Source organism: Equus asinus, chromosome 2 (assembly GCF_041296235.1).
Source record: "Equus asinus isolate D_3611 breed Donkey chromosome 2, EquAss-T2T_v2, whole genome shotgun sequence".
NCBI lineage: Eukaryota > Metazoa > Chordata > Mammalia > Perissodactyla > Equidae > Equus > Equus asinus.
Genome location: NC_091791.1, coordinates 143,075,439 through 143,219,617, shown reverse-complemented (window position 1 = coordinate 143,219,617; position 144,179 = coordinate 143,075,439). Strand labels below are relative to the sequence as shown.

Below are 144,179 nucleotides of genomic sequence, written 5' to 3'. Positions count from 1 at the left end.
GATAATATGTTTTTGTTGTTTGAAGCCGCTATGTTTGAGTCAATTTGTTATGAAAGCAATAGAAAACACAGATATTCGTTAATAATAGAAAAAAAGAAAAAGAAACAACTCCTACCTGTGCTGGAATACTGGAAACTTAAAATGTTTTACATATTACTTAATTCAATTCTCATAGACACCTTGTGAATTTGATGTTCATTTTCGCATTTTTGAGAACAGGTAACTAAGGCTAAAAGTAATTTGTCAAAGGTCACTCAGTTTTCATCCTGACCTGTCTGACTCCAAGGCTGAAATTTTCCTCTACTACACTGCATCTCTACTCACTAAAAGTATTAATTTGATTTATACACCACTTCAGAGTTTGCAAACCACTTTGTATCTACATTATCTCCTCAGCGCACCTCCCTATAAATCTTAAATCTTTAAGCTTTGCAGTATGAAGGAAAATGTGTTCTAGAAAAGTAATTTGTTACACAAGCTAAAAATAACAAGTAATAACAATAATAACTAAAATTCATTAAACACACACTATGTGCCTGGTACTATTCTAAACACTTTATATATGTTAACTCATTTAGCCCAGGTATCAGTATGATGACAGTAACTCTGATTAATTTCCCATTGTCAATTTTTGCTTAAGAACAGTTGGTGTTTTCAGATTTATATAGCTATGTTAAGCTAAACCTTTGATATTAGTAATTATGGCAGCAGAAGTAGTCATACATTTATATTGTTATTATACTTTTCAGCTCAGCAATTTAAAATACTTAATAAAAAGTCATTTTTCATGTCCTGCTTTTTTCTTTTTGAGAATTATGGTTTTTAAAAAACACCTTGTGGTTGAGTAATAAAATGAGATATATTTAGATGGCAACAGACGTCTATGGAAGAGATATGTCCTCCATATGTAGGGCTCTCTGGAGAAAGATTCAATTTGCAAATGTTTAATCACAATTTAAGGTGTTAATTGGCACAGCAAAGAATTTTTTCAGGCACATTATTTTTATAACTTTGGACTTGAACATTAAAATAAAAATTAGATAGAATAGAAAATGAATACAGAATTTTGTTGGTATGTACTCAAAACTATAACAAATTGTAAAAATTCTTTTAATACTCTCATACCACTGTCATTTGACTTTTATATCTCTAACACACTATTTATGAACTTGGAGGGATTTTTATTAAAAAATTTGAGATGGATTATCTCCATATGCATACACACAGAGAACCAGCCTAATAACCTTCCCGTCTCTTTTAGAGTGGAGACCAGATTATCAACATCAACTATCACAAAAGGGTGCTTTACTGAAAATATTTTCTGCCAATATTTTCTCTCCCAGTTATTCTACATTCAGTAACACCCAATTCCTCACCTTTTTCACACAGACCTTTTTCATGCCCTGTTTCTTTTTCCTAACCTGACTGTCCTCCTTCTCCCTGCTTGCCAAATCATAGCTCCGTGTTCTTAATTCAACCTAAATGCTGCATCTTATGTGAAGACGTCCAGGCATTTAACACATTTATCTGTTTATATGTCTCCACCATGGACCATGAGCATCTAGAAGTCAGGGGCCAAGAATTAGTCATTTCTGAATCCCCGGAATCCGGAGTTCCTGGTACACACAGTGTATACCTAACACAAATATTGGTCAAGTAAGCACTTTGTGGGTGAATTAAAATGTATTATCCTTTCAACAGAAATGTACCAAGAGCTTCTCAGATGCCAAGCAATTTATTGTAACTAGAGATTACAAGAAGATAATGCCATGGCCTTGCCCTTTAGGGGGTGGGCAGTCTTGGGAAACCCTAAGAATAGGAAATCACACAGTGTGACAAGTTCCTTAATGGAGACTACTCTTGTTCACTGGGGAAAGGAGTTGATTTCAACCAGTCAACTGACTTTCCTGTTAGATAACCTAGAGGAAAGTGCCTGAGTCCCCGGAGTCTCAGGTCTTTATTTGTAATATGTCAAAAAGAAATAAAACCATAATATATATATAGGGTAAATATAGGACAGTTAACCAAATATCTGAAACCTAAAATGCTTTACTTTAGAGATTCCGTGAAGCATGAAAGATGACATGGTAGGTTGAACAAGACATGTAGGTTGCCCACCTCTACACTGTTCACAGCAGGTAGTAATCATGGAAGTTATCAAGTGGTGATACTGGCTGAATTTTTGACACATCATGTGTAGTATACATACTTTTCCTCATAACTCAATTCCCTGTAATTTATTTAAGAAAATTAATGGTATTAGCAGTGCAATTCTAATATTCTGAAATCAGAAGGAATAGCTGTATTTTTATAATTGATTTTAGGACTACAAAGGTATGACACTCATTCTTCAGGTGAGAAAGATGAACCATAAATCTTATACTCCAAATTTACCCTTTCATAGTTCAAATTATAGTATATTAAAATTAGTCTAAGAGTTCACTCTCAACTGTACATAAAATGTGAGTGCATTTGTATGTATAGTAAAGAGGAAGTGAAGATAATAGGGGCACTCTTTCTTTATGTCCTGGATTAATACCATATTTCTGTAATATTTATCAACAAAACCATGCAACACGTTTTAGGACACACAACACTCCCAAGCCACCTCTTCAATAGGCTAGCTCAGTAACCCAACGTTATACAATTCTGCTTACCTTGATCTATCCCCTGAAGCCAGATTTATATCCGACACCTGAGAAAAATAAGGCACAAGTTTTAGCTGTTTATTAGGAGTTTTGTTCCACCACCATGCAGAAGAGCACCACAGCATTTGCTACACAAAATAAAATAAAAATAAAATTTAAAAACCATAGCAACTGAGCTCACATTAGTCTTGCAACAAACCCTTTGTTCATCCTGTAGACATGCAGAGGATCTGTGCTCCCCCTTGTAATCTTGCATCTTTCCCTAAAGACAAGGTGAAAGACCAGACTACTTAAATGATTAAATAAGTGACACTTATGCAAATAATATTTAATAATGGACAGAATCACTTCTTTTTGGATAGATAGATCTACACATAGAGTTTTTAGATTAAAAATCTGTCTTTTTTTAAATTGTATTTATTTATTTATTTTTAAATGCAGTAACATTAGGTTATAACATTATATAGCTTTTGGATGCACATCATAATATATTTTGAATTCTGTGTAGATTACATCATGTTCACCACCCAAAAACTAATTATAGTCCATCCCCTCACATGTGAGCCTATTCACCCCTTTTGTCCTTCCCCCCCACCTTCTCCCATGGTAACCACCAATCCAATCTCCATTGCTAATTGTTTGCTTGTCTTTGTTTTTATCCTCTACTTATGAGTGAGATCACACAGTATTTCACTTTCTCCCTCTGACTAATTTCACTCAGCATAATACCCTCAAGCTCCATCCATGTTGTCACAAATGGCCAGATTTCATCATTTCTTATGGCTGATTAGTAGTCCATTGTGTATAAATACCACATCTTCTTTATCCATTCGTCCCTTGATGGGCACCTCGGTTGCTTCCAAGTCTTGGCTATTGTGCATAGTGCTGCAATGAACATAGGGATGCAGGTATCTTTATGCCTTTGTGTTTTCAAGTTCTTTGGATAAATACCCAGCAGTGGGATAGCTGGATCATATGGTAGATCTATTCCTAATTTTCTGAGGATACTCCATACTGCTTTCCATAGTGGTTGCACCAGTTTGCACTCCCACCAGCCGTGTACAAGGGTTCCCATCTCTCCACATCCTCTCCAACAATTGTTTTTTCCTGTCTTGTTCATTATTGCCATTCTGACCAGAGTTAGGTGATACCTCATTGTAGTTTTGATTTGCATTTCCCTGATGGCTAATGATATTGAGCACCATTTCTTATGCCTGCTGGCCATCCGTATATCTTCTTTGGAGAAATCTCTGTGCAGATCTTTTGCCCATTTTTTAATTGGGTTGTTGGTTTTTTTGTTGTTGAGCTGTATGAGTTCTTTAGATATTTTGGATATTAACCCCTTATCTGATACATGGTCTGCAAATATGTTCTCCCAATTGTCAGGTAGTCTTTTCGTTTTGTTGATGGTTTCCTTTGCTGTGCAGAAGCTTTTTAGTTTGATGTAGTCCCATTTGTTCATTTTTTCTTTTGTTTCCCTTGCCGGCTCAGACATGGTACTTGAAAATACGCTGCGCAGACAGATGTCAAAGAGCGTACTGTACTGCCTATGTTTTCTTCTAGAAGTTTCACAGTTTTGGGTCTTACATTCAAGTCTTTAATCCATTTTGAGTTGATTTTTGTGCATAGTGTGAGGGAATGGTCTACTTTCATCCTTTTGCATGTGGCTGTCCAGTTTTCCCAGCAACATTTATTGAAGAGACTCTCCTTTCTCCATCATATGCTCTTGGCTCCCTTGTTGAATATTAGCTGTCCATAAATGTGTGGGTTTGTTTCTGGGCTCTCAATTCTGTTCCATTGATCTCTGTGTCTGTTTTTGTGCCAGTACCATGCTGTTTTGGTTCCTGTGGCTTTGTAGTATATTTTGAAATCAGGGAATGTGATAGCTCCAGCTTTGTTTTTTCTCAGGAATCCTTTGGCTATTTGGAGCCTTTTGTTGTTCCATATAAATTTTAGGATTCTTTGTTCTATTTCTGTGAAAAATGTTGTTGGAACTTTGATAGCGATCGCGTTGAATCTATAGATTGCTTTAGAAAGTATGGACATCTTAACTATATTATTCTTCCAATCCAAGAGCAAGGAATATCTTTTTATTTCTTTGTGTCTTCTTCTATTTCTTTCAACAATGTTTTATAGTTTTTTGTGTACAGATCTTTCACCTCTTTGGTTAAGTTTATTCCTAGGTATTTTATTCTTTTTGTTGCAATTGTAAATGGGATTGTATTCTTAATTTCTCTTTCTGTGACTTCATTGTTAAACAATCTAAGTCTTTTTAAAAAAATCAATTTTATACAATTTGAGAAGGATTTTGTTTTTCATTTATATTGAGTCCACCAAACTTGTCTAATGGAGCAACAATTTGCAACTCATTTAACTGCTTGGTCTTATATATATATACACACACACACACACACACACACACACACATATTTTTTAATGCTTTTTGGTGAAGAAGATTGGCCCTGTGCTAACATCTGTTGCCAATATTCCTCTTTTTTTTCCTTCTCCCCAAAGCCCCAGTACATAGTTGTGTATCCTAGTTGTAAGTCATTCTAGTTCTTCTATGTGGGATGCCACACAGCATAGCTTGATGAGCGATGCATAGGACCATGCCCAGGATCTGAACCAGCAAAACCTGGGCCACCAAAGTAGAGCACTCAAACTTAACCACTTAGCCACGGAGCCAGCCCTTTGTTCTAATATTTAATCCTATAATTTAAACTCCTGTAGTGCTATTTCTATGCTCCACAGATAATTTTTTAAATGATTGTTGGTTTCCTATTATGGTTTATAAGGATTTTATCTCACTTAAATCCCTCTTCCTTTCATCTTCCTAGTGTAACCATCTACCATTTTTTATTTATTATTTATTGCCATTAACGTGTACATATTGCTTACTGCTGACCCTACTATGCTGTGACAAAATTTCTACTTGTGTGAGATTCCTTTTGTATTTATTCATTTTCCTTTGAACACACGACTGAGTCTCCTCTTACCTACTGGCAGCTCTGTAAACATGCCTCATGGCACAATTTTCTGCCTAATCCAAACTCTTAGATAATAACAACTTTAATAATAATAGCTAACAACTAACAATTACTGAATGCTTAACAACATGCCATATACTTTTATGAACACTTTGTGTATACTTCTCATTTAATCCTGACGCTACACCAATGATGCACAAACTAGTATGAGTCCCATTTTATAGATGAAGAAACCACAGCACTGGGAGATTAAGTAAATTGTCCTAATTTACACAGTAAGTGGTAAAACTGGGGTCTGAACTCAAACTTTGGTGAGGCATATTTTCCAGTAGCTTCTTGAGAAAGGTATTTAGGAAGTATATTTTTTTATTATTATTTGCATGTTTGAAAGTGACTTTATTCTATTTTCATACATGCAAGATAGGTGGATAAAGAATCATTGGTTGGAAATACTTTCATTCAGAATTTTGAAGACATTGATTCCAATGTTGCTATTGGTAAATTTGATGTCATTCTTATTTGCATGTGTCCAGATTTCTCTCTGAATTCTTTAAGAATTGTCTCTTGAAGAGTGACATCACCAAGATGGCTCCTGATTTTATTCTCCCTAACAAGAACAACTAACAACTATTCATGGACAAAACATCACTGAGAGAATCCTAGAACATGGATGTGAGGGTGAAGCACCCACCTGTACCACAGAGACCAAGAAAAACCACATTCAAAGGGTAAGAGTAGCAGTTACACGCTGACTGCATTGCCCTTCCCCAGGCCAGCACAGCACCAAGCAGAGAGGTCTCCTCCATGCCTGCAGTACCTTCAGCGGGAAAAGAAAGCCCAGGGGGTACTTCCAGCTTCCGCAACATGTGGTTTGCTTCTTAGAAGCCCCCATTCTCATCTTTCCCCACAGGGCTTGCAGAGGAATCTGCAGGGCTCAGCCACTGGAAATCTGATTGAGACAGAGAAGGAGGCAAGGGCTTGCAACAACCAGCACTTGCCTCTAGGCAGATCAAGTTCCTACCTGCAGAGTCCAAGTAGTAGTCCCAACCAGCGGCTTTGCTCCTCTGCAAAACCAAGTTGGTGGTATAGTCTGACCAGGGAACTATAGTCTGGCCCACTACTGAGTATATCCCTTGGCCCCATTTGACCAGAAAGGCTGGCAAGAGCACCTGGAAGCTGTGCAGTGCAACAATGCTCAGAGAGGCCAACAGACAGAGTGATCACCCAGAGAACAAAGCCAGTGCCAGGCATGGAGGGTTGCTCTGCTATGCTCAGGCAGTAGCATTAATTCATTGCCCCACCTGCTGCTAAGGATAGCTCTAGGCCCCTCTCAACCAGAAAGCCTGATTAGAAAAATTTGGAAAGTTCTTGGAGCAGGCTCTCACATTCCTCTCAGGCAGGAGAGCTGAGTTATAGCCTCACCCACTGCTAAATGGAGCTCCAGGTCCTTTATGACCAGAAAGGCTGGCAAGACCACCTAGAAGCTGCATAACCCAGCAACACTCAAGCAGAGATGCTGGCAGGCAGAGCTGAGAGTCTGAACAGCAAAGCCAATGGCCCTGTTTAGCCAGGCAACTTGGAGCATGGTTCAGTCTGAGTCAAGAATATAAACAAAGAGGCTTACTGGCCTTAGAGCTGGAATGGGAAACAAATTTGTAGCTCCACTCACTGTTGAATACAGCCTTCAGCCAGTACAACCAAGGAGCCTAACCAGAACACATAAAAAGCTGGATAGCCAATCCAACAGCCCTACTTACAGTAACACTTTAACAGAGAGCACAACCTGTGGCTTTCTCCATCTGCAGAGCAAAACTGGTGGCCTCACCTGGCCAGGGAATTCAGTGCACATTCTTGTCAGATTTATGTCCCCAAACAATAAGCTGTGCATGCCCTGCGCCCAGTCCTGGTACTCCACTACAGTAGGGAAGCTAATTTATAGCCCTTATTTACTGCTAAGTATAGTACCCAGTCCCAACCACCTAGGAAGCCTGACCGCAAAACCCAGGCAACTGTGGAGACCATTCTACAGCCTTGCTTGGGCAGGGAACCAAGCCAGCAGTCCTACTCTACTATTCTCAGCCAGCAACACCCCCTATTCTCAGAGCTTTGTCAGTGGCCTTTCCAAAAAATAAACCCTGGTAGCAAGCCCCACCTGCCATGGACATTCAGCAGACATATTCAGAAACCCAAATGGAGGTGACTGGTGAAGAACTATCTCTGCTAGTGTGAACCTGTGAAGTCTAGAAGAGGAGACCAGTTATGCAAATGCACAGACACCAATGTAAGGAGTCAAGGATCATGAAAAATCAGGTAAATTATGGCACCACCAAAGGAAACTAATAAATTCAAATAACTGACCCTAAAGAAATGGAGATCTGTGAACTGTCAGACAAAGAATTCAGAATAATCTTCTTAAAGCAATTTAGTGACTTGCAAGAACACACAGAGAGAAAATTAAAAGGAATTAGGAAAATAATGCATGGGCAAAAGGAGAAGTTCAACAAAGAAATAGAAACCATAAAAAAGGCAAAAAAAAACCCAGAAATCCTACAGCTGAAAAAATACAATTACTGAAGAATTCACTAGAGAACTCCAAAAGCAGAATTGACCTTGCAAAGGAAAGAATCAATGACCTAGAAGACAGGACATTTCAAATTATCCAGTCAAAGGAGCAAAAAGAAAAAACAATGAAAAACAGTGAAGAAAGACATCAGGACTTATGGGACACAATCAAAAGAAACAATGTCCTCATTATGGGAATTCCAGAAGGAGAAGAGGAAGAGAAAAAGATGGAAAATATATTTAAATCAATACTGGCTGAAAACTTTCCAAACCTAAGGACAGAATTGGACATCCAGATCCATGAGGCCCAAAGGACCCCAAAGAGGTTGAACTTGAATAGGACTACACTGAGACACATTATAAGTAAATTGTCCAAAGTCAAAGACAAAAAGGAATTTTGAAAGCAGAAAGATGAGAGAGTTACATATAAGAGAATCCCCATAAGATTATCAGTGATTTCTCAACAGAAACTTCAGGCCAGGAGAGAATAGGATGATATATTAAAATACTGAAAGAAAAAAAAAACTGTCAACCAAGAATTCTATACTCCACAAAGTTGTCCTTCAGAAAAGAACGGGGGATAAAGACTTTCCCAAACAAACAAAAGCTGAGGGAGCTCATCACCACTAGACCTGCCTTACAAGAAACGCTAAAGACAGTTCTCTGAGTAGAAGTAAAAAGATGCTAATTAAAATCATAAAAATATAATAAGGTAGCATAAAACTTACTGGTAATGGTAAATATACAGTCAAAGTTAGATTCTGTGATACGGTAATAGTGGTGAATAATCACTTACACTTACAACAAAAGTTTAAAAACAAATATAGTAAAAAAGCCCATAACTACAATAATGTTATTAATTGCACAATATAAAAATATGTAAACTGTAACGTCAATAACTAAAACATGAGGGGGAGGAGAAGTGAAAGTGTAAAGTTTAGGAATTCTAATGAAGTTAAGTTGTTATCAGTTTAAAATAGGTTGGTACAATTTTAAGATTTTATGTAAGCCTCATGGTAACAACAGGGCAAAAAACTATAGTAATTACACAAAAGAACATGACAAAGAAATCAAAATGTATTGATACAAAAAGACATCAAAATAAAACCAAAATAAGGCAAGAAAAAAGGAATAATGGATCTACAAAATAGCCAGAAGACAATGAACAAAATGGCAATAGTAAGTCCTTACCTATCAATAATAATTCTAAATGTAAATGGATTAAATTCTCCAATCAAAATACATAAAATGGATGAATAAATTTTAAAAAACAAGATCCAATGATATGCTGCCTCCAAGAGACTTACTTTAGCCTTAAAGACATTCATGGACCAAGAGTGAAGGGATAGAAAAAGACATTTCAAGCAAATGGTAATTAAAAAACAAAACAGGGGCCAGCCCTGTGGCCAAGTGGTTAAGTTAGCATGCTCCGCTTTGGTGGCCCAGGGTTTCACCAGTTCGAATCCTGGGTGCGGACATGGCACCACTCACCAAGCCATGCTGAGGCGGGTTCCAACATGCCACAACTAGAAGGACCCACAACTAAAAAATACACAACTATGTACCAGGGGGCTTTGGGAGAAAAAAGGAAAAATAATAAAATCTTTTAAAAAAAAGCAAACGGGGTAGCTATAGTTAAATCAGACAAAATAGACCTTAAACTAAAAATGGTAAAAAGAGGCAAAGAAGGTCACGTTATAATGAGAAAGGGATCAAACTATGAAGAAGATATAACAATTGTGAATGTGTGTACTCAATATTGGAGCAACTAATACAATTATAAGGCAAAAGCTAACATGTAAAGGAGAAATAAACAGTGATACAATAACAGTTGGGAACTATAATACCCTACGCTCAACAACCTAACTCTACACCTTAAGGAACTAGAAAAATAAGAACAAACTGAGCCCAAAGATAGCAGAAGGAAGGAAATAATAAAGATTAGAGCAGAAATAAATGAAACAAAACAGGAAAACAACAGAAAAGATTAAGCAAATTAAGAGTTGGTTTTTGAAAAGACAAGCAAAATTAACAAAACTTTAGCTAGACTAACCAAGGCAAAAAAGAAGAGGACACAAGTCAACAAAATTATAAATGAAAAAGGAGATGACATAAATGATACCACAGAAATACAAAGGATTGTAAGAGGCTACTATGAACAAGTATACACCAAGAAACTGGAAAACCTATGAGAAATGAAAACATTCTCAGAAACATACAACAAAAACCCAACACTAAATAAGGAAGACATAGAAAATCTGAACAGACCAATTATTAGCAAGAAGATTGAATCAGTAATCAGAAATCTCCCAATTAAGAAAGGCCCAGGACCAGATGACTTCCTGGGTCAATTTTGCCAAACACTTAAAGAAGAATTAACACCAATCCTTCTCAAACTCTTCCAAAAACTTGAAGAGGAGGGAACACTCCCAAAGTCATTTTATGAGGTTAGCATAACCCTGATACCAAAGCCAGAAAAGGACACTACCAGAGAAGAAAACTATAGGCTAATATCCCTGATGAATATAGAAACAAAAAATTCTCAATAAAATACTAGCAAATCAAATTCAGCAGCACATGAAAAGGACTATTCACCATGACCAAGTAGGATTTATCCTTAGGATGCAAGGATGAGTCAACAGATTCAAATCAATCTGATAAATCACATCAGTAAAATGATTGAAAAAAATTATGATTATCTCAATAGATGCAGAAAAAGGATTTGACCAAATTCAACATCTACTCATGATAAAAACTCAACAAATTAGATATAGAAGAAATGTACCTCAACATAATAAAGGCCATATATGACAATCTCACAGCTAACATCATACTCAATAGTGAAAGGCTGGAAGCTTTTCCTCTAAGACCAGGAACAAGACCAGAAGATCACCACTTCTAATTAACATAGAACTGGAAGTCCTAGCCAAAGCAATCAGGCAAGGAAACGAAATAAAAGACATTAGAATTAGAAATTGTCTCTATTTGCAGATGACATGATTTTTATATATAGAAATCCTAAAGACTCCACCAAAAAAATATTATAACTAATCAAACAATTCAGTAAAGCTGCAGGATAGAAAATTAATATAAAATAATCAGTAGTATACCTATCCACTAACAATGAATTATCTGAAAGAGAAATTTAAAAAAATTCTTTTCACAATAGCATCAAAAACAATAAAATACATAGGAATTAAATTCAACCTAGGAGGTAAAAGATCTCTACTCTGAAAACTATAAGACATTGATGAAAGAAATCAAAGATGATATAAATAAATGAAAAAATATCCCACATTCATCAATTGGAAGAAGTAATGTTGTTAAAATGTCCATAATACCAAAAGCCATCTGTAGATTCAATGCAATCTCTATCAGGTTTCCAATGACATTTTTTGTAGAAGTAGAAAAAGCAATCCTAAAATTTATATGGAATCACAAAAGACCCTGAAAACCAAGCAATCTTCAAAAAGAAAGACAAAGTGGGAGGCTTTACACTTCCTGATTTCAAGGTACGTTATAAAGCTAGAGAAATGAAAACAGTATGGTAGTGGCATAAAAACAGACAAATAGACTAATGCGACAGAATCAAGACCCCAGAAACAAACTCAAGCATATGCAATCAACTAATATGTGATAAGAAAGCCAAAAATACTCAATGGAGAAAATAGAGTCTCTTCAATAAATGATGCTGGAAAAAATTGGATATTCATATATAACAGAATGAAACTAGAGTCCTATCTTACAACACTCACAAAAATTAACTCGAAATGAATTAAGGACTTGAATGTAAGATCCAAAACCATGAAACTTCTGAAATGAAAACAGCTCCTTGACATGGCTCTTGGCAATGATTTTTCGGACATGACACCTAAAACACAAGTAACAAAATAAAAAATAAACTAGTGGGACTAAATCAAACTAAAAAGCTTCTGCACAGCAAAAGAAACAAGCAACAAAATGAAAGGACAACCTGCGAAATTAGAAAAAATATTTGCAAACCATATATCTGTTAAGAGGTTAATATCCAAAATATATAGGGAATTCATACACCTTAACAGCAAAAAAACAAGTAATCCAATTTAAAAATGGACAAAGGACCTAAATAGACATTTTTCCAAAGAAGATAAACTAATGGCCAACAGGTCAATGAAAACATGCTCAACATTACTAATCATTAGGGAAGTGCAAATCAAAACCACAATGAGATATCACCTCACACCTAGAGACAAAAGACAAAAGTTGATAAATGCTGGTGAGGATGTGGAGAAAAGGTAAGCCTCGTGCATGGTGGTGGGGTTTTTAACTGGTACAGCCACTATGGAAAACAGTATGGAGTTGCCTCAAAAAATTAAAAATAGGGGCTGGCCCCGTGGCCAAGTGGTTAAGTTCGCGCACTCCACTGCAGGCGGCCCAGTGTTTCGTTGGTTCGAATCCTGGGTGTGGACATGGCACTGCTCATCTAAGCCACGCTGAGGCAGCATCCCATATGCCACAACTAGAAGGACCCACAACGAAGAACATACAACTATGTACCGGGGGGTCTTTGGAGAGAAAAAGGAAAAAATAAAATCTTTAACAAAATTAAAAATAGAACTACAATATGATCCAGTAGTTCCACTTCTGGGAATATATCCAAAGGAAACAGAAACACTATGTCAAAGAGATATCTGCACCCCCATGTTCACATGTTCATAGCAGCATTATTCACAATAGCCAAGACATGGAAGCATGTGTTCATCAATGAATGAATGGATTAAGAAGTAGTGTGTGTATATATGTATATATATATATATACATATATACACATATATATATATACACAATGGAATATATTCAACCATAAAACATGGGGAAATCCTTCTGCTTGCGACAACATTGATGGACTTTGAGGGCATTATACTAAGTGGAATAAGTCAGATACTGTATGATCTCACATAAATGTGGAATCTAAAAACCAAACAACAACAACAAACAATGTAACTCACAGAGAGATGAGGTTTGTGGTTACCAGAGGTGGGGGGTTGCTGGGGGGTATTGGAAAGGTAGTCAAAAAAGCAGGAACTTCTAGTTATAAGGTAAATAAGTACTAGAGATGTAATGTACAACATGATGACTATATAGTAGTTAAGACTGCTGTATGATAGATATGAAAGTTTTTGAGAGAAAATTCTGAGTTATCGTCACAAGGAATATATATATATATATATATATATATATATATATATATATATACACATACTTTTTTTGTATCTATATGAGATGTTGACCAAACGTATTGTGGTAATCAGTCACAATATATGTAAGACAAATCATTATGCTGTGTATCCTAAGCTTATACCATGCTGTATGTCAATTATATCTCAATAAAACTGGAAGAGAACTGTCTATCTTTGGCATATCAAATTGCATAAAAGCAGACACTGGACTGGGAACTTGCTGGGCCTTTGAAATCTGAAAACTCATGTCCTTTTGTTCTGGAACATTTCTACCATTATTCCTTTGATAATTTCTTCCCAACATTTTCTCTGATCTGTCTTTATGAAACTCATTAGTTGGATGTTTGACTACCTAAATTCATAAAGAAAATTATTTTTTAATCTGTTAGCCACATTTTAATGTCTATCTAGCTAGTAGACATTCTAAATATCTTCTAACATGTCCACTGAATTTTTCTGTTTTAGAACTTATATTTTTAATTGCCAGGAACACTTTCTGGTTCTCTATTTCTTTTATATAGAATAATGTTCATATCTAATTGAAGAAACAAATTCTATTCTCATTCAGCGGATGTTAATTATATGATTTAAAAACTTTTTTCCTACCTTTTTTTTCCCTCCACTGTTTTTCCTCCTATTTATTTCTTGTGATTTCTTTCTTTCAGATTGGAGGCTTGTCTAATATGCCATGGACTAAAAAGCTGATTGTAAGTTCTGTGTTGTGGTGGGTGGAGCTTTTAGGATTGTCTTAATTACAGTGTGATGGTATAATCATCCGGTCTTCTTACTGGGGATATATATACAAACATCAATTTCTATAAGTATTTTCTGTAGAAATGAATTTCCAGAGAAGAATCCCTCTAGTCTTCTGTGGGAGATGGGGCTAAAGAGAAAAAGGAGATACTCAAAATATTTAACAACTGGTACAGCCTGGGAACTAAGCAATCAAAATGGCCACCAGCCAGGAGGGCTGGAGCAGAGTTTGCTGCTGTGCCAGCTGTTATCCCTTTAGCAGCCACGGGGTGGGAAAGGGTCCATGTCAGCAAGGTGGGAGAAGTAAGGTCATACAGGTGTACCTCAGCTGAATAACTAGGGGAGACACTGTAAGTAAACATGACAATTAGAATTCTGGAGATGAGTGGAAGAAATGGCTCCAGGGTTTCCCATTCAGTGTGTAGACCTTATTCCCCGTTTTTTCAGCAAGGCATCTAGCTGCCTGTCCTCCGCCCCCAATATTTATAGTCTTTCTGGCTCTGCTACTCAAAAAATAAATCTCCAGTCTCCTGTGGGAATGGGAGAAGGGATAGATAATTGCATGGGTTGGAGGGTGAGGTTATAACCACTCCTCATGCAGATTTTCATGTGATCCCCTTAGCCAGCTCCATACTCCTGAGTGTAAATTATATTCATTCTGGTCAGCATGCTCATTGACATCAACCCTAGAGGAATTTACATTTGACTTTCCTCATCTCTGTCTTCACATACTACAGTGCAAGCCTATAGATATCGGCCTATCAGCCTATTTCATTGGAATGGATATTTTGCCTCTGTTTCTTATTCTGCTTGTTGTTCGAGATGATTTTCAAGAAAATAGAGGGGCAGAAAATATTTTACTCCACTATTTTGAAACTGGTACATCCCAATCTGAGCACCCTAAACAGGCCCTGTGATGGCACTTTCCTCTCTTTACCTGGTGTTAGAGATTTTTATGTACATGTCTTGTTTCTACTACTAGACCTCATGCTTTCTAGGAAGAAGCTATCTGCATCTCCTTCAGGGCATAACACAGTGCCTTTTATATACCAGGTTCTCACTATGTACTTGTAGAATGAACAAATGAAAACAATAATAGAAAATCAAACAATATTTTTTCTTCATCTCATTTTTTTGTATATTCTTTTTCTGCAGGGTATACAGGCTTGACTGTTTCAAGTTTTCTGGAGTTAAATTTAAAAATATTTGACTACTACTTAGCTTGGTTGTAGCATGAGAATACAGGGGGGAAAAAAGACAACCAAAACAGAACAAAGCAAAAGCACAATCAATGCCCTCAAGGAAGTTATGATCTATTGGGAAGAATAGAATAACTACAGAAAACTAGAAAATAGTATTTAATGAAATCTTATATATTTTGCAACAATATTAATGCAAAAGTACAGGGGTCAGATCTAGGATTCTATAACTGATTCATAGTTTCAATTATCTACCTCTTTATCATAGACCCACCTCCTTTGCAAAATGATTCTAGCATTTTCCATAATCAGCCTATCTAGTTAACAATTTCCCACTGAAGAAGTTTAGGAGTTAAGTGTCCTAAAGAAACCAAAATATCATTTTATGGGCAGTGACTCTTCACTCTTTGGAACAACTGTCATCACCCAGTTGGCATCATCATTAGACTGCATTATTTATGACTTTATAAATGCTTCCTCCTATTCCAAATGGCTCTGAGTTACCTTCATCAATAAACCCATAAATCATGTCTGAAACTCAGAAATTCTCTGCAGGTGTTTATTAATGGCAAGCCATTTGCCAAGGACCCCAAAATTCAGAAATTCAAATAGTCTTGGAAGCTTTAATTGTTTTCCTAAAGCTTTGAGAGAGTTACTAGATTGGTTTTTAAGGTTCTTTCCAGGTCTAGGCTTCTGTGATTAGACAGATAAAATAGACACACACATCCACACACACACAAACATTATATATATATATTATATTACATATATATATACACACACACTCATACATATACACACAGCTATATATTTGTCTTCATAAATCACCAAGTTTAGTCTAATGATATTTCTTAAATTGCCATGTCAATGGCCAATGTATGAATGATGGTCATTCATCTACTTTTTCAATATGTGAATTCCTTGTAATAACTTCAATGTCAGTAGTACCATCCATATTAAACGTGTCTGATATTCAAATAAATGATCTCCTTTTATTGAAATAGAGTGATGATTTAGAGAGAAATGATAGACATGGACAGATGGATAGTAGGACAAGTGGATTAAATCTTAACGGGTAAGAGCTTGGGCTCTGGAGAGAAACCTGAACTGGAATCTTTCTTCTATTGCTTGCTAAATCTGTATTTCTGGACAAATTATTTGTTGTTTCTAGGCTTTAATATTCTCTTCTGTGAAGTAGGCTCAATAATATTTACATGCAAAAGGTGCTGTGAGTATTAAATAAAATAATGCATACTGAGCACATAATTATGGCATATAGTAAGTGCTCAGTAACTGTTAACTCCTTAATTTAACCAAAAGTATCAAATGTTCCAAAATACAAGTGTGTATGAAAGTTTATGATGCTCAGGAGACAGATGACACTCTTTTTCTTCCATGGACCACTAAAGTAAAGCACTGGTAGGATGTGACCAATATTTTTACCAGATATAAAATGGTCTGGGAAATCTGTAACATAATCTCCTATCGCTTTCCCAGTAACTCTAATTTCTTCCAATCCCAAAGTATTTTGAGTTCTCCTAATGTGTCATTCTGTGCCATACCTCCAGGTCTTTATAAAACTTTTCTCTGACAAAAATTTACCTCCTCCCTCCCCTTTCTTACCTGTAGAACTCTAAAAATCTTTCAAGAGCCAGCTCAGGTACTTTCTCCTCTGTGAATCCTCTCTCTCACCTAAAAAGCAGAATCACTCACTTCCTCTTTTATCCTACTAAAGCACTTGTAGATGCCTTTAACTACTATAACTCCGTTTCACAGTTATTTGTTTACATATCAATCTCCTTGGCTGATTCATGAGATATAGTACCTATCTTATTTATTTCTGTGCTGCTGGTACATAGCATAGAGCCTGATTTCAAACAAGAGATAAGGAAATACTGAATTAATGACTGAACAAAATATAGTATATTATAAAATTACTCAATTTCATAGAGGAAATTTGTGTTAGAAAGGCTATATAATACTGTTATAAAAATCATGAGACAGATATACCACTTAAGAACAGGTTCAATTTCATGTGATAGAAAACCCAAAATAACAGTGGTTTAAACAAGTTAGAAATGTTTCTCTCTCTTATAATACAAGTTCAGAGTTAGTCACTCCAGTACCAATATGGCAATTCTACAGTCATTGTCATCAGGACTCAGGCTCCTTCAGCTCTTAGCTACACCATCCCTAGGATGTGACTCTTGTTTTCCTGGTTTAAAATGGAAGTCAGTGCTCAAGCCATCACTTTGATGGTCAATCATCTTCCCGCAGTAGAACAGAAAATGAGGATGAAGGACATACTTTCTTAAGACAGCATCTTGGAAGTACTACATAGCACTTGGTTTATTTGTTAGGACTTAGTCATGTGACCACATATCTTATGGTGTTTATCATTCTGGGTTCTGTCACCAAAGAAAACTCAGTGAATCCATATTAGGAGCATTCAGCAGTCTCTACCCCAATAAGTAATCAGAGACCAACTCAATCACTTCTCTGCACATTAGTTTATTGCAGCATGAAGAGGTTGGACCAGGAGATCTCTAGATCCCTTTCAAGTCTTTCCTATTTGTCTATTATTGTGATAAAAATAGTAGAGCTGTGTATGTAAAAACCAAGTGTGACACATTTAGCCTATGACTTTGTGATTATTTTAATCCCCTAAGTCTGTATTCCAAAGGGTTCCACCATCAAAAGAGCCAGAAAACATGAAAAACAGTAGGGGCAAACCAGTATTTTAAAGGAAGATATACTTTAAAAGAACATTTAAAGACAGTTTTGTAATGTTAAAGATATTTCTAAGCCTGTGTTAACAGCATTGAGTATTTTGGGAGTCAATACCCTCGTTATCTCTAATCTCCCCAAGACCCCCAAATTAAAATACATTATTGACATAGATTATTGAGGTTTTCTCAATCCTATATTAAGAATAAAAATGCCGTTAGATATTTATTATTTTTATTGATCCGTAACATTAAAAGCAGTCTGTTTGTGAAACAAATGCAGCTTTAGAACAAGCCCCCACCCTGCCTGCAACCCCACCACTGCCACTATTCTTGATGGCTGAAGCCCTCCCCACATAGAGATCCTGGAAACACCACTGGTCCAGACTTGAGGAATAGGAAACTCAGAGGCATTGCCAAACAACCACTCACTTCCCAATACACAATTCTTGAAGCTGTCATGTACTAAAGGCTCTTAGCAATTCTTTAATCATAGTCATTTTCAGCCACTTACAAGCGATTGCCAACCCAGCATCAAAAGGACTCCTGCTATCTCCAAATACAAACACTGGTCAGAACGTCAATCTGAGGTGTCTCTGTGAAGCCACAGAAAGCAATCAGCCAAAGGGACATGGCAGTGCACTCTTTGAGCTAATATTTCCTACCTGCTGATGCCAATTTTCTACCAAAAAAATGAACCCATGTGAAACTGTTATTTTTGTCCTGTTTTATCTGCTCATCTGTTATTTTCATTCCAGAGCAATCCAATTAGATTTTAAGGTTCTGCCACATGAACACATATCAGAAATTTTTGAACTGCTTTCATAATGAATATGCCTCATACCTCTGTCCTTGTCACTTGAGAATCTAGAATTGTTTCCATCATTCAGCTTTGACTGATTGTAAGAAATACAAAAATGTCATTCGTTAATAAATAATTTTCTGGAACAGCACTCAGATTGCAGAAGACACATCCCTTCAGTACAGTCAAACACTTATCAGTTAACTAACTGAGTCTCATGTCATGTCCCTGGGAGCTGCAAAACCATTACCATCAACATGCCCCTCAAGGAAGAAGAGAGGTCATGAAGTCACCCATCTCAGAAATCACTTGTGCCCGAAATGGGGTAACACAGCCCTGGGTCCTGGTGTTTTGTGTTTTTTGTGTTTTGACAGCAGCTAAACCATCAAAAAATTGGGACAGTTTGACTTTGACTCTAATGTTAATATAATGAAAAATAGAAAGATTATATTTGTGTACTAAATGTCAAATGATAATGGAACCAATTGTCCCTGGGAGGATGCCACTAAAGCATTCTCCCAGCATTCAGGAAACAAGTACCTCACTCCACCTCCATCCAGTATACTTTCTTTTCTAGTCAGAGGAAAGTTTTATTATGCCCAAATTCTCATAAACCTCTTTCCAGGCCACAGTCTTATCTAAGATATTGCATTCCTCTTAGAAAATCATTCACAAGATTCCTATAATCTATCGGATCAAATCCAAACTTCTCATTCATTCTGCCCATTTCTTGTACTTTGGGAATTTTCTGTTCAGCACCTAGATAATGGGTAGATTATATCAAATATACTTTAAATGTATTGCTAAGCCCCTCATAAAGAAAAATTTCCAGAAGACAAAAATAATAAAGACAGAAAAATAGGGAGCTGAAATAATAATGATAAGTTATCTAAGAAACTAGGGCTATCTTGGAACAAGGCTGATGCTTGAAACTAAAGCTCTAGGGGTTTATTGCTTAGAAGAAAACCGGAAACTAGGCATGGGTCTGCCAAAGTGTATGCATCTGTTGGGGAAAGGTGCTGAATCTCAGACCCACATCTAGAATCAAGACTCTGAAATGTGCCACCTCACCAAGGAAGGGCAGAAAAAAATCCACCTGTCTGCAGTAATGCAAAACTTGTTTATCTCTGCTAATACTTTGGGTGGAAAGTAACAGCAATAATAATAGTCTCTTCTGAGAATTTGTAGACATCGGCCTCCCTGCACATGGATACGTAATCCAAATTTACATTATCTGCACAGCAGGGAAAAGTCTGATTAAAAAAATTAAAGTGGTCCTAAGAAAGTTTTAGAAGCTATCAGAGAAAAAATCAGATAACCTATAAGGAACTATAATTAGATTGACTGCAAACTGCAAACTTCACAGGACCCAAAACTGCACTGCACAAAGTTAAGTAATAGGGGGAACTTTATTCAAGACTATTGAAACTGGGGACACAGACCATAACGTAGTCTGAACTCCACTCTATTGAAACAAAGCGTGAGGTAGATTTTAGGAAATGGAGTGGGGGGATTATGGGTCATCTGTGTTTGCTAATTGACTTTACTCCAAGGAAAAATAAACTTTCTGGTATCCTTAAGATAGAAAGCAGTTTTGCAACTTGGAGCAAGGCACTCACTGAAGTTAGGCACCTACCCTCCCATAGGGCACTAGCTTCCTTGATGATTACATTTCAAAGGGATGGCTGCCAGGTACTTAAGAAAGACACCCTGGGCTGTAAAACTGGCAAGAGGCTTTTAAAAAGATTTACATCTCAAAGGGACAGAGAAAGGATTTACAATTACAAGTTTTCTAAAGTAAATGCTCTAAGAAAAACACGGGCAGGAAACTAGAGTCAGGAAAAAGCCTGTCTAAAGTTTAGTGAAACTGAAGCCATCTTCGTCAAGAGCTATAGATGAAGTTGATAAATCTACCTTCACTGTGTGAGATTTAACATCTCTCCATAACTGATAGTTCCAACAGGCAAATATTAAAAAATACATAAAACTTCTAAGCAATACACTTAGCATTTTCTTTATAAGGACATAGAATATAAATGTAGATCATGTAGTAGACGAAGCAAGAAATTTCAAAGTCCATATTAGACAAATTGCTTTCTGATCACAAAGCCCTTATATTAGAAAACCAAAATATTATTTTTGATAACAATACTTTTATGGATCTATGGAGAGAGGGAGAGGGAAGATTGAGTAATGATACTGAGCCTAATAGGTAACTGAGTGGGTGGAGGCCAATTAAACAAGTCTCCTTCACTCATTTAACACGAATTATTTCAGTCCTGTAGTGTTCCTGGAGTATGACGTTCCGAACCTTTCTATTCTAAACTGTCATTTTATTAATAGCTTCCCAACTTAACCCTCAAAATGAAAGCTAGTCCCTATCATATACCACACCAAAAAAAGTTGGTTCTTAATAAAGGCATCTGGAGCTGGCCTGGTGGCGTAGCAGTTAAGTTCACACGTTCCGCTTCTCAGCGGCCCAGGATCCACCGGTTTGGATCTCAGGTGCGGACATGGCACCACTTGGCAAAAGCCATGCTGTGGCAGGTGTCCCACATATAAAGTAGAGAAAGATGGGCACAGGTGTTAGCGCAGGGCCAGTCTTCCTCAGCAAAAAGAGGAAGATTGGCAGCAGTTATCTCAGGGCTAATCTTCCTCAAGAAAAATAAAAAATAAAAAAAATAAAGGCATCCATGCCCTATTCCTGCTGCCCAGCTCACCATCAGAGAGAAGTAAAACTGCTCTCCATGGGGATGGAAACAAATCAGATTCCTTAATTTTCATAAAAATACCTGATATTAAAATTATTTGGACTTGCTTCAATTACCAGCACAAAATGTCTATACTGATCAGAAAACTTTGTTATGCTAACTACCTTTGAATTTCTATCAAATACACAAATCCTTCCCCTTATCCTCCTGGGCTCACAGCTAGACTTCATTTCTCACCTTCCCTTGAAGTATAGCCACACGACCAAGTCCTGAACACTGAAATGTGTGCAGATGTGATGAAAACTCTGTGTGGCTCATAAACTCTGCTACAAGTTCTCTTTCCCTCTCCCCCCACTGGCTGAAAGAGGGGATTCAAGGGTCAGTAGAAAACAGATCCACAGGGTGCATTTTATTTCTTCCTAACATTACTACCAAACACAATGTCTGTCATGCTGCTCAATGTCTTTTCAGGCCAACTGAGAATTTAGGAGCAGACAAAATCATTTCTCATCTAAAGACTTAGTGTACTTCCATTTGTCAGAGAAACTCTCATGTTTGCCATTATTTCTTTCATTGCCAGGAAATTCAGAACTAAACGTAAAGTCGATTTCTCAATGTTAATTTAACTGTTTCACATTATTTTAAACTGTACTAATAGATTTTTTTTTAATCTGCCTCAATTCCTTTTGGAATTGGGTAAGATAGAAATTATTATCAGTGAGATGAATATTATTCAGGTTATGCCTCTGTTTATGTAGTTCCCCACACCAAAAATCTTTTTTTTTTTTCCTCTTTGTGGAATCCTACTCAACCTTCCAGACCCGTACAAATACCACTTATTGTATGAAGCTATCCCCCAGACTCCAGCAGACTTTGTCCTCTTCCCTTTCTCATCCCTTAATGTACTTTTTGTCTATAAAATGTGTTACTGTCTATATGAATATTTCCCTACAGGTCCATTTATATCAAAATAATCACACTCTCACCCTGCACAGTAACAGCTGTACTTTCAGCATTCCATAAGAAATAAACAATTCTATTGGCACATAGATTGCACTCTTTTCTCCACCACACATCCATAGCTCACAAGGGAGGAACCACAAGTTCTTGCCACACAATTCAGCCAGGTGATAGACCATTTTTCTTCTAACTGTTACATTCTAATTCTCAGATTCAGAAGAAAAACTTCTGGAGACCTGGTGCCAAGTGCTACGCTATTGTGATGTCTTCCCAAGAACCTAGTAAAATGCTGGGTATAAAACACTCTTTCCAACAGCTGGCAGTGATTCACCGACTGAGACACAGACTGGTCTAGGAGGAGTAACTCAGGAGTGACCAAAATCCAAGCCCAAGGATTTTAACTCCTACCCAAGAATCACTTTGCCTCAAACCCTAAAACTACAAAATCCTGAGTCAACTTCCTTCTGTTTCATCTCAGAAGCTCTTTACCACCAAGAGTAAGGCATGATAAAGAAAAATGAGCTCTGGAGTGCTGACTCAAAAACTTCTGAATCTTTGATCTGTTTGGCTGCATGACATTGGTCCTATTGCCTAATCTCACTCAACCTCGGCTTTCTCCTCTAAGATAGGAAGGATAGTTACTAACCTCAAAATGTTACATGAAGAGCAAATAAGATATTACCTGCAAAGCATACGGCATAGTGCCTTGCACAAAGGATCACTCAATAATATTTTCCCTTGTCCTCTTCTAGAGAAATCTACTCCCTCATCTTCACTCCCCTGCTTTACCTTCTATCCCAATGTTGTTACACATTCAAATGCCTAGTTTCAACACTTCAGGGCTACCTGTCCTGATGTATCATTCTCCACTTGGAATTAGAATTCCATAGGCTATGAACCCTTACAAATTGGAAACTTACAAGATATCAAATCAGATTTGATCATCCCACTTTTTTAAGTTTTATAAAAATGAGAAAATAACAAGTAATTTTTCCTTATGAGTAACCAAGATAGATCTGTATCTATTCTCATCTCAGACACAACTACTTACTAAAGGAGAACAGACAAAAAGAAAGAGCTCTTTGATATACTTCAAAGCTCTACAGTCTGTTTAGTGAGAATCTCTTACCTTCATTTTGAAGCTTAAAGCAAAAACAAAACAAGAGGGCAAATAGCCTTGGAAATAAATCCATTTAAAAAATCTTTAATAGTGCTAAAACTCATTCTCAGTTGGCATATGTTGAACTAGCCACCTAAGACCAGTGATTACTAATTTCATGCACACTCTTCCAGAATGGTCTTTTGAAGTTTATTAACCCTTAAAACAACTTATTTTTAAATAGACATTCTGAATACTTGTATTCAAAAATACTGATTTTGACTGTATCTTCTGACTATTGTTTTCTGATCCCAAATTCTACATTTTATACATATATGTTGTCAAATCTATAATTGTTTTACTTATTATATTATTTCAAATGCTCCCAGCCTGTATGAAATACGTCTCTCTGTGATAAGTGGGCTGAATAGAGACTCCTAAGGGGCTGATATGTAAGTTAAAAACCAATGTTTATTTGTACTTTAAAATTGGAAGTACCATTTCAAAACATGAACATATAATACCTGGAAGCATTATTGATAGAATGCTAAGAGATTTACAGAAAGAATACATTTAAGGTATCCTTCTATGATGCATGTTTTAAGTCTGTTCTGAGCCTTTACATATGTAATTATACTGAGTCAACAGAAATCTGCACAGTATTATTTAAGTACAACCTCCCAATCTCAAGGAAGACTTTGCATTTGAGGCAGTAGTAGCCATCGCTAATAGAGTGGGAATCCAGAGAAGGGCTGCCTCAGAGCAGAGAAAGTCTCAAAATGACAAAATCAGCCTTTGTATCCATTTAGTGGGGAGAGATTTTGGCTTCAAGGAGGAAAAATTTTAAAAAATAAGAATGCTAGGTACAAAGAAAGGATTAGGGCAAAACTGAAGACTAAATATGATAACTAGACAGAAGAAGGTCATGAAATTCTATGCTTAAAACTTCCAGTCTTCTTCAAGTTACTTAAGCCTTCTCTCAAGGCCACCCCCACTCCCACCTCTTTTAACCCACTGCCAAGGTGGGGGAAATTTCTCCAAGGTTCTGCGTAGGAGTTTCCTCTCTCTCTCTCCCTCTAGCCATTTTGGCTACGCATTTTTATTGTCTCACAAGCAGGCAATGTTTGCTAGCAAAACCCTTCTTGTGTTTCTCCTGTCGAGACTTGGCCAACTGGGAAGGTTAACCCAAACTCAAACCAAACCTGCTGTGAAGGGATCAACCTGTTCACTGAATAGCTATAAAGAAGCCTGCGAGTAAAAATTAATAAGACTGGGAAAGAGAATATATGGGAATTCTCAGTACTTTCTGCTCAACTTTTCTGTGCACCTAAAACGGCTCTAAAAATTTAAGTCTACTAAAATAATTAATAGGACTCAAAGTAGCAGCAACTCTGAAAGTACTAACAAGTAAGGAGAACCTCAGTTGCTCGGACCTGAGTTAACAGAAGATTCTTTGCTAGCTGTGGTCATGAGTAGCACCTAACAGGCTGTAAGTACAGAGCCCTACATATCTTGTACAACCTAAAGCCAAACAAGACATGATAAAGCACAGGACAACTTCTCTCCTCCCTAGTAACTCATTATTTGCATTATTTCCATCTACTTCTTAGTTTCCACTTAGCATATGGAGGCAAGAATATAGGGTGATTCTGAACAACCAATGGGCCAAAAAGGAATTCAAAAAGGAAATAAAAAAATACCTTGAGACAAATGAAAATGGAAGCACAATATACTGAAATTTTATGGGATGCAGCAAAAGCAGTTCTAGAGGGAATTTTACAGTGATACACCTACTCAAGAAAAAAGAAAAGTCTCAAATAAACAACTTAATGTTATACCTCAGAGAACTAGAAAAAGAACAAACTTAATTTGAAAGTTAGAAAGAAGTAAGGAAATACAGATCAGAGCAGAAATAAATAGAGACTAGAAATACAATAGAAAAGATCAATGAAACTAAGAGCTGATTTTTTGAAAAGATAAACAAATCTTTAGCTAGACTAACAAAAAAGAGAATACTCAATATCAGATACGAAAGAGAAACATTACAACTAATAACAAAGAAATACTAAAGATCATCAAGAAACAAGTATGAACAGTTATATGCCAATGAACTGAATAACCTAGAAGAAATAAATAAATTTGTAGAAACATACAACCTACCAAAACTAAATCATGAAGAAATAGAAAATATTAACTGACCAATTATGAATAAAGAGATTGAATCAATGATAAAAAAAAAAAACTCCCAATAAAGAAAACTCCAGGACAAGATGGCTTCACGGGTGAATTTTACCAAATATTTAAAATCAACACTAATCCTTCTTAAATGCTTCCAAAAAATTGCAGTGCAGAGAACACTTTCAAACTCATTTTACAGAGCCAGCATTAGGCTGATACCAAAGCCAGACAAGGACACTACAAGAAAAGAAAATTACAGGTCAATGTTCTTGACAAATATACATGGAGAAGTCCTCAACAAAATATTAGCAAACTGAATTCAATAGCACATTAAACAGATCATACAGCACAGTGAAGTGGGATTCATTCCTGGGATGCCAGATGGTTCAACACATACACAAATCAATGTGATATACCACACTAACAAAATAAAGGATAAAAATTATATTATCATCTGAATAGGTGCAGAAAAAGCATTTGACACAATTCAACATTTCTTTCATGATAAAAACTCTCAACAAGTTAGATATAGATGTAATGTACCTCAACATAATGAAGGTCATATATGACAAATCCATAACTAACATCATACTCAATGGTGAAAAGCTGAAACCTTGTCCTCTAAGATTGGGAAAATACAAGGTTGCCCACTCTCACCACTTCTATTCACCTTAGTACTGGAAGTCCTAGACAGAGCAATCAGGCAAGAAAAAGAGATAAAAGGGATCTAAATTGGAAAGGAAGAAGTAAAACTGTCTCCATTTGAAGTATCTATTTACATGATCTCTTTTTTTTAATGAAGATTCACCCTGCACTAACATCTGTTGCCAATCCCCCTTTTTTTGGCTTGAGGAAGAATAGCCCTGAGCTAACATCTGTGCCAATCTTCCTCCATTTTTTGATTGTGTGATGCCCACCACAGCATGACTGGTGAGTAATGTAGGTCCACACCCAGGAACCGAACTGGTGAACACAGGCCACCAAAGCAGAGCACGTGGAACTTTATCCACTCAGCCACTGGGCCAGCCCATGTATTCATGACCTTATATATAGAAAACCCTCAAGACCCCACCAAACAACTAATATATGAATTCAGTCAAATTGCAGGATAGAAAATCAACATACAAAAATCAGTTTCATTTCTATATACCAACAAACAACTATCTGAAAGAAAAATTAAGAAAACAATCCTATTTACAATAGCATCAAAAACGATAAAACCAAGGAAGTAAAAGATGTATACACTGAAAACTATAAGACACTGATGAGAGAAAATGAAGAAGACACATATAAATGGAAAGATCTCCTGTATTCAGGGATTGGAAGAATGAATGTTGTTAAAACGTCCATACTACCCAAAGCAATTTACAGATTCAATACAATCCCTATCCAAACGTCAATGGCATTTTTACAGGAATTTAAAAAAATCCTAAAGACCCTGAATAGCCAAAGCAATCTTGAGCAAGAAGTGCAAAGATGAAAGCACCACACTTCTTGATTTCAAGCTATATTACAAAGCTATAATAATCAAAACAGAATGGTATTGGCGTAAAAACAGACACGCAGATCAATGGAGCCTAGAAATAAACCCATGCATATATCGTCAATTATTTTCAACAGAGTCACCAAAAATACACAATGGAAATAGAATAGTCTCCTCGATAAGCAGTATTGGGGAAACCACATATTAACATGCAGAAGGATGAAACTGGATTCTATCTTAACGTCTACATAAAAATCAACTTGAAATGAATTAAGGACTTTGTTGTAAGACTTGAAAACATAAAACTCCTGGAAGAAAATATAGGGGATAATCTCCTTGACATTGGTCTTGGCAATGATTTTTTGTATTTGACACTAAAAGTAATGGCAATAAAAGCAAAAATGAACAGGTGGGACTGCATCAAACTAAAACCTTCTGCACAGCAAAGGAAACCATAAACAAAATAAAAAGGCAGCTTATGGAATGGGAGATGATATTCACAAACCACAATCTGATAAGGGGTTAATATCTAAAATATGCAGGAACTCATACAATTCAATGCAAACACACACACACACACACACAAAACCCAAATAGCCCAATTTAAAAATGGGCAAAGGACCTGAATAGACATTTCTCCAAAAAAGACACACAAATGACCAATAGGTATATGAAAAGATGCTCAACATCACAAATCATCAGGGAAGTGCAAATCAAAACTACAATGAGATGTCATTTCACAGAGTTAGGATGTCTACTATAAAAAGATGAGAGGTAACATATGCTGGCAAGAATGTGGAGAAATGGGAAGCCTTGTATGCTGTTGATGGAAATTTAAACTTGTCTAGCCACTATGGAAAACAATATGGAGGTTCCTCAAAAAATTAAAAACAGAAGTACTGTATGATCCAGCAATCTCACTTTAAGGAATAAATCCAAAGGAAACAAAACCACTAACTCAAAGACATTTTTGTACTCCCATGTTCATTGCAGCATTATTCATGATAGCCAAGATACAGAAACAAAGCGTCTGTTAATAGATGAATGGGAAAAGAAAATGTGGTGTATGTAAACAATGAAATATTATTCAGCCTTAAAAAAGAAGGAAATCCTGCCATTTGCAATAACATGGATGAACCTGGTGGGCATCATGCTAAATGAAATAAGACAGACAGACAAAGACAAATACTGAGTGGCATTACTCTTATGTGGAATCATTTAAAAACAAAAGTTGAACTTACAGAGATAGAGTAGAATGGTGATTGCCAGGGGATGGAGCGGGGTTGGGGGGCAAATGGGGAGAGCTTGATAAAAGGGTACAAACTTTCAGTTATAAGGTCTGAGGATCTAATGTACAGCATGGTGACTAAAGTTGATAATAATTTATTGTATAGTTGTAATTTGCTAATAGAATAGATCTTAAGTGATTTCACATACACGCACACACACACGCACACACACACCAAATAACTAAGTGAAGTGACATACATGCTGATTAACTGGATGGTGGGCACCCTTTCACAATGTATACATTTATCAAATCATCACATTGTATATTTTAAATATATTACAATTTTCTTTGTCAATTATATCACAATAAAGCTGGGGGGAAAAGTATATGGGATGAAGGGGTGATTCTGTTCCATCTTTGTTAAAACAACTACCCTCTTACCCAAATCAGAATACCTGGAGGTGACTGACCTAACATACTTTCTCTTACACATGTGTAGAAACACAAAAGAGTATTTTCTTACCCAGACCCATTAATTCATCAAAAAAATTAAACACTGCTGTAAGTATGGTGTCTTTTACTAGATATATGTCAATGAATAAATTATGATCTATACCCCCAAAAAGCTCACTCATCATGTATCAGGAGAAATATGACATTCACAGTTAACCATAGTAAGAGATGAAAAACGGCATGTGCCTAGAAAGGGGGGAGATAATATCACAGGTGTCTAGAGAAGGGAGGGGGAACTTTCAAGCAGGCCTGGGAACTACTTCATGAATATAATGCCACTTGAGAAAATACCTGATGGATAGATCTGAGTACTGGTCACAGTTACAATTGTTCTCCATTTCCCACACTGGGGGAGAGTTATACATCCCTTCCTTTTTGAATTCAGAAATGTCTGAGACTTGTTTTGCCCCAAATGGAAGTGAAAGTGTGTGTGCTGTTTGCTTTGGCTCTTTCCCCTTGTAACCAGTTGGGACACTTACAGGTGTCCAAATGTAGGCTGCCATCACATGGCAGAGTTATATTCACTGAGTCCTCTCCTTTTGCCCTCTGGCTGCTCTCTTAAGCTACTGCCAAGGTCATCAGCCAAGGAAGAGAGCATTTCCCAAGGCCACAAGTGGCAATCTTTCCTCCTCATTTTCATTGCCCTCACTAGTAGCCCATGTTTGCTAACCTCACTTGCCAACATTTTCCTCCTGTCAGGACTGGGCTTGCCAAATTCTGGCCTTATGCAAACCCCAAACCCAAACTTCAGCCAAGGGGACTCCCTGCTCACTGGATAAGGACAATGGATGGACCTGCAGTACCAGTGGAGAAATAAGCCCTTTTCACCATAAACCACTGAGATTTGGAGACCGTTGATGACTACAGCAGAATTTATTCTATCCTGGCTGATTCGGCAGGATTTGAATATGCAGCAAGAGGCAGATTACAGATAAATGGAGAGAATTCTGCAATTCTGGAAACATTTATGAAGAAGATCAATAGTTCACAACTATTATCTCTTAAGGTATATATAAAGAAAGTGAAGCCTGCTGTGTTTGAAACTACACTTTAAGAAAATTTGCAAGTTCTTATACCCAGCGATGTCTATTCCTTGTTCAGGTAACTTTTTTCTCAAATTTTTACTGATTCCTCTACCTGCTTTTATTGCTTTTATTTAATCTCACACACGAAAAATTGACTCAATATCATTCCCTCATCTCTAGGTGACATTTAAAGATTGAATTAAATCCAGCAAACTCTGATTTATGTGGCTGTGATAAACCATGACATTTCCCAAATGAGTCTATAAAAAATGCATAGATGATAGATTCTACAAAGGCTCTGGAGCTATGATGATGATTTCTACACTAAAGAAATATGTAAATTCTGCCTTTTAAATTGTCATTGTATACCTGTATCTTCTTGATTTAGAGATTAAAATGAATATATTATAAGAGAAGTGCTGCTCTTCAAATTTTAGAAACAATTTTCTGATTATGTATGAAGCCTTAGGACAGGTAACCAGCCTCTCATAGCAACTTTCTCCCCTTGTAATGAAAATATATAAAATTTACAAATATTTTATAATAGTTTTATTGGAATGGAATGGCCACACATAGCCTAAAGCTATCATTCACCTTTTCTTGATAATAAATGAAATATATCTTTCATTCATACAGTCTGTAACTAGCCAAAAAGGGCTTTCACATACATAATCTCATTTAATTCTATTAACAACTCAAAAAAGTATCATTAAACTCGTGTTACAAATGAGGATACTGAATTTCAGAGAAGTTGAGATTTTTCCTATGAATTTCATTTATTATAAATTTAAGTCATAGAATTACATATAGTAGAGCTAGAACTCAAACCCAAATGTCCTGGTTCCCAGTATTCTACAGTCAGCTTAGTCCCCTTAATAGCCCACCTCGAACCCTCTTATACTATGGATAAGGCCATAGGTATCATATTAAATGCTTCCTCCATCTCGCCAGGTGTGCTTTCTGCTGGTCCATCAGCCTGGACTTGCTCCTCTTGGTCTTGCTAACCCCACTTGCAGACTCTTCACTGCCCATCCAATCTGTGCTTTAACATCTCAGAAGTTCTCCTTGGCTCATCAGCCCTTTCTTTAAGAATCCTTCTCAGGCAGCGTCAAATCTAGCCCCTTCCCCCTCACTCTTGGCCTTGACTTCCCAGGTGGCCTAGAGCCACAAATGCTACACTTTGCTGTGAATTCAGCATCCTTCCACTTTCACATTTTATACCTTCTTTTCATGCATCTATGTACATAGTGGGCTCTTACACAAAACTATTCCTCTATCATACATTTTTAATCCTTCAACATGTTTCCCTATGAAAGTAATTCACGTTTTAAATCCCAACTGGAACTAATAAAATGTTTTTGATGTATATTCTTCCCACATAAGTGGGTTGGGATTTGCTTTGCTTATTTCTAGGTCACACACACATAATCGGTCACAGTTGACTCACTACAGCCCACAAAACATTTTACCACCTGCATTTTATAGACCAGTCCCCAGCTCAATAGCAGGTGTCAAGAGAAGTCAACAACTGCAAACATCCCCTAGAGTAAAAAAGAAATGCCACAATTCAGGGACAACTTGCATGAGGGGACATCAATACACTTTGCCTAACAAATGTAATTCTTCTTGACCAGATTCATCCCAGGCAGCACAGAGGCCAAAGATTTGCTAGCATTTATGTGGAAAAAGCACACGGCAATGTACCAATTCAATTTTTGCTAGCCAAGAAATAGCAGTCACTATCCTGGCCCTAATCTAGAGATTTAATAAGAAAAGGATTGTTAAATGGTCACAATGTTTTATAAGTCTGGGGGGAAAATTCAGACTGAGATGATCTGGTAAAAATGAACCTAAATCTTTCCCAATTTGTGAGGTATTACAAGAACCAGTGCCTTTTTTATGTTAGAGAACTTTTTATTTGTTGGTTCGAACATATAATTCTAAGAGGGCAAAGAGCATGCCTGCACTTCTCTCGTATCCTCCCAGAGGATCTAGCACAATGGCAGGTTCTTAGATCGTGGCACAGTGAAAGACTCCTGGCCTGGAAGTCAGACAGCACACTTCCTGCTCCAAGCCCTGCCTTTACCTTAGAGACTGTCTTTTAACTTCTCCCGACCTCTGCTTGCTGGTCTGTGGCTTGAGGGCATGGCCGAGACCTCATCCAACACTGACTTGTTAGGCTCTTCTCACTTTCAACCCGAACCCGTGCTCTTTGACAGTAAAAATCTTATGTAAATAATGTTCTAACTCTCATCCTAAAAACTTTAGGGTTAGCAGAGTTTCTTTGCACAAATTTGCTAGTAGGATTCTCAGTCAGTCAAAGATACCTTACAAAAGTAAAATAACTAAAAACAGTGCAGAAAATGAGAATAGTATCTGTTGGAGACTGCAGGGAAAGCCAGGGTTGGGGAATTGCTCATTGCAAGAAGGAATGAGAACAAATAAAGGTGAAACAAAATGAAAAGAAAAATAGAACTGTTATTACTATGGGCCACCGACTTTCTTTATCAAATCCTCACAAATCTATTGACTCTGATTCTCCCAGCCTCAAAAATGTTTATCCTGAACTGTGATGAATTCAGCAGCCTGTCTGATAACTGAGAACCTGGGCTGGTTTTATGAATATTCATTAGTCAGTATTCACCACCTTTGAGCAAAAAGCTGGTGGCAGAGCATTTGGTTTTCTTGCCAATTTCTATTCTATTCCTAATTTTTAGGAAGACAAAAAAAAAAAAAAGACAATTTCACCTGATACAATAATCAAGTGATATGCATAGCTGTACTCTTTTCATGGAGTTCCCATAAAGTTATTAAACCTAGCTCTCAACTGTCTTTAAGAGTTATCAAATAAATGTTAACTTATTAAAAAGCCAGAATGTTTTATTTATCCAGATATGAGATCCCACCAGCACCTACAAAGTCTGTTCTTCCTCCAGTATTCCTGCTTCTTCCAATGCCACTGCCATCCTCTCAGTGACCAAGGCTTAAAGCCTTAGCATTAGTACTGAATTTTCCTTTCTCTAGCCTCCAAATCTCGTCAGTTGACCCAACCATCTTAGCTGCACCTCCAAAATGTTTTTGAAATTCACTCTGACTTCCCTGGTTTTATTATCACTCTCCTACTTATCTCATAATTCATCTAGCCTAGACCATTTTAAAATACAGTTCTATTTTTTTCTCCCTAGTCTCTTCTTTCCCCAACCCATCTTCCTTTGGAATAATCTTTCCCAAACACATGTCACAGCTCTACTCAAAACTTAGAATTCTTCTTTACCTACAGAATAAAGTCCAAATCCCCTCAGCCTTGCACTTAAGCACCATTGGCCTGTATTTCTAAAATATGTTGTCCATAAAATACCACTTGGGGATTAATTAGCTGTCATGGTTAATTTTACATGTCACCTTGGCTAGGTCATGGGACACAGATATTTGGTCAAACATTATTCTGGATGTTTCTATGAAGATATGTTTTAGATGGGATTAACATTTAAATCAGTTGACTTTGAGTAAAGAGATTATTCTCTATAATGTAGGTGAGTCTTGTCCAACCAGCTGAAAGGTTTAGTAGAATAAAGACTGACCTCCTCAAAGTAAGAAGGAATTCTTCCAGCAAACTGCCTTTGGACTCAGATTGCAACACCAGCTTTTCCCTGGGTCTCCAGCCTGCCAGATTACCCTGTATATTTTGAACTTGCCAGTCTCCACAATTGCATGAGCCAATTCCTTAAAATAAATCTCTCTCTCTGCTTTCCTCCCCCTAACTCCCTACAATGGTTCTATTTCTCTGGAAAACTCTGATTAATATAGTTTAATGCAAAAAGAGATTCAGTGGACAAATGTCTTCAGGAAATGCTAGTTTGAACAAGATAGAACATGTTTCTTTATAGTCAGTCTTCTAAAATCTAATAATATGGTGATGTGCACTCTGAAGGACCAAGTCATGCTATTTTGTGTCCCCAAAATGTGTAGGAAGAAAAAAGTTGTCCATGATAAGCTGGTTGTAGTTTGAACCAGATGGGAAAAGAGGATGGCAGAATACTCTTAGGGAGGGAACCTCTACTTTATTTAGGTAACTGCTTGGTTATGGATGGCAAGGCCACCACCTTTAAGAATAGTTCAGATGTAAGAAGCTTAGATAATGAGTTAAATTGTTCTACATAATAAATGAATTAGAAACTTGAAGTTGTCTTTTGCTAACCAAGGGACTTAAGAACCTTTGGAACTATGTGTCTGAATGAACACAGTTAGGAGCAGACCTGGGATTAGAATATGACTCCTCTGCCACGCTGAATTCAGAAAGTTGAGGCTGCAGACTAAGCATGGAAGAAGTTAAGTCACAGATGAAAAGGAAGACTAGAGATCAAAAGGAAGATTGACATGGCAGAGTCGCAGAGAAAGGAATTATCTACAAAGTGAATAAGTTCACTTTGGAAAGGAAAAGGGATTCGACACCTCTGAGATGAGAGAGAAGGAACTAGGTGGAAAGGAAAGTGGTATGACAGAAACAGTTTAAGGTAGAGAGAAGGGAAGTTGGAGAAGCATGTTAAATTGTTTCATCTTCTCGGGAAAGTGGAAGGTTACTTTCTTCCACTGTACTTAGGTAAAATATAGCATGTAGAAAGAAATCAATGAAGGTTTATTACCATTGATGTTGTGATGAAGCTCTATTCTTATTGATTTATTTAACAAATGACTTATGTAGTGCTTACTCTGTGCCAAGCACTACTCCACAAGCTTTATTAATATCATCCTCCTGAATCCTCACAGCAACCCTATCAGGTAGGTAAGATTATTATATTCCATTTTACTGATGACTAAATTGGGGCCATAGAGGTTAAGTATCTTTCTGAAGGTAGTAGGTGGTATATAAATTAGATAAAGAGGTTTATCACTAGATGTTCTGGAAGCCAAGTATCTTTACCCTCAACTGGAGGCTCATCAGATTTAAACAGTTAATTGTGCACCCACTGTTAAGTAAATTGGGGCTAGAGAGGTCAAGTATCTTTCTTAACAAAAAAGAATAAAATTAAAGATATTAAACAAAATCATTATAGTCTCGAACATGGTGTCTAAAAGTCAAAATACAAGTGGAGATTTTACATTTTTAGCATTCTGTGAGCAGAAATCCTCATAATATTAAGTCTATTGTTCAATTTTTAGCAGTTGTATAAGTTTCTGGAAATCCACAATATATAAAAACAGAGGCGTTCTGTTGTGCTGTCACATAAGATAATGAAGTTTCTATATTTTAGGACAAACTATCTTCAAAGTGTATCTAAACATGCTTTACCTGTATGTAAATTCACACATACGGGGATTAAAAACGTTTTAGAACAAATTAATAAATTATTAACATTTGCAATGATTATAATCCTAATGTTTTATTCCGCTTTGAAGTTTACAAGTTCGTTCACATACACACATTCCACTCTCATTGATTCCGTGGTGAGAAGTGGCCATTCGACAGTGGGAAGGGCTCAGCTTTGGAATCAGGAAAGATGGGTTTGATGCTCCCTCTCCCTCATGCTGGTCTGCGACGTAATGTTGAGAAACTTTTTAAAATACTTCATGGCTAAATTTTCTCAACTCTAAAAATGAGGAAAACCATAACCACACCAGGTTTTGTACAATTAAAATAGTGTGTAAAAAATTTCCAGCATCATATCTGGCTTATTTTAGGGAAAAACATAAAATACAACCTCCTGGGAGCTTAGTTCTCTTGGCCAACCTTTGCCAACTCTGCTTTCCCTGTGTCTAGAATTTTAAAACATGAGGTGACTCAATAGAAACGTGCCCAACAAAACACTCAGCAATAGTAAAGCCACCATTCACATTATTCATGTTCTTGTAATGGAAATAATATTGTGATCTTAAAGTTTTATTACTCATGGGAAAGAAAGTGTCTACTTCATGTTGACTTTTCCTTGTCTCATGGCTTGACATCTCTAAACACCTGTACTTCAAATTAAGATGAAAATTCAATTTTATTCAGAAAGGCCACAGGTTTGGATTTTATGTTGCAGGGTGCAGAAAATAGGCCCACACCTCATCTTCAAGCTGCAGATCCAGCACTATTTGGGCAGTACCTTTAAAAATATTGAGGGCTAGAGCCAGCCTGGTGGCACAGTGATTAAGTTCGCACGTTCTGCTTGGGCAGCCCAGGGTTCGCCGGTTCGGATCCTGGGTGTGAGCGAACGTGGCACTGCTTGGCAAGCCATGCTGTAGTAGGTGTCCCACATATAAAGTAGAGGAAAATGGGCATGGATGTTAGCTCAGGGCCAGTCTTCCTCAGCAAAAAGAGGACGATTGGCAGCAGATGTTAGCTCAGGGCTAATCTTCCTCAAAAAAACAAAAAACAAAAAACAAAAAACTGAGGTTTAAATAAAATGCAGTATCCTGGATTGGATCTTGGAACAAACAAAGGATAGCAGTGGGAAAAGTAGTAAAGGAAATCTGGAGTTTAGTTACTGGTAACACACCAATGTTAAGTTTTACTTCTGATAAATGTACCAGGGTTATTCAAGACGATAAATAGAAACTAAGTGAGAAGTATATAGGAACTCTCTGTGCTATCTGTGTAACTTTGCTGTAGGTCTAAAATTATTTCAAAAATCAGAGTTTTAAAAAAACGGTTATCAAGAGGAGCTAAGTTTCTTACTTGTGGAAGAGGGAGTTACAAGTAAGGAAAGCGGAAAGAATAGAATGTAACCTGTGATATTGGAGGGACAATCATTTGTTTAGGAATGACCATGATTTCTTCATTTTAAGGTCAGACCCAATCATGAAAAAGGACCTTGTGAGCTATGGTAAAAAGTTTGCCTTTGTGCTGAGGCAACTGATCAAAGGCTGTGATGAAGTTTCCTGAGTCTTTTGTCTCTATTGGCATCTAGCACAGTACAGGGCACACATAAGAGATTGCCTGGGTACCACCTGCAAAGTTGGGATAAGTTGGCTAGCAACACCACACTAAGGGGCAGAGCCCTCAGTGACTGAAGGTGTGGAGAGACTCCAAGGGTTGTGCTTAGTCAGGAGTCAGGATAAGAGGGAAGTGGGAATATGGTCTGTCACCAAAGCAATAGAGAGAGTGAGGTGCAGAGTATGGACTGAGCCTCTCTGATCAGGAGTTTATCTGTAAAACAGAAAATATGTGCCAGTGAGCCCCAAGACATCCCACAGGTGAGGAGACAGGAACTGTGCGTGTCTGGGCTATGCTCAAAAAATCCTCACCAATGACTGAAGGACAGGAAGCTTGCTGGACAAACCAAAACCATAGCCTGGCGATTGTAGAATCAGAGCACTTGAGACAGATAAGGGACTTGTGATTCTCAGTTGGTGTCTTCAATATGTCACAAGACCATCATCCCAATCTAAACTCACCTCAAGTTGTTGTGTGAACTCAAAAACATTTCACCTCTCTGGGCCTCAGGTTGCTTACCTGTAAACAAAAGCATAAGGCAGGCTCATTCCTGAGGTCCCTTCTAACACTGAAATTCTATGATCCATACTTCAAACATGTTTGTGAGAGCATGAAAAGTCATGTCAGTAATACATTTGGAGAGTCTGTTCTGGAAATAAGGCTCAGATGATACAGCAATGAACAAAACAGACAAAAGCCCTGCTCTCATGCAGCCTTAATTCCAATGGGACAAACAGAAAACAGTAAATACCTATACAACATAGTACCAGGTAGTGACAAAGCCCATGAAGAAAAATAAAATAGGGAGAGGCAGTGGTTATTTTAGTTTCAACGGCCAAGGAAGGCCACTTTGACAAGATAACACTGCAGCAGAAATATGAATGAAGTGAGGAAATAAACCATGCAAAGATTTGGGGAAGGTAATTCTGAGAAGAGAGAATCACATGAGCCAAGATCCTGAAGTGAAAGAATACTTGGAATAGTCAAGGCTGGTGTGGCTGGTCCAGAGAGAGGGTGGGGAAGAATGGAGGGACTTGACCAGCCAGGAGGTTACCAGTACAAGAAAGAAACGATAGTAGTTTTAATTAGAGTCATGGAAATAATAACACCATATACCAGTCACTTTTTTACTATTTGTCTTAACTCATTTGACCCTGATACAACCCTATGAGGCTGGTACTGTAGACCTCCATTTTACAGATGAGCAAGGCAGAAAGAGGTTACACAGCTAGGGAGTAGAGTAGCAAAGCATGAGGGTGGTGAGAAGTGTTCCAGAATCAGGATAAGTTATGCAGGTAGATTTAAGCGGACTTGCTAGGGATTGGATACGGAGAGTGAGAGAAAGAGGAATCAGGGATGACCCCAGTGCCTCCACCTGACCTTGGTTTTACTTCCACAGATATTTCTTTGGAGTGATATGATTCAAAGAAGCATGCCCACAGTGAGGGAGCGGTCAGTTCTTTAACCTTGCCTTTGTGAGCAAGAAAGAGAACTTAGGTAAACTAGGCATGTAACAAAGGGCCGGGCACACCAGCTGCCACTTTAGGAAGGGATTTGGTTTCATTGCAATGGGCATTTATCATTGCAGAACTCTACATTCACAAGGCTTGACTGTCAGCTTTGAGGGCAGGGCCCAGCTTTCCCACACCATACAGACCTGAAGTCCATCTAATAGAAGCACACGCCCTGAAAGCATTGGTTAAGTCATAGCTGAGCGTGAAACAGCCCTTTATCTTACAAAGATGTCTTGTTAACTGTTGGCTTTCAATGTTATCAAAAGTCAAAGAAAGATAAAAATCTAAGTGATGAATCTTGCTATACAAAAAGACTTAAAGTCACCACTCTGTTCCTGCAAAAAGCACATTGTACACCTAGGAGAAATTTCCCAGAACTCTTAGATATCTCTTAGATAGCAGAAAATTGAATAAAAGTCCTCAGAACAGATTAATGGCTCAGTGTCAGCAAAGAGCAAGGATGGCAAAAAGGTTTCATCTTGAATGCCATCTCCAAGGCTTGGTAGTGGCTGCCTAGATGCTCAGTGATAAAGCACTATGATCAATTAGTGATGTCTGCCAGGGTGTGGGAATAAGAATGGGTGCATGCTTGTCAAGTATTTCCATCTATCTTCCAAAAGGAGAATTCCAACTACTAAGCTATTCAAATAAACTGTGAGATACCCTGTGACATAGTTTCCCTATCACTGGAAGTGTGCATTCAAGAGAGGCTGCCAGGTCAGTCATCATTAGTACTTCCTCTAACTCTGTCAGCAAATACTAAAACAATGGTTATCTTTGGGAAGCAGGAATTTGGGGTGATTTTAACAATCTTCTTTATACTTTTATGCAGAATTTCCATAATACAGTCATATATTATTTTAAAACAACATACAGTCATACGTAATTTTTATAACTAGATAAAAAGCCATTTTTATTTATTTAAAAATTAAGTATTTTGAGGGTAAGGTCTCTTGGCATTAAGTATGAGTGAGAAAAGATTATGGAGACAGTAATTCCTCTCTAATTTTAAGTATCTCTTATAATAAATTCTTCAATATAGAGGTTTTACCTCTAACACTTGTCATGAAATAGAATTCCATTCATAGTGCATGGGACCTGAGAACCAGTTCTGTAAGAGGTTTTCAGAAAGACAGAGAGAGATAAGGGGTGGAGGAGAAAGAATAAACTAGGAATTAGGAATAGAAAAGAGGGAAAAAAAATTGCAAGGAAACTTTAATGGAAAGAAAAAGCTAACAGACTATCAAGCCAGATCTGGATGACCTTCCTATTCTGTCATAAAAGTAGGAAGTGAGAGGCCTGGATCAGGCATAAAGTCCTCCTGGGCAGTCCCGGGGCAGCAGGGCCCTGAACATACAGAGGCCTGTGAGCAACGGTTAGGAGCACAGGTTCTGCTGTCAGAGTGCCAGAGAGGGGAATCCTGGATCTGCTCCTTACAGGATGTCTGACCTTGGGCAAGTCACTCAATCTGTTTGTGCCTGTTTCCTCATCTGTAAAATGGGAATAATGACTACACCTACCTCAAATTGTTGTCATGAGGATTGAATGAGTTAATCCAGGAAAAATGCTTAGAACAGTGTCTGGTACCCAGTAAGTAGAATAAATGCTCAATGCATTACAGATTAGTTTGTTTTCGAAAAAGAAAAAGAATGAGAAATAACTAAAGAGTAAGTTAAAGTAATTGTCTTCAAAGTCTTTCCAGCTCAAACATCAAAAATGCTTTTTGGGACTGGCTCCATGGCCTAGTGGTTAAGTTCTGCACATTCCATTTCAGTGGCCCAGGTTCAGTTCCCAAACATGACCCTACACCACTCATCGGCTGCCATGCTGTGGCAGTGACCCACACACAAAATAGAGGAAGATTGGCACAGATGTCAGCTCAGCACAAATCTTCCTCAGCAAAAAAAAAAAAAAAGAAAAGAAAAGAAAAGCTTTCTTTCTGTGGTCAAGGTGGGACCTAGGAGACAAAGATCTCCAACTCTGCCACAAAATAAATTTTTTGAACATTGGGACAAAATACAATATATTTTGAAAACACTTCAGTTTCCTATTATTTGCAGCAGTGCTAAATGAATTTATAAATATCTTACTGAAATCCAAAAAGAATCCTAGCAAGCAAGGAAGAGTAGGAGGAATTTAATTGCATGTTAACCGTTATCACTAAATTAAGACATGCGAAGCATATTTCTTTTACTTTGTCATCCTAATTGTTTTAATTTAGCAAACACTTAAAACCAGGTGTAAAAGGGTTTTCATAAGTTTATTTATGAAGTGGGTCTGATCCTTTTTTTCCCATAATTCCTTCAGTTTTAGAAAAACTCCTACCAAAAAAGTTTTTAAGACAACCCTTATGGATGGAGCACGGCTAGACTTAACTAGACGTTGAAGCCAAAGTTTCTGAATTATAATTAATGCAACGTAGTTTGTATCCTTTATGTCTTATATTAATTTTTTTAATTCATCTTAATTCTATAGACAAAGGACTTTCACTAGGGCACACCAGGAATACTACGAATGTTATCCTTTTTGATACTCAAAATGTCAGAAAATATGTTAGAACCCCTTCCAATTTACCGTTGGCCTTAATTCCAAATCCAGGGTTCTTTCCACCAACAGAGCAGCTCTGGGTTCATAGAAAGAAGCCTGGACTCGGAGGTCATATTCCAAACAGAACAGGATTCACACTGTGAAATAAGTCATCGGTAAATTTTGGAAGTGCTAGAAGAACATAAGTCAAGGAGCTAAGGTCACTCTACCCAGAAATCCAAAATCTACGAGAAGTGACAGCTGAAGCATAGCTGCCTGCCACCCCCAAACTGGAGACTGACAGGGAGTCATGGAGCCCAAGGAAGCCACTGCCACCACTGCAGGTACCCTTGATGGTCTGCATCCACCACAGCCAGAGAAGTCTGCCCACCTCCCTTCTGTCTTCTAAACATCACAAGTATCTCTCTTTACCGTGCTGGCAAATGTAGTTCTCAAGCTTGCAACACTGTGATAGAGTAGAGATCATAAGAGGAGCAGGCATATGTTAAGGGCCAATAAACAACAGCTGGCATAGCCTCGCATTTCATTATTTTACTCTAGTTCTTTGTTGTTGTTGTTGTTTTTCCACCTTGACCCAAAAGGTTAATCAAGAACTCAGGAAATCAAGGTAACTATCTATGCCTTGGCCGGAGTATTCCCTGTACCACGTATCTCAGAAGCCTGCACACAGCCTAGAACCTGCTGCATACCATGGTTAAGAATTCAGGGGCCGGCCCATGGCGGAGTGGTTGAGTTCGCACGCTCGCTTCGGTGGCCCAGGGTTTCGCCAGTTCGAATCCTGGGCGTGGACGTGGCACTGCTCATCAAGCCATGCTGAGGCGGCATCCCACATGCCATGGCTAGAAGGACCCACAACTAAAAATGCATAACTATGTACCAGGGGTCTTTGGGAGAAAAAGGAAAAAATAATAAAATCTTTAAAAAAAAAAAAAAAGAAGAATTCAACATCATGTAACAGTTTAGTCCCATGGGTGCCTGGCTAGTAAGAAAGCTCAGTGTAAAGGGCACTACTCTTGAGGAAACAAAAGGGTATACGCTTCTTTGTCTTAATCACTCTTAACTCCCTATCTATCACAGTTCTTGTAACCTAGTAACTGCACAGTGTTTCCCAGCTGAGCCTCGGTACTATGGTCCAGTGGGGCTTTGGAAATTACATTCATTATCATTGAACGTAGTGCCTAGAATTTATTGAAGAAGCCCGGCATCACGGAGCCTCCAAGTTACAACAATTATCTTGCCAACCTCTGGCTATTCCCCTAGACAGTACCAGAGTGATTCTTTTAAAATAGTAGTCAGATCATCTCTCTCTGCTAACAACTCTCCAATGGCTCCCCATCTCTCTCAGAGCAAGTTTCAGAATCCTTACAATGGCTCCCGTGCTACCTCTGACTCATCATCTACTGTTTTTCCAGATGCTTACACCCCTCTAATCATATTGATTCCTTGCTGCTCTTTGAACACGCTGTGATGGCTTTTTTGATGTATCAGCTTGATGAGACTACAGTCCTCAGTTATTCAATCAAATACTAATCTAGGTGTTGCTGTTAAGGGATTTTGCAGATGTAATTAAAATTTTTAATCATTTGACCTTAAGGAAGATAATCCTGAATAATCGGGTGCACCTGACTTAATCAGACGGATTTAAGAGCAGGGAGGTAGCTTTCCTGAGTAGGAAGAAATTCCACCTGTGGACAACAGCTTTGGCCCACATCCTCGGACTTCCATCTTATTCATACTCTTCCTGTCTGACTGCCCTATAGTTTTGGACTTGTTTAGCTAGCCCCCATAATTACATAATCCAATTCCCTGTAATAAATCTGTGTGTGTGTCTTACTGGTTCTGCTTCTCTCCTTGAACCCCCACTGATACAAATTCAAAGCACTCTCTCACCTCAGAAGCCTTTACACTTCTTTCTTTCTGAAACCTTCTTTTCCTAGATGGATACACGGCTCACTTCTTCTAGATATTTACTCAAATGCTACTCTGTCAAGCCACTCTAAAACTTCAAGACCTGCACCTTGATATTCCCTATCTTCATTCCCAGCTCTATTTTCCTCCATAGCATCGTGTGTCACGGTCTATATTTTATTTATTTTATTTATTGTGTATCTTTCCCTAGTAGAATCCAAACTCCACAAGGACAGGGATTTTTGTCTTATTTCACAGCTACACCCAATGCTGGAGGTATAGTAGGTGCTCAAGAAATATTTGCTAAATGAATTAACAATGAATGAGCTCACAACTATAAATCAGTCCAGTTAATAGAAATGATCCTCCACCTTCATTCTCCAACTAGCTCTTCAATTTCTCTTTTGGGACCAAAGTCCAGCTCTAAACTCCAGCCTACTTGGTTGGAACCTCCAGACTCTAATGTTTGTCAACTCACTGCCCCAAGGGATGTCTCTTACTCCTCATACTTCAAATACAGTTTGGCATCCCTTCATCAGTAAGTAATGGTCCATAGCAATGCCACCACACACTCTCACCATTGCTAAGCTCATTTACCTATTGGCGCTTCCTCATAACAATGTCTGCCCAAGCAATACCTAAATTTTCCAATCAGTGGATTGTCTTGGGCCACAGAGGTGCTCTGCTAGAGACTGATACTTTTATCTTCTCTTTGTTATATTATGCTGGTTATATTATTCTGCTCTCTCACTGATCTCTGAGAAGTCAACATGCTTCAGTTTTAAGTCCACTACCAAAAGACTGATATTTTTATGATTTTAAGATTGTCTTATGTGTCTAGGAATGGGGGCCTTTTCTTTCATGTCTCAGTCTTTGAATTCATTCTTTTTTAAACTTTAGCTAGAATCTAGGTAGGTTTTGCTCCCATTCATAGGAATAGGATGGGGTGGGAAACATTGCTTACTTTATATTCTGTGGTTAAGTAACTTTCATGGGGCTGAGAGCCCAATTCAGTATCGGCACCTGAAGTTGTAAGCCAAACCTCTACTAGAAAATCTAAAAATGATGTATCCTTTTTAGTGACTAACAAGATTAATAGAAAGCCAATAAGTTGAAGATTAGTACCTAAAAGAAGGGAGCTCACAGCTACTAATATTGAAAATAATATAAAATGCTTATATATGGAATTCTCTTTCAACAGTTGTTTGAAAGTAGGTCAAATCATTGAGATTCATCAGTTCCACTCACTAATATAAAAACATTTAATCAGTCCTTAGAAACAGATGGACAGTATATAGTTGTTAACTCTCTTTATGTCCTCTTCCCTCACATTCTGTTTATTTTTATATGTGCTAATAGGAATTCTGCAGCATTGAAAATGGGTTGAACTATGCACATGAGCTTCCAGTTTACTGTCGGAATGAGGAATATGGTCATATCAATAAACACACATGGGGGAAGCGAAAGTTTCTCAAAAATATGTCCCAGAACACAAAATCCATAATAAAAGATATCAGTACATTTTACTACATCAAAATTGAAAATTTCAAAATCCGCTATAAACAGTTAAAAAATAAGTGACAGATTGGGAGAAAATGTTTGAAACATAGATAACAGAGAAACTACTTTTATCAGTGTATATGTTTTTTTAAACCCTACAAACTTAAAAGACAATAGCCAAATATAAAAATGGGCCGAAGAAAAGGAAATTCACAGAACAGCCAATAAACATGTGAAAATACACTCAATATCACTAGTATCTAGGAAATTGTGACATAAATGATTCTAATTCTGTCCATCACTTCATCAAAAGTTTAAAAGATTGATAATATCAAGTCCTGGAAAAGACATGGAGAAATAGGTATTCTCATTTTTTTGTTGAGGGACTATAGATGGGAACATTTTAGAAAGCAATTTGTCAGTAATTATTACTATTTTAAACATCTGCCCATTTTGACCCAGAAATTCCCCTTCTTGGCATTTATATACTTGCACATGTTTGCAAGGAGATTTAATTTCAGTATTTTTTCTAATAACTAAAGAAAAATAAATATCCATCAGTACGGAAATGGTTAAAGTATTGTGCATACATTCTACGTACTCACAGTATGCAGCATTAAAAAGAAGTTAGATCTAGACATTGAGTTTAAAAAGAAGCAAATGGCAAAATACGTACGTTGTGATTTTATTTGTATTTATATGCACAAAATAATATTTGTTTTTCTGTGTTTTAAAGTGAATACAGAAAAGATATCGATGATACTGCTAACAGTGGCTCATTTGAGTAAAGAACCGAGATTGAGGACATCTGGGAGATACAGCTGGTAAAAAGGAGTGCCCATTTTATCTACTCCAGTTGAAATTTTCACAGTGACTTAATAATCATGTATTACCCTGATAATTAAAAAATAGTTTCCACAAATTATAAAACAAAAAATTAAAAAGAACAAACTATTTCCACATTTACCAGGTATAAACATTTATCTGATTTTCTTATTCTACCCCCTTTAGTGCCCAGCAATCTCCTATTTAGCAACTCAGCTTATATGTAATTTAATTTACAAAGCCTTTCTTGATTGATTTCTAATCAGAGGTATTCTGCTCTCAAATCCGTGTTCCTTCCTCTAACATGGTTTTTAACGCATTGCATTATTTAGAAATTAACTTACCCCTTCATCTTTCCTGAAACAATGAGCTTCCAAGGGCAAGGAATCTGAATCAATGGTCTCTAATATAAGGTCTGGTCCATGAATGAAAGAATAGATGGATGAAGTCACAATGTTTATCTCCCCTTTACTGAAATTTAATTAGAAGAGGCCTTCATCTTTCTAGACTCATAACAGGAGTTTTGACACAAGTCTTGCTTCTCTTGTGTGTCAAACTCACTCAATCTTTTAAACTCTCTTTATTCCCTGAGTCCTCAGTAGGCCCTATTTCCCATTTTTAACCCTCTTCTTGGTCGTGTCCTATCTTCACTCTCCTACCTGGTCCTGCTGGAGTAAGACAGAATATTGGATGACAGGGTAGAGAGAAAGAGTGAGGAAGTCTTTAAAGAAAACAATTAAGTCATATGAATCTTTAACTCTGCCACATCTATTACAGAGTCTATCACATAATAAGTGCTTGGTGAATGAATGAATGATAAATGACAATAGTGAAGCACAAGTAATCACAGCCCCAAAGTCATCACAGGTACTACATTCTTACGAAAGTTCTCTCTGACCCTCAACCCACACAACCACCCCAAAACTTAGATCCTATAGTTAAGCTAACTATTCTTCTACATGGATATTGTGAATGTGACAAATTCCATGGACTAAAATAAATTTACCTTGTAGGGAAAGCACCCAGACCCTCCCTGAAAAACTGTTACTTTCACTTTATGGACCATTTAAGCAGTACAGCATAGTAGTTAAGGTTGTGAGTTTCAGAGTCAGACACCCCTCAGTTTGAATCCTGGCTTTTCCACTTATTAATTGTGCCAGCTGGTTTGAGGGTAGCTACTTAATCTCTATGCCTTCTTTATCATCTGAAAAACAATGGGAATAAAAGCATCTATCTCAAGAGTTGTTGTGGGACAGTGCAGACAAAGTGCTAAGCAGAGTACCTGGTGCCTGTTTGAGTGAGGCCAGCCATTATTATTCTTGTTACCTGGTTGTCTGCCTCACAGCAGAACATTAGAAGGAAAGGAGGCTAAATATGTAAGAGAAATCAAGGGCCAAGTCTAGAATTTATAAAGCATATATATCTGTGGTCCTTTTGTGTAGATCCACATATATCAATAGCCCCAGAAGTGCTGAGAGAATTATAAGCAGGGCAAACACTCTGTCCACATAAACGTCCAAGACAAAACAAGTAGGTAAGTAGGTTATGCTTATACTGTTTGAAAACATAGGAAAGTATGTGTTACAAGTTTTTAAACATATAGTTTACTGACTACTATAACAATTCCCTTTAGGAAAAAACTTCTGTTTCTTGGGGATATGTTTAAATCGTTCCAATAGAGGTAGGTTAGTTGCTATAGAGCATGGGTTTCAGCTGGTCCCTGGGCTGCCAAGGGGAAGTGAGGGGAGGGCACAAAGGGTGAAGTGATGTACCTACAACATGACTAATAATAATGTACAACTGAAATTTCACAAGGTTGTCAACTATCATAATCTTAATTAAAATAAAGAACAACAAAAAAAATAAAACAAAACAAAACAAACCTACTCTGAGAGGAAGAGAAAGTTGTTCCTGGTTGGGAGGTGACATGAGTGGAATGACAGTCAGTGATGGATGTGAGAAGACAGAAAAGTGAACAAGATGGTGGACCAGAGAAGAACTCTTCCTGGGAGTCTCCCAATATTCGGTAAAGTCTATAAAAATCAAATATGTTGTATAGTTGAATGTCTTCTGGAAACTGGTAAGGGCTTGAAGTTCTAAAACTGGAAGATGCAGGAGCTAGAATTTGCAGAAATCATGGCATGACCAGAGCCTTGCCGGCTGCGTAAATTAGGAAGGAACTAAAATTTCAACTAGAACACAGAGAACAGAAAATCATTCCTCAAATACATAATCTGAGACACTACATGTAACATAGTTATGGAAGGTCTCCTTCCAAAAAATGGCTCAAATACCTTTCAAAAACTTGGCTCATAAGAGCTAAGTTACGGTTAATAGAAAGTCCCATTGTGTCAGTACATAGTAAATAAGATATTAATTCTTTCTTCAGAGCAAGATTCCCCCCACATAGGAGGGGCAGTCCCCAGATGTAATGTCCCTTCAGTCTTCCTAAGACCTGACTTTGTTCCTAGCTCAAACTGGGACCAGAGCTGTGCGCATAAAAAGGTTTCATATTTCCTTAGCTGTGTGAAAGTCAAGACCTCTCCGTGCTTTCCCTTTCATACTAACTGTCGAGTTCAGCGATATGTGTTCAGCAATACAAAAGTCAGTAAGGCTTAGAGGATGGATTCCAGGATATGAGCACAGAGTGCCTCTGCCTCTCTAGGCTTGTTTTAATAGCTTCTCTCAAACTTCTCAAACCATTCCAAGCCACTTTCTTTTCAGCCTGCTCTGGGGCTCACACAGCAGGGGAAAAAGGAAATCAATGGCCCCAGCCGTCAGGTTGCCCCCATCCATTAGTGATGTTGGGACACCAGCAGCAGGGCCACTTTCCCTGGGCATGGAGTAACCTGAGACTTTCTGACAGGCCACACCTTAAAGAAGCTGAAGTTGCTGCTCTCCAAATTCCGCACTCCAACAGCCACTTCCTCCCAAAAGCAGTAGTCCCCCCCAGGGCGAGGCTCTAGCTCTAGCACAGGGCCCTGTGCTCTGAGGGAGGGGAGCATCAGGAGTTACTCCAGTCTACACAACTTCACTTGCTCCCTGGATGGAAGGTAAATCGAATAGTTATTAAGTACTTACTGCTCACAAGGTACTTTGCCAGGCATTTAGCCTATTATCTCATTAAATCCCCATAACAAATCCGAGTAGGGCTCTTGCTTTCACATTAGAGGGAAGGCTGTCCACCAGGATGCCTTCAGTGCTACACAGAATTCCCCACTGAGAGTGGCAGTTAAGAAGGCAGGCTCTGAATGCCAAATGCTGGTTTTCAAGCCCTTGCTTTACTGTTAAGTGTGTGTATAACTTTGGGCACTTTATGCTTCAGCTTCCTCAGTTTTAAAATGGGAAAAAAATGGTACCTTCACCCTAGGATTGCTACAAGGATAAAAAGGGTTAATGCATGCAAAGAACTTAGAACAGAGTCTGGCAAACCCAGGAAGTCTGAGATGAGGCAAGTCCAGTGTTGGTTCACTGTTTCTCTGATAACAGAAAGGACTAACAGCTTCCAGTCTTTCTGTCCTCCCATCTTCAGTGTGTTGACTGTTAGTCTCATGTGACAAGATGGTGGCCACAGTTTCAGGCATCACATGTAGAAATAACATCAAAAAAAGAAGAAAGCTGTTTCCTCTCCTGCTTCTCATTTTAAGAAGGAAGAAAGCCTTCTCCGGCAAACTTTTCCTTATGTCTCTCAGATCATAAAGGAGGCTAGGGAAACAAGTATCAGGATTTTCAGACTCTAGTATAATTTCTGTCAGCAAAGGAGCAGCACATAGGATGCATTAGTTTGCTAGGGCTACTGTAACAAAGTACCACATACTGGGTAGCTCTTAAGCAACCGAAATCACCTCAAAGCTTTGGAGGCTAGAATTCCAAGGTCAAGGTGTCAGCAGTGTTGGTTCCTTCTAAGGGCTATGAGGAGCAATCTCTTCCTTGCCTCTCCCCTAGCTTATGGTAGTTTGCTGGAAAACCTTGGCATTGCTTGGCTTGTAGAAACTTCACTCCTATCTCTGGCTTCATCTTCACAGGGTGTTCTCTGTATCTGTCTCTAAATGTCCCCTGTAGGTAAGGACATCAGTCATATTGGATGAGAGTCTACCCTAATGATGTCATTTTAGCTTGATTACCTCTGTGAAGATCCTGTCTCCTGTGTCCCACATCTGCAAATTTCGCAAATGAAAAGTTACCCCTTCTCCATGCCCCCAGTCACCTAGTCACTGCTCCCTGAGGAACTGCTCTTATTAGGTGCCTGTGTATCTTTCCGGAGACTGATTACGCATTCAAACTCTTACACTATTCTTTCCATGAAAAAAGATAATTCTCATCTCCGTATCTGGTTTTGTGAATTGATAAATAATTTCAAGAAATGTCAATGGGCACTTCTTAATGTCCTTCCAAAAGAAAAGTTGCTCAAATGGGATTCAAGCCATAGACTTAGTGTGGCTAACACATACCCCACAGTCCTTCATGTTAACAACAGAGCAGTTGAAGACTTCATTGTAATTCATATAGGATTACATTAAATTAAATTATATTATATTAAATAAGTTCTGCCCTGATGTTTTGTTTTGATTTTCAATTTACACTGATTTTTAACAGCTTTGAGATATAATTGATATACAATAAAAATTACACATTTAATGTTTACAATTTGATGAGTTTAGCATATCCATACACCTGTGATACCATCACTACAATTAAAGTAATGAATAATTCACTTCCTCCAAAAACAAGAAAAGACCATCTCCAAATAAGGTCATATTCTGGGATACTGGGTGTTAGGACTTCAACATATGAATTTGGGGAACGTAATTCAATCCATAACACAGGTGAAAACCACCTTAAATGCAAACCAAGAATCCAGTGGTTCAATATATACAGAGTAGGAAAAAAAGGAGGAAGGAATGGCATCTTTCTATTTATCCGATTGATAGAGAATTAATGTAAAAGGACTGTATAAAAAAATCCATAAATATAACACAGGAAAAATATTGATTGAGCTGAAAAATAAATATTCTTTCAACATTAGTAGCTATTTTGAGGGGGGAAAAAGTATGCTTTTTGGCCCTTTGCATCTTTCTTATCTCTGGAAAAGCACAATGCATTATTCATAATGTAATAATAGTTTGCTTGATGGATGTATTTTTAATTGAAACCTTTAGGGAAAGAAAACACGGCACATATTCTTATCTTCCTTCTTATTTTCTAAGAGGTCAAGTATTTAAGGATTCTAAAATTTAGTCTATTAAGGACAAAGGCTTTGTTCTTAATTTAACTGTTATTTTGTGTCCCTCATCTCACTCAACTAAGGCTTACCATTGGTCAACAGCAGACTAGGCAAGAACTCAAAGGATCACACTTGGAAAAACCAATTTCCATGTTTCTTAATATTGAGCTAAGAGCTAATATTGAGGAATAGCATGCATTAAGCAGCAACTCTGTGCTAAGCATTCTGCTAAGTAAAGCAAGGCAACTTGCATGGATTAATTCATTTAATTCTCAGACAACAATTTATAAGAAAGGAACTATTTCCACGCTCATATTAGAAGGAGCCTAAAGCATATAAAGATTGTTCAAGACCATTACTAATAAGTGGCAAGGCCAAGGGTTTGAACCTGGATCTGCTTAACTTCACATCTCACACTTTAAAGAGAACAAGTCTTGGCATCAGCTGGACTAAGTCAAAATCTAGTTTTGTCACTGGTTCTATAAGGCTAGGAAATATCTTCCATCTGTAAAATTTGGATAAAACTGTCTAGCTAAATTAGGGAGAAAAACTGGCATTTTCCGTTAGACCTCTCACCTTTGGGTCAAAAACACTTGACTATGTATGTCCTCTGTCCTAATAAGAGAGGTAATTGGTTATGGTTCTAGGACCACCACACTAACACCAGTTGTCTAAATAAGGGTTCTTTCTGAGCCCCACACTCCTTTAAAGTGTAGCCTCTCCTCCTGCATCACCTTATATTTTCCTCACCAGTGTTGTGTCTCAGCTTACAAAAGAACATCAGTCACCTGTATCCAGCCTCCTTTCCTTGTGCTAGCTATTTCCTGCTTACAACACCATCTAGAACTACATGGTAGCCAGTAATGACTTCCTTCCCCTCTTTATGTAATTCAGGTCTCCAGACAATAATGGGCTTCCAACTTCCATCTTAAAGAAACTATGGAAATGGAAGCCACAGGGGTGAAGTGGGGCATCATCCGTCCTGTTCTCCCTCCTATTAGAGTAGATGAGCAGACCCTTTTACCTAAAGCCAATCTTCTGCCTATGCTGTAGGATATGAGGATACATTCACTACTGATTCTCTCTTGTTAAACCTCCAGGTATAGAGGTTGCATTTATGATTCCCAGTTCATGGCACATTTTCATCACTGACCCACACGAAGTTCCTATTTATCTGTTTCCTCACATTCCCGTTTTCCATCCCTCACCCCAAAGGCAACCAATGCATTTTGTTTTAAAGTTCTTCTTTGTGTTTGTATGTTGTATTAGTCAAAGTTCTTTAGGAAAACAAAACCAATAGGAGGAGATATATATATATATATGGATAGAGAGAGAGAGAGAGACACTGACATTTTAGGGAACTGGCTGACACCACATTGTGGAGGCTGGCAAGGCTGAAATCAGTAGGCAGGCCAGTAGGCTGGAAATTCAAGTAAGAGTTGATGTTGTAGTCTTGAGTCCAAAATCTACAGACTAGAAGCTTAGCAGAATTTCTACATTTCAGTCTTGAAGAAGAATGGCTTCTTCTTCAGAAAATCTGTCTTTGCTCCTGAGGCCTTCAACTGATTGGATGAGACCCACACATGATGGAGGGTAATCTGCTTTATCTCCAGTTAACTGATTGTAAGTGTTAATCACATCCACAAATACCATCACAAAAACATCTACACTAGTGTTTGACCTAAATCTTGGTACCATAGCCAAGTTGACATGAAGTTAACCATGACATACGGGTTCCAAAAAATGTGTATCACTGTTATCATATTTTTTAACTTATGTAAATAATATTATGTTAATCCTTCCTACTCAAAGTGTGGTCCATTGACAGGCAGCATCAGCATCACCTGTGGTCTTTATATAAATGCAGAATCTCATGCCTACTTCAGGCCTAATGAGTCAGAATCTGCATTTTAACAAGATCTCCCTTATTTCACACTGCCTCACAGAGGTATTGAGAAGACTAAATTGGATGAACAGCAATTTTACTCTTAAGTGTATGTAAAAATAAAATAATGCATATGTATTTCAGGAAATATGTCAAGAATTCCCTCAGCCTTATTAATTTGGTACAGTCATGTGTCACTTAACAATGGGGATACATTGTGAGAAATGCATTGTTAGGTGATTTCATCATGGTGCAAACATCATTCAGTGTACTTACACAAACCTAGGTGCTATAGCTTACTACACACCTAGGCTATTTGGTACTAATCTTATGGGACCACTGTCGTATATGTAGTCCATCATTGACAGAGATGTCATCATACAGTGCATGACTACACACAAATTAACAATAGAATGAATATATTGTGGTATATTCACAGATTGGAATATTATACAGTCAGAAAATATACAAGATGTAGACATGCAACAACATGGATTAATCTCACAAAAATTAATGTTGAGCAAAAAAAGGACTATATCCAAAAGAATATGTACCGTATGATTCCATTTATATAAAGTTCAAAAATAGTCAAAATTAACCTGTGGTGTTTAAGGTTGTACATGCATGTCAGGATCATGAAGAAGGGGATTAGAAAGTGATCAGAAACAGTTACATGGCAGGTTTCTGGGTGGGGGTGCTGATACTCTTTTATTTCTTGACCTGAGTAGTGATTATGTAGGTATTTACTTCATAATATTTCATTAGACTGTGCATTAAGTTCTTCACACTTCTCAGTATATGTTTTATTTCACAATGAAACTTAAAAAGATTAAATAGAATAGCATATACACTGCCAAGACATTCAATGAATGATAGTTACACCCACAAATCCCTCAGATATATTCTTCCTAGTTGAGAGTGGTTGAACTCTAAAAATTTTTCCTGGGATATGTTAAAGAAAAGTTTTAATATCCAAGTTTTATATTAATAAGAGTAGAAAACTTTGGTAAACAGAGCCGCTTAAGTAATTTTTGAAGATACAAAAGCAAACCTGGGACATTGCTTGGAGAGAAAGAGATAAAGACCTAAATTTCTCTAAACAAGAGAACAACAGTAATTCAGGGGAGTAGGCTGACAGCTTATGAGATGAGGAAGAAGGGCTCATGAGAAAAAGACAAACATCTAGACGATGATGGGTACCCCCAGGACCTAAGATGGACAAGGACTCCATTCCTGACTGAGAAGCGATGGATGAAGGTTTAGGATAGTGTCTAATATTCAATTTTAATTTGCTGTCTGTTAATCAGACAACAAGCACATTATCTGATTATGTGTTAGTTGGTGATGTGCATTAATCAATGTCCCATTCCTCAGTTTCATTAAAGGTTAGGCACACATCACAGCCCTATGATAGGTGATATTGTCAGGAAATGGAGGAATAGACACAACATTCAACATGACCAAGACAGCGAAGAGGACAGTAGTCACAGAAGCAACAAACACATAGAGATCAAGAATTCCCTGGATGGAGGAAACCAGAGCAAAAGATGGCCAGGAGAAACAAACCCCCTGAAGCTCCTTGGGGATCTTAGGGAAGAGGCTGGATTTCTCACAACATATGGAATGGAGGCTCAGGTTACTCAAGTATTTATGGAAAGAATGATCCTAGCCATCTGAAGGACTTGAGGGTAGCAGGAAATGGACACTTTGTCATCTCTACCTTATTAGCACCTGGCATGAGAACTCAAGGTTTCTACCAATAGCCTTATACAGGCTTCAATTAAATATTATAAATAACGGTCTTTTCAAAGAGGGCCTATGGAGCAGTGAAACCAGGAGCTCTTAATGCTATTATCAAAGATTGAATTTTTCCATAGGATGCCATAGTCACTTCATAGGCTATGTGTTCCTGAGGAGGTGTAGCCACTCATAATCATAACAGTTCACTCATAATAATCCATGATTGGTGATGTGGCAAGCAAATAAATAACTCAAAGTTTAATCAAAAAACTTATAGGTGATGTTGGTCCCACAGAAAAAATGTCCTAAAAGCAATTTAGTGATCTTAATCCCAGGTTAAGGGCTTTCTATGTAAGAGGAAGAGCAAAGAACAAAACAGGTAGTGTGTCTGGTTAAACACAAAAATTGAATGAGAAATGTCATCGATGGTGCCCAAAAAACTTTGTTGTAGTCAGGGCAACTCCTGAAGACCTCTCTGTTTTCTACCATAACTTCCTTCCTTTGCTAGAGGGAGGTTATATGAAGGTCACAGCCTTATGTTTATAAACATGTCTCCTTTTTGCTAACTCTTAGATCTCAAAAAAAAAAAAAAAAAAAACTATGAAAGACCTTCAAGCTCTTAAAGTGCTTACTCAAAATGAAGAGGGAGAAAAATTCAGTTTCCTCCGCTCAGGTAGACCCAACTGAGATGAAGAGGGTGCAGTGCAACACAATCACCAAAGCAATGTGCTTTTCTTCTCTGAATCCACAGTTGCCACACACACACTCTCAAACGTACTCCCCAAACACTGATGACTCATGTAAGTAAAGTCAACGTGGTAAGGCAGTGACCCCTCTGGAGGAGACTCAAAGATGAAAAACAGCCATCTGTCATTATAGGTGTAACATCCTAACATTTTCCTTCAAACCTTTTATGTCAAAAATCACATAGGCTAGTAAATAGAAAGTAACACAATAAGACTAGCTTCCTTATGAACACAATTAAAATTAAAAGTCACCTCAGAGATTCTAGAACCAGAGGACATGAAGAGCAAAAGCTCCATCACTTGTGGTTTTTTCTTCTTCCCTGGGCTTTACTACTGAGAATCATACCATCATGCCATCTGCCCTCTCTTGAGTTGGCATTCTTTTGGTCCTGAGTGTTACCTGTTCAAAATGTGATAGCCCCACATTTATTTCCAGAAAACTTCCCCAGTGCCTCAAAGCTTTCTTTGTTCATAAACACAATTTCTGAGCTATCAAGGGACCAAAGAAAAGAAAGTAATCTAGGCAGCCCCAGGAACATCAAGATTGAACAGAAAAAAAGTATTACCCAACCCCTTTAGCCTCTTTGGAAGAGGTTCAATCACTAAGCTTCAGCATGGTGTTGAGGTCTCTGCCGTCACTGGAGAACAGACAGAAGCTGAGAAACAGAAAGTTAAAAGTTTAATATAAGATTAATGCAAACTGACGTGAGTCAAGAGAGTACATTTGGTTTAAGAATCATGTAGCAAGAAACCAGGCACCCAGAAGCAGGAGGAGGGTGGAAGGAGCCCGGGAGTAAAGTCTATCATATGGACTAAATAAGGTTATTGACGTGAAAACTCCAAGCTCATGATAAACATCCAAGAAATGTCTGGGAATCTGAATCCAGCCTTTTGGTGAGCCCCGAGTATTCATACAAGGGTCAAATCCCTGGTCATCCAAACTGTGGTACCAGAATTTGGTATCACAGGTAGATGTCACACCCCTTAGAGAATCCTTTTACACCCTACACTTTGCTAATCTGACAAGCCTGACAGGTCTTTGCCATAATTATGCCAGTTGCCAAACTAGGTGAGAAGCAGAGTCTTCTTACCTCTCTAATTTTCATAGACCTTAGCTAGCATAATGCTTGGAGCACAAGCAGGATTTTGATACATGTAGGAAACATCAAAATATTTAAGGAGAAACTGACAGAACTTTGTTACTCAATACATTGAACTAACAATAGTGGTGAGATATTTAAGCCAATCAAATTATTTGCTTCTTAGTTAGGATCTTTCTAGCAAATGCAATTCCTGTGTTAATGTAAACAGCACACTTTTCTATCTGACTAGGAAACAAAGCATCCCTGAAGAGGTTATATGGGTATCACTCTACCTAGAGGTAGTCATCCAAAAAAAGCAGTAAGAGGGTTGTATTATACAACCTAGGCATTAATAAATGTGGTGTATTCTAAAGTTTTCCAAATTGAATCCCTCTCTACTTATTTATCTGAGGCATAAAAATCACATTTAAAAGAAAATAAACTATCAGATTTCTAATTATAAAGTGGTGATTTACTTTCAGAAATCACCCCAAAACAATAAGTATAACAAGAAACACCAAGGGAAATAATCTTCAATGAAACCAGACGATAAATCACTTTCAAACAACAAAATAAATGAAAGAGCTTCCAAATGCCCTACGGCCAAAACAAGCATGCAAAAAGATGCTGAAAGGATATCTCAGGCTGCAGTGTCAAAGAAAGATGGCAGAGATCAAGTCCTCAAATAGGCGGCCCACCAAAAAGGCAAAACCACTAATAGCTGAAGTTTAACTATAGGGATCTGATCTGTGACCCGTCTGTCAGACCTTGCAGCTTGCAATTCTTGATGACTAGGGAGAAGTGAAGGGCAAAAGAACTTACTTACAGACACATAGTGTATTAAAAGAAACTTCTTTGTGAACCAGGAAGACTTCTGGTGGCTGGTCCATAACATCGTGATAGTTCTTTTCAATGTGAACCTCCTGCAAATAGGTTCATTCAAAGATGAGTAATAAATGAAAGAGAACCAGCACTGAAGCTATACAAGCACATCACAATTTTTTTTAATATTGGGGGTAGAAAATAAGAAAAATAAACAGTAGAAGAAAAATTGTGATAAAAAATATTGCCATAGAGAAAATGAAAGTCAACAAAGATAACAACTGAATTAAAAGTTTTGAAGTAATTTCCTCTTTAAAAATAGCTAAATAGATGTATAACAGTTATGGAAATAAGCTATAAAGACAACAGCAAGAGAAAAGACACATGCTGAGGTCGGAAATAAGTTGGGAGGGAAAACTAAAAACCATCCTAGAGACGAATATCACACTGGAAACACTGTAAGGCAGAACAGACATTACTGAAAACAGAACGAGAGAGATGAGAAAAGTAAATACAGTTAAATGACAGAGAAGAGTTAAACATAGAGAAAATAACATATACATACAAAGAGGATTCAATACCTAAATCTTTTTCCTGAGGAAGATAATCACAGTGACGGTTCAGGAAAAATACACAGACAAAAATATGTGTATATATATAAGCAGCTTGCACTTTAAACTGTGGTGAAGCAACACTTCAACAATTTTAAATGGCTATAAAACTTTCCAATTGCTTATTCTTGTTTTCTGTATTCATCTCATGGACACACAATCCATGCATCAGCAGTGGTCTACAGATTACACTTTGATGATCTGGGTTACACATAGCTGAAATTGCCTAGATTGCAGCACAGAAAAACAGAGATTGAAAAAGTGAAAGAAAACGTAAGAGACAATAGTAGACAGAATGAGAAAGACTACCACTAGTTACAGTTTCTGAAAGAGTAAATGGGGAAGATGTGAAAAGAGATTTCCTGAGAAATTTTCAACATTGGGTGAAATGTGAATCTTTTGATATGAATCACAAATCTAAAGCAAAATGAGTAACAAGAAATCTATACCTAGCTACATCACAGTGAAAATGCAGAACAACAAAGATAAAAAATGTATCATAAAAGCAGGCAGAGATAGAGAAAATTGACCTACAGAAGACCTGTAATTATAGTGACAGAAATAAAATTAGGATACTAGTAAATATCTTCAAAAGATGAGAAAATGGTACCTTCAAGATATTGAAAGAAAATTATTGACCACACATTTTATAACTCCCTTAAATGGTAACGAATGATAGCAAAATTAAGATTTTTTAGGACAAAAAAATTGCTGTTAAACTCTTAACTAAAGGAATTACCAAATACATATTTCAGAGAAAACAAAATTATTAAACTCCAAAAGAACTAAAATAGGAAAAGAAATAGTGAGTAAAAATACCATAAATATGTCAATAAATACAAACACGGATTGTATGCAATAATAATTGTAAAGACAAATTTGAGGAATAAAAGGAAAACAAGCTGCAACTAAAATACTGCCCAAAATTAACGCACACACACACACACACCAATCTTCTTTCTCTTATTTGAAAGTATAACATTTGGAGTATTTTTCTTGCACTGGATGGCACATGTACAAATAGATGAAATGTTGGTTTTGGTTACTTTTGACTTTTTCTAACAATCATTGGAAACTGATCAATAACCAGGAGAAGAGAACAACACAGAGTTTATTCAAATCATGATTTATAAGTTGATATGTAATGTAGATGCTGTTATATTCTCTATCGTTATCTATCACATTCATTGGCACATTCTAGACTTCTGAGATAATATATATAAAAGTGATAGGGAACACCATAGCAACTGAAATTATTTAAGGCTATTACAACTGAAGGATGCTAAACAGATATTGTCATTTGTAAGCATAAATACTATAGATATACGCATCAACTTTTTGCTTTAGATTTTTAAAACTTTTATTTTTACTTTTTATTTTGAAATAATTTCAAGCTGGAAGAAAAGTTTCAAGTATTCAAATAATTTCCATTTACCTTTCACCAAGATTCTCCATTGTTTACCTTTTACTACGTTTACCTCTTTCTCTCTCCACATTTTTTTCTGAACTATGAGAGTGAATTTTAGACACGAAGCCCTCTGTCCATAAATGCTGCAGTGTGCATTTCCTGAGAACAAAGATATTATCTTACATAATTTTAGCATAATTATCAATATCAAGAGTTAACATTAATATAATACTCATCTAATCTACAAGCCCAATTCAAATTTTGCTAATTTTCACAATACTGTTTTTTATAAATCACTTAATGGGAAGAAAAACTGGGTGCAAGATCACATTGCATTAAGTTGTCATGTCTCTTTAGTATCTTTAATCTAGAATAGTTCATTTCTTTCATTCATTATCTTGATGTTTTTGAAAAGAAAAGACATTGATGTTTGTAGGTCAGTTAGTTTATAAAATGTCCTTCAATTTAGATTTATCTAATGTTGCCTCATAGTTATATTCAAGTTATGCATATTTTGTAAGGAACACAACTGAAGTTATGCTGTGTCCTTCTCAACGTCAGTCAGGAGGTACGTGATGTCAGTTTGCCCCATTCCTGCTAATGGTAACATTGATTACTTGGTTAAGGTGGCATCTGCCAAGTCTCCCCTTTGCAAAGTTACTGTTTTTCCCTTGGTAATTAATAAATATTTTAGGGGTATATTTTATAAAATCATTTTCTTCAACATCACTGATGATCTTGCTTGAATCAATTATTACTACAGTTGTTATTATTACCTGTATTAGTCGACATTTTGCTAAAAGGAAGAACTCCTCCTATCCCATTTCTTTCATTTTCTTTTTTTAAATTTAAATCAGTGTGGACTCACATATTTTTATTTTACTCAATAGGATATAGTCCATTACAATCATTCATTGTTTTGATGTTCAAATTATCCCCGTAATCCTTTGAGCAATTCCTTACTTTTGCTACAGCAAGCTGTTTTAGGCTCCGATTGTACTTGCCATGCCTCAGCTCTCAAATCAGCTATATCTCTAAGGAGAATAGTTCTTTTTAATGGAGAATGACATTTAGAAACCAAAACCTGGTCCCTACATGTGCTCATTGCTGCTGATGTGTCATTGCTTCTAGGACATCTCAGCAGGAAGAGTTAGGAAATAAATCTATGTATACATACACATATACGAACAAATATAAACACACACACACACACACACTATGAATTCATACTGATAGCTCTACTTCAAATCCATCATTCTGTGGTTCATTCAAATCTTCTTCCTTTCTGAATCTGTAAATCCCTTCCCCTAAAATGAGAAATCTGACACCTATTAACTTAAATATATTTACTTATTTTCCCATTTCTAAAACACACAGAAAGTAGTTTTAGAATTGCTAACCCATACAACTGCAAAAATAAAATTACTACGTAGAGCTCAATATCTGACTATCATGTATTTTGTCTTTTGGCTGAGAGTACACAGTTTAAAGGTTGTCCAATAGTTAGTTTTTTCTGGTATTCTTGGCATGTAGGTAGGGGTGATTGTTTCTGTTTATCTTCCAGTATAAGTAATCCTTTTCCTCACTCTTTTCAAGGTTTTGTTGGATTTTTTAAAACATGTATAAGACATTAACATGTCCCATTCTTTTGTTCACAATTTCTTGTTTCTTGCAATTGCTGCTTCATTATTCCCTTGCTTTGTTGTTGCTTCTGAGAAGTCTAATACAAGTATAATTCTCCTGTTCTTGCAAGTTACTTGATTAACATGGTTCTAAAGTTCAATATTACACAAAGAGATAGTCTTAACGAAGCTACACCACCTTTTCCATCTCTTCCACCTTATTCTCATTCAATCAACACAGGTAACCAATTTCATTAAATTTTTAGTTCCACCAGCAATGTATCAGAGTACTTTTTTCCCCCAACTGTTTTTCTAGTCTTGATACTTGAAAGATAGGTTGGCCAAATGTAAAATCTATTGCTTATACTCTTCTTCCTTGTTTCTTGAAAACGTTGCTTCATTATTCCCTTGCTTTATTTATTGCTTCTGAGAAGTCTAATACAAGTATAATTCTCTTGGCCTTGTAAGTTACTTGACATTTTTTCCTGGAGACCTTGAGAATTTTTCTGAATCTTTCAGGTCTAATGGTTTTACTAGAGTATGTCTCAGAGTTGATTTATCACGATCAATTTTCCAAGGTTCCCTATAGATCCCTTAAATATGTAGACTCAGGCCTTTTATTTCTGGAAAGTTTCTTCGATTTATAGTTTTGTTGTTTCATTGTTTTCTTTTCCTGCTTCATAGATTCCAATTATGCATATGTTGGATCTCTTTTGCCTGACTTCCATTTCAACCACTTTCTTTCTGATAGATTTCACATCTCTATCTCACTTTCATTCTGTTGGCTATTTTTGCTGGCTTTATTCAATGCCTCTTGTTAAATTTTCATTTATATTCTTTCTTGCTTGGGCACTTATAATGTAGTTATTTTTGGCATTTTTCTACATTTTCTTTACTGAGTCCAATCAATTCTTATTTCTTTTTATTTACTATCCATTTCTATTATTAATCTTTGAATTTCTTATTTGGTGTGTTACTTCAAAATGTTTGAGGATATTTGTTTCGAATATTATGATACTATATTGTTTCATGATTTGTTTTGAGACATTTATCATCAGCTCAAAAGTTTTTTTATGCTTTTGTTTTGCTGAAGAAGACTGGCCCTGAGCTAACATCTGTGCCCATCTTCCTCTATTTTATGGGGGACACATGCCACAGCATGGTTTGACAAGCGGTGCATAGGTCCACACCCAGGATCCAAACCAACGAACCCTGGGCCACCAAAGTGGAACTTGCACACTTAACTGCTGCACCACCAGGCCGGCTCCATCAGCTCAAAAGTTTTTTTTTTTTTCTTAGATAGCTTTGTACAGCTGAGACTGCCTGCATCTCTGCATTGCATGGACAGAGCTGGCATTTGGGGTAGTTTACAAGATGCCTGGTTCAAGAATGCCCTCCTCTGTCAGTGTAACATTTTCTTTAATGTGTGGCTTTTTTGAGGAGTTATTGGAGAAGGATTTTTTTTCGTCCTCCCATTTTTCAGTTTTGTCTGGCAGGATTCTCAATTTCCCTCTCTTGCTTTTTTTCCCCTTCACCACTCTGTTTCCAAAGGATCACTTCTCCTTCATTTTTATTCTCTTCTTCTCTTAAAGTATTTCCTTTTCTAAGACTTCTTCATAAAGCCCTGTATATACTTTTAAACCCCTTCTGTTTGTCAGTGCTCTGATCTCTCAGGTCTCATTTTCATTATTGTCATCTGTAAGTGCAAAAATCTAGGCCTTCCTCTTTCTAGAAGTAATTTCATAGCAATATTCTCTCTTCTTTCTTTTATGCATTTTTACCATACATCTTAGCTTTCCACAAAGGCTTGAGGCAAGAAATTAAGACACAGTTCTGCTGGAAATTAGTGTTTATTTTTCTGTTTACAGGCAACTTGAAGTTTTAGTGCCCTCTGCATTCTAGGTATCCTGAAAGCATAGATTCATGTGGTTTTACTTTATCTTCTTGTTGATCCATATAATTGTGGGGTGTGAGGGAGATGTATATGTGGAGAGATTCAGATTTCAACAGCTGCCACTGCCTCAGCTACCCTGACTTTTGGAAAGTATTGCCAAAAATTTTGCTTGAATTGGAGATATGTTACTTGTAGCAATTGCTTTCCTAAGATTTCACAGTACATACAAAGCTACAAGTTGAAGGAAAGCCTGTAGAAATTCCATAATCTTAAGTTTTCTGAAATTTTTTTCATTTATTGAAACACTATGAGGTTTAAAAGAAAAAAATCATTTTGGCATTAGCACAGAGTTGTCAACACTTTTCAAGTTAGGATTTTAAAATAACCACTAACTACTATCATATTTTTAATCCCCAAAGACCAAGAATAAAATACTAAATTAAAGAACAGTCCTTTGAATGAATTTATTTTCTAATGTCCTTAATTTTCTCACCTTCCATCCATGAAGTTTTCATTATCAACTAGCACTTATCGATGGCCTGCATTTGGGAACCAGTGAATTAATTGAGACATCTTCAGTGAGGCAACTGAGACCCAGAGAAGTTAAATGACTTATGCAAATTCAGGTAACAGTTGTGACCATTCCAAGGCTTTTTTCTGCTCTATCATGCTGACTTTTATATGTTGTGGTAATAGCAATGAAGACCATTCAAAAAGGCTGCATATTTTTCGGTTTTTTTCTATTTGCTTCTGGTTCATTTTTTGGTTCCTCATCTCAATATTAACTCTATATTGCCAAACTTTTGATTAGTTGCTTATGTACCCTATTGTTTTACTGACAATCCTACTGAAAAATTCCATCAGAAAAGCATGTTTTCTCCTACTTTACTTAATTTTGACTAACGAGCTAGAACTATGAACCTTTCAAACTCTCAATGGCAAAAAAAATCCTGCCATTTTACCTTTCATGACACATTATAAAACTGTATTTGGTGTAAAATATACAAAGGATCCTTACATCAAGAGTTAGAACTCAAGATGTCTAATTGCATTACTATTGATGTCACAGTTTTGTTTGTCAGTGAGAATAAGTTCCTTTTGCCTCACATTTACCATATAAAACATTTCTACTATCTCTATTTGCATAGAGGAATAGAATCAATCATACACTAAAAGCTTTTTAATGTTTAACCATCACTCAAACTGTTCCCAAATGAGCCAGAAATTTGTTCTCTATAGGCAAGGCATCCAGTATATTAATTTAAATCTCTTGATGCCTTTTACCTTTCAAAGTTTATAGTGAAAGGATTATACACTGCACAAATACCTTTAAACAATAGATTATAATAGTTTTCCAAGAAAATGATCTATGAGTCTCAGTCCCTGGCAACGCAGCTTTCCTGGATAATTTATATAGAATGGTTTGTAGTTATTCTATTTTGCATGAGTAACTCAATTCTTTTGAGTCATGATTATAACCATCAAGTGAAATTTACTGGATGCTTGCTTGTTGTACACATCCTATCAAAACTACAAGGGTTTCTAAAAGATTTAGAAGAATCTATCTTTTCCCTTGTAATTAAAACTTCATGTTTATAATATAGTCTTGATAGTGGTAGTTTACAAACTGGGATGACCACTCATGCCTAAACACATATGAATCTTCAAACAAGGAAGAAATTTAGGGAACAAAATAAAATCTATTTGAGGTTTGTACCAATTGTCTTAGAAAGTTTAAAATTTTAGACAAAGACACTCAGCCAAACTGAGGGCATTTAGTAATAAAAGCAGATATGGTAGGGAGGTGAATGTCACTTCAGCACAATAACACCAGAGTAAATATTTTGTAGGGAGTATGTTAGTTGAAGAAATATTCATTCCTCATGTGAACTGGACTTTAAAAAAACATTAATGCTCATTGTAACAAGGTGTATAGACCTTAGACGATTTATGAAGAAGCCCGAAAGGAAGAGGAAAGCCCCCTTTAACACTTAGTTAAAGCCAAAGGTACTAGAAGGGACAGAAGACAGGACTCAATTCTCAAATGTGGGGAAGAAAAGTTTACAGAATGAAGAAAGAGGAAATTAAGTCATAAAGTGAAGACTAGGGTCATTGAAGAGGTTATTAAAAGAAGACCCCAGAGAATCTGGAAAATTGAGAAGATTGAAAGGTAGAAAGAATTACAGATATAGTGTTAGAAAGAAGTAAACATCCACTTGGGACACCTAAAATCCTCAGCCTCTTGTGGGCTAAGCAGCAAAAAGGACTGTAGTCCAGGAACAACTTCCATGCCTGAGAAACTATGACTGTTTTCCCTGATCCTTCACTCTGTAGGATATCAAGGCATGAGACCAAATAGATGGGACTTTACACAATTTTATCAAGTTCCATGAGATACCTCCAGAGATGACGTTGTCTTGAAAGTAGGTATGGTGCCTGTTCCTTCCCCTCTGAAACACGGTAACATTCCAAACCACTGTTTAGGGAGAAGAAATTTTATACAGACATGCCAGTTTCGTAATTAAGCTAGCCATGTTTGGGTCCATAACTATCTGCCAGGTAACCCATTGGAAAGAGAGTTAATGTCTGAGTTACAAAAATAAAATTAAAGTAAGGCTGTGTATTGGCCCAGGATAGAAGGTGAATAGGTATGGCTTTAGCCATGTTTTTGTTCAATAGAGACACACAAAGGCAGCACAGTGCATAGGCAGAGAAGACAGGTTAGACGGGCTCCATTAGGCTGGGAGCCATATTTCACTGTTCTCATATTTCCTTGTGGGTCCTTCTTTCTATATCCCACTCCTCAACAAAGGGCAGCATTGGAAAGAACAATGCATGCTGATGGAATATTAACAAACTAATGTGCTTTGGGCATCACCATCTAGGTAGCAAGTACCACCTTATTGAAAAAATAATGGCTTATTCTACTTTCTCCCTTGCCTTTCAAAGTATAGTGAGGCAGACTTCAAACCTCGGTTAACATGGCTAGGAGAATATACTTGGAATTTACTCTTCATGCTTAGCTTTTTCCAAGACAGCCCCTAAGGTCTAAATTTAGGTGTAAAAAGGGTAGAAAGATCTCACCTTAGCCTCAAGCCCAAACCACGTCTTCCATTAGAATCTACCAGAATTCCTGTATTTTTGAAATGACACAAAGGATACTTTCCTTTTGTGTCATGAGGCTCCTTCAATCTCCAATCCATTAACTCACAATCCAGAAGGTTGTTAAACACTTGTGAAATACCCTATTCAGGTCTGAGAGCCCCACCCCACCCACCCCTTAGCAGGAATAAAAGAACAGTTACAGGCAGACAAATGAAGCAAAGAGTTCAATGGAGAATTAAGGAGCCTAAACAATGATAACAGGCCAGTTCAGTATTTTTGTGGTCGGGGAAACCTGGGCTACTTAAAGAACAATGGTCAGGTCAGAGGCAGGGAAGACAATCTTCTGGAGCAAGAAGACTAAGTGAAAGTGGGGGAGGGGAGATGGGAAGGATCACACCTCCTCCCCAAAACCACCTCTAATCTCCATTCTCTCCTTCCTCAAATTGGACATAAAACAAATATAGGAGAGAAGGTTAAGGCCTTTTTTCCTGTACTTTCTGCCTTGTTTTATATTTTTTATGGATATGCTTTATGTCTCATACTAAATCCAAGGATATGAACTGTACATAACTCTTTTCTATGTTCATCACAACTGCTATATGGAGCCTGACATTTAGTAGGTTCACTTTTAAGAACTCATGAATTATTAACAAATTAATGCAAATGAAAACGCTGAGGTGAGAGTGAACAGCATAAGAATGGGTAGTCAAAGTACCAGTAGGTATTGAAGCAACGCTATGAAAACAGACATTCAGCAGAGGGGAAGAGGGAGACCTAGGGGCTAGGATGATGGCATTTCTCATCCTCAAATTGCCACCAAGGCACATGGAATGACGTAGACAGGTGTATACTTGGGACTTGCTGAGGATCCATTAGGGAAAGGGTGGTCTCTCTGTGGAGCTGGATAAAGGATGTAGGCAAAGATCCAGCAGGACTTCACCTGCATAAAAAGCATACAGCCTGGCTCTGAATGAAGGGACTGGGAGTCAGGGGATAAGGCAACCCTGGGTCAGATGGGGACACAGCCCTGGAAGCTGAGACCCAGGGAAGACACATAAGGGGCACAGCAGATCAGCGTGCCCTCCTCCTCCGTGCTTTTCTCCTCTTCCCTATCATTCTCAATTAAGCTTTTTTTCTCCTGTCCTGAACTTTTATTTCCAGGCTCTTCTCCATTTCTCCAAACCTCTTATTCTCCCACAACTCTTCAGTTTCTTTTCTTGTTCTCTGCCACTGTCAGACTCCAAATTTAAGTTTAAGTTCCAATCTGAATTCTATTTATATTTGACTCTGCCTACATATAGGAGAAGAAAGCAAGAAAGGAAAAAGTTAGAAAAAGTACAAGTATAAATTACAATAAGCCACAATCTTGGTAAGCCTGGACTCAAAACTTTTCAAATGTCAAAACTTCAATCCAGGACTTCTAGGTAGCTGAAGACAATGATAGCCACCTAGCTACCCATTTCTCAGTATTTCCTTCCAAAAAACAATACAGAACAAGAAGGGGAAAATATATCTACAAAAGGCCACACTCTCATCTTAAATACAGGCAAGGCTGGTATGTCAACACAACAGTTAGAAAAGAGAAAAGTCAACAAATCTAGTACACAATTTCTAATGTTCCTGCCTGACTGTTGTCTCACCTTGAGACTTCATGGCGAGCAAGGGTAGGTAGGTTGGGAAAACTGCTGGTAATGCAGAAGAAGGTAGCTAGCAAAAGGAACTAAGGGCAATCTAAAACCACCTCCAGAAGAATAAGGGCATCTTAGCCTTCATACACACGGACAGTAAAGTTAGGAGATATAACGGTACAGAAAACTCCATTTACATTAGGGACAAAGATTATGTGCTTATAAATGTGCAAACAGTAAATATACAAAATCTGTATGAGGATAATTGTTAAACACATATTAAATACACAAAAATAAAGAACAAATGGAAAGAAATTAACCCTTTATTAGAAAGGACAACAACATTTAAAGATGTTAATTCTCCCTAAATTTATGCATTTAACACCACTTCAATAAAAAATCCATAAGTTTCTTATACTTACAGAAATAAATATAGACGTATGTATGTACATGTGTTATTATTCATACGTGTGTCATATGTATGCTGCTGAAAGGGCCTAGAAACAATGACACCCCAGAAGCCATGAGCAAATCTATGGCCAAGATCTTGGGTTCTAAATACAATTTTCCAATAAAAAGAATCAAAAATCTTTGGAAAAATGGTTGATTCCAGATCTGAGGCTGAGAAAATACAAAATGAGCCTGAAATATCTTATAGTGACAGAAAGTAAGGAAGTGCTCAAAAAGTGATGGACCACATTGACAGGAAACAGGATCCAACATGAAGGAGCTCTTAATGGCAAAATCTGGGACCATTAGAGCAATAAAATAAATAATGACAATATTGGATTCTATCCTATAGAATGAAATTAATATCCATGAATCCATACTGATATAAATAATTGAACAGATAAATAAATAGGAGAGAAGATACAGTGATTCCTTATAGAGGAATTCTGATCAATAAATGTAAAAGGAATGACACCTCCTTGCCCAAGTGATCAAAGCTGATATCGTAGTAATGGGACTGTTCAATATCATGTACCCCTTAAAGTGTTGCATGAGAAGGTCACAACATCACTTCTGTGGTATTTTTGCCAAATATACGTAACCTCAATCTAATCATAAGAAGACATCAGGAAACCCAATTTGGGGATCATTCTCCAAAATAACTGACCAGTATTTCTCAAATGTATCAAGGTCATAAAAGACAAAAAGCCTGAGGAATGTCACAGGTTGTAAACTAAGGAGACCTGATAACTGAAAGTAATGTGGGATTCAAGATTGGTTCCTGGATCGGTCTAGGGCATTATAAGGAAACTGATGAACTTTGAATAAGGTATATAGATTAGTTAATAGTATTATATTGATACTACTGTTGTCAATATTACATTGATATTACTGGTTTCAACAATTGTACTATGTTTTTTAAGATGTTAAAATAGGGGAAAATGGGCTAAAGTTTTACATGAACACTCTATAGAAGTTTTGCAACTTTTCCAAAGTTAGTTCAAAATGAATAGTTTAAAACAAAAGAAAAAAACACAACTCCAAAACTTTTTTATTTTTAAGATTGGTCCTCAGCTAACATCTGTTGCCAATCTTTTTCTTCTTCTTCTTCTTCTCCCCAGAGCCCCCAGGACATAGTTGCATATTCTAGTTGTGGGTCCTTCTAGTTCTCCTATGTGGGACGCCACCTCACCATGGTTTGATGAGTGGTGCCAAGTCCATGCCCAGGACCCAAACTGGCAAAACCCTGGGCCACAGAAGCTGAGCACGCAAACTTAACCACTCAGCCATGGGGCTGAAACTTCTGTTTACCAAGTTTTCTATTAAAATACTGCCAAAAGGTGTCAAAATTATTTATTTTTCCAACAAGTATTTTTGGGTGCTACTGTTTGCCAGCATTGTCTTAGGACAGGAATACAGTGGTGAGCAAGACAGGGATGGTCCAGGCACACTTTTATGAAACTTATGCTCTTATGGGGATCAGGAAAGTGAAAAGGAACAAATAAGTATACAAACAAGAAAAATGTGAGATAGGAACAACAGACTGCAATGCAGATAAGGGGAAGAGTTAACGCAATGCCTCTAAGTCAAGGATATGTTTGGGGATAGACTGGAGACCTCTATTTGGCTTACTTCACTATTTTCCCATGGGAAAATAAACTCACACCAGCCCCAAATGACTTCTCTTCCAGGTGCCGGCCCTGTGGCCAAGTAGTTAAGTTCGTGCGCTACACTTCAGCGGTCCAGGGTTTCACCTGTTCGTATCCTGGACGTGGACATGGCACCGTTCATCAGGTCATGTTGGGGTGGCATCCCATATAGCACAACCAGAGGCACTCACAATTAGAATATACAACTATGTACTGGGGGGCTTTGGGGAGAAAAAAAAAAACTTTTCTTCCTACAAGGCAAATGTTCCAGCATTTAATAGCTTTCATAAATCTTTATCAAGCAACCACCTGCCAACAGTTTCCATGTCAACCATAACTGCAAAATCCTGGACTGACCTCACAGCATCTTGTGATATCAGGATTGTGCCAAGTTCGCACTATCACATGTTCACAGTCCAACAACACTTTCCCAAATGATTCTGAAGAGTATACTGAAATCTTATTGAAGAATGCAGCACCTAATTGCATCCATGCAATTCAGGTAGCCTCACTTTGCAAATGATGAATCAAGGCAGTCTCTCTCAACTATGTATAGTAGGGAATTTCTGCTCTCTGCAACTAGAAGGAAAAAAGTATAGGATCGTGAAATTATGTACTCTTTCATGGTAAATACACAAACTTCATGTGCTCTGTGTTGGGATAGCAGTGCTATGAACAAAAATGAATATACTCTAAAATTTTAAAGTAACCTAAATATCCTAGGCCACATTTCATTTGTCAGTACAAATGAAGTAATATTAACAACTACAAGCCCAATTTTCTACCCTTGCCTTCATCTGCTTATAAAGAATGTCTGTGATCCAAAAAAATTTCCCCCTTCTTGGTTCCCAATATTTCTGGAAGAGCCTAGGGAGGTTTGACATACACAGGCTGGTCTGACAACTACAGTTACCCTAAGGCAGCTTCCATGACTTTTCTTTCCTCTGCTCAGTAAGCTTCATTAGAGTATCTCAGGCTTCTCCTGTCAATGATCCCTTTCCCAGAGAATGCCAATGTCGGCAAGGGTGCTGTCCCTTCTGTGTCCCCAATGTCATCACTCAAGTTATAAAATGCTATGTTCCTAGGGGCTGGCCCCGTGGCCGAGTGGTGAAGTTCGCGCGCTCTGCAGCAAGTGGCCCAGTGTTTCGTCGGTTCGAATCCTGGGCGCGGACATGGCACTGCTCATCAAGCCACGCTGAGGCAGCGTCTCACATGCCACAACTAGAAGGACCCACAACGAAGAATATACAACTATGTACCAGGGGGCTTTGGGGAGAAAAAGGAAAAAAAAATAAAATCTTAAAAAAAAAAATGCTACGTTCCTACAAGAAATGGGAAAATGTTCCCTGCTTTACCCAGTGTCATGCTGTTTCCTGGTGGACCTAAGCAATCTGCCCAGGTCCCATGAGCCAATGTCCATTCATGAAAATAGCTTGACTCCCTCTAGTTTTCCTTGGAATAGCTCTCCTTTATGGACTCAAGAAATAAATAAAAAGCCTATGGGGTTAATCATTTTAGTTCCTCTATTTTCATCTTCCCCAGAAATTGAGGAACACAATTTTCCCTTCCTCAATCAGTCAAAAGAAAAAAAAAATGTCTCTTCTTCATATCCCTGGAAACAACACCAGACATTCATCTCCATGTAGCTCAGTTGGGACCACCCGCCAGCCCAGCTACCAGGATTTCCAAACATTTTCCAATTATGACTAACTATAACTATTTGTCACCATTGTTATTTTTAAAAGCACCTATAAATTGTACAGCACTTTATAGGTATTAGCTATCATGATTTGCTTGATTCTTTCACAACATTTGTAAGAATTGGCCCTCTGGAGTCCCTTTCCTATATTATTTTCAATAGATAAAACTTTTTTTTCTAAGCAGAAGCAAAGTTCTTTCTTTCAACAATCATCATCCCTGATGAAACTTAGGAATGTTGTCTCCAAAGGAGCTTTCTTGCATTTTCATTTTCATACCTATCGACACAAGTATTAGTAATGGTCCATTAAAAAAAAAACCCACACTGTGGTGAGAGAATGCAGCACACATAACACAGTGGATTATATTCACATGTCATCTCCCACTTTACCCTGGACTCACCTCTGTTACGGTACCTCCTCTATTTGCTTAATCACATGACTGACTCCCCCCAGAACTGGGCTGTACTCTTCTTTGTATCCCTAGAGCTAGGAAGATTTCTAAGCACATAGTCAGTACTCAATACATATTCCATGGATAAGAGAATGAAAAAATTATTTTAAATTAAGTTACAGAGTTGGTCTAGATCAGAGGTCTAGATTGGTAATCCATAGACTAGACCATCCGATCATTTGAAGCACATTTTCCAACATTTAAAAATCTGGAAAGTTCATCCAAAAAAAATCAGACTTTCAGCTTTTCTCCAAGTACCAGCAACACTGGTCCTGCATTCCCAGCATGGCTTCAACCATTTGGGGGTGAATTGCAGCTGCACTGGCCCCCCCTTACTCATTGACATAACCCATTCAACCCTAAAGACATCAGATTTTTTTGAACTCTTGACCAGACGATCTCTGTGGTTCCTTCTATTGCAAATTTTATTAATCCTTGTCTTATCACACATACCTGAGCCTCTCCCTACACAATTGTTTGTGGCCTTTTCAGAAGGCCAAAATAAACTCGATTTGGTGTGATAATACTGCCAGCAGTTCAGTCCTGCCACACAGAACACTCTGCCCCCAAGGGTAGAAGGTAGGATTCATTTCTGTGCATTCTGTATTCTGAATCATTTTGTAAAATAAAAATTCAGAGCTTTATAGACTTAATATAGAATACAACCCCTTGCAATCCTTTTCCTTCCAAAAGAGAACAAAATCCCATCTCATACGAATTTTCTTAGAAAAAGCAGCTGGCTACTTATTTAAAAATAGAAAATAGCTACTTAATAATTGCGTCTATCATTTGCTTCATGATTTTTGCTTTTCAAAGAACTTTAATATCTATTGTATCACATTGTTTATAGCAACTATGCAGTTCCTAACTAGACAAGATAGCCCTTCTCTCAGTTGACAGTCAGACAACACCACAGAAAGGTAAGGGACTTAGTGTCTTACAGCTGGAAGGGGTCTTAGAGATTATCGAGTTTCTTAGAACAGAAAACAGAGGCCCCTGAGAGTCTCAGGTTTGCCCACAGTCACACAACTAGCTGGTGGCATAGGGAAGAGGTCAGTTCTATTTTGATTCAAGTTCTTGCCGAAAGTCAAGATTCTCCATCCCATTAGAGAGGATTAAATTTGCAGGATAATTTTACTGGTTAGGTTTCCTAACTACATGGGAGGCTGATGGAGATGTCTGCACATTCCCATATTATGAAGAACAGATCTAATTTCACTCAAAAATGAAAAACTATAAAAACTCTTACTTATAAGTAGGCATGTCAATCAGCCCATCATAGAAGATATAGCCAAACCAAATCAGAGCAAACTTCCCAGCTTTGGCAAGAAAATGCAAATGATAAACTTTAAATAATCTCAGTGTCTCTAGCCTCAAAGTTCATCCAGCATAGACAGCTGAGCTCTCAGAAATAAAATACCCTCCTGCCAAGTTGATGGATTTTTATTAAGGTTTTCCTCCAATGGCATTTTTGAGGCTTGAAGATAAATTAACAGTTCATTTCTCTTTCAAAAAATTCATAGGAACAGCTCCAGATTTCAGGAAATACATTGGTCAAAAAAAAATGTGGTTACATATTGTGTATTTGTCTCAAGACGTTTGCAGAGAGTGGACCTCAGGTTAGGAGTTTAATTTAAAATCACAGTTTCTCAAGTTTTCGTAATGTCAGAGGGAACCACTGTGAAGAATGTGAAGCCAAAATGGCCCCACTGCTAACTTGCTGTATGAACTTGGAGAGGTTAAATCTCTCTGAGCCTCGGGGTTCAGCGTTCTCTCATGTGAAATGAGTTCATAAGTGCCTTGCTCACAGTGCTATTGTGAAGATCCAACTTGATTTACTTTACTTGACTCTCATGCATTGGAAGTACATCAGTATGGGGATCCGAAGAGTCAGAACCAGGCTGACCTGAAGGGTGTTTCCCTCCCCTGTCTGAGACTCTGTTCTCTTATCTACAAACTGAGGGAGGATAGAGAGGAACGGTGGACTAGAGTGATCCTTCAAGGGTTCCTAACAGGATGAATACTCCATGGACTATAAATGAGTGGGACACACAGAGAATAACACAGCAAAGCTACAGAAGATGAAAAGAGAAACAGGGACATGCCAGAAAACCCGCTACAGCTTCTTGCTAGCTGCTCAAGAGGCAAAAGATAGTAACAGCATCTTTACAGAACCATTTCCAGAGGCTTTGGAAGAGACTGCTACAAATGACACTTCTCCCCTCCCTGGGAGTCTGCAGGGGAGAAGGCATTTCCCCCAGGGGATAACAGCTCTCAGTACAAAAGTATCTTCTGAAGGAGAAATAGAATTAGAAGAGTGTGGATGGGTAGAAACATGAATGGATGTTGGAGATGAAAAATTAAAATGAAATATACCAGGATGTCTCAGTGGAGCCAAACACAACCTGAGTCTTTGTAAAACTGCTGGAGACCTCAAGACCCATTTGAGATCTCTTTGCATAAGATAATATGCTTAAAGTATCTTTGTTTTCTCATTTGGAAAATTGGAAAAAGAAAATTAGGGTAGGCCAGGAAAGGGAGATGCTTCCCCATCCACCTCTTGGGCCTGGTTTTAAATTATCAGGGAAAAGGGGGCTTAGGACTAGAGGTTGAAGGACTATGTGAGTCACTGGCACTAGCTGGGTTGCTGGTCGGGGGCCAAATGACAAAGTGAGAAACAGAGCAGAGAACATAGCTATCTTCATGGAGACCCTACCTCCCACCCCATGCAATAGAGTGGCCCTGAGGACACCAGGGGAAGGCACCATGGCCACAGACAAGAACATCCTTATGTTCCAGCTCAGATCATACTGAAACCCCTTCAAGTGGATTTGAGGGTAGGAGACATCAATATGACGCTGAAGCAAGAACACAAGATCTCCATGGTATTATAGTTGACAGGCTGATTTGACAGGAATTCCCAGAGGTCCTAAGACAATCTTGCAGGGACTAAAGGTCCTGCATGATCAGATGGGTGAATGACTCTAGTAGGTCTTGATTTATAGTATCAGGCTTTACAAAAGTTGATTATTTCCTGTATTTTTAATTACATCAGTATAACTTCTTTGGGACAACCACACTATGATGATACCTTTAAGGTATCAAGTACAGTATCATGGAAAGAGCACGTAAAAACTTATTGGCCCCCAAATTCCTCCTATAACCTGACTTTTAAGCACTGCAATACACCTAATAACTCCAGAGTCATACTAAACACCTCCTTCTCTTATTACCTAAACCTAACCATTAAATTCAGCCAGTTCTTTTTTAATGGCTCTCAACGTTCTCCCACCCTCTTAAATCCCATTCTCACTTCTTACCAGATATAATGATCTCATAGTTGATTTCAGTACCTCAAGTATAACACCTACATTTCATTTTTTACGTTGCTACCAAATATGACTATATACTTTTCTTAAAATTCTTCAGAGGTATCCAAGTATCTTTAGGATACAATCCAAACTCCTCGGTATGACTGCTCTAGCTCCTACTCTACATTTCCAGGCATAGCCCCCATGCTTTCTTCTCTTGCTCTGTGCTCCCCAGTTACACAGAACTGCTACAGTTCTCAGAATGCATCCTTCTCTCTTACAAGCATGTACCTTTATACCTGCTGCTCCCTTTAACAGAATCCCTCTTCCTCACCCCTTCCTTTACCTAGTCAACTCATACCTTTCACTCAAACCTCACTTACATGCTACCCACCCCAGGAAAACTTCTCTAACTCCATAGCCTTTGGGAGGGAACTTTCTTTGTGTTTCCATAGAGCCAGTCATGGCTTCTTCTGTATCGTATCGTTTTTTTGTTTTGTTTTGTTTTTTTTAATACATCGTATTCCTGGAAAAGAGTGAGCATCTTGAAGCCTTTCTATACCCTGCATTTCTGAGTTTTTAGTGCCTAAAGCAGAATCTGCATACACATAACACATTTTTTTAAAAAAAGAGTTTAAAAAATGAGTAATGTGAATGAATGAGTGAATTTGATCTCCAAGCCTCCAATTCCTTATCAGTAAACTAGGGCTAATAACCTGCCTTACAATATCATTATAATGATCGAGATTATATTTTTCAAAACTTTGTTGAAAGCTAAAATGCCAAAGAATATTAGTTACTTACAAAAATATAATGCTTACTTTATTTTTAGAAACTTCAATTCTCTTGGCTCTACTCCTTCCACTGTACCCGCTCTTCTAAGCCCCAACTTTGGAGTATTCCCACTGTCCTTTTACTCTCCTGCTTCTGTTTGTCACTTGTACAGCCCCGCTGGAGAGAACTTCATAAACAAACTGATTAGCTCCATTGTAAATTTAATGACCTCCAACGTCAGCTGAGCCCTCAGTGCTTCTTAGGACTCATCTTTCACTGATTCCTTTCCCATTCCAAATACCAGCTGTTAAAACATTTACCATCCTGAAGTCCTCCGAACCCCACCCCTCATTCTCAGTGAATAACCAAGTCTCAAAATTCACCAAGGCACTAATTTAATTAATTGTCATCCCCTTGGCATCCAGTCTTAATTCCAAGCATAATTCTCCTTTTATACTTCTATCTCAAAGTAAGATCTCTTTATATGTTCATAGATCAACCTCTCTACTAATTTAGTAGAAATGTTTTCGCTATTTGTTCTGTCCTTAGGTCCATGCATTGACCACAGGCTGGCTGACATCTAAGTTGCAAAAACAAAATTGGAAAATCTTTGTTAGATTCCATTATTCAAATCAGGATGCTTTCAGCTGAAATACAAAGTCAACACAAATAAGTTTACACAATTTTTTAAAAATTCACAAAAGCAAAACTAGGACAGGTTCAAGACTGATTGATCTGTTACTTCAACCATGTCGTACAAGACCTACGTGCCTTCTATTTCTTCACTGCTATGCACAACGTCATCTTAATTCTGGTTCTCCTTGTAGTTTTAAGTCAGTAACAAGTTGGGTCTGCAGGTTCCTTCATTTATATATGAGGGGAAGAAAGACCAATTTCCCATGAGGTTCTCTGAAGAAGAAAACTTTCCCAGAAAGCTCAGTATACTTTCCCTCGCATCTTATTAAGTTACACGTCCTTTTCTGAATTAATCATTGACAAGAGGGATGAAAATACTTTTAGGTCAATCAAGCCCATCTCTAGAGCTGAAGACAGTTCCTTAAATCACCTTAAGAAGAAATGGAAATGCTATCAAGGCATCAACTACAATGGCCATTACACCAACCAAGCTGCTCTCTTATAGACTTGGGCATTCTGCCTGGAGCTGGCCCCTTGTAGCATGGTAAACAAGATTTCTTCCAATGTTACCAGGTTCCTGCCCATCTCCTCTTGAAGCTCACTGCCCACAAAGCCTTGAAGTGTAATACAGCACCAATGCTATTCCCAGCATCTTCCAGAAGAATGAGATTCTCTGTTAAAGTAGGTGTAAAGCTGTACTCTCTTTAGTCATCTTCATTTCTAAATTCCCCTGTACTCCACACATAGGTATAGCAAGTAGGTCCATCTCCTCAACCCTGGGTTTTGCTTTGTTAACTAAAGACTGAAATACCTTCATTCCCACAGGTAGTCCCTCCCTGGGGATCCAGGATAAACTTGGGAATAGACAACATATTGTCCTCCTTAAGCATGTATCCCAAGCAGTTATGTTTGAGTTCCTTCCTCCTCCAGACACAAAATCTTCATGTAGCATATCTCATACAAATAGATTCCTTTCTGGCCTCCCACTAATCTCCCAAAAGTGCTTAGACATACCTGTACCCCAAATGTGGATGCAGCCTAGAGAAACTAACATGTAATAGGGGATGTAATAAGCTTTGGAGTTAAGAGAACTTATGACACAAATGTACACTCAATACATTTTTGTTGAATCAGCATATGAATGTATGAATGAAATTTACTTCCTAAGCCTTAGTTTTCTCATCTGAAAATTGGGTTCATAGCCAACCTCACCCGGATGAGTCAGTTTAGATAGTTCCTTTATCTCTTTTAGCCTCAAGTTTTCTCCAGTGCTCAATGTGGTTTACAGGGAGCATAGCACGGGGCTTCTGTGAGTATCAAATAATACACGCAAAGTGTCTAAAAGGATGGCTGACTCATCAGAAATCCTGAATAAGAGTTGTTCTCTTCCCAATCTTTTTTTATCCCTCAGTCAAGTAGGAATGTGGTAGGGGAGATATAACAGCTCTAAGATATTAAGTGCTGACTATGTGCTAGGCACAGTGCTAAGCTCTTTATACTCATTATCTTGTTTATCTTCACAGGAACAGCCAACATTAGTATTAATGTCCTCTGTTTTACAGATCAGGTAATGGAGGCTCAGAAGTTGAATAGCTAGGACAACTTACACATCCATAAGTGACAGGGCTAAGATTCAAATCTAGGACTCTGATTCCAGTACCTGTTCTCTTAGTCCCTACACCATCAGCCTCACTAAAATAGCTGCATCTGGGGTATGGCAAGTGCAAGTGAAGTCACAGCAACCTTGGGACTCTTCTGTGAACATATTTAAACAGTAGAAAAATTGGCTTGTCAGTTCATCCCCCACATTGGGCCTTGCCCCTGAGAAAGGAATTGTAGTTTTGCATTTTACCCTTTTTCTACTGCTTCAACCACCTGTCCTTGAGTCTCCTACCAGAATATCAGCTACTAGTATCCTCTTACCAAGCTGTGTGACCTTCAATAAGTAAAAGTTCCCCTAAGCTGTATCTCTTCACCACTAAGATTGGATTTTAGCAGCATTTCCCTCCTAGGGATTTTAAGAGAATTAAAACATAACATTTATAAAGCACTTAGCCTGGCATGTAGTAAGTTTCCAATTAATGGTAATATTATTATTTGTGACTCAGATGTTGCCTAGAGTTACCAGATCTCTGAAAATCCAGGTAAAATTGGCATAAACTCCCACTTTTATATTAGTAGAAAGTCTCATGACCTCCCAACATTTCTGAGAACTCTTAGGAAGGCAGGGAAAGCTTATATCCTTGTTACCTCAGGCTCCAAGCTCTCACCGAACTAGCTCAGCTTATCAATTGCCTTGCTGTCTTATGTATGCTGTTCCCAACTGCACCCACTGGACATGGTACTAATTCCTTCAATTGAGTAGTACTAACTTTTCATTCTCTCTCTCTCACTCACACACAGACACACACTGTGTGTGCACGCAACATTTAGACAAGTATTTTCTATGTGAGTAAGGGATGGGATTTATATTCTAGCAAACTGAACAGCTTTAAAAATCTGTATTAGCCACCTTTGTTCTTAAAAAGTCCCTTGGCCTGATTTGCAGCGCAAGCTCCAGACTACAGAAGTATTGTTTGGTTGTTGTCTCTCTCCCCTTCCCCCTATGCTCTCACAACTCTGGATTCCAGTTAATTTCTAAATAGGAAAATTTGTCTTTCCTTTGTAACCCTGTCTCCTCCTAATCTGTTCCCCAAGAGTATCCATTTCTGCTGCAGCTGTTAAGAGAGTAATTTTTCACTCTAATCATTACAATGAATCATTTATACATCCTTGGCCCTTGTTTCTCAGACCTTCTGGCAGCTTTATGCCATAGTTAAAGTTTCCATGTGAGTGGGGTTAGGATTTGAAAGCAGAAAATAAGACCTCTTTAAAGTCATTCATTTACTAATTAATTCTTTCAATGCATATTTATTAAATTTACTCTGTGCCAGACACTGTTAAATTCTGAGGTGATCTTGATGAACAAGATAGACTTGTCACTGTGCCCATGATGCTATCAATAAATGCAAGATTTTTAAATAGAATAATTTAAATTGTGCTGGATATCATAGAAAGGGAAGTAGAAAGTACCATGGGCATATGTGAGAGGAAGATGATCAAGGATTTAAAGGGATACATAAACACGGTTTAAAAAAAGTGGAAAATATACAAAAGACCCAAAGTGAAGTTCTAGAGATGAAAATTATAATTCTTGACGTGAACATTTATTGCTTCTTGGCCTTTTGGCTAAGATCAAGTGTTGAAACGAACATTTTACTAGATTGGAATAACAACAGATTAAAGATTGCAGAAGAAACTATCAGTAAACTTGACAATATAGCAATAGAAATTATCCCAAAGGAGGCACAGGGAAAAATAAGACTAAAAGAATAGTGGAGTCTCAGGGACCTGTGGCTCTGTATAAAGCAATCTAATATATATGTAATTGGATCCCCAGAAGGAAAGGAGAGGGAAAGAAAAAAGTTTTCAGTAGCCAAATTTTATGAAAACTATAAACCCACAGATCCAAGAAGCTCAATGAAACTCAGGCAGGATAAACACACACACATTAAAAAATATATATACCAAAGCATATCATAATCAAATTGATGAAAACCAGTGATAAAGAGAAAACTGTAAAAGCCAATAGACTGGAACACATTATGATAAATAACAGAAATAGCACATATTTCAAGACAAAAGCCATTCAAGCAAGAAGATAATGAAACATTGTTAAGGTGCTAAAAGAAATAAGTAGAACCATATACTTAGACCTCTATAAGTAACAAAAAATATTCTTTTAAATGAAGAGAAAATAAAGGCTTTTTCATAAAAATAAGACCTGAGAAAATCTTTCATTAGCATGTATGCAGTACAAGAAATAGTAAAGGAATTTCTCCACAATAAACAAAATTAAGGCAGATGGACACTTAGATCTACAAAAAAAGAAGAGAACAAGATGATTCATGATGATTATGTTGGTTAAATGTAAACCATGTTATCTCATTTTTAAATTTCTTTAGGAAAGAACTGACCATTTAAAGCAAAAATTACAACGTATCATGGAGTTAATAAAATACATAGAAGTAAAATTTATGACTAGAACAAAAGATGAGAGCGAAAAACTAAAGCATACTCTTGCAAAGTTCTTATACATAAGTGACAGAATGTTATTTTAATATTTTTGAGGTTAGACTGTGAAAACTTACAGCTGAATATTCTAAACCTGTGGCAACTACTAAAAGAACTTAAAACAAATAATAATGCAAGAGTGGAGATAAAGTGGAATTCTGAAAAATGCTCAGTTAGCACAAAAGAAGACAGGAAAAGGAAGAAAGGACAAAGAACAAATGAGACAAGCAGAAAACAAATAGTTCAGTAGATTTAAACCTAACCATATAAATAAGCATATAGGAAATATAAATATTGTGAACTCTCCTTTTGAAAAGCAGAGACTGTCAGACTGGATGAAAAAGCAAGAATCAATTATAAACTGTGTACAAGAAACTCACTTTAAATATAATGACACAAAAAGTTTAAAAGGATGGAAAAATATGTTTCATGCAAAAATTAATCATAAGAAAGCTGGAGTGGCTACATCAGAAAAAGTTGACTTCAGATCAAGAAATATTACACAGGATAAAGCAGGACATTTCATCAAAAAGACAATCTTAAAACACACATACTCAATAACAGAACTTCAAAACAAATTAATCAAAACCGACAGAACTCAGGACCAGCCCAGTGGCATAGTGATTAGGTTCACGTACTCCTCTTCAGTGGCCTAGGGTTTGCAGGTTCAGATCCCAGGTGCAGACCAGCACCGCTTGTCAAGCCACACTGTGGCAGCATCTCACATAAAATAGAAGAAGATTGTCACCAATGTTACCTCAGCAGCAATCTTCCTCAAGCAAAAAGGGAAGATTGGCAACAGATGTTAGCTCAGGGCCAATCTTCCTCACACACACACACACACACACAAAAAAAAAAAAAAAAAAAAACCCAGGGAGAACTTAAGAAAAAATAGGTAACACAATTAGAGTTGGAAATTCAATGATCTTCTCTTAGTAATCAATAGAATGAGTGGACAGAGTCAGCATACAAAATTAAAATGAACATTATGAACCATGACCTAAATGACAGTTATAGAACACACCAGACAACAAGAATGCACTATATATCAAACATACACCAGAACACAAAATATTCTGGGAAATTAAACAAGTCTTAAATTTTAAGCGAATTAAATTGTGCCAAAGATATTCACTGAGTTTTAGGAAAAGTTGAACAAAATTATGACTCTTTAGCTAAACCGAGGAAAGAATGAGAACAAACTACCAATATCAAGAATTAAAGAGAGGACATCATTACAGATCATTCAGATATTAAAAATGTATTAGGAGCATATTGTTAAAAATTTTACACAAGTAAATTCAATACCAGATAAAATGGTAAAAATTTCCCTAAAGGCACAAATTATCAAAACTGACTCAAACAGAGAAAATTTGAATTACTCTATATCTACTGAAGAAATTGAATTCATAATTAAAAACCTTCCTCCTCCCCAGAAAAAAGGTCTAACACCAGACCAGGTGGCTTCACTGGTAAATTCTACCAAACATAAATTTGTGCAAAACACAGATAATGAGAGAATACCTCCCAACTCATATTATGAGGCCAGCATTACTTTATACAACTCTAGTCAACGACATTATCAAGAAAAAAACCTTTAAATATCTCTCATGAATATAGATGCAAAATTCCTTAAGAAATCAGCAAATAGAATCAAACAATATGTTAAAACATAATAATCCATGGGCAAGTAAGGTTTACAACAGAAATGTATGGTTGGTTTAAAATTTGATAACCATTAATGTAATTTACCATTTTAATAGCTTAAGTGGGGGGAAAATGTTCATCTCAATCATTGAAGTTTGACAAAATTTAATACTTGTTCACGATAGGGAAAAAGAAGTTCAACACACTATCGAGTTTCTTGGGCACAAATGTTTATTTTTCTTCTTTATACTTTAACCCATTCATTAAATATAATGTTGTTGTTCAGAATTTCAAATAAGGAAAATTCACAATAGCATCCTTGAAGGATTATATAGGATGATCATTCTGTTCCAGCCCCTCCCAGAAGAGGTCTCCAAGCTGTGTCCTCTCATCCTGGGATGCATGAAACAGATGCTCTATAGTCTTCTTCATGCCAATGGGTCCTGCCCTGATCCCTCTTCAGGAAAGATCCTCCCCTGACTGATTGTTAAATATTCCTTCACTGGACTTTAGGTTGTTCCTCACTGATTTGCAATTGCCTTATTGTTCCGTCCCAAGGTTTCTGTGGCTTCACATCCTGAGAGTCCTACTCTATCTGGGTCCCTATGTCTCTCCTTAAAGTACATCTCAAAACATATTCACCAGCCAATTGCTCAGTGTCTCATTCTTAGTTGACATTCTGAGGATGTTTTTGTTTGAATTATTTTCAGAATAATAATTGGACTTAATCTCACCAGCAACCAAATTTATTCTATAGTGGATCCCACTGTGTCTGGAGACTTACTCTATATCAGTCATGGTTTTCCTTCCCTTCTTGATCCAGTTTTTCCCTTCTATTTTTCTTCTTCTTGTAAGATTACAATAATGATGTCTATCTACAAGTTGTTATAAGGTTTAAACTAGATATTATAGGTAGAGCTCTTAGAACACTGCCTGGCACATGGTAAGCACTATGTAAGTGTTAATCGTTATTATTACTTGGGCTCCTCTTAATATGATGGGAAAGAGCAACACTTCTCTCACCATTGTTCAATGTATGTCTATTCTATTATTTTGACTGATCTTCACAGTTGCTCCCTATCCTAGGGATAATAATGATTCAGTTCACTATCCAAGGTTCACAACACTCTAAAAAGTGGCTGAACAAAAGAAGGTTTGTTTTCTTACAGCATTATTGAGTGTTCTAAGACTATCCACAATTTCCTTACCTTAGCACTACCTATTTGCACAGCCTTGAGCAAATTACTCATCACTCAAAAAGTTTCAGATTCTTTATTTACCAAATGGAGATGAACATGAGAAGCTTTAGATTAGGGTGATTCATCAGGTCAAAAATATGAGGCAGAATGAGCAAAGGGGAAGAAAAGAATGATATATGTGAAGGTGTCACAGCTGAACAAGCATATAGCACCATTTATCTGCTGAAGAAGAGCCATTCTCTGCATCTGTTGGCCTCACCGCTATTTTCTACAAAACTTTTCTACACAATCCCAAACTATGCACTATATTCTTCAATGACATATGCAAAATAACTCAGAGGAGAACCACAATGGAGGTATTCCAACAGAGAATGAAGGTTCACATAACTGAGATAGAGAAGGGATCAAACTTCACATAATCCCATGAGACCAGAATTTAGTGAAACTCCTTCATAGAAGACTGGAACTGACCAGTATCAAAACATGTTTAAGATCCCTATTAGAAGAGGGTTAGAATTCAGTCAATCCTTGATATATCAGGTAATGCTTGGTGCTCTTCATTTAGAATGTGGCATAACCTAACAAGCCCATGTCTGCCCCTGCTCTGAAAGCTCCATTTGGGAAGGAGTAAGGAGGGAACATGACTCTGGCCAATATCTCCTTCCATTTCATGATGAGAGAAAGCAATTGAGAAAACTGAATATAAGATAATCCATTTCAAGTTCTATATTAATGGAGTAGGCCAAGACGTTCAGGCTTACTTTAGAGGCAACCAGTGTACAACCTGTTCTAATTACTTATTTAAGGATTCTCTATTGCATCTCTTTCCCAAGTCTCATGTAAAGATTCAGCATAACCTGATTCTTTTCTAAAATTGAACTTGTGAAAGAACTGCACTGAGATCCTTCTATGACTTCCTCCTTACTTCCTCCTCAGGCAATTGGTGATATATTCACCAAACCCAGAAAGTTATATAGGCACACAATCATGTTTTAGAAATTGTGAATGTCTATTTTATGGAAGCTGCATGATTTTGAATGAAAAGAAATAATTCTGTTTAGTCACTCTTATGAAATATATTTAAGGCTGTCCTTATGGCTCTCTGTGTGGGAGCTATTCAGCATGCACTGTCAGTACGTTCCATGGAGCTGTAATGCTAGGTATGGGGGATTCTCCTTCCCCACAAAGTAAGCTTTCTAAGGTGAGAGACTAGATGGGATTATTTTACATGAGAAAGAAAACAAAGTATACATCACCTCTTCCATTGGCCGTAGCAGGTATAAAACCTTAAGAAAAAGCTCCCATGTGTAAAAACTGAAGTAAAAGAAGTTTTGAAAATTTAAATTGAATAACATACTGCAAAAAGAAATGAGAAGACATTCTTTAACTAGCATCATTACTAAGGCTAAGCAAAGTCCTTTGTTTAAACCAAAGCAGATTCCAAAAACTGCTGACTGATGTATCTGAGAAAATTAAGAGTTGCTAGACTAACTCTTCACAAAGGAGGACATCAAAGGATCCAAATCATAAGTTAAGTATAGAGCTTAGTCTCTTATGGAAAGTGAGTCCTGTGGTTTATTTCCTTTTACCAGAGCCACAACTTTCTATCCTAGACCAAATGTTTACACACATCCAAAAAGGAGAGAGTCTGTAATCAGGCCAAGCCAGGCTCAGCTGCTCTAACAGGTAGTCTGAAGCAAACCCAGGGCAAGTACCAGACAGGTGGCTCCTGCAATTCCATCCAAAGATTTTCCCTGAGGTTCAATATTGAAAATTGTGTTTATTATAATTTAAGGACAAGTAACGTAAACAAGCATGACTCAGAAAGTCAAAGGAAGAGACACCAAGAGGTTTTGCATAAAGATAGCTCTGTGGATTACTTAGTGAAGGCCCATAAAGATGCCAGTGACCTTCTTCTGGGACAACTCAAAGAAGAGGAAGAAGAACATCCTTTAACATCATTCAGGTACTGCCAAACAATACAACGTCTTTAATAAAAGGAGGGGAGATAACAGCAAAGTTAATGTATGCCTTTTCTGTATTTCATGGGCTTTGAACAAAGAAAATTATTCTGGAACTAAGATTAGCGCATTAGTTTAAGTGACCTAATTTTAGAAGAGGAAATATACACCTGTCCCCAGGGACTGACCCCATTCCTTGTCCCCACTCCCTCCACGGTTTGAGTTTGTGTCAAGTGAATATTCTTTGGAGGAGGCATAGCTCAAATGCATGATATCACAAGCTGTGAGACAAGAACTATCTGAAAGCTCAAGAAGTAAGCAACAGGGGAAAATAGGATGAGCTAGCTTTACATATAACCCTCTGAATTATTGCTTCAGGCTGATTTGAATTCCAATAAAATTCAATGCCTAGAAATCTTGAAATATATGGTGCATTGGTAAGCACAACTCGGTGTAATAGATAATTCTAAGTTTATGTACATCAAATTGCAAGTTTACATACACTACCGTTAGATAATTTTACCATTCTTAGAATTTTTTTTCCTTTTTCTCACCAAGGTTCCCCCATACATAGTTGTGTATTTTTAGTTGTGGCATGTGGGACACCGCCTCAGCATGGCTTGATGAGCGACACCACGTCCGCACCCAGGATTTGAACTGGGGAAACCCTGGGCCGCCAAAGCAGAATGCACGACTTAACCACTCGGCCACGGGGCCAGCCCCAATTTTACCATTCTTATTCTAGGTTTTTACGGTAGGAAGAGTCGACGTGAATGGTAACGTTATTTTAATAAAGAGCCCTCTTTGATTGAGAATGCGTTAATTTTGCAGACTAGAGATTCTCAAACTATAATGTGAATCAGATGTATCTGTAGTCATTGCTAAAAAATTCACATCTCCAAATACGTTCTTATCAGGATTGAAGCCCAGAAACATGCATTTTTGGTATACAGGTGATTCTCATGCAGGCATTGGAGGTCCACATTTTGAGAAACACTGCCTTGTATGTATTCCCTGTCCAACACAGTCATCCCTAACTGGAGTATGTCTACCAGCTTCTTCTACATAGCACCATTTAAGTTTTTACAGCTCCCAGAAAGCTGTGTCTTCCTAACACATTTTGGCCAGAAAATGCCACAAGTTGTACTAGAGAAGCAAATCAAACAGTAATTGAACATGGGGATTGAAAACAGTTCAAGTGAGAATTAAAACATATAAGAGGTTTGCTTAATAATATCTGTCCTACTCAATGTATGATCCAAACATATAATCAAATTCTACCATATCAAAAGGAGGTTGGCACCAAATCATTCAGGTAGTGCCAGACAATGCAAAAGTCTTCACTCATGACTTCAAGCTACTGCTTTTAAGTATTCAAGAAGTTAGATGATAGGTTAAATGACCATAACCTCCCACTCAAACAACTCACCTCTGTCTAACCTCTCGGTCTCTACTAGCTCATCTTCCTTCATGCTCTGCACCAGCTGCTCAATAGCTCTCTACTTCTCCCACATTTACCAAACTTTATCATCCAAATGAGTTTCCCTATCAGTCAACACCCCTATGCTTAATCAACACTCTACCCACACAATTTCGCTGCTGCTCAAGGCCACTGCCCACCAACCAACCCATCATGCTCCCAAGTCTACTCAGCATTTCCAAATCCTACTCCACATCTCTACCTATGTGACAAACTCATTTCCCTCCAACCCATTTCTACCATTACTACCCACATAGACTGGCATCCTCAGCCCATCAGCCTAGTAAGTGACCCTCAAGGAAGAGCTCATCAAGGCAGCCTTCTGATGAAGGCAGGAAGAACAGGTTTCTTAAATAGATGTAAGGACAGAGAAACAGCCTGGGTGTTCTTCAGGCTGGTGTCAGGGAAAGGAATACAGGACTATTGGAGACTCTGGGTTGGCAAATACAGCTGTCTATCACTAATCCATGGGTGCAAACAAAAATCCATCAGTGGGCAGGCGTGGGTGAACATTTTAAATGCAAAGATAAATTCTTCTGATAAAATGTTTTATTTTCTCATTCATCTATGTCATTAACCCTATGAAAATCAGCATTGAGAAAGAATGCTTTGGACCAAAAGGATATTTTTTTTTTTAACGCTGTATAAAGAAGTTCAGACAGCCTGAAAATTTCCTGACTCTAATCAAGTCAGCTTAACGGGGAAGAATGTGTCTCTGAAGGTCATCTGGTTATAATTTCTGAACTTTTCTCCAAACTCCTTTTATTATCTCCCCTTCACATTCTAGAGGGTTTTTTCCTGCCAAACATACTGACTTTATTATGTATTAGCTTTAGGATTTTTGAAATACTGGAAATAGCTCTCAGATACTAATTACTATCTTTGGAGACTCCATATTTTCTACCATTGATCTAATCTACCCACTTCCTTTAGTCAAAATTTTACCTAAACAACGTTAGCCGTACAAAGAACCTTTATTACTCTTAAGGACCAAAAGAAATGAGGTGAAGCAGAGCTGTCCTAGGCTGTTGTTTAAGCCACTAATAAATCAAAAGCAAGAAGTTGGAAATAACTGGTCTATTTCCTCAAATAAACGGTACTTCATACATTGGAAAGCATGTATGTCTCTCACTGACCTTCTATTCCCCTGGTTAGTCCAGTGACTCACTTAAAATATGACCCATTTCTTGCATGGATTCAAATGTACATTTGTCAGATCACATTTCCCAAAACCTATGTATAACAAAGAGTTTGTACAAAAAAACTGAGTTGGCCTGAAATAAGCACCAGTTCCATCTTCTAACACTGAAAATTTCATGCAAAGTTTATTATATTTTCTCTGAAACTTTGCCATCAGCTTATTCTATTAATTTAAAGTATTTCTTCTGAAATGCTAACTGTGCAAATGGAATAAGCTGTCAATGAGTATTAAAGAGAATTCTTTTTGCAGGGGACAAAAAGATATTCAAACGAACTTAAGCACAATGGTTCACATAATCCAATCCTAAGGACACAGGTAATGTTGGTTTCAGGATCACTTGGATCCAAGTAGTTAAAGAGCATTAGGGCTTCCTCTCTCCCCGCCTCTCAGCTTCTGTGTGCTGGTCTCTTTCCCTCAGGCAGAAAACATAATAATTACCAACTGTTCTGAGGTCACATGCTGAGAGCTCACAGTCTAAGAAGGAGAGAATCACAGGTTTAGAATGACTGGAACAGGCTGACCATTTCCTCAAAGGAAGGGAGATGGCTGTGCCACCAAAAGGAGGGGCAGGGGACAGGGAGGAGGAAACAAGCTGGGCAGAGGAAAAGCCATTGTAATAATTACCTCAGATATGGCCTTGCATCTGAAAAATCAGATGTGATTGACTAGTTAGCATGAATTTTCCTGCAGTCCTTCCAAAGCTGAAATACACGTAGAAAGCAAGTAAAATATGAAAACCTGAAAATATCTTCCTACTTTTCTTACTCTTAATGAGCACATCAATCATGCCATACTTAAAATTATTTTCTTAGTCCTTTCTCCAAGTGTAAGTAGAATTTCTTCTTAGTACTTCTTTAATGAATGTCTTGCGTTCAGACTCCTTGATGGAAAAATGCAGAACTTTAGGCTGATTTTGGATTTAAAAAAAAATTCTTCAACAGTTTGTTCCTAACTCTTAGCAGTTTTTCTTTGCTTTTCTTAGATGTTGTTAAAGAAAGCCATGGTTTGATATTCTTAACATTTTGTAGTTTTGTTTTTTCCTGGTTTCCTGAGTTCCAAGAAGCCCTGCATCTTTCCATCCTTTGCCTGGCAGAAAAAGAGGAAGATGATGGGCACGCAAAGAAGGCAGAGGTTCCTAAAGTTTGCTAATTATCAGACATACCTAGAGAACTCATTAAGCCAACATCTACTTCCCTCAGCATGAGAATGTGGCTCTCAATAGGCTCTCACCACTTCACACTTTCAAATTCTGTTTCCTTCAACTGATTGCTTCTCCAGGTTTACTTGCCTAACGATCAGTTATTCTGAAAACAGACTCACTAACCGCCATTTTTAACTCATCAACAACTTTACATATAATGTATTGAAAGGCCTTATCCCTCTTCATAAAGCATAACTTCAAAAAAATAACTACATAACAAACCGTGATCATTTTGTGAAACCACAATTGTAGGGAATAAAATAAACTAATGTGTCTCTTAAGAATGCAACTACTTTCTACACAAAAGTCATGTTTTGTCTCAGGAAAATGTGCTCAAGTGGATTTATGTACCTACAATTATTTGATAAAAGCTCCAGTTTTTCTGTAAAAGTACTTCAAAATTGATGCATGATTTTCTGCTAGACTTGGAATAAAGGGAAAAAAAATCAATTTCTAGCATCTGTCACAGAAAGTCCACCTACAAAACTTCTATTTCAGAGGAAACCTTTGAGTTATTAGTGCCCAGTCTCTAAAATCTGCTACAAGAATTTGAGGAACTGGTATGATTTGTGTGTTAAGTGAGGAATAAGTGTCCTTTTAAACCTTTCTCTAAATGACTATACTTAACATATATATATATATATATATATATATATATTTAAAACTATAGATTTCTTTAAACAAATGTTACTTTATTTGATTGCATATACTGTATTTTAGTCCCAGAACAATTGCAGAAAAAATGCTCAGTGTTCTAAATGCGTAACACTAAGCTTGTTAATGACAGTCCAAAGACACTTAATAGAAAAATATAAAGCATTTGAAGTTCATCATGCAAATACTGAAAGTGCTTCACAGAGAATTTACAAGAGTCAAAACGAATCTGTTGTATTTATTTTGTGCAGGAGAAAAGAATCTTTGATCTTATGTGTGAAATTGTCAAAAAAAAATTCCAAGGACTTGGTTTCCACTTTTATAAAGCAAGAACATTTAAACTAGGTAATTCCTAAGGCCCCTCCCTCAAATATTCTTTGGTTCTATAATTCTGTTTATGAACTATTACTTATCTCTGATTTTCTAAGTTGTCGAAAACCAAAATTCAATTATTTTTAGAGATAAAAAGTAAAGCTTTATTAATCAAGTTTCAGTTTTTGTTTCTAATTTCATTAGAAAATGCCTTTGAGGGACATTCAACAAAAAAAAAGTGGCAGTAGTACCACCTGTCCTCTTTGGTTTATTTATAGCAAATAGATCTAGAATCATGATTTGGAGGAGAGGGGTGCAGAATGGAAGAGGGGCTGAAGGATGATGAGGAAGGGAAGAAGAGGAGAGAGAGAAACAAAGGTCTTCTGTATTTAGGAAGAGAATATAATGTGACTGGGCAAATATGTAAACCATCCAGCAGTTTCTTAATGGATCATTTGGTAAGTTACAAATTATACCTGTATGTGCACATGATCAGGTAAGTTCCCTAAATTAACGTAAAAGTAATCTTGTGATTCAGAAAATATTTTAGAGAAGATGAGCCTTAAAGTTTATATTTAAAAAGCACAAAAAAAAATCCTCTGTGTGGAACATTTCAATTATAAGGTGAAATTTGCTGGCAAAATATCTTTGCAACAGTAGCTTGTCAAAACAGTGGCCTATAAAAAAATTCCTAATAAAATACTGCAGAAAAACACCTTTTATCAAATCCACTGAACAAGATGTGCAGAAGTTTCTGCTGACTAACTGCTTAATACTGCACCAGGTTTTGTGCTTGCTTAGGCATTTGCACCAAATAAATATAACGTAGAGGTAACACCAGTTACCAATATTGAATGCAGAGAAGAACAAGTTATAGAAATCTCACGCTGAAAAGGCATCTGAATCAAAGAACATATGACAAATGCAGAGCCCAAGTTTCATACCTAAAATCTGAAATCAAGCCGACACAGAAAACCATGTGTTCCACCAGCCCTTGGCCCATTTTTACTCCACTGGCTAATTTTGCTGTTTCTGAGTGTAGGTTCTTCACCCTTCCTGCCTGCCTGAAGGCTCAGCACACCTCAACGAGTAGTATGACAGTGATGATCCGAAGCCAGGCCAAATAATCAGAGCAGCTGCCAATGGGAATCTGCCCCAAGCCACACTAGGGACAGATGAGTGCTGATCTGAATCCCCTGGGTCCAGCCAGAGAGCGACCCACTTTAGGGATCCACAGGCAGTGTCTCTTGGCCCACAGCCTCCCATTGGTCAGATGCCCTCTGGAATCAGTTGGCTCTCAGCCAGGGGACAGGCTACAAGGAACAGTAAGGACACAATTGGGCTTTCCAGTCACATTCTCTCCCAGAGGCTGAGGCCACATCAGGGAGAAAAAAAATCAGCTCATCAAGGTCCTCTCTGCCTTCTTACTCAAAAGTTTTCCTAACACTCTTCTCATTCTTATAGCCAGGCCATAAAAATGTAAGTGTCAGTGAAACAGGGTTTTTCATACTGTGATGGTAAGAGTGTTATTTGACCCAGCCTTTCAAGAGGATGAAAGATATGCATGTGCTTTGCCATAGGAACTCCACATTAAGGAATTTATCCTAAGGCAATCATCGGAGATTTAATTGAAGCCCTATGTAAAAGAATGTTAACTGGATTATTATTTACGACAGCAAAGACTTGGAAACAAAATAATGAATTGATTAAATAAACTGTACTGGATCAGCAAAATTAAATATTACTAAGCACGAAACAATATACTTCTGAACAATAGTTAATATCATCGAGAAATGTTCATAATAATTCAAGTGAAAAAATCAGCATACAAAAATTCAGTTTACTGTATGGTTATGATTCTTTAAGAAATACACATATAAAACATAGGGAACAGACTAGAAGAACAGACAATTTTTAGTATTAGCTAATTCTGCATAATGGAATTAGTCAGTGATTTTAACTTTGGTCCATATTTTTTTCAGTATTTTCCAAAATATTTTAAGTGAACATGAACAATGATTGGCACATTATATATATTTTATATATATATTATTTATTGAGTAAAAATATAATTTTGATAATTAAGAAAAACAGCGACTTTAAAAAGAAAAATCAGAGCCCAAAATTTCATGCTTTCTCCACAAAATTTGCATATTGAGAGCCTAGATGGCATATCCTCCTGGATTTGAAGGAGAAACCCAGAAGGCTGGGGCAAAGGGAGGATAGTTCTTCAAGTACAACCCAAGCAAGGCTCTACCATTGTGTGCAGCTGCTGCTTCCATCACCAGCACCTCCCACCCAGGGCCTCCATACATCAGCTCTCCACTCTCTGCACCCAGAGCTTAACGGAACCCATGAATTCTCCAGGAGGCTTCTGCTAAGGTTACAGCATTAATCACTGCCATGCAATTATCTTTTGCAGGATAATCCAAGATTGTACACAGAGTTCAATGGTGATGCACAAACCCTCCATTTACATAGTCAAAAAAAGTGTAGATAAGTACTCATCTATCGTGAGATACATTTCTGGTCCCAGACATAGGTATTTTTCAGTTGCCAGTGAAAACTACCTTACAGATGTCCTACTAGATTCCTGCATTCTTGGCCCAACCCAAAGGCCAGCGAGAAGTGCCAGGAAGCTGAGAAGTTCTTAGGGGTACAAATCTGTATCAGTTTAGGAAGTCTGCCCTTGGCCTAGACTATTGCTGAATACTTAGGTCTCATGAAAGGACAGCCTAGGGAAGTCCCTTTAGGTGCTCTTTAAAATAGCACTCCCTGAGCTCATGTCCCTTAATCCCTAGCCCCAAACACCACCCCAGCAATTCTAGGTACAAAACCCAGTCGAAGATGCATGGTGACCTGATAAACCTAGGAACTTTACAGATATTCAGGAATGACCAGGAGCAGAAGATACAGCTCTTCCTTTCTACCAACCACACCAAACTTCCTCACACATCCAAATACCCACACCTTTCCAAATCGGTGGGCTGTAAGCTGTAAAGTTCTGTCCTAAATCAATCCAAACTCTGGGCATGGCCTCGGCAGTCCTGGATGCTCTAAGAAAACCCATCATAATATTGAGCACGGCTATAGTCCCTGTACTAAGATATGTGCTAAAGGGCACACACATTTCTCCAACCACAAGTGTCAGAGAGTTGGGCACATCATTTGGGGCCAATCACTGATCAAGGCAAATCCTACACAAAATTCCACAAAGGTGGAGTTTATTTTAGCTCCTTTCCACCTTTCCTTTAATCTCTCTTCAATTTTGTACTTTCTCTACCTTCCCTCACCAGAGCCAGCTGGGTTCAGCACTTCCTCAGAGGTTCTCCCTGAGGCAGGATTTCTCAAAAGTGCCTTTTCCAGGGGCCTGCCAGGTGGCATAGCAGTTACGCGCTTCACTTCCATGGCCAGCAGGTTTGCCAGTTCAGATCTCGGGTGCAGACCCATGCACCGCTTATCAAGCTATGCTGTAGCAGGCATCCCACATGTAAAGTAGAGGAAGATGGGCACAGATGTTAGCTCAGGGCATCTCTTCCTCAGCAAAAAGAGGAAGATTGGTGGCAGATGTTAGCTCAGGGCTAATCTTCCTCAAAAGAAAAAAAGTGCCTTGGCAAAGTGATTTGTTGAAGCTCAGAAAATCACATCCTCTTCCTGGAGATTAACAGTGAACCTTGGCATATTCAAGACTGAGAAACGCTGTAATGGAGATTTTGTTTAATCCTACAGTTCTCAAATAAAGTTGATCATAGAACTGGTCACCCATCCACACACATAATCCCTCTTAGCATCCAGTGGAACTAGCATTTTGTAGAATGTTCTTTGGGGTATGCTTTTGGATGTAATGATTCACTTTTCCCAGAAGTGTGTTAAAGGAAGATTTTTAGCAAGCAAATCATGACTTCCATACGAAGATAAAATAAACATGCATCATAGATTATATTTAACTCATCAATTAATGAGAGAGACAGTACAATGTTACAATAAATCCAAAGGGGGCTCCAAAGAGCAGACACACACATGAAAAATAAGGAACTCTGAGATGAATTTTCAAATAATGAAAAACGGGCTATGTGCAAAGCAACAAATAACTGCATTTCACTGGCCACCGTTTATTTGCAATTCTATGGACAAGAATCATTTGTGTTATTATCAGTTTGCTATAATTTTCAGAGTCGTAAAATAATCAGAACAATGAAAGACAGTGATAACCCACATGGATGAGCAAGGCAAGACACCCAGTCATCTTTCTTTGCCCATTTCAACATCTTTCATAGTTTTTCCTGACAAGTGTTTTCTTTTGAACTCAGAACTTCTAGAGACTGAAAAGAAGGAAACACAAATAGGCAGTGGGAAAGACTTAAATGCAGGGCTCTAATCATCTTCAGGTCGTGCAATCTGAGCAGCCAGCTTCCCTACTTTCTGAATGACTGACTTACATGAAGCAGCTGGGAGTCCCATCTTGCCTTCTTCAATGTACCACATAGCACCAATTCACTCAAATCTCTTATCTCTGGGCTACAGTTTTGCTTGTCTCCCCAAATGACTATTTCCTCAAGCCCTCTTGAGATCGCTGGGTATTTGAGATCAACATCTCAACCTGTTTCAAATTTGCATAGTGTACCAGATTGCCCTGAAGAGTTTCCGGTAATCTGGAGATTACTACTGTGTGTGGCCACACGGGCCTTTTAATAGAAGCATTAAATAGGAGGAAAAATGTATTTTAAGACTATAGACATCTGCTGAAGCAGAAGAAGGTCTGACATGATGCCGGATGAAGTTCTTGCTGTGCAACGCGTTTGAAAAGAAGGGGGAGATTTCCTAAAGCAACTGTCACTTCCTTTGCAGGTTCTGAGAGTCCCGGAGAGCCTGCATATGCTGTATTGCCTACTGCTTGGCTGAAGCAGAAACCCCATATGCATAGCTCCTGGTGTTTCAACTGCAATAAAATGCTCAAGTGGAATAACGATGGCTGCTATTTGTTGCCAATGAATATTAACTTCATTCTCACCAAATTAAACCCAAGCACTAAACTTTTTGCTAAGACTGAATGGGGCTTCTGCTTCATTATCAGTGAGTATGAGGGAGAAGTTCATAAATTTGGAAATCTTGTTCCTTCTTAGCATAAAGTCTCCTGTTAAAAGACTGGTTTTGTTATATTTTCAGAACTCCTGTGGTGGTAGCGCAGGTTCCCCATTAGACAATAACTTGAACATCTCTGTCTGCAATGACTCCCGTCCTTTCTGGGTACATCCTCTGGAATATAACCTCCTTAAGGACAACAACTAGACCTAGCTTATTCCCTTATTGTATCACCAGGGCCTAGCAGAGTCTCTAAGATATAGTAGACACAAATATTCGTAGAATGATTTCTTGAATGGAAAATACGTACATACATACTATAAACAAGGATCAAACCTCAAACTTCAGGCTTAGGCTTGGGATGTTTAAGGATCCCTACTCCCCATGTAACAAAGAGCTACTTTGCATTCCTCCAAAGTCTGCAGAGCCTCGGTAAGGAATGGAAAGGTACAAGAAAGGAACCAGAAATTTCACCAAAGGACGTAGGATAGAGAAGAGGCAAATAACTTATGAAGCAGAGCACTGACAACTTTACAACTGTTATATTATGTAATATTTTAAGGCTTTTTTTTTTTTTTTTTAAGAAAGATTAGCCCTGAGCTAACATCTGCTGCCAATCCTCCTCTTTTTGCTGAGGAAGACTGGCCCTGAGCTAACATCTGTGCCCGTCTTCTTCTACTTTATATGTGGGACACCTGCCACAGCATGGCTTGTAAAGTGGTGCGTAGGTCCACACCTGGGATCCAAACCCGTGAACCCATGGCAGAGGAAACAGAATGTACAAACTTAACCACTGCACCACCAGACCAGCCCCCTAGCCTTTTTACTTTATGACTTTCAACAAATCAGTATTATAACATTTTAAACATCAAAAAAATATATGAAGAAAATTCTAATCCTATTCCTCCCCCTACTCTATCCCACATTCTGAGGTGACCAACAGTTACAATCCAGTAAGTGTCTTTCCACACTTCCTCCTTGCTCAAATATTTATTTGTAAAATTTATTAGATGTTTATTAGCTTCTTTTTAACCTAAATAGAATCATATTCTCACATTACTCAGTACCTTGCCTTTTTCTCTTGATAGTATTTCATGATTATTCCTGGTCATACTGAACTCATTTTTCTGATTTATTTATGCATATACCCAGACAATAGAAAAACCTAATTTTTTTCAGGAATTTAGCAGTTAAGGTTTTCTTTTTGGCCAAAGTATATGGTCAGATTTTTAATATTCTACGTGTATGGAAAAAGGTTTATATTTCTTTTTAATACCTATAAAGTTCCATATATAGAAAGTTCTCTATCTATTTATCATGTTAGATTATTTTGGTATTATTCAGTTTCTCCTCTTTTTTATTTGCTATATTTGATTCTGAGAGAAGTGTGGCAAAATCTCCCACACTAATTGTATTTCATCAAGTTTTTCTTGCATACCTAATAGGTCATGTTTTATATACTTAGCTGCTACATTATCAGGTTCTTACAGTTTACGACTGTCATCTTCAGGAGAAATGCGTTTTATCCTCACTTAATTTATCTTTTTACCCTGTTTACATGTTTAACACTAAATTTCAACTTATTTGACAATATTTTTGCTTTTATTTTTGTTTGTGCTTTTCTGGATTTCTTTGTTCATAATTTTTTTCGGCAACAAGGTTTGAGGTATAATTTACACACAATAAAATTCAGTGTGCAGGGGCCAGCACCGTGGCCGAGTGGTTAAGTTCCCGCACTCCACTTCAGCAGTCCAGGGTTTTACCGGTTCGAATCCTGGGCACGGACATGGCGCCACTCATCAGGCCACGCTAAGGTGGCGTCCCATGTGCCACAACTAGAAGGACCCACAACTAGAATATACAACTATGTACTGGGGGTATTCGGGGAGAAAAAAAGCAGGAAGAAAAAAAAGATTGTTAACGGTTGTTGACTCTTTAAAAAAAAAATTAAAAATAAAAAAATAAATTGGGAGCCGGCCCAGTGGCACAATGGTTAAGTTCTCATGTTCCACTTCTCAGCCTCCTGGGGTTCGCCGGTTCAGTTCCCAGGTGCAGACATGGCACCGCTTGGCAAAGCCATGCTGTAGTAGGCATCCCACATAAAGTAGAGGAAGATGGGCATGGATGTTAGCTCAGGGCCAGGCTTTCTCAGCAAAAAAGAGGAAGACTGGCAGTAGTTAGCTCAGGGCTAATCTTCCTCAAAAATAAATAAATAAATAAATAAAAAACTTCAGTGTGCAATTTGATGACTTATAATAAATGTACACAGTTGTAATCATCACCAAAATCAAGATATAGAACGTTTCTTCCATCTAAAATATTCCCTCACGGCCCTCTAAAGTCAATCCCCTCCCCTGATTCTCAGGCTCTTGGCAACCACTGTTCTGCTATCTGTCACCTAAATGGAATCATACAAATGTCCATTGACAGACAGATAAACAAAATGTTGTATAAACATTTTGTGGAATATTATTCAGCCTTATAAAAGGAAATCTTGCCATATATGGCAACATGGATGAACCTAAAGGACATTATGCTAAGGGAAATAAGCCAGTTACAGAAGGACAACTATTACACGATCCCACTGACGTGAGTTATCTAAAATAGGCAAACTCAGAAGTAGAGTAGAATGGTGGTTACCAGGGGCTGGAGGAAGGGGGAAATGGGGAGTGACTGATCAATTGGTACAAGGTTTCAGTTATGTAAGATGAATAAACTCTAGAGATCTGCTGTACAAAACCATGCCTATAGTTAACAAGAGCATCATGCGACTGTACCTCCCCTACTTCGGATGCCAGTTGCAAGCCCAGGTTGTTATCTGTGCCTCTCACCAACTGGCTGCAGATTGGAGGTTCCCACGATCCCCTCCTTGGCCTTCAGATACCAGTTGCAAGTCTAGGTTGTTTCCTGTACTTCTGACCAACTAACCATAAATCAGAGGTTCCCACGACCCCCTCCTTGGGTTAGATTAACTTGCTAGAGTGGCTCACAGAACTTAAGAAACATTTTACTTCCTAGATCACCAGTTTATTATAAAAGGATACAATTCCAGAACAGCCAGATGGAAGAGATGCATAGGGCAAGGTATGTGGGAAGGAGCAGGCCACTCTCCCTGCATCTCCACATGTTCACCAAACCAGAAGCGCTACAAACCCCATCCTGTCGGAGTTTTATGGAGGCTTCATTACATAGGCATGATTGATTAAATCATTGGCCATTGGCGACTGATTCAACCTCCAGTCCCTCTCCCCTCCCCAGAGGTCAGAGGATGAGAGTGAAAGTCTCCTATCACATGGTTAGTTCCCCTGGCAACAAGTCCCCATCCTTAGGTGCTTTCAAAAAGTTCATCTCATTAGCATAACAAAAGATGCGTTTGTTGCTCTCATTGCTTAGAAAATTCCAAGGGTTTTGGGAACTCTGCACCAAAAATGGGATGAAGACCAAATACATCTTTCTTATTATAAATCACAATATCACATTACCACAATGTAAAAAAATTTAATGGAATCATATAATACATTGTATTTTGTGTCTGGCTTCTTTCCCTTAGCATAATGCTTCTGATGTTTATCTATGTTGTTGCATGAATCGATATTCTTTTTATTGCTGAATAGTACATTCCATTGTATGAATATACAACTATGTGATCACTGACTAACTGATGGTCATTTTTTTCCTTCCAGTTTGGGGTAACAGCCCCAATAAAACTGTCATTAACATTTACTTACACATTTTCATTTCTCTTGGGTAAGTACGTAAGAGTGGAATAGTCATTGTGAATACAGCTGCTAAGAACATTTTCATACCATTCTTTGTGTGCACGTTTTCAATTCCTTTGGGAGTAAAATTACTGGGCCATTTGGTAAAAATATATTTAACTTTACAAGAAACTACCAAATTTTTCTAAAGTGACTATACCATCTTGCACTCCACCTGCAGTCTTTGAGAGTTTCAGTTGTTCCACATCCTTTCCAACACTAAGTGTTATCACTCTTTTTAATTTTAGTTCTTCTACAAGTGAGCCCATCAGAGGATGGGTTTCCTGGAGGGTACATCTTACTTACTCAGATGATCTTTGAGAACAAGTCCATTTCCACAACTTCCCCTATGACAATCGCCCAAGGTGTAGTGCAGGAAGACCCGTAATCACCACACATATCAATGTTCTGCCTTGGGACCCCCAGTCCAATTATAGGAAGAAGGGGCATCAGTGCCACATCTATATTTGCCTACTGCATCCACAAAACTCCCTAATAGGCTGCTTTTCTCTCATTTAGTGCCTGCTCTTTTGGTTAATTCAGTTGAAGTTTCTGAATGGGCTGAGAGGACTTGGAAAAGCCATTCGTTAATTTCTCTTCATAATCCAAAGCCATTCTGCAATACAAATTTAAAAGAAAACAAAAGGTAACACCAACCACAGAGCACTCAGAAGACATTGCTTCTTTTCCTTTAGGAACTTATACAGCTGTCCTGAAATGAAGATCCTCATATTAGGGTCTTTTTACATATCTGAAAGCATTTTTAATAGGTTTCCCAGCTAGATAATCATGCTATGCGTCACTCTTCATCCAATCCCTCTGCATGGTTTGCCTGCATTTTGTAACTGTGAGCAGAAAACAAAGAGTAGTGGCATTTCCTCCCCCATCCCAACCCCAAACTCCACTTGGGTTTTACTACAAGTGCCCATCCTGGCCCTCAGTCCTAGACACAAACTTCGTTAGAAATGCTACCTGTGTCCCCAGGAACTTCCCAACTTGTGGGAAATGTGGTTCCTCATCATGGAAACTCAGCTGAGGAGGAATAAGTGGGTTAGAAATCTTGGAAGGAACCCATGTCCAACTCCAGGCCCCTGTCTACTTTCTTATCTCATAGTTACTTGGGACCATCGATGTGACTGTCTCCTACCGTCTTGTCTTTGAGGTAAAACAGGCCTAAGGGGCTCACAGAGCCGGATATTATCCCCAAGATTTCTGTGCCAACTATCAGCATTTGCTTCTCTCCTTGAAGTAAGCTGGCATGTCTGGAAAGCACTTTGATGACTCAGAGATCACACTGTGTTCCAGAGGCAGAAGTGGGATTGGAGTTACATCCCACCACAAACCCAAATTTGGTTGAATCCCATTTATAGATCAAAGAGTGCTCCACCTCAAGGACACCGTAAAAAATTCAAGTAACACCTGTATGTTGACATAATGAAGTAGAAGCACCCAACTCTTTTCCCCAAAATCAATTTTTTAAATTAGTTTTAAAATTTTAGAACTTACATGTGTAAAGAATATTTTATATCTGGTGTTTCTACCACTCACCTCTATAGGGGAGGAAGAATATTCCTCTACCCTCTAGGTTCATCTAGCTGGTCTAAGAATTACATTACATGAGACAGTAACAGGAGAAAAACAAATTTAATAACACGTATACATGAAAGAAACTCAGGAAAACTGAGCAACTCATCAAAATGGCTGAAGGCACCACCTTAAATACCATCTTCAGCTAAAGACAAAGGAGGATGTTCAGTTATGGGTTTGGAACTTCAAAGGGGAGGAAGGCAATTCACATGGAGATGGAAACGCAAATATTTGGTAGAAAAATGTTTGCTGGGCCATCTATAAACGATGGGACCCAGAGAGAACTTTGATAAAATGGGTCTTGCCTTCCTTCCTACCACACCCAGAATTATCTATGGTGATAGAAGGGCTGTCCCAGGAAGAAACTATCTTAAATTCTTTTAGGCACTTAGGGGGAAGGTCAAAGTTTCAGTCTTTTGTTCTTAAAAATAATCAAGCCAAAGAGACATTTTTGGGTGGCAAATTCTGATCCCCCACAGGTCAAAAAATAAAACACTGTCAACCCATATGAAATCCCCTGTATGTTCTTTCTGGATCCATCACTCTCTCCCTCCGTACTCTTATCTTTAGAGGTAACCACTCTCTGAATTTGAAGTTGATCATGTAGTAAAAATATAAATGTATGGCAACATGTAAGGATCTCCAGGCAATGTAAGATGTTGGTTAGAATGCTTTTAAATTTTATATTCGTGATGCAATGCTGTATGTATTCTGCAATTTCATTTCTTTGTTCAACTTTATATTTGTGACTTTAGTGAACTTCTATACAGTATTCTGTCTTATGATTACACCATAATTTTTACCCATTCTCCCACTGATAGAAAATTAGGTTGTTTCAGGTTTTGGTTTCGTCACCACACAAAGGGCACCATCTGTTCGCCATGAGGCAAAAGCCAAATGTCAAGAGGCAAGATGGTGGCAGAGAAATGGCATTTTATTACAGCATGCTAACAAGGAGGAAGATGTCTGGCTAATGTCCAAAAGAACCACCTTAAGGAGGTACAGAATCTTGAAGCAGTTATGTAGGCCAGTGGGTTATAGGGGAGAGGGATATAAATGTTGATCCTCTGGTGTTACAGACTGGGAGTTGGCACACCAGATCTTTCAGTTTTCATTGATGATTGCTATAGCACAGACCCTCTGTTCAGAAGTCATCACATTCCTAAGGAACTCAGAACAAAGTTATATTCTTATCACAGCTGGGAGTTACATGCACAAGCAGGGGTCATAAAATCTACAGAGCAGGTAGATCTCCTGGAGGGTGCAGATCCAGCCGGGTTAGTCAGAAGTCCCTCAAAGTTACAATATAGTTTCTTTTCTACAATATGGCTTCCCTTATGTCAACCTTGTGTTGAGCTAGTATCAGTTTTTTTAAATTACAGACATAGCTGCTATATTTACTATTCTACACATCTCCTGGTGCACCTGCGGAAGACTTTCTCTAGGGTATACAGGTAGAAATGGGTTTCTGGATCAGAGGATAGGCACAGCTTTAACTTTTGTCCAGATTGCCAGATTGTACCCCATAAGAATCATGCCAGTTTATATTTGCACCAGAGTTGTGGAAGAGCCCCTATTGTTCTCCATTCTGACATTTGCCATTCTGGTGGCTGTGAAATGGTATATATGCACAGTTTTAATTTTGTATTTTCCTGAGTGGAGGTATCAAAGCAAAAATTCCATGGAGAAATTTCAACAGATGAAGAGACTTCTTTCAAGGCTATTGCAATGGTAGAGACAGAACAAAACGCAGTCCTGAAGTGAAATCTGCTGAAACAAATGGCAGAAGGATTTTTAAATGCTGAGGTGAGATAGTGGAAGAGTACTAAAGGACACGAGAATGGGGGTCAATCGATGGGATATGTCCAGCACGTTCACTTATTCCTGAGTTTCCAAATTTTTCTCTCTGTGACTAGGCCACTGGAGCTTCCCCTACCAAAAGAACTGGGAGATGGCACATGCTATGTCTCCCGATGATTACATTTCAAAGGGATGGCTCCTAGGTCCTTGAGAAAGACATTTTAAGTTTATGAAACTGGTAACAGACTTTTAAAAGGATTTATATTTCAAATCTGCAGAGGAAGAATTTACAATTAAAAGTTTTCTTAAGTAAATACTCTAAGAAAAGGGAGGTCAAAGGCCTAGAGTAAGAAAAATACTGCCTATAGATTAGTCAATATGAGGGAAATGTTAAACCCATCTTGGTCAGAGGTTATCAGCCATTCAAGTTTTCTAATTGAGGATTGCCTGTTAATATCTTTTGCCCAATTTTCTACTGAGTTGTTGGTCTTAATGATTTGTAAGAGGTCTTTATATACTCTGGATACTAGTCTCTTATGTTATATGCATTACATATCTCTTAGTTTGTGGCTTATCTTTTGATTTCCTTTATAGTATCTTTTGATAAAAAGTTTTTAATTTTAATGTAGCTAAGATTACCCAGTGTTTTCCCCTCTGAATTATATTGTGTGTTAAGAAATCTTTCCTTTCTTATGGTCATAAAGATAGTCTATTTTATTCTAAATTCTGCTTTCCAAATTTAGATCATCTATTGATTTGTGTGTCTGATATACATGCCTTTGGAACACCACATGTTACATACCAAATTGCCATATGCATGTAGGTCTATTCATTGGCTTATTCAATCCCATTAATCTATTTTCCTGTACCAACACCACACGGCCTTATCAGTTGTAGGAGACAAATCTTGTCATCTAGTAAGAGACATCTCCCAACTTTTTCCTCAAAAATGTTCTTGCCTTCAACTATTTTTCAGACTAATACTTTCTGTGTTTAAAATATCCCAAGGAAAGAATACATTGAAGTTTATTCCACCACTTAGGGAAACATGATTCTATCAGAAATCATTTTGGTAGAGAACAGTACACCGTGTGTACAAGTGGGAATGGAGATAGGAGTTCACTGAAAGGAAAACAATCCTGAGAGTGCCCAGGGTCCATCTCCCCTGCATCATTACTGTGGTAAGTCTGGCCCTGGAGAACACAGCTCATCCCCATCTTTCTATTCTCTAGGAATAGTTAATTCTTTCTTCTCTATATCCCTATGCATATCTCTGGAAAGATTCTCTCAAAAATACAAACTTTGTTTAATACATACAAATGCACCTGAGATGAAACTCAGCAACTAAGAAAAGACTGAGGCTGGTGGATGGTATTCTAGTCATGATTGCTTCTTTGGAAATACGCTTTTTGGGGGCTCTTAATTCATACGTTTTCTGGACACTAACCCTTTCAAGCAGCTATTTCATTACCTATAATATAGTGACTACTTCTTTATCTTTCAGCCTTAGTAATCTACTGCTACCAATTGGCAAGATCAAATAAAAAGATGCACCAAAATTTTTGTTGTTGTTTTTTGTCTTGTTTTGAAGAAGATTAGCCCTGAGCTAACATCTGCTGTCAATCCTCCTCTTTTTGCTGAGGAAGACTGGCTCTGAGCTAACATCCGTGCCCATCTTCCTCTATTTTATACGTGGGACGCCTGCCACAGCACGGCTTGATGAGTGGTGCCATGTCCGCACCTGGGATCCAAACCAGTGAACCCCAGGCTGCCGAAGCAGAACGTGCGAACTTAACTGCTGCACCACCAGGCAGGCCCCCCCCAAAATACTTTAATAATTCTCTCACTCTTTATACCATCAGCTTCTGAAAGTTTCATCTGCTGGCATGCAGAAGTCTAGGAGCTAGAAACTAATGAGTAAATGATAGCCATTCAAAACCTGTTTCACTTTTTTTTAAGGCAAATTCAGCTGCTATTCAGCAATAAGCTTTCTTTGAATGACCATGTAATCTCAGTAAAAATATCAGACCACTGAGCTTGTTCTGACAGCCCTTTGGCTTTTATACGTTAATATCCCTCCCCCTGCCTTGGGTTCTACTTCCCTAAACACATTAGCACTTTTTTTAAAACAAAGAAAATCATATAAACTGTGGATTACACTTTTAAAGTGGCATGTACAAATATTAGCTCAGATGAGGTATTCCAAATACCACTTTCATCACAGTGCAATTGCAAGGCCATAACTAACCTCATTTTCTATTCTGCTTATTTTTTTCCTCCCTCTCTAGGGAACAAACAAGCCAACATAAAGCTCCCTTCAAGGCAGAGATGATAAAATCGAATTTTGCTAGCTGAGAATGCAAATTTCCACTACAGAATTGTAAATGGATAGGATTCCTTCACCTCTCAGAGCCTGGTCCTTTAGCACCCAGAATTCCTATGAGCCACTCTTGAGCCAGTCTTTGGAATTTTCATTATGAAACTCAAAACCTCAGATTATATCACCTCTAACGTTCTACTGCTTGTGTGCCTAGTAAACAGTTACCAGGAGCACTTTCTTCCTTAACAAAAATAGGATGCCCTATTTGTGACCCTGAATTCCACCTCCAGAGATTTATGCTAAGGAAATAAGAGCAGAGGGATTAAGAGCAGGGACTCAAGCCACGCTGCTTGAGTTCAAATCCTAACGTTGCCATTTACAAGCTGTTTGACTTTGTGTAAATCATTTAACCTCTCTGTAGGTCAGTTCCTCATCTGTAAAATGGGAATAATAACGGTAACAACCTAGGGTTATTGTAGGAATTAACAAGTCAGTTTACGTAGACTACATAGACAGATACTGGCATATAGTAACCTGTATATAAGAAGTTGGTGTTATTAAATAATTAAGGATAAGTATGCTCTCCACAGCACTGTTTCTAATAGCAAAAGTTTTAAAAATAACGTAGACGTCTATTGGTTATCATTTAGTTAAATAGTGGACTACTAAGAAGCCAATAAAAATGATGGTGTAGAACCCTATCGCTTTAAAGAAGGCTGGCAGCATGGTGTTCATACCTAAGCTAAAAAGGAAGACACGCGCTTTAAAAGAAAGTGTATTGACTAACTGGGAAAGACTAGAGTTTCAGCATGCGTGATGGCATTCCAGACTGTAATTTTCCTTATTTTGGCATTGGAATAGGAGTGGTAGAAAGTCAGACATTTAAAGACTCAAAGTTATCTCCCAGGCACATTTTCTAACAAAATTACTTGATGTATTCCACAAACGCAGTAAGAATTTGAGAATAAAGGAAAACATTGGATCTAAAAAGCTGCAGACATAACCGAAGAGTGGGAAAAAGTTGGAAACACAAATCCTAGGAAAAGAACTGCAGGCCTAGAGATTTAGACCCAGTTGACCTAAACCAGAACAAGCAGTGAAAGCACTCCTAGAAGGAGGTCTTTAAGAAAGTAGCTTTAACAAATATCTCATTTAAGATTCAGTGATGAGCTTTCAACAGGTACAAAAATTGAAATTAAAAACCCAAGGGAAAAAAAACCTGAACAAAAAAATTATTGTCAAAATATGAAGCAAATTGAAATGTAACAGGCTTTCGAACCAAATGAAGGCATGTAACACAAGATAATTGCTTGACCTCACTGCTTAGCACATTCTTCCATAAGCACCAGAACTGTAGCCACATAGGAGACTACATTCACAGAAGGATCACATCAGACTTCACAGTTCTAGAGTAAATATGCAATGTTATATTTATTGGTTTTCAGGTTTTACAATAGACATATGGACAAAACGTTTCATTATAGTTGCAGAATATACCGCACAAAATTTATCAATTTTGTCTGTTCTTAGCCAAATGGTATGTTTGTGTGAATTACAAAATGGTAGCCCCTCCACAGGACACTTTACTGCAAAAACTATACAAAGATGTGATGACTATGAAAGAATGGCACCCCCTGGATTTTTCTGCAAAACCATCAACTGTGGTCTGGATAAATTAACACAAATTATAGAGAAAAACAAAAAGGAAGGAGTGCTAGTGATGCATATTTATATATATTATTACCTAACATAGAGTCAAGATACACATTTAAGGTTATTGGATCAATAAAATATATTCCTATTATTTAAAATTGTAACATTCAACAGATGAAAGCCAATACATTTTTTATTAAAATTTGTAATTAGAAGAGAGATGTTAGTATATGTGAGTTAACGTTTTTTCATAGTGTAGGGATCCATTAAAAAATTCATAATGGAGTTATAAGATTATTATTTGGAGTTATGAAAGTAGGTACGAGAAGAATAAAAATAGAAATGATCAAAACTACTTCATATAGAAAGAAGGATGAGGGGATGGTGTTGGTTAGAAAACTGACTTTTTATTTCATACCATTCAATACTATTATTGTTTAGCATGCATTTACATTACTTTTACAATCATTTTAAATGGTGCTACATATTTATGAAGAAATGTATATGTATAGTACATATAATTTTCTAAAAGCTACACAAAACATTAGTTTTGCTTATATCTGGGTTATGAAGCCAGGTGATTTTTGTTGTATTTTGGCTTTTTCTTGCTTTTAATTTTTCCAAATAATCTTGGGGAATATGTCATGGTTTATAAAAAAAATAATACTAAGTTGTCATCAAGAGTTGAGGTGCTAAAACTCCTATTGTAAGAAATATATCAACTCTCCCACTCCTTCCCTCTGCCTATGTTATCTCCCTGCATTTCTGGCCAAACGGAAGTACAACTAGTTTGTGAACCAAATCAACACCCTGTGACCATTTTACCAGTACAGGCTCCAGCACATGTACCTAAAATGTGATGGCAGAGTAAAGCCAAAGGATGTCACTGTTAAAACATATAACATATATATATGTATACACACACACACACACACACACACACACACACACACACACAATGTATCACTTCTTAGTGGGGTGAGACTACTTATTGGCAAGTAAACTTATTCCTCCCATATGAGCCCATCTATATGGAAACAGTACTCTGAAGAAAAGATATAAGCTGTTGTGTTAGTTTTTAACAGAATGAAAATGTAGAGATCAGACTGTCAGCATCATGTAAGCACACTTAGCATCTACAATTGCTTGTCTCTTTATTCTCCAAAGGACGCGCCATGGTGTTTTTCATATACAAAGTACTAAACAGTCATTAAACTAGAAAAACTTGAACAAACAAATCAATGAAAGAATGAAAACCCGAACGGATGTTTCTCATATCCATGTCATATGGTTTCAAACTCTGGCCATGGAAACAAAGTAGACTTGCTCATTTGGCCACAAACACCTTTTCATTTTCTACTATGAAAAATTCCACCATGTATGTGCTCAGAGAAACCTAGCTCAGCCCAGAGTTCAAATGTGACTCTACCTGAACTGCTAGGAACTGTCTTCACGTTTCTGTGGCATCCACAGTATCTTACACTGTAGGAAATATTTCTAATTAATGTAGAGAATATTTCTAATTAAAATATACAAGATGCCTTCTGTTTCCTCAGGAGCATTACAATTCTGTTGCGAACAGAGGAAACACATATAAAGCTTACGAAAATTAAGCTCCAACAAAATAATACATAAAAGTGAACAGATAATAAGTGAATTTATTAAATGACAAGTGTATACTGATGGACAGAGAAATTAACCACAGGCTGGGGCTAACTCCAGTGTCTGAGAAGGAACTGACAAAAGGACAGTTAAGAGTATTTTGTTACAGCTTCTGGAAGCAAAGTGAAAAGTGCTATAAATAATAATCTAGCTAGACCATTATATTTAGTTCCCAAGGATCCTCTTCAGAAACTCTATCCCAGACATAAGGGTCACTGAGGAAAAAATGCATCGCTAAAATACCCACAAGTCCTCTCTGGAAGACCAGACCCATCACTGCCATCAACCCTCTTCCCAAGGAGGCTCTGCAGAGCACAGACCTTCAGCAAAACCACAAATTCATCCAACAGAAAGAGATAACAGAGGAACCAGATCAGGAAACTAACATTAATTAAATAGCTGTTTATGACAAGTGCTTTCACTTTACATTAATTTAATCTTCAAAACAATCTGTAAGAAAGCTACTGTTGGCCCATTTTACACACGAAGAAATAGCGTTTCAGATTAAGAATCTTGTTCAATGACATGCATCCAGGAAGTGGCAGAACTAAGAATCGGGCTCCAAAACCTATGCCCTTCTCACCACACCACACTACTGAGAAGATGGCCAAGATTCTTCACCCCTAGGGGACTCTAACTTCACCACAACTGGCTATGCTTCTTTGAACCTGGAGAATTTCGCCCTCCATTAACACGAAACTGGGAACTACAGAACATAGAAAGACAGAATTCAACAGAACTACTTTGTGGAAGCAAAAGTTTGGCTCCCTTACCTCAGTAAATACTCATCACCTGAGGTCAATGAACTTTCTCATTCTCACTTTCCCCACCTAGAAAATATAAGGAGATCGATTTGATAATCACTGAATGCTCTTGTAGCCCTAGACTTGCCCTGTGAGTCCAAAGTGTGGCAAATCTTAAATCTTAAGTATTGATAGAATACTTTTCAAAATGTTCACCCTTTCTGGTGTCTGTGTACTGACTGGAACTGATCCTGAAACATGTGACAAACACCACAGAGCCAAAGTATGAGTGAGGAAAGGTCAAAATCAACTGCCATTCCAGAAGCAGCACTAAGACTTCATTCAATTTGGAAAGCAAACTGCAAAACACATAGGTGCTGTATTATACATGTGAACTGCTATACAATGAAGTTAATCAAATATTTGTAAATATGCAGATTTCCCCCTTGGCCCATGAACCTGTTTGGCATTTATTCTAGAATAACCCATAATCTTCTATTGTTTCCCATTTTCCTCTCCAACTACAGGTTTTGTTACAATGCAAATCTTCCAAGGACTGGGAGGCAACATGTTTCAAAAATTAGGTTAATAGAAAGTTCTCTTCAACTACAGGAGAAGAGGTGGCAGAGTGGGAAATCCTTACCATTTCAAACTTCCACACTGAAATTCTAGTCATTCAGGACAAGTCTTATGTAAGCAGCAGCCAAGGGTGAGAGTTAGCAAGGATGAGAGTTGAAGAGAATGGAGTGAGGGTGATTATGATGGACAGTGAGGGATGAGGCTTACGTATAATGCCACCCACTAGCAAATAAAAGGATTCCATTCTTTCCTTGTTCTTCAATAGCTATGCCTTAAAGAGAGCTATAGTCAGAGGACCACAGAAAGAGGAAGAGATAGAGAACAGGGCTATGCAGTGGGGTGGGTAGTGAACAGGATCAGGCTGGAAGCTTAGATTCCTTCTCTCTACTGCAAGTTCCACTGCTGGCTTTTTGTCACCTTGGCCAAGTCACTTAATCTCTCTAGATCTTAATTCTCTTATATAGAAAATGAATGATTGAGCTTCATGCTAAGATCTAAAATTCCATAAACTGTAAGGGATTAAAAACATGTTAGTTTACCTCATTTATTTTTAAGTGCCCCCAAATCCCCAGTCACTTCATTTATTGTCCCCTAAGGGTCCCAGATGGTCAGCCAGCTTTCCTATTCTTTCCAACACTATCATTCTCAAAGGTTAAAATGTCTCTACCGTAAAACTGGCTACAGAGTAATGTCTGCAGTCCTCCCACTGAACTTCCTGTTCCTTAAAAAAAAATGCTCAGTCATTTATTTTTACTACTAATATCTGGGGAACTAAATATCCACTCAGCAAAGTTGTAATGTAAATTACCACTTACTCCTTCTATAGATGGTATCCATATATCCCTAAACCCTCTCTAAATGTTCTCATGGCTTTTTCTTGGGGTAAAGCATTCCTCCCCATATTTGTACTCTAATGAAGATTCCTTCTCTCCAGCATGCAAAACTAAAGTTGTGGTTAGGATAGAATTATAGAGAAATTAACAGGTTGCTCAATCAAGGTGACTAGGGTATTGAGCTCTACCATCCATAAGCTCTTCTAGGATCTAGGACTCCTACCTCTTCCTGCAGAGAGGATACCCCTGCAGAAATGTTTGTGAGACCCTGCCTGGCAGGGCACAAGGTCATCTTCCAAGAAGGATCTGGTTGACTCTATTAAGCAATACTTTTTTAGTCTCACTACTAAGCATAAAGCTCTTCTAGAAAATAGCAATAAATTAGATCAACTTCTTAGCTTTGTAAAAAGTATTTTCCCCCTGAATCTTTAGGAAAACTTTCTCCTTTTGATTTTCTACATTATTGGTGCCAAGACCCAGGTAGATGGGGAAGGAAAACTATGACTCATGAGGCAATGTTTGCTTAACTTGGTGGTTCCTACTCTTTTTTTCTTTCTAATCAAATAGCATCATCCTCAAGTGGAAGTAGCCATCAGCTGCCTGGAGGATCTCTGACTTTAAAAATCATCCTTTTTTCTCAACTCTCTAACACTTCCAACAAGACACTGTAGCTTGGGAAATCATCTCAGGGAGGTCCTCCCCCTCTGATGGTAAAGAGTAACAAGGTTCTATGCTTGGTTCTGTCATGATCACACTTCCAAGTAGTTTGGAGGAAGGTTTAGATGACATGATGTTTAATTTGCAGGTGACACAGCTAGAAGCAGAATCCACATTCTAAAACATCTCCCTTGTTATGCTGGAAACATGGACCAAACGAACAAAAAGAAATTTATCAGTAGTATGTGTAACTTTCTTTATTTGGACTAAAAATTTTGTGTACAGTCATTCATGTCAAATAAGAGCTGAAAGAGTTTTGACTGGTTCTTTCATATAAGCCAACAAATAGTATAATTCAGCTGCTAAAATAATTGATGTGATCTGGGTTGTGTTAATAAAATTGTGATGTTCAAATGAAGAAAGAAAGGAAATGTTTCCAATGTACTCTGGTAGGACCACACATTGTGTTCTCTCCTGGGTGCCACAGTTTTAGAGGAACATCAACAGCAACATACAAAGAACACATGCAGTATAGTCAGGAAATCTAGAACAGATGTTTCAAGGTCATTTCAAGGAAATGAGAGTATTTTCCTCGAGAAAACTAATCTGAAGTGCGGTCAAGTGAAAGACGAATTGGACTATCTCTGTGCCGTTGCAAAGGGCAGAACCATAGCCAGTGGAAAGAAATTACATGGAAGCTGATTTCTGTTCAAAGTAAGCAAGCACATGCTCTCAGTTTGGGTTCTTATATAAAGGAATGGACTGCTTTACAAAGCTCAAAGTTCTCCGGCAAAGTATTTAAGCAGAGTCTGGAAGGATCACTGTCAAGAATGTTGTAAAGGATTTCCTGAATGGCAAACAGGTTTGAACTCTATTTTTAAAATCCCTTTCCACGCAACAGTTGTGCAACATAAGAGGAAGAGAAAAATCTGAGTTTTAGTCCCAGCTCTACCGCTATTGTGACAGAATGTTAGTTAGGAGGGAAGTTTTCATCTAGTAGAATGCTTTCATTTTGCAAATGTGGAAACCAGGTCCTAGGATGTAGGTTACTTGCCCAAGATCTCACCATTATAAAGCAGTAGCTGTAGGTCCCAGCATCAAGTCTCTCTGGAATAATATGCAGCTCTTTATATTGATGCCTAAAAATTAGAAAAACAGAAAGCCACAGATGATCTAATTTTAAGTAAAAAAAGCAAAATGCTTTCTATGTGAAAAATACACTTAGAAAAACACAGAATAGAAAGCAATATAATAGGTGTAATGTTGAGAGATGAAATGGTTAATATTTTCTTCTCGAAGTTTCAAAATTTTTGTGTTGTGGTATATGACTTTTATAATGAGGAAAATACTTAGAGAGTTCTTGATTCCTCAAACTGTCCTAACCTTCTAGTAGGTTCAACCTGCTTGGTGACAGCAGACAACAGAGTGATAGGCTTCATATGTGTGTGTTGAGAATACTTAGGATTACCCTCTTAGCAAATTACAACTATACAACACAATATCGTTACCTATAGTCACCAGGCTGTACATTCAACCTCCAGCATTTATTCATCCTGCAGAACTGAAGCCTCGTAGCCCTTGACCATCATCTCCCCATTTCTCCCTCCCCAAACCCCTGACAACCACTGTTCTACTCTCTACTTCTATGAGTTTGAGTATTTTCTATTCTACATGTAAGTGAGATCAGGCAGTATTTGTTGTCTGGCTTATTTCACTTAGCATGATGTATTTCAAGTCCATTCATGTTGCTGCAAATGGCAGGATCTGGACATGTTAATCAGGGTGAATTAGGTTAACTAGAATGATTTCATAATGTATATATACATCAAATCATCAAGTTGGAAACCTTGACTATATACAGTTAAAAAATCCACTTAGTCTTCTTGCACAACTGCTCTTGAAATCTAAAGTGAAAGATATAAAATGAAAAAAAAAATTAAAAAGCTGGTTTACTAAGACAATCTACACAAGACACGAAGTCTTTCCATTCCCCAGCCCTTCCCTCCATGCAGTGGGGTCAACGGTGAAACAGGTGAGGTAACGTGAATTCTTCAACATTTGCTTTGTTTACACTGCCTGTAGTCACCACAGTTGGAGAGTTACCAAGTCTGCAGAACTTAAATGTTTGTGTTTCCTGGCTCAGAGCACTTATTTTCAGCTCTGTGATCTCATTCTTTGTCCATTGCATATAACTTCTCCAAAATGGAACTAGCTAGTGTTCTTCCATAATTAATGTTTATTTCACATGTATGTGGCTTGTCACATCATAAAATCACCAAAAGGAGGAAGGGTCATCATAACTGAGGCCATTGGAAGTGTGGCCCACTCAGTTCAGCCTGGGGAAGCCTCTGCTCCACTTGATTGACTTCCAACTGTTCTCTTAGTTCACGTCTATAATCTCCTCCTTATCTCACCTTAGTCTCACAATATTTTGCTGGAAGAGACAGGTTCCTGAACCCATTGGTTCAGCATGTTTTCTTTCTTTCCTTAAATTCTTTGACTCCTGGGAACGCAGATCATATGTTATCAATCCATGCAAAGCCCCTCTCTCCATCCCCCACCCGCAACCAAAACAAAATTGTTCTATTGTGCTTAGGCTTGCTGGCAAGTTGCTTTCCTGAGTGGTCTCTCCAGGCATCGCCACCACCTGCCATGCACAAGGGCTCCTGCATATCCACATCACCACTGACACTTGGCTCACCCCCTCTAACGTCTGCCTATGTGACAGATAAAAAGTGGCACATCATTGTTGTTTTGACTCGCATATCCTACAAATGACTGACTCTTTCTTCAGTTTGATCACTTTCTAAACCTAAATCCCCATCTTTTCTAACCTACAGTACAATAAGATTTTCCTTCTGATCAGCACTACCCAGCACTCATACACCAAGCTTTCTACCTCCATGCTCAGTGTTCTATTACCCAGGTGTTTTTTGGTAGAATCATGGAGGGAAGAACTGAACTGACATATGATTCTCTTCCTCCCTACATGACTCCCTCTCCTTATATAGGTAACCCTATGCTGGTTATGTCAGTATGTGTTCTCACAGGCCTGTGCTCTCCACCTGAAATGCATCTTTCAGACAGAGGCTTTAATCAGCATTGTTTTGACACCTTGAAACATAGATCAAGGACTATAAAGATTCTGACTTCATTAGAAATAGGCAACCTTAATATCATTATCTCAGAAGACAATTCCGGTCTTGACAACTTAATTATTATGCCAGAGAGATGTTCCTTTAGGTCTCCAAAGGCAAAATTCAGTTCCTTTTAAAACCATTTATTTCTGAAAAGACCATTTCAATAGAATCAGTGCCTAATCCTTTGTTCTGTCTTGTCCTTTGTGCATTCTCTTTCTCAATTATCATTCACCTTGCTTACTTCTTGACACTTCAGAAGTCCCCTGATATCGTGCATGCCTTTCTCATCGGACCCTCCTTAAATGCTCTTGTGAAGCCAAGCTCTCTACAGGTAAGTTTGAACTAGTCCATGTGAAAATCTATGATGTGCCTCTACTAACTTGCTACATGATAGGATATTTTTCTCTAAAAATCAAGTAAAGGAACAGAAGTACCTTCACATTCTGACAGCTCCATGTGGTATCCCAAAGACATATTGGACTCACAGAATGTCACAACTGTAAACAATAGAGCACAACTCCTTCATTAGAAGAGAAAGATGAGGCCAGCCGGGTGGTGTAGTGGTTAAGTTTGCATGCTCCACTTCAGTGGCCCCAGAGTTCGCCAGTTTGGATCCTGTGCACACACCTACCCAACACTCATCAAGCCACGCTGTGGTGGCATCCCACATAGAAGAACTAGAAGGACTTCCAACTAGGATATACAACTATGTACTGGGGCTTTGGGGAGAAAAAAAAAAAAGAAGAGGAAGATTGGCAACAGATGTTAGCTCAGGGCCAGGTTTCCTCACCAAAAAAAAGATTGGGGCTGGCCCAGTGGCATAGCAGTTAGGTTCACATGCTCCGCTTGGCTCTCAGGGTTCACTGGATCAGATCCTAGGTATGGACCTACATACCACTCATCAAGCCATGCTGTGGCAGGCGTTCCACATATAAAGGGAAGGAAGTTGGGCACAGATGCTAGCTCAGGGCCAATCCCCCCTCAGCAAAAAGAGGAGGATTGGCAGCGGATGTTAGCTCAAGGCTAATCTTCCTCAAAAAAATGTTGTATCTTTACCTTTTAAAAAAAAAAAAAGAAGAGAAATATATTGAGGCCTGTGGATGTTACATGGCTTATTCAATTTTCAGAACACATAGCACTCAACTAGAACCCTGGCATCCGAACTACTATCCTGCCTGCTATTCTGTATTAGTGAGTAGGAAGAAAGACTCCTGTAAGAAGTTGCTGCTTATGAAGGCGTGCTCCTCTCCAGGCCAGTTGTCCCCAGGCAGCTTGAAGCTTGACAAGAGTGGCTGCCAAACCATTACGCCAACTTCTGCTGGATCCCCAGAGAGCCACGCAGTTCTAGGGTCTTCAGGATGGTATCAGGCTGACCTGAAGGCCCTTCAACAGCAGAAGGAGGCTGCTGCAGTGCCGAGCTAACTTCCAAATGGGAAAATCTCTAAGCAGAAACCATTTATGAGGTGTCCCCAAACAAAGCTTACGATCGTTAAGTCTGATATGTGAGCCCTGGTTTGCTATATTTGTGAAACAGCCATCCTGAAATAGGGCTTTATGAGGAAAAAAAATGAAGACAAAAGCTTTAATTTTTGAAGGAAGATTGCCACGGATAGCTAAGGATTAAAACCAAAGCTGGCAAACCTTACAAGAGCAACACTGAGCTCAAGGCCACAGGAAATCCTCCTGTAGGAGGATCCTAAGGCTGTACAGACAGTGCCAAAGCTTTGTCCTTATGGAAAACTTTGCCTTTGTAACCTCCAAAAGTAATGCTTAAAAAGTGTCTCCAAACCAAATCCTGTTGTTTCAAAGGATTTAGTAAGGATTGAGTTGAAAAATGAGGAAATTACCCTAAACGTCATATGAAACACAAATTGGATGAAGATTAATCATTATTCATCCCAGGATAAACCCCTGGCTATTGACCCCTTAGAGAATTTGCCACCCTGAAAAGCCACCCAAACAACAAAGACATAAACAACAGTGCTTCAACAACAACCAGCAGAGCAGGTACCATCTTACTTGATGAAAGGGAGGATTCAAAGAGTGACCTCTTACATCAGGATGATGAAATGAAACATCTGTATATTTCTCATGAGCTAGGAAACAAGCACGATGCTTCCAAGTAAAAGAAAACCTGAAATATATTTCTGAGTCTAATGCTAAGACTAAAATCTGAATTTCCACAAGGGTTTATGTTGATGTCACCAGGAAGGAAAATAGTATGATGAATCCTCTGTTGCCTTTTAACACGATCAAAAGCCAAATGACTAGGAGAGTTTAGATTCTACAAAGAAACTCCTGGAGTCATTTGTTACTGTTGCTCTGGATCCATCACTGGTGAACTTTTTTTTTTTTTTTTTAAAGATTTTTACTTTTTCCTTTTTCTCCCCAAAGCCCCCCAGTACATAGTTGTATATTCTTCGTTGTGGGTCCTTCTAGTTGTGGCATGTGGGATGCTGCCTCAGCGTGGCTTGACGAGCAGTGCCATGTCCGCGCCCAGGATTCGAACCAATGAAACACTGGGCCGCCTGCAGCGGAGCGCGCGAACTTAACCACTCGGCCACGGGGCCAGCCCCACTGGTGAACTTTTTTAAAGCAAAAAACAAACAAAAAAATAATGAAGTTTCAGAGCTTCCTAGCTCTGGAGTTGTCATGGCAACATAAAGAGGAATGTCTGAACAAAGTACGGTCATGAGCCCTGTAACCATGTTTCAGTCAACAACGAACCAAATATACAATGGTGGCCCCATAAGATTAGTACCATATGGACTAGGTGTGTGATAGCCTATACCGTCTAAGTTCGTGTAAGTCTACTCTATGATGTTCACACAATGACAAGATCACTTAAGAATTTTTCTCGAACGTGTCCTCATCAGTAAGCAATGCATGACTGTAAAACTGGATGAATGCTTGGCATTTGCCTGCCCTCATCTCACAGGTGAGATGGCTATCAGGATAATACCTCCTGATGCTGGATAACAGATTATAAGAGCTACAAGTGGTTCTAGAAACTTAAGTTATCAAAGGGTCAACCAATATCAGCAATGGAGAAGAGATTAAAGTGCCCTCACAAGAGGTATTTCTTGCTGCTTTCTCAGGGCTTCCAGTGAAGAAGATGATAGAGTTCATCTTTGAAGCCTGGCACTTTCCTATTAGTTTTCCTCAGACTGCCACTCGCTTGAGGAAAGGAAACAAGTTTATTTCCTTTTGAAGTTCTATTAATAAGGCACATGGTGATTCTAAGAAAGTAGAAGTTTATCTAAAGGAAATTAACTATTTGGAACAGCTCAGACAGTAATAATGGACTTGAAGGAAAGCACATTTTTCTCACGCCAGCTCTTGGAGTTGCCAGAGTTCACGCATCACCAAAACTATCAGGCTGCACTCACCTGCCTGAGAGCCACAAAGGAAGTTGAAGAACTCCAGTTAAAGAGCCTTGTCCAGCCGCTGTGCCAAAATCCAGACAGACCAGAGAACTACTGAAGTTTCAAACTCTGTTGTAATTCAAAGACATGGAAATAAATATTTGGAGAGGGTGCATAATGTAGCAAGATGATGAACTACAAGAAAGGCACTTTTATGGGCTCCTGAGTGAAAATGCACATCTCACAACGTGAAAGCTCACCAGTTGAAAGATTTTGCAGAAGATATAAATTTGCGTCTTTTGTTCTCATCTGCTGCCAGAAATGACGACCTTTTTCTGAGGCCTTTATTTTGTTTTTCAAACTAATCATCACTCAACTTTTACCAATCTGGTGGCTATTTCGTTTGGTTCCACTTCTCCTATCTGGTGTTTTCCCCCCACTCTCCTGTTTTATTGAGATATAATTGGCATATAACATTACATTGTATTAGTTGATTTGAACATATGTTGATTTGAACAATGATTTGAAATGTATATATATCATGAAATGACCACCACAATAACTTTAATCAACATCCGTTACCTCACAGTTACAGTATTCTTTCCTTGTGATGAGAGCTTTTTAGATTATTCTTAGCAACTTTCAAATATACAATACAGTGCTGTTAACTACAATCACTATACTGTATATCACATCCCCAGGAGTTATTTTATTTAACTAGAAGTGTGTACCTTTTGACCCTCTTCACCCATTTCAGCCCCCCCCCCACTTCCTACCCCCCTCCAACTCTGTCAGTCACCAATCTGTTCTCTATGTCTATGAGTTTAGGTTTCTTTTTTATTTTTACATTCCACATATAAGTGAGATCATATGGTATTTGTCTTTCTCTGTCTGATTTATTTCACTTAGCATAATGCTCTCTCAAGCTTCACTGATGTTGTGAAAAATGGCAGCATTTCCTTCTTTCTCATGGCTGAATAATATTCCATTGTGTATATATACCACATCTTTATCAATCCATCCATTGATGGATACTTAGATTGTTTCCATATCTCCGCTATTGTGAGCAACGCTTCAGTGAACATGGGGGTCCAGGTATCTCTAAGAGATCCTGCTTCATTTCCTTCAGATAAACACCCAGAAGTGGAATTCCTGGATCATATGGTAGTTCTATTCTCAATTTTTTGAGAAACCTCCATACTCCTTTCCGTGGTGACTGCACCATTTTGCATTCTCACCAACAGTGCACAAAAGTTCCCCTTTCTCTATATCCTTGTCAAAACTTCTCACCTCCTTGATGATAGCCATCCTTACTGGTGTGAGGTGATATATCTCATTGTGGTTTTGGTTTACATTTTCCTGATTAGTGATGTTGAGCACATTTTCACATAGCTGTCAGCTATCCATGTTTTCCTTGGAAAAATGTCTACTCAGATGCTCTGCCCATTTTTAAATTGGATTGTTTTTGCTATTAAGTTGTACGAGTTCTTCATATATTTTGGGTATTAGCCCCTTATCAGATCTATGATTTATAAATATTTTCTGCCATTTGATAGGTTGCCATCTCATTTTGTTGAAGGTTTCCCTTGTACAGAGCTTGTTAGTTTGATGTAGCCCCTCTTATTGATTTCCACTTTTGTTGCCTTTGCTTGTGGTGTCAAATCTGAAAACTCATCGCTAAAAACAATGTCAAGGAGCTTACCCCTTGTGCTTTCTTCCAGGAACGTTATGGTTCCAGGTCTTATGTTCAACCAAATCTTTGATCCGTTTTGAGTTAATTTTTTTGCGTGGTGTAAGACATAGATCCAGTTTTATTCTTTTGCATATGGCTGTTCCGTTGTCCCAAAACCATCTATTGAAGAAACTATCCTTTCCCCATTGAGTGTTCTTGGCTCCTTTGTCATAAATTGACTGCATGTGCATTGAAGTATTTCTGAGCTCATGATACTGTGCTATTGATCTGTGTGTCTGTTTTTATGCCAATAGCTTACTGTTTTGATTACTATAGCTTTGTAATATAGCTTGAAACCAGGAAGGGTGATGCCATCAGCTTTGTCCTTCTTCCTCGAGATTGCCTTGGCTATTCTGGGTCTTTTATAGTTTCATACAAATTTTAGGATTTTTTTTTCCTATTTCTGTGAGAAATGCCTTGGAATTTTTATAGGAATTGCATTGGATCTTTAGATCACTTTAGGGCATATGGATAATTTTAACAATATTCTTTCTTCCAACCCATGAACATGGACTATCTTTCCATTTATTTGTATCTTCAATTTCTTTCATCACTACCTTACAATTTTCAGTGTACAGTTCTCCTATATGGTATTTTCATCATGGATTTTGTCAGATGTAAACAGGGCAGAACTAACAGTGGTGTGGATTGGCTTAAGACGAGGCACTCCATGCCACTCATTTTAGAAGTGAAGAGACAGGAGAATAGACAGACAAGCTGATTATGCAGGTGTCATATTCATTGACAGGAAAAGGGTTTTATATTTTATGTGAAAATTTTTAACTGGTTACTTGGCTTAAGCCATGTAAAACAGCAAATAGAAACCAGCTTGACAACGTACGATGATGTGGTCCAATTGGAGGTTCTGAATTTGATTGCTAGGATGAAAGCAATTGCTGAAACTAAGTCATAGTTAATCTAGTGATATAGTGGTTGTTACTATTAAAAACCCTAAATGATAGTTGACACGTTGTAAACTAGTTAAATGTGTGATTCTGCAAGACTTTAACCTACTTGGATGACTGAAATCGTGTCTAATATATCAGTGAAAGCTGTAAACTTTAATATGAACATTAGAAAGTACACACAAAATTAAAATCATTTAAGAGGTATTTTAAAAATTAAGATACAATTACATACTGATTTTGCTAAAATAATTTTTCCCAGCCAAAATATATCCAAATTTTAATTCCTTTAGAAATTAAGTTATTTAGAAGGGCCAGATCATTTTTAGCTTAATTGAGTGTATTTAATGTCTATCTCAAGATATAGGATTCAGCTTTCTTGCACATATTTTACAACATTTATGGTATTCCCATGTTTTAATGTATACTTTATATAAGAAAAACTTTAATAGTTATTTTATGCTAAATTTCAGGGCCCTTCTGAAGAGCTTATAGTTGAGGGAATAATAGTCACATAAACCATCCAGAACAACCCATCCCCAAATACTTATAGCTCTTAAATCTTTCTAACCATGTAGCAATTTAACATGTATGTTAATTTTTATTACACAATTATAGATGATCTTGTGAACTCATTTTCCCTCCAAAATGTTTCTTGGTCTTAACTTCCTTATTGTAATAGAAGCTGCTTAAGGCTAGGAACCTCGGCTTGATTCTCTGTATCATTGCTTTGTTAATTGCCTTATTTTTTCATTATGCTTACCTACGCTGTCATGCTTTGCTAATGTCTGATCCACTCAGAAGTGTCTTCAGTATCACATGATTACTTATATCCTTATAAAACATCAATCAGCTTAAAATATTCAGATGCAAATAAGGTGAAACAGAACAAACTTGCTCTGAGAACCTATGTTTTAATAATGCTAACCTCCAGAAGTCTAATTCTACTCATTCCATGCTCCTGTAAGCTCCTTGAAGGAAGGGACAGGAAGTCGGGCAGAGGGTCTTGTTTATTTTTATCTTCTCAATGCCTCATACATTTCATGACACCAGGAAGACAGTTAATACCAACATAAAATATACTTCTTGCATGTACAATTAAACCTTTCATACCACCCAAGAAAATACAAGTAGAAAGGATTCTTCAAGTCTAGAGTCTTCTCACAGTCCTATGAATCTGATCCTGATCAATTCTTCCAGGTGCTATTAGGCCCTAAAATTTAGCTCTTAAAATTCAAGTCCCTATGCAAAAATAGTTTATCAGCTTTCAATTTCTCAAGGCACATATACTAATCAATTTTTCTAGTACTTGCAGACAACTGCTATGTTCAAAGTTTGTGTGTCCTATAACAAGTATATGATAAGATGGTCAACATCACCCATCCTCAAGGAGGTGCAAATCGAAACCACAATGAGACCTCACCTCATTAGAATGACTATTGTCAAAAAACAAAAGACTACAAATGTTGGCAAGGATGTGGAGATATTGCAATCCATATACACTTTTAGCATGAATATTTTTTTAAATGGTATGGTCACTATAGAAAACAATATGCAGGTTCCTCAAAAAATTAAAAATAGAACTGCCACATGATCCAGCAATCCTACTACTGGGTATATATGTAAAAGAATTGAAAGCAAGATGTTGAAGAGATTAACACTCCCATGATCACTGCAGCATGATTCACAACAGTCAAGATGTAGAAACAACCTAAATGTCCATCAACAGATGAATGGATAAAGAAAATGTGGTATAGACATACAATGGAATATTATTCAGCCTTTAAAAAAGGAAATGCCGCCATATGTGACAACACAAATAATCTAGAGGACATAATTCTACGTCACATTAGTCAGTCACAGAGAATAAATACTGCATGACACCACTTGTATGATGCATCTAAAATAGTCAAACTCATAGAAACAGTAGAATGATGGTTGTCATGGGCCAGGGAGATAGAGAAATGAGGAGCAGTTATCCAACAGGTATAAAGTTTTAGTTATCAAAGATAAATAAGTTGTAAAGATCTGCTGTACAACATTGTGTCTATAGTTAATGCTGTATTGTGCACTTAAAACTTTAAGATAGTAGATTTCATGTTAAGTATTCTTACCAGTCACTAAAAAAAGGCTTTGTGTGACCTGTCACAATTGGCAAGCTTTGGTTATTGGGCAAGACTAACTCTTCCTGGGTTTGAACTACATGACAAACTAATAGGTAATTCAGTATTTGCTTGGAAAATAGAGCAACAGAGCAAGACATTTAATACGATTAAAAAGTACTTTCTTCCATCAAGCAGGGGTAGCCTGGTGAACCACTCTTCCTCTTTGTAGAGATATTCTTGCTAAACTACTAGAATATTTACGTTCTCTAGTTAAGGACATTCTCTTTTTGATACTGTGGGAGAAATGCTGGTAGATCCTTATTTAACAATTCCATTTTCCCTGCTGTTATGGGATGAATTGTGTCTGCCAAAAAGATATGACAAAGCCCTAACCTCTAGTACCTCAGAGTGTGACTTTATTTAGAAGTAGGATCTTTACAGAAATAAATCCAGTTAAAGTGATGTGATTAGATTGGAATCTAATTCGGTATAACTGGTATCCTTATAAAAAGAGGAAATTTGGACACAGAGACCAGAGACAAACGGAAGGAAGAAGATATGAAGGCACATGGAGAAGACAGACTTGTGGCAGAAGTGATGCACCTACAAGCCAAGGAACATCAAGGATGGCTTACAAACACCAGAGGCTAGAAGAAGGAAGAATTGTCCCCTAGAGCCTTCAGAGGGGACACGGTCCTGCTGACACCTTGATTTTGAACTTTTAACTTTCATATCTGTGAGAGCATAAGGTTCTGTTGTTTTAAGTCACTCCATTTTTGGTGCTTTGTTAAGGCAGCCCTAGGAATCTAACACATCTGCATTTAACACTGTAAACCCTCTCTAGTTTTACTGTACTTTCAGTACAGAACATGATTACCTATTTTATGGTTTAGTTCTTGAGGATATATGTACACTGGTTCCTTTTTTAAAGAAGGGATAGTTATCTTATTTTTCATATACCTCCCTCCAAAGAGATTCTCTGAAAGCCATCTTTCTCATTCTCATCCTTTAAATCATTACTTCCTCTGTTCTTTGGGGATCTTTGCAAGAGCACAGATGGTTCTCTTTTCTTTCTTAGGCCAATTTATTTATGGTGCAAAATCAAAATGATATGTATTAAACTACATGGGAGACATCAGTCAAAAGGATTTTTCTAAAGCCCCTTTACTCTCTATCCAAAATAATACTGAGTAATAATTGAATATTACCCAAACTGTTCCTCAACCTCTATTGGTGATATTTACTCCCCTTTTCAAAATTCCAAGCAATTTTGGATACCTGAGAAGAAAGAGCATAAATGAGAAAAACCTTGCTTGCCAAGGCCAACACTCGGGTTCAACTTAGAGTCTGTTTCAAGGGGGATAGACATTCTGATCTCTTTTTTTTTTTTAAAGATGGCACCTGAGCAAACATCTGTTGCCAATCTTCTTTTTCTTCTTCTTCTTCTTCTCCTCCCCAAAGCCGCCCAATACATAGTCATATATTCTAGTTGTGAGTGCCTCTGGTTGTGCTATGTGGGACGCCACTTCAGCATGGCCTGATGAGCGGTGCCATGTCCGCCCCCAGGATCTGAACCAGTGAAACCCTGGGCCATCACAGTAGAACGCACAAACTTAACCACTCAGCCACGGGGCCAGCCTCTGATCTCTTTTGATTACTTATCCCAGAGTAGATATTACGTATAAAGATAATATCTAATTCTAAGGTTTTCTCATGCAAGGCTCTAAGAGGCCTTTTCCTCCTTTTTCTACTAAGAAACTTTAACAAGCATGCATAATTTCTAAGCAGGGAGAAAATCATGTTAAAATACGGTGGGACACAACATCTTTTAGTTCCTTTCACCTGGAGCAACAAATATCCATTTCTCTTGGCACGGAGTATTTAGAGCATTGTCATCCACACTTCAGGAACAGTAGTTCCAATTTTCCAAAGAGAAGGAAGAATTATCAATGGCTAAGCCCAAAAGACTCTCAGCCTGTCTAAGTTTCTTCTGGAATATCTGAACTAACTTTTTGTCTTATATAATTCTAATACTGCACTGCACACCTGATACTGTTCATACCTACTTGTTTACCAGACGTGTATGTTGAGGGGGATATGTGTCTTTTTTCCATAGGTCCAGTGCATGACACTCAGTGTCATTTATTAGTTGAATGACTGAACAAGTTTTCTAATAAACCCATCTCTAAATCATATAGAAAGTTAGAGTCCTGAGCAAGTTTCCAGTGAATAGACAACTTTACTCGTGGCTTGTGAATGGGACTGTCTTGAATGTCAAATCCATGCCCTTCCGCAGTGGAATGTTTTATTCTTTCTTTGACTTTTTCTTCTCACTTCTGACCTGTGTTTTACTATGGACACATCAAATCAAACTGGATCATGGAAGGTCATTCCTGTCACTTTTACTCTATGTCAAACTCATTTCTTAACTAAAATTGGTCACTGCGAGCTCTCATATTCAGCCTTTCTGTAAAATTCTAGGTGGCAGCTCAAGTGACATCAGCAAATATATATCAAGCATCTAGTAGGAGAACACTTTGTAAGCATTCTGAAACCTTTAAGATGAGATCACTGTATTCAGGGTGCTGACAATCTAGTTAACTTTTGAAAACCTAAGTGACGATAAGAGATTTCAATCTGACATTGACAACCATTCCTTAGAACACAGCTTTTGTCTAAAAACCTTTGTCTCCTCTCCTCTTCCCTGCAGTCCTTTAAACCAATTCAAGGACCACTTTCTACAGGAAGCTTTCCTAGGGCACGCAGACTCATCTGTTGCCATACCAGACTACAGCACCCAGAAGACTCCTCTTTGGGTAATTTAGGGAAGTACAAAAAGCCAAAGCTTTGTGCAAATAAATCTGAATTAGAATCTTTGTTCTGCCCACTAAGACTGTGACTTCCACAAGTCAATTTTTCTCAGCCTCGGCTTTCTCATCTGTAAAATTGGCAGGATAATATTTACCACGTGAAGTTATGAGAATAAACTAACATTTTCATGTAACCACTACTGAGGTTTTTATAACTGTTCATTTTCCTTTACAGTGAGATGTGTTTACTCCTGTCACTGGAGAGTCTGCATCTTAGTAATTTGTGTGTTATATGTTTTGGTTCTATTCTCCTCCACTAGATGCTACATCCATTAAGAAAGGATATCTCTTAAAATCACCAAAGTACTTGCGGCCAACTCCATCCACACAAACATACCTCCCTCAGAAAAAAAAATTAAAAAGGATGAAAGATTTCTTCTGATGTTGCTAGTACCAAGGATAAACCCAGAACATCAGAGAACAAAGTTCATACCCATCACTGTAAAGTTGAAAAATCAGCCCCCACTCCATCTTTACTTCTAGTAAACAACTTTTTCTCTGCTGAAGAACTCTATTTTCGTCCCATTTTCATTTATATTGCTAAGCAACACCCTGTACTCCCAGTTTTATTTCTGGTTCTGCATTTATTGTCATATACACCTACAAAGTTACATCCCACATGCTGGAGTATTTTTAGGTTTCATTCGTGAGCAGTCATATGTGCTATCAAGTACCTCAAGTCACAAAAAAATGCTTTAGTACTTGCACAGAAGACATTTTTACTGGAAAACATATCATGAACTGACTCACCTATTTTATGCCTCCTGAACTACTCTGTAAGGCTGAATCTGGTGATCTCACTGTGAAGGGAGATGGCTCACCCATGACCACACACTGCAGGAGGCAAAGACAGAGCAGAGGCCTATCCCAGGTTTCCCATCCCTCATACAATTTTGACGCTTTTGACATGCGATGGGCCTCAGTTTGCTCGTCTGTAAATTGCAGAAATTTGGCTTGATCATCTCTACACATCTACAATTTATGTGGTACCTAACATTTCACATCCCGTGAGAAATTTTCTTGCTTTCTGATGACTCAGGCTTTTTCCACCAATTTTGAAAATGGAAGCAAGTGGGAATTTGGCTTATGTTTTACAAAAACTGATGAATAAAAAGATGAATCAGGAAGATGACAGTATTTAGAAGAATCCTTGCAAAAGAAAAGAGTAGAGAATTACAAGGAGGTATTCTTGACTCAAGGTTTCTTTTACCCTCATCCCCATCTTCTAGGTACCCAAGGATCAGCTATTATGTAAGAATAGTATTCAGAAGATGCTGCCTGCCAAGGATCGATAGTTATAGTACCAGAGGCTCAGAGGATCATAAGATTTTAAAGTCAAAGAGACCTTGGAGACTAAGAAGTCTTGAGTAATAACCAAAGGAACATTTCACAGGAGGGCAACAGTTAGTGATTCAGGATTTGGATGAGAGTGAGGAGTGTGGCCTGGAGGTCAAACCAAAAGACTAATTCCTAAGTGGGCAGAACAACTATGAAGGAGGTTAGACCAGTAAACGGAACTAGAAAGAACAGCAAGAGACTGAAATATCCATGCAGCTGTAGCTTTCCTAGTTTGTATATAGGTTATTTTATTTATATCTTGCCTTGTTCCCCAAGAAAAGGCGTAAAACATTTTACAAGGAGTCATACAATATAGCAAGTTTAAATAAACTTTAAAAAGGAAAAAAAGTAAGGCACAGGAAATATAAAGGTGGGAGGCGTATTGTTAGCCCGCAGTCTCCAGCACTGCAGAGAAGCATGGATTTATGCTTTTTACACACCTGAACTTCATTGTTGTGGCAGGAAGCACAGTGCCCAGCACATAAATCCTCCTAAGTTATAGTTATTACTATTCATGTTATTTATTTGTTATTATTAGCCCAAAGCTGGTTTTCTTCCCTAATTGACTCCCAACATTAGAGGTCAAATTTGTCCCAATGGAAAAGTCCCTTCCCTTCCCTGTCCTACCTATTCCCTCCCCTCTTCCTTTTTGTCCCAAAATGCCCTAACTTGATGAAATAAATAAAAATAGCATGAGCCTTTAGGGCCTTCGAGCCAGGATCTACACTGTTGACAATATAAACGGCTCTTAGCAAAGCTGTGAAATTGGCCACATTTCTCATCCTTTCTCCTGCCTTCCCTTTTCTCTCTCTTTTCCCTGGTGCTGTGTCACCCTATCTAGGGTCTCTCAATCTCTGTTCTCCATCAGCAGAAAAAACATCCATTACTCTTAAGTATAAATACCCCATACCAGTTTAAAGCCCTGTGAGGGCTATGTTTTCAAATGGAACAAAGCTTTAAGATAAAGGCATTAAGCTCTTAAAGTGGAAATCCACTTGTCCGTGGGTGAAGGGGTACAGGAGGTTTTGGTTTTGTTTTCCAGACAAAGAGATATGGAGAAGAAACTGTAAGTCATTTCTTATTGATTATAGCACAGAGGTAGGGTACCAATTGAAAGGGTATCCCAAATATAAGTGGGGCTCCCAAGTAGCATCATGTCAAAAGAAAATTTTGATTCCCACAATTTTAAAAAATGAGAAATTTAAATCTGTGGTGAGAGGGTCATGACCTATTTAATATACAGCAAAAACATTATTTAAAATGCGTTAGTCCATCTTGGCCACTCTCACTCTCCTCTTGATGGCAATGCTTCCCCCAAATTCTCTCACCCAATCCCAAACAAAAAACATTCCAAAAACATTGACTTTCTGGCCCCTTACACTTTCTGGGACTCTCTGTTGCTTGAAATTTCCTGCTTTACTGCACATGTCTAGGCCTTTCTGCCTATCAGTATGATTATCATAACAAAAAAGGCCAGTAGCCCAGCAGTTAGACAGCGAAAATTCCTTTAAAAGGGTGGCAAGGAAGAGCAAGAGAGAAGAGAATATCTGGCCCTGCTCTCAAGGTAAAATTAATATAGCCTCTGAAAAGAGGAAGAAAGAATAAGGGACCTAGAACAGGACCCTTCAGAAGCAGGACCATACATTATGCTCTATTGACAGAAGAGGGGAGAAAGGTACCAATATTACTAAGGCTTCAATTTCACAAACAGATGTAAAGTCATGACAAGTAGTAGGAAGGCATAAAGCAGGCATGCTCTTCGGGGAAGAGCACATACAGCCACACTTCAGCCAATTTTTCAGGTAGTATAGAGCCCAGCACATCCCTAAGAGTCAAGGTCAGCACTCAGCTGTTATGCATCCTAAAAAGATTATCTCTGCACATTCTGGAAACATTTGCTCCAGGTTGTATTTCCAAAGACAACTTTGACAACAATGCTCTCTTCTGCCTTACAGACTGTTTGGTGCCCAGTGCCCTCCTCCTCCAACGCAATCTATGGTTTTCAAGTGCACTTTACTCCCACAGTCACCACAGATAACTATGAGACCTCCTCAGCCAAGCACTTGTATCAGATGTGGAAATAAAGACCCTACTTTTATTTATTAGACAAAAATGACCTTCCAGAGTTACCTCCCACTCTCAAGGGCAAGAAATCTGCACTGAGTATATTAGAGATGACTTTATAGTATTATAATATACAGCTGTAGCTCAATTCATCTAGACTTATTATATGCCTGGAAATTTTACCAAAAAGTAGTATTTAGGTGCCATGCTAGTTAGCCATAAGTATTCATAATTTTTTTCCCGTATGTTTCTTTTACTTTCTCACATTAACTTTTTGATGCCTATAGGCCACATAAAGAAAAAAAGAGTACTCTTTATTATAGCAAAAACAACTCCTTGTTAATTTTACCCAAAGGTGCTATAGCATAAAACTACAGGAACTTTGTAGTTCAGTAGCTATTTCTACCCATAAAATCATGTCAAAATCACCCAGTATTGGTTTTCACTTCCAGTTATAATAGGGAAGAAAAGAATGTCAGTCCTGTGGAAACAAGATAAATCCAAATAAAATTTTATTTTTCTATAGGGCTACAAAGAGCAGTGGAATCAAGAAAATACTGATGAACTGAATTCCAGGGAAAAAAGCTATTTTCCCAAGTGAACAGAGAGCTGTAGCAGCTTTCATATCTGGGGGAAAGCATCTGGTCTGAGTAGGAAAAATTAGCAAGCAGGCTTGCTGTAGTCTGGGAGATTTTGCAGAAATGAATATAGCATTGGATGGCAGTGTGAGTTAGAATCCAGTAGAGCCGAAAATGTAGGGGAAAAAAAATCACTTGACCCAGTAACTCTCCACCCCTGAAGCAGCAGTTGATGACAGGCCATGAAGTAGAGAAAAACTGTAATACTACGCATTCTCATAGAGCTTCAGTCCTACAACCCTGCCAGAGTTGAATATAAAGATGGACCAACAATACCTGCTATCACAGCCCAATCCCTTCCCAGATAAACTACTGATCAGATCCAAGAGGCAAGGGTGGTGCAGGAGGTTGGGGTTTTGGTCGAGCAGAGATGAAGTCAATCTAGTTCAAATTGCTCCCTTCCGGGTTACACTGGACGGTAGGAAGAATCTAAATGAGTTGCCTCTTACCCTGACCACTTCATGGAGTAAAGGCCTTTCCTCTCTAGAAACAAAACCAATAAACTATAATTCAGTCTCCCTGTTGTATTATATGTAATATCCAGTATATAATAAAAAGTTATGAGGCATGGAAAGAAATAGCTAAATGAGACCGATAATTAAGAAAAAAACACAGCCAGGAAAAACCACAGATGACCCAGTCACTGGAATTAGCAGCCACGGACTTTAAATCAACGACTATAAAAATGTTAAAGAATTTTTAAGAAAAAATGGCCATAGTATGTGAAAAAATAGGGTATTTCAGAAGAGTTAAACTCTTAAATTAACTCTTAAGTTAAACCACTTAAATATCAATTGGCTTTGCAACTTGCTTTGACTAAGAAAATGCAGCAGTAATTATGTTAGCCTTTCTTGTAAGGCTAGGCCTTAATCTGAGGCTAGACTTTAAACATAAACTGAAAAATAAAAATTCCAGAGCTGAAAAAATTAAGTATCTGAAATAGAACACTCATTGAATCGCTTTGAAGCAAATTGAACATTGCATGTAGAAGGTTGCTTAACAGTCAGAAATTAATCCCAACCCAATAGGCATGACCCTTTGTGATATGACTTTGCCAGTCTTCTCATACAGAGGTGGAGAGTATTTCTCCACCACTTAAATATCTATTGGCTTTGCAACTTGCTTTGACTAAGAAAATGCAGCAGCAATTATGTTAGCCTTTCTTGTAAGGCTAGGCCTTAATCTGAGGCTAGACTTTAAAAGACATTGAAGTATTTACTTTTGCCCTCTTTGCATGCTACCTTGAGACTGCCGTGCCATGAAGAAACCTAGGATGAAACACCATGTGGACAGAGAGAGACAACCAACTCAGTTCTCCCAACTGAGCTTAGTTTTCAGCCAACCCAGCTGCTGAATGCAGCTGCGTGTGTGAACTGAGGTACAGACAGCAGAAGAACGTGCAGTCAACCCATACGCTTGCAACAAATAACTTATTGTTTTAAGCCACTAAGTTTGGGGGTGGTTTATAACAATAGATAACTAATACCCTGCAGGAGAAAGGATCAGTGAACTTGACTACAGGTCTATAGAAGTTGCCCAGACTGAAGCAAAGAGATAGGAAGATTGGTTAGACGATAAACAAGGCTCGTGAACCCAAGCTAGATAAATACAAAGAAAACCACACCTGCGATCATTATAGTCAAACTGCTGAAAAATAAAGAGGAAATCTCAAAAGCACTCACAGGAAGAAAAAAAGACATTAGAGGGACACTATATTTAGAACTAAAGTTAACTTTTCATCAGAAGCAAAGGAGGGCAGAAAGAAATGGAAAGATATCAAATGGGAAAATATTCTAGCATACATACACACACACATATATATGCATGTGTATGTGGTATGTGTACACCTACACAGAATCTTTTTTTAAATGTCAGGCTTATTGAGATATCATTTACATGAGTAAAATTCACTCATTCATCCTTTTTAGGTATAGAGTTTGAGGAATGACAAGCATATAGACTTGTGTAACTAATTCCCTCGTTCCTATTTGTAGTCAATCACTACTCCCACCCCTAACTCAGTACTGATCTGATTTCTGCCCCAATAGTCTGGCCTTTCCAGAATGTTGTTTAAATGGAAACTTACGGTATGTAATCTTTTGTGTTCAAATTCTTTTTTAACGTAACACTTGTGATATTCATGCATGTTGTTGCATATATCACTAATTTAACCCTTTTTATTATTGAATAGCATTTTATTGCATGGATGAACCACAATTTGTTTATTCATTCACCAGTTGATGAAAATTTGGATTGCTTCTAGTTTGGGACAATTACATATCAAGCTGCTATAAACATTTGTCTACCAAGTCCTTCTGGTGACATATGTTTTCATTTATCTTCAATAAATACCCAGAGTAAAATTGTTGCATAACATAATAAGTGTATATTTGTTATAATCAACTGCCATACTGTTTTCCAAAGTTGCTCTTCCATTTTGAATTCCAACTGGCAAAGTTCAAGAGCTCTGAGACTTCCAGTGCTCCATATCCTCTTGGCACTTGGTTTTTTAATTAACCATTATAATAGATATGTAGTGACATCTCACTGTGGTTTAGCTTTGCAAGTCCCTGATGACTAATGATATTACGCATCTTTTAATGTATTTGTCACTCATCTCTCTCAAGTGTTTAAATCTTTTCTGATTTTTATGGGGGTATTTGTTTTCTTATAGAGTTGTATGAATTCTTTCTGTATCCTGGATATACATCCTTTGTCAGATACAAGTTTCGTAAATTTTTTCTTGAAGACTGTGGCTTATGTTTTTATTCTGTGAATTACAAGGAGCACAGTGTTTAATTTTGATGGACTCAAATTCATACTATTTTTGTTTATGGTTTATCCTGTGTTTTTTCTAAGAAATCTTTGCCTAACTCGAGACCAAAGATTTTCTCCTATGTTATCAAGAAGTTTCGTAGTCTTAGGTTTTACATTTAGATTTCTGATATATTTAATGTTAATTTTTGTACATATACAAGCTATGGGGCAGGTTTATGTTTTTACGTCTAGATATCCAAGTGTTCCAGCATCATTTGCAGAAAAGATGATCCTTTCCCCATTGTGTTACCTTGTCATCTTTGTCAAAAAAATAAACTAATCATATTTGTGTGGGTCTATTTCTGAATTTTCTGTTCCGATGATCTGTGTGTCTATTTTCTCACTAGTACCACACCATCTTGATTTCTGCAAAAATAGTTAAAACATATGGTAGGTATAAAACTTATAGAGTCAAATATATGACAACAATAGCAATAAGGATGTGAAGTTGGGACAAATTGAATTACACTTTTACAAAGTTGTCACGTTGTTATCTATTTAAAGGTAGACTATGATAAGTTAAAGTGTACTATATTCTCTAGAGCTACCACTTAAAGAGATACAGCTAGAACACACACACACACAAAAACAGGAAAGGTAAAAACAGAGTACTAAAAACTCAAATTACCCAGGAAATGGAAGAAAAGAAGAACCTCTCTCACTTGCTCTAGACCTGATTTTCCAGTTTCCTAATGTGTAACAGGGATGTTCTACATATCCATAAGTTTCTTTCAATATTCACTAAGTATTTACTGAATATCTACCATATTCTAGACATTGTGCTAGACACTGGGTAAAACAGTGGTGAATAAAATAGTCATGGACCTTGCCTTCATGGAGCTCAGAAACCAATGGAGAGACAGATATTGAAAACACACACAAATAAATATAGTTTCAAATTCTGAGAAATATGATAGTAAACAGGGTGCTATGTGATGTAGTGAAGAACAAAGGGAGTGAGTATAGCAGACAATCCAGGGTTCAGATCACCAATATAGCCAGTTCTTTTCTAAGATATCCAAGAAGAGTTCAAACAGAAAATTGGATATTTTAGTCCACAGCTAAGGTAATATGGTTTAGAACTAGATTTCATTTCAATAAATTTCATTTCAAATAAATTTGGTATTTTAAGCCTAGGAAATAGACAGTCTTAAGTAAGGAGACAACAGACGGTGAGATGAGGAAAAAAACTGCTGAGGGATGCAAACATTTAGAGGTTTTTAGTGGAAGAGAGACTGGCAAGTATGATTAAGAAGTAGCCAGAGAGGTAGGAGGAAAACCAAGAGAAGGAAGAATCAGATCCCAAGAGACCAATGTCTCAGTAACAAAGAAGAGAGTATAAATTAAGATATCTAAGATAAGGACTCGATTTTCCATGAAGTGTAACAAACAAATGTTATTTCTAACTTTAAACAAGAATGGTTGGGTAGCGTTAAGACTGAAATTCAGACTGGACTGACTTGAGTGACTGAAGATGGAAAATGAAATGGCAATGTAAACAACTCTCTCAGAGAAGCTAAAAGCATTATAGAAGTTATGAAGCATAGAGACACAGGCCAGCTTGCTGGGAGGTGATGCGCTTTTAAGGCAAGTTTTTTGTTTTGCTTTACTTTTTAATGGGAGACACAAGAGCATAGTCAAATGGTAAGGATATGTATCCTGGAGAAGAGAACTCATTATCCTTCCCCTTTACACACCAAGCCATATCCGCACATAATTACACATCTTATTGTTTACCAAGTCCTGTTGCTTCTATCCCTGAAATGTCTCTTGAATTCATTCCTTTTTCTCCATTCCTATGGTCTCTGCATTAAAGCTTTCATGTCTCTTAGAGCTTTTATTATAGCATCTACCCAGAGTTAACCAACTGCAAGTTTAAGGGCACAGGACTCCAAATTGACAAGTCAGCCCATGACTTCTGATCCCCAACTACAAGAAGTTAGGGTACAACTACAAAGTTAGAGGGTAGGTCCTCACAAGACCATCCTCACTTCTAAAACCAACTGCAAGTTTGGGAGTTTCCCAAAACCATCATTAGTTTCAATAATTCATTAAAAAAACTCACAGAATTCACTGAAACCTATTGTACTCATAGTTATATTTCCTGTAGGTTACATTCTACAGGAAAAAACGTATGCAAATTAGAACCAGCCAAAGAATAGAGGCATAGGGCAGAGTCTAGGAGAGTTCCAAATGTGAAGCTTCAGTTGTCCTCAGAATGCAGCACCCTCACAGGATCAGTGTGTGACAATACATGTGAGTACTGTCAACCCAGAAAGCTTACTCAAATTTCAGTGTCCAGAGTTTTTATTAGGGTTTCATTGTGTAGGCATGATTAAGTGTTCACACAGTTGAACTTAATCTCCAGCCCTCTAAGACTGGCCCTGGATTTCATCTGCAGCCTAATACTTCTATTCTATACAATCCATCCATCCTACTAACTATTCCCTCCAAGGATCATGCTTTTTCATGTTTCCATGCTTTTGTGCATGCTGATCTCTCTGCCTGGTCTGCCCTTCTCCACTCACCACCCACTCAAACTCCTTCTTTGTCTAACGTTTATTCATCACTCAAAACTTATAATATCACCTCTGGCAAACTTTCCCAGGTTCCATTGGTTCTAACTAGCCTCTCCACATTATCCCATGCTTTTCTGTTCATACTCCTTTAAACACTTGCCAAAAATGTGTTTCTTGCACCAGATCTTCTGTAGGACAAAACTATTATGTTTGTATGACCAAGTTTTAACACAATGTCTGGCATTGTATTAAACACAATATCTGTTAGGAGTTTAATAAGTGTTTAAGCATGTGAATGGATAAGTCAGTGAATGAATGGTCCAGACCCTTCTGAATGGCATTCAAAATTCTCCACAGTTGGCCTCCAAGATATACTTTTAGCCTCAGTTTCTAGTTACTTACAAATGGTCTGTGTGCTATAGCCAGATGCTTGCCTGTCCAATACACTGTGCATTGCCATGATTACATAAGTTTATTCCAGACAGTCTCAGTGTGGATTCTCTCTTCTTCCAGCACCCCCATTCCCCACATTTTACTTAAAATATTTGTTTTCTAGGGTTCCGCTCAATTATCATTCTTATGTTTAGGTTTCCAAGTTCTGCCACTCCTCCAATCTTTACCAAATAATATCCTTCAGAGATGAATTTCAGTGATTCTAAAATATGAAAGAATCAAACCAATAAATACAAAAATCAGGCAATGATGAGGGGTGAGTTGGGCATGAAATAATTACATGGGTTTGTCACTCGCCCAGAACCTCCTGAAGATAGTCCTTAGGTCACACTTTAGAGAATAGAATATCTCATCATTTCTTCTGCTAAGCATGGCAGTCAAAGAAAGGTCTGAACACAATAATTTATCAATAGTTTTCACTTAGCTGAGAGTCACTGGGGGAAGGAAAACTGGAACCTGGGTTCAGACTTAGTCCTGGGATTGACTGCTAGTTCCAACATTTACTGGGTGTCTGACTCGTGAAAATTATCTCTGGGCCCCAAACTCCTCATTTGGAGGAATGAAGACATCTACCTCATAAAGTCAGTGTGAAGATTAATGAGTCTATGTACTAGGTAAGTACTCAGTGATCGTTCCCTTCTCTTTCCCTACCTTCCTGTTCTACCACTACAAGACAAACCTAAATTTTCTAACTCCAGAATCTAAATGTTTACCCAAAATGTCAACCTCCTTGCCCTTAGGAGGAATTAGCATGTATATTCTCCCTCAGCCTATTAACAGTTTAATATTTGCTCAAGTCACCAGTTTTCAGATCTTTTCCTCTTTTCTGCCACACTGAGAAATGTCCCCATGACATGACTATTGCCCTTGCCATTACACTTTAACTTTGTTAGTATCAGCCTGACTAGACAAGACAGTGTATCCATTGCCAACACTGTTTTCCTCTAACAAAAGCCATGACAAATTTTTGATATGAGCATCAGTGTCATCTCTTTTGCTCTTTCCCACAACTTAGATCTCTGCTGGCACTGCCTGGAAGAGAAACTAGTCCAACCTCGCCCCATAAAATGGAAAGATGAAGGATGAAGTGATCTACATCTCCAAGGTGAAATGCCTTTGTTCATTCATAGACTTACTGCGAGAGGCATCTGGAGCCAACATGACCACAACACTGGTCATTTGATTAATATATAATAGTGTCTTACTCATCCTTGTTCTGCTTACTTCAAAACCCTCTTAAACTAGCACATGCTATTCTCAGAGCAGCCCTAAGAGGGAGTCAGGACGAGTATTATCCATATTTTACATATGAGTAAAGTAAAGCATAGGGAAGACATGTGGCTTGTCTGAAGTATCACAGCTGATTGGTTTCAAATATAAGAGCATAGTTAAGGCTCCCTGACTTCCAGCCCCCCATTACTCTCAGAGGTTAAGTTAATAATTTTTTTTATCACCCTATCTTTTCAAATCCCTATCTTCAATTTTGTTCTAAAAATCAGCTGTAGTGGTGTCGAGTCCAACTCCATTACTTTTGTAGATCAGGAAATTAATATTTTAATTTCCTTTAGGCCAATCAGCAAGAAATTATCAGGCTGCAACCAGTGTCAGCTCTTCTCATTTACAGTTGGACATTTTTTACCCAACCTCTGCTTTCATCTCCAGGGATAGTTTCCTCCCAAATATATTCCTGAATTTGTTTTTTCTTTTTTTGATGTCTTTATTAAAGAAGTGGTATTTCTGGGGCCAGCCCAGTGGCCAAGTGGTTTAAGCTCAGCTTCAGTGGCCCAGAGAGTTGCAGCTTCAGATCCTACATGTGGACCTACTCTAGTCATCAGTCATGATGTAGAGACATCCCACATACAAAGTAGAGGAAGACTGACACAGATGTTAGCTCAGGGAAAATCTTCCTCACCAGAAAAAAGAAAAAAAAAAGCAGTGGTATTTCCTTAACGAAAAAGAATACAATCCAATAAAGACATTCAAGTATAACACATACATTGATTAGCGTGTGACCTCCAGAAGTTTCCTTAAGGGTGTCTTTGATTTTTTATTTTATATTCATTTCTTTTTTGAGGTTTTTGGGCAGGAAAGCAAGGGAAGGACTGTGTGCACAGCTGAGAGCATGAGGGGAAAGTGGGTAGAAAAGCACTCTTAAGCTGGATGCTATGAGGATAAAGGGTTCAAGGGTAGTCTGAGCAGCCCATGTCAAAATGCTACATAATTTCTTCAAAGATGAATTATAATGCCCAACAGATATAGGAAAAGATGCTGAACATCACTAAATGAAAATCAAAACCACAATGATATATCACCTCACACCTGTTAGGATGACTATTAAGAAGTTTTGGTGAGAATATGGAGAAATTGGAACTCTTGTATAGTGTTGGTGGAAAGGTAAAATGGTACAGCTATTATGGTAAATACTACAAAGTTTCCTCAAAAAAATAAAAATAGAGCTTCTGTTGATCCAGGAATCTCACTGCTGGGTATATATCTAAAAGGACTGAAAGCAGGATCTTGAAGAGATAACCATACTCCTATGTTCAATACAGCATTTCACAATAGCCAAGATAGGGAAACAACTCAAATGTCCATCAGTGGATGAATAAAGAAAGTGTGGTATATACATTCAATGGAACCTTATTCGGCCTTAAAAAAAAAAGAGGAAATCCTGTCATATGTGACAACATAAATGAACTTGGAGGACATTGTACTAAGTGAAATAAGCTAGTCATGGAAATATAAATATTACACCATTCTCCTTACATGAGGCATCTAAATTAGTCTAACTCATAGAAACAGTGGAATGGTGGTTTCCAGGGCCTAGGGGAAAGGGGAAATGAAGAGTTGCTGTTCAATGGGTTTAAAGTTTCAGTTATACAAGATGACTAAGTTCTAAAGATCTGCTGTACAACACTGTGCCTATAGTTAATATGTTGTGCCCTTAAAAATTGGTTAAGAGGGGTAGATCTCATATTAAGTGTCCTTATCACAGTAAGAGAATGCTACATAGAGAGGGAGAGAACAGCCCTCAAGCTGAGTTCCATGAGGACAAGGGACCCCAGGGTATTCTTTAGCAGCTCAGGGATCAAAATGCTGCATAGAATGGGGAAGAGTAACACTCATCATGTGCAAGACACAGTGAGGCCCCAGGGAAAGCAGTACCATGTTGGAACTGCTAGGGTGGGCAATTTCGGGCACATCAGCAGAAGTCCCTAGGAACAAGAGCATCAGCATGGTCCTTTGAGGACCATATCAAGGGCATGGATCATGTTGTGCCCTCTATGTGGCTATGAGGACACAAGAAATATGGGGAAGAGGAAAACAGAGCTTGAATTTTAAAAGAAATGAGAGCACTGTTTGTAAATGCGTATGCTACGTCCCCAGGTATGGCCAGAAATATTTGAAAGTTTCTTGGAGCTAAGGAGTTAAAATATATGGTAGGTATTTAAACCACTAGTTTAGGCTAAGGTAATATTTCCTGTCCAAAGACTGGTTGGACTTGGACAAATCACACAACAGTATACTGTATTTGGTAAACAAAATTAAAATTAATTCTCAAAAAGCAAAGTTTATCTAGGAATATTCATTTATTGAACAAGACTGTTAAGAAAACACTGTTAGAACCTATTATTCAGTGTCAACTTGACTGAAACATTTTTGGAAAATAGTACTTTTAAAAATCATTTATATTCTTTCATTATTGAATATTACACAAGAAAATGTGGTCATTAAGAAATTTTAAGAGAGCTGAGTACTTTTGTTAATTCCTACAAGCATTTTTTCCCAAAAAAATATTTTGTGGGGGCCAGCCCTGCGGCTGAGTGGTTAAGTTCGCACACTCCGCTTCACTGGCCCAGGGTTTTGCTGATTCAGATCCTGGGCGTGGACATGGCACTGCTCATCAAGCCATGCTGAGGCAGCATCCCACATAGCACAACTAGAAGGACCTACAACTAGAATATACAACTATGTACTCTGGGGCTTTGGGGAGGAGCAGAAGAAAAGATTGGCAACAGATGTTAGCTCAGGTGCCAATCTTTAAAAAAAAAAAACATTTTTGTGGAATAAAGTATCCCCTTCTCAGACTCCCTTAGTATAAAAATTTAGGTAGATTCAATTGTTTTTTTAAAACCTGTATTTTTAGTGAGAATACATATATACATAAATAATTCTTCACCCACATATACAAAGAAACATTCACTTGCTCAGGTCTATTGGTAATAAGCAGAAAAAGTTATGATGTAATGACATCTTTATTTTCTTTATAACATTTGGCACACTGCTAGGCATGAGAATCTCACATTGATAAAGTTATAGATTGAGTTGTGCCTCCAACAAAAAATAACGTCAAAAAGATATGTAGAAGTCCTATCTCTGGGTACCTTACAATTGACCTTATTTGCAATAGAGTTATTTCAGATAGAATTAATTAAGATTGGGTCATACTGGAGCAGGGTGGGTCCCTAATCCAATGTGAGTGGCATCATTGTAAGATGATGGCCACATGAAGACAGACACAGGGAGAATGCCACATGACAAAGACAGACTGGATTTATGCACCTAAAAGCCAAGGAATGTCAGCGACTGCCAACAAACCATCAGAAGCCAGGAGGAGTCAAGGAAGCATTCAGAGGGCGCATGGCCCTACGGACACCTTGATTTTGGACTTCCGGCCTCCCGAACTGTGAGACAGTAACTTTGTTGTTTAGGCCACACAGTTCATGGCACTTTGTTTGGCAGCCATAAGAAACTAAAATAGGTGATAATACAGCCAGGGTGGAGGCCCTCTATTTTCAATGAACCTCTTGCACCATCCTGTCTTGCCTCTATTCATAAAGTTCTTGAGAAGCCACCTGAGAAACATTTACCGTTCCAAATTCTTTTATCTCTTCCAGTAACAAACATGTAATCCACGTCTCTTGCCATGTAACTTTGCAGGTGCTTCCCATTAGAGTAGATGCAAATGCTCCCTCACCCTACTGACAGGCATGGCCATGAAGGTGCTTCAACCTGTGAAATGAGGATAGAAGGGACAGTGTGCCAGTTTCAAGTTGAGGCCTTCAGGAAGCCTGGCAAGTTTCCTACAGTCTTCTTGGAGCTTCTGCCATCCACCATGAGACAAAATGTCTCAGGTAGCGACTGAGCCTAGAATAAAAATACACATGAAACATACCTGAATCCAAATTATTGTCTATACCAAGGTCAGCCAAGGCAAGCCACACCCAGGAAAGCTGAAACAACAAGACCTACAAATCCATGAGAAAGAAAGAAATACTTACTTTCTTAAGCTACTTAGCTTTGGGGTTTGTAATTAGGCATTATCATAAGTAGCCAATTGGAACATTTACATAATCATAATTTTATTCATTCTTTGGGCTTCTGCTCCACAATACTATCTGGTTTCCTGAACTGTATGCTCATTCAAGGAACTTGACATCTTCAAAAATTCCTATGTGTTATTTTCCCCTAAAGCCTGAAAGAAACTCAGCTTTCAATATAATTAATGAAGGCTATTAGTGATGGCTTCCTTTCGCTAGAAAGAACAAAGAGAGCTCTACTTAAGGATAGGTCATTTTAACCATTCCTCAAGGTTGTGCCCTCTATGTGGCTTCCTCAAGGAAAAGCTCACCTTCACACAGAACAGACACATTGCTTTTATTTTTCCATTTCCATATTAAGCACTCCATAGTGCTCCTCCTTAGGACTAGACAAAGTAAGCATTACACATTTACTCATAGACTGAATGAAATAGACTTTTGCTCCCTCTTATCTATTGTCTTCGCTGGCAGCCTACAACACTGCAAGCCAGTGGGAAACCACATGACAGCAGCAGTTAGGAACAAGAATTATACATCAAGCTATTCCCCACATACTAACCCAGAAAGAATGAGATGGTACCAGATGATAATTTCTGATTGACAAAGTTCTAAGTCAGTATCTCAGCATCACTGGAACACACAGATACTCATGCAGATTTGAATACCCTTTTTGCAATCTAACAAAGTCAGCTAAGGTGACTTGGGAGAAAAATTGTCAAGCTTGGCAGGGCACTCACTTAGGAGGACACCAGGATGAACTTCACTTCTTAGTAATGCTGAAGTCAATCCAGTTCAATTTGACTTCCTCAGGACATTACTTACAAGTTTTTTTGTCGGAATAGTCAAAGCAGGAACCACCCACAGGTTTTGACTTTAAAAGAACCTGTTTTCCTTCCTCAGGACACCAGTTTCCCCCAAACATCTATCAGTTACTCAAAGCTGGAGGGGAAAAAAGGAATAGTTCAGAATAAGGGTCAGAGGTGAAGAACATTCTGATAATTAGAACATAAGACTCCCACAGGGGAATCTGTTCGTGAACCTGAGGAAGGGGGTCATCAGAATGGCCAGCAATGTCCACTTAAATAGTCATAAACTCGAAGACAAGAGGCCTTGCCAGTCACACTGAGCAGAGTTGAAACTGTGAACCCCTTCTTCCTGCTGACTAGGAATTACAGTAAGTTCCATTTGCTCAGCTTTACAACACATGATTGCTTTCACATAGACCCACATACATTATGTCATTTGGTTCTCATAATTGCCTTGTGAAATAGGAATGACTAATACGTTAGTTTGCTCAGGCTGCTATAACAAACATAAACTGGGTGGCTTAAAACAGATTTATTCTCATACATCTGGAACCTAAAAATATGAAGTCAAAATGTTGGCAGGGCTATGCTCCCACGCTCTAGGGGAGGATACTTCATTGCCTCTTCTAGTCTCTGGTAGCCCCAGGCATTCCTTGGCTTGTGGCTGCATCATTCCAATCTCTGTCTTCATCTGCACAGTACTGTGTTCTCCCTGTGTGTCTCTGATTCACAGGGTGTTCTCTTCTTCTTGTAAGAATATTAGTCATTTTGGATTGGGGCTCCCTGTCATGACCTCCTCTTAAATTGGTTGTTATCTGCAAAGACCCTATTTCAAATTAGGTCATATTCAGGTACTAGTGCTTACAATTTCAACATATCTTTTTGGGGGACACAATTCAACCCTTAACAGTTATCCCCATTTCACAGATAAGAAATGACTTTTACAGAGGTCAAGTGATATGTTTACACTATCAGCAATTAGCAGAGCTAGGACTTCAAACAGGTCTGACTTCTGATCCTGAGTTTTATCCACCATATGACAAAGCCCTATCCATTTCCAGCTCCATAGCATTGCCACTGCAGCTATACAAGACCCTTAAGGCTAGATTCCAGATGAAGTAGATCAAGAGTGCAATACCCAGCAAGAGCTTATGAACAGAGCCTAGTGGTCATCTGCCCAGAAATGGCTTTGAAAACCTCCTGTCCAGTTGGCCAGGTACATAGACTGACTTGAGGGCCACTAGAGCATCCTGTACACAGTTACAATGCCAAAATGCCCTTGGAGCAAAGGGAACCCTTTAAAAATAAAACTACCCTATGATCCAGCAATTCCACTTCTGAGTATTTATCTGAAGGTAATGAAATCAGGATTTCTTAGAGATATCTGCACTTGATGTTCATTGCGGCATTACTCATAATAGCCAAGACATGGAAACAACTTGAATGTCCATTGATGGACGAATGGATCAAGATGTAGTATATATAAACAATGGAATTCAGCCATGAGAAAGAAGGAAAATTTGCCATTTGCCACAACATCAATGAACCCTGAGGGCACGACGTTAAGTGAAATAAGTCAGACAGGAAGACAAATACTATGTGATCTCACCTATATGTAGAATCTTAAAAAGCCAAACTCATAGAAGCAGTAGAGTGGTGGTTACCAGAGGTCTGAGGGAGTGGGGGAAATGGGAAAACATTGGTCACAGTGCACAAACTTCCAGTTATAAGATTAACAAGGATGAAGAATCTAATGTACAGTATGGTGATTATAGCTAATAATACTGTTTAACTACTTGAATGTTGCTAAGAGGGTAGATCTTAAATGCTCTCACCACAAAAAAGGATGGTAATTATGACACAGGATGGAGTTGTTAGCTAATGCTATGCTGGCAATCATTTCACAATATATAAAGGTATCATCAACACACTGTACATTTTAAATTTATAACTATGTCAATTATATCTCAATAAGTCTCGGAAAAAAAATAAATGGGCAAAAGACATCAAGAAACATTTCACTGAAGAGGATATACAGATGGCAAATAAGCTCGTGAAAAGATGCTCAGCATCACTAATCATTAGGGAAATGGAAATTAAGACCATGATGAGACATTATACAGCTATCAGAATGGCTGAAGTTAAAAGAAAAAGTGACAATACCAAATGCTGATGAGGATGTGAAGTAACTGGATTGGTCATACATAGCTGGTGAGAGTATAACATGATCAGCTACTCTGGAAAACAGCTTTGCAGTTTAAAAAACTGAAACATATACCTACCACATAAAAAGGACCAGTGAAGAAGCCTTTACCATCATCCATGCAGGGAGGCAGGTGACTTGTTACCGGGGTGGTATTGGGAGAAGTGGTAGAAAGGGTTACATTTGACATATTTTGAATGTTAAGCTGTAAGACTTGCTGGTGAACTAAAAGAGATACATGAGAAAATGAGAGGCATAAAAATAACACCAAAGGTTTTTTTAAAAAAAAACCTGAGCAATAGGGTAAATGAAATTCTCATTCATGCAGGCAGGAAGACAGGAAGAGGAATGGGTTATGGGTAGTGAGAATCAGTTTTAGCCATGATGAGGTACCCACTAACCATCCACATGGCTATGTATATACCTATTTGTATATATAAATCTGGAGTTCAGGAAGAAGGTTGAGACCAGCATATAAATTTTGAAGATGTCAGCTTCCAGTTCATGTTTGAAGTTACCAGATCATATGAGATAAACCAGGATACATAGATAGAGAAGAGAAAAGGTTTGAGGATACTCCAAAATTTAAGGCTGGGAAAATGAGGAGGATTCAGCAAAGGAGGCTGAGAAGTAGCCAATGAAGAGAATAGACTTCCAAGAGAGGGTGGAATACCAGGAGCCAATTAGAATAAAACTTTTTTTGTGGGGAGTGATCAGCAGTGTGAAATAATGCAGAAAGGTGAATTAAAAAATGAGAACTGAACATCGTCTCTTCAAATCAAATGGTCAATTAACTTTGAGAAGAACAGTTTCAGTGGAGTGAAGCTCCAAAAGTGCATTCGAGGAAGGATAGGAGGTAAAATTACTTCTATAAACAACTCTTTGGAATGTTTGTCGTAAAGGGAGCAGAGAAATGGGGTGGTCACTAGAACAGTGTTTTTAGGTCAAATGGAAATGAATTTTAAGATAGGAAATATCATCATACAAGCATATTATGATATGCTTGTACGCCAGTGGGAATAATACATTCAAGAGAAATGATCCAAAAGACAATACGCGGATGAGTGAGCTCCTTAAGCAGGAAAGAGGGAATGGGATCCAGTGCACAAGTTGAGGGTTTGGCCTTAGATATCAACACTGGATAGAAGCAGAGTGTAAGGGTAAAGATGCATCCATGTTGGTAGATTTTGTGTTTGGGAAGATGTGATATTCTCTTCTGCTATTTCTGTTTTTCCAGGGCAGCAAGGTCATTAACAGAGAAGGAGAGGAGGGAAAGGGTATTGGAGAGTGAGAAAGAAGAGGTACGAGACAGTCTTTGAGGATAGGAGCAGAAGGGCGAATTCACAAAGAAAACACAATAGGATTGTTTGGCAGCACTGAAAGCCCACTGGCATATTTGATTCATCTATGAATTTAG

The 144,179-nt window shown here is 37.9% G+C and overlaps 1 non-coding gene across 1 annotated transcript; it reads left to right on the top strand.

The window, feature by feature from the left end:
* Positions 1–54,212: 54,212 nt before the first annotated feature.
* Positions 54,213–54,340, top strand: LOC123283632 (small nucleolar RNA SNORA25). Its single transcript, XR_006524308.1, has one exon. It is a non-coding gene; the product is annotated as a small nucleolar RNA SNORA25 (small nucleolar RNA).
* The last annotated feature ends 89,839 nt before the right edge of the window (positions 54,341–144,179 follow it).